Below are 144,179 nucleotides of genomic sequence, written 5' to 3'. Positions count from 1 at the left end.
ACAATATAATTACAAGGTTATCTCAATTTCCTCATATTGTTTTATCGCTTAAGTATCATTTTCAGAGATGACAGACAATAATGAGTCATGAGAGAGTTTCTGTGTCATTTTAGTGATTCTGTGTGAACTAAATCTACTTCATTGAAAACGAAAACGCTAACCATTTCAGAAGGAAACAATGGGGGCCTACTGAGCTTTGAAAAACGGTGGAAAATATATGCAACTTTCTAAACCACCAGAATAATGGTTAATTATTGGCAACAACGAAATACAGGATAAACAGAGATCCTGCTGTGAAGTATTCTAATTAGTATTGCTGCAACCATTTGTACATAGTCTTGTTTAAATAAGAAAAAACACTGGATTTATTATGGTTCTTAAGAAAAAAAAACACATTTAAAGCAAAAATTTGTCATATACTGTAAAAATCTACAATCATGAATGTTTATAGTATATAACAGTATATAATAGCTTATAGTATATTTAACCCCTTAAGGACAATAGGGGTTTTTACTCGTAGTATATTGCGGGACAATGGCTCTTTTAACGTTTTTTAGTGTTACTGTTTAGATGTAATTTTCTTCTTTCTCATTTCATGCTCCCACACATATTATATATTGTTTTTTCCAGGACAAACAGGGCTTTCTTTAGATACCATTCATTTTATCATATCATCTAATTTACTATAAAAATGATAAAATATGGGGATTTTTTGTTAAAAAATTACTTTTTCTCACTTTTTAAACAGAAAACTTTTACTTATCTGCAAAAACGAATGAAAAAACCTGCTAAATAGATTCTACTATTTGTCCTGAGTTTAGAAATACCCAATGTTTTTATGTTTTTTTGCTTTTTTCTGCACGTTATGGGGCAATAAGTACAGGTAGCGTTTTGCCATTTCAAAACCTTTTTTTCCAAATCTGGTAATTCTTCCCCCCATGTGCAACGTCATTCACAGGATGGCACTTGTGGTTGCTCCTCGGAGCAATCACAAGGCGATCGGGGTAGGGGGGTAGTGTTGCTGACATGCCTCGATACTGAGGCATGTCAGCAACACAGTTTATGCTTAGGAAGCGATTCCGATCGCTTCCTAAGCAGTTTTAGCCAGGCGCCGCCGCGATCTTTGATGATCGGTGCGGCAGCGGCCATTTTTCTTCCGGGGAGGGCTGCCAAGGGCTGCCCTCCCCGGATCCACGGTCAGCCTCACTTGTGAGGCTTCCGTGGATGCTGCAAAGCCGCCGCAGCTATTTAACGGCAGCCCGTACATGTACGGGCATTGTCGTTAACACGGTGCACGGCAACCCCGTACATGTACGGGGATTGTCGTTAAGGGGTTAAAGTATACAGTTTTTTTAAGGAGTTAACTTAAGGGAGGATTGTGATATTTTTATAGGGGTAGTATACTGTATCCTGTGCCATCATTGCCCCCAAACAACTTGTCTGTGCCTTGTCCGCCCCCTACCCCCTTTTCAACATGGCACACATATGTAAACACACTTTCATAAATTACACATACTCACTAACACACACATACACATTCATTCTAATGCACACTCCATCTCACCTACTTACACATCCATGCTCACACACACACCATTACACATCTATGCAAACACACACAATTACACATCCATGCTCACATACACAATTACACATCCATGCTCACATACATATATATATATATATATATATATATATATGCATATGTGAGCATGGATGTATATATATATATATATATATATATATATATAAAAACACCTATACATAACTTCCCACCTCCCACCTGCCCCGGCTTACCTCTCACCGCTCCTGCAGCTTTATCTCCACACAATGTGCGGTCCAGGTCGGAAGGGCCCTTTCTAAACTACTTTGAACCGATACGATCCCTGCAGTTACGCCACTGTGTGTGTGGCTATTGAACAGTACAAAGCAAGTGAGCAAGGAAGAAAAGAAAAACAAGAAAGAACAGCCAAGAAAGACAAGACGGTACAGAACAACAAGGAGGAAAACAGCATGTTTTAGAATGCCTGGGATTCTAGCTATTATGCACTGTGGTTCTCAAATTATGTTTTATATATATATATATATATATATATATATATATATGTATAAAAATAATAATAATAAATATTGCTTTGTTAATTATGTTAATAACATGTGTTCAACAACAAAGATACAATCTAGATATTCACCAACATTAAATATCATTGCTTCTGGTTATTTATTAATAATGTAAGACGTATACTGTAAAAGTCCCTCTGATAAGATTGTGTTTGAAATATCAATGTTTCTGGTGTCCTTACATAAAAAGGCATACCAGCACCTGGCAATGAACAACAGGAAATCAGTTCCAGTCTCCCAAGGGAATGATGCAAAATCCATATAAATTGTTACATTCTGAAGAAAAACCATTTCAGGCACACTTCAGCCCCACTTTGATGTCAAAATTTGATTAATGAAGCTTATAACACATCCTAAACTATGGGATAGATATCACCTGATCTTCGGACAAAAGGGAAGAAGAGAAATGAGGATGTCAAGATTTTCTCTGTCGAATCTCCGACCTGGATTAGTAAATAATTTTATCAAAAGTATACACAGTTTTCAAAACAAAATAATTAGGTAATGGCTTACTTTAGATGGGTGTTTAAATCAATTATTGTTTCTGCACACATGCCTTCTTGCTCAAAGATCTCTGGTGTCTTCTACAGGCCTATTAGATAGGTTTGTGATCAGTAATCTTTTATGGTGCAAGTTTCTTGGCATTTAAACATGCTTTTTTACAAAAGAAAACAGTCTAAATAAATTAAGTAAGCTATTTTGTAAATGGGTTATTGCATTTTTACTATCTTACAATGGAAACATCTTGCATTGAAAAATATATGTCTGTATCAGGTAGGAACCAAAAATATTAGGGGCCAGGACCAGATAGGTAGATAAGACTTGTTAGCAGTACATGGTAGTTTCATTTTCAGACCTCCAAATAGTGGGAAAAAACACAAAGCTGCAAAAAAAAACAAACAAAAAAAACAATTGCATCTGTTTCTATTAACAATGTATTAAGTAGTAATTGATAAAAAATGAATTGCTTATATTAGAGTTGGAAAAACTATACTTACTTAGTAGCCAGCTAGCTAGAGTTTCTTACAATAATATAGCTAGTTCTAATCGCTTCTGTAATTGCTTTTATTCGCCCCTTGATTCCTGTCTTTGTATACTGAGTATATACGCACGAATGATATGCATGAATTCTTTGATTCATGCATTCCTTTATCTGCTTCGGTAAATAATATGTACCTTGAACAGTGCAAAGTAGATAGAGTGTTAAGTTAGTTTTCCTGATCAGTGAATTTGTCTGTACTGGGAAATAAGCAAATCTTTGTAAGTAATACACTGGAAACGGTGTTAAATAGATAAACTATTGTTCTATATTTTCTTTTGGTTAGATATATTGCCTGTATTTCAGGGAGACATATTTTACAACCCATTATCCTGATTCTTGTGCGATAAAAAATATTTAAAAAAACATTATATTATAAAACATATAATGTCTCTGTTTATTGGTACGAGCTACTGTATATTGTCAAAGAAATCTAAACGAATTAAAATGCCTATATCTCCTAATTGTAAATTGCTGCTGGAGGGCAACCTGATGATAGTACCTTAACTGATATTGGTTTTTCCACTGACTGGTCAACGTTATCCACCTGAACCTCAAGCTTGCAAAGCCATAGAAGAGGATTAACCACATAGATGTATAAATTACCATGTGATTACTAGTGGCTAGGACAGCAGGTACATAAACCCAGCTGTGGTGACTGCTCTGATAAATTTGAGACTTGTGGTAGCTATGCTATGCGTTTTGTAATGCCAGTTAATACTAATTGAGAAATTAGGCTATCGCAACTTGTATAAGTGTACTAGGTGCATTATAGTTTGTTTGTTTAATAAAATTCACTGGCTCCACACAGGAACTGATTGCATTGAATTGTATTTTGCAATTGTAACTCGGATGGGGCCGAGGTGGTTTATGGGACTATTAGATTCATTTTATTCATTTAGTATTGATTATGAGTGCAAATAGTCCGTACACTAAAAGGGTTGAACTGTTGAATGTTCAGCATGTTGATTATTGTACTGCACTGTTCAGAGGTGAAATAGATTTATTACAACAATAATCAATTAAATGTGTACTGAAATGATTACATCTATAAAAAGCTGCATCAACTGTTTTTTATAGACTATTCATTTAATCATGACTATGTTGGGGAAAAAAGCTATGCAAAAAAAAAACAGTTATGGAGCTGTGAGTATTGCGGTGTCAGTAGAAGAGGGTGTCAATTTATTATTATGTTTGTGCACCATTCAAGCACAGCAAACATTAGGCTCAGATAGCAATAAAAATAACACATCATACAATAAGTGAATTTCATTTTACCTTTACAGATGATAATTCTAGAAATATAGTTTGCAAAAAGTATTATGTTGTAATGGTTTATCATATCATAATGTACTTCAGGTGCTCTGCACTAGCATCAACAAAAATCTTGTATTAACACTTTTATTTTCTATTAAATAATGATAGGGGTCACTAGACTCAACTTTAAGGATCTCCTTCCATGCAGCCTAATTATATATGAAAAAAAGTTTAAAGTGATATGTTTTAATAATAGTGACATCAAATATAAGTATTTGTTTCTTATCTGTAAATATCAGTAGCTCCATATCAGACTTCAGATAGGAGACTTGGGGCATTTGCTTATGTCAGAGGCACAAAAATGATACCTCAACATTCAAAACAATATTTTGTAGAATTTTCTAAAATGTATCTGCTGGCAGTAAAAAAAAAATATCTTCTATATCTAAAGTCTTAAATATAAGACATCTGCTTTGTTTATTATTTCAGTGAATTAATCAAGTTATCAAAATCCAATGTGTAATTTGTGAAAATTTTCAGCTAGAGAGTCAAGCCATGGGTGGCAAGTATCCCTTCATCTACCAACAAGAAATGATATTATAAAAAAATATACACATAAGAAAATGATTGGCTTTCATTTTTTGGATAAAGATCCTTTAGTTGAGCCAAAATCCATTGGCTGGATTTTAGTAATTTCCTATTATCCCATGTGCAGGGACATAGCATGGTTAATACAATAAATGGCATAGGGTTTCCCCACAACATCTGGGATGGGGGTAGAGGGCAGATGTTTAAGCTTATCTGTATATATATATATATATATATATATATATTTGTATTCTAAAAGATGATTTTTATAAAAGTATAACGTTTTGCGCTTATTATTTTTTACAGGTTTAAATATTTTTAAGCTTTTGAAAACATTCTGTGTGAAAAAAAAATTATTTAATAAAATACACTCTGCTGGCCTCTTTGTCTCTATTGCTTATTTTTTATATAGAGAAAATTGATCGGTTGAAACTTTAGCCTTAAATTTCAAGCAAACCCTTTGGCAGTTTGGCCCTGTAACCTACTTATACTTATAATTAGGATGTGCTTTTTACCACTTCATTGTTTGGGTCAATAGCTGAAATAGTGAAGAGATCCCTTGACCCTCTCATTGCTGCTATTCGTACTAAAAATAATATAACTACAAACATGTTACTTTTGTAGAATTGCAGTAATAAAATAGTTATTTATATAAAGCTACCGTCAAACCCGAAACAGATCACCTACAATATATGGACAAAAGTATTGGGACATCTCACCATTACATTGCCATTCCATTGGCCCTCACAGACCCCTGACCTCAATCCCATCGAATATCTTTGGGATGAACTGGAACGTATATTGTGAGCCAGGCCTTCTCGTCCAACATCATTGCCTGACCTCACAGAAACCCTGTCCGACAGAAACATTCCAAATTCTTGTGGAAAGCCTTCCCAGAAGAGTGAAAGCTGTTATAGCTGCAAAGGGGGGACCATCTACGTATTAATATGTATTTATAATGCAATGTCATAAAAGTCCCCATTTATAATGCAATGTCGTAAAAGTCCCTATTGGTAAAATTGTCAGGTGACCCAATACTTTTGTCCATACAGTGTATATTTCAACCAAAAAAGAAGCTTAGACCTTAAAATGATCCATCACTAAAGGAGTTAGATAGACAATACTGTTGTATGCATGTAACCCCTTTTTACACTGACCATGAATCCGGACATATCTAGCTGACATATATAATTTTACTAGGGCTACCTCCAAGATAATATTACAGTCACAACTGGTGTCCAAGACATCTGCCTTATGCAAGTTATAAAATTATTTTTTAACCGTGCCAATTGGTATTTTACACACCCTGAAATAGTGGGGATTTTTAAGCTACAAATCTCACTCCCCACTCTTCCCACTTGGAAGATGAATGTGTAGTACTGGTTACAATCTTTATACATTCCTAGTTCCTGTTTGGTGAAACTTCGTCTTTAATCCTCTTTTCCACTGACCCTTGTAAAAGGCTGACCTGTTCAGCTGTCATCTCCATGTTGATGCTATAAGGCAGCACTGAGCCTCTGCTTAGCAAAGATTAGGGGGTCTTCTGTCTTTTTTATGAAGTATCTTCACTCGATGAGCTTTTTTTCTCATTCAATGCCAGAGAAATCAATGCCACATTGATAATTATAGTCACACAACAATCAATATTATCATAGATCTGGGAACCATTTTATTGTAATGGAATAGGTCATCAAACAGTAAGCAAAAAAGAATTGAACTAAATGTTACTTTATTTAAACTGAAGTCTTACTTTTACCTTTCACTCTTTAGTTGATATTACTCTAATATCATAAATGCCTGTAGACTTGTGCAAGAGATCCAAAATTATTTCAGACAAATGCTTGGTTTTCATTTTGGTTCATTCCTTTATGGACAGCAAATTAAATTTCCTGTCCTTGTAGTTTGGACAAAATTCGGAGGATTTGTTTCCTTTTGGAAAGTAAATCTCTGTACCTCAAGCCCTTATGCCTCTAGTTCTCTCTGTACCTGTTCCAAGCAATCATCTCTCATTTATTTTTGTAAGTTACAGTTTACTTGTTTTAATAAAAAAGGATTGAAGAGAAAGAAGAAACAAAAAATCATGTCTCTGTTTCCAAGATTTTTCAGTTCAGGCTGGATCCAGAAGCATTAGCTGTTAACAGTTTTCATCAAGATGGTACCACAACGACACACCAAACATTCCTACCATTTGTCATGATTGTTTGAGTATTGTGGAACGTTCAAGTTTCAAAGGCAGCTCTGGTACCAGTTGGCTCCATTTTGGCCAACTCGGCCATGGCCGCTCTCCTCAAATTGAGTGTGGGTTTCCCACTTCTGCTCCAAGGATTCCTGAAAATCTTCAAACCCAGCATGCTGTTTACCCACAGTAATCTTCACTAATGGTATGGTCAGTAGGGACATCCTTCCATAGCAAAATACTTTTGGACATCCTCTCAAGCAACTGGTCAATGGGTCCTAAGTTGAATTACTGGGCAGCCTACACATTTTGGTCTAGCAGGTGCATGGAACTGGATTCATGCTGATAGGCACTCAATAGATAATTTTCCTTACCTTTCTGCACAGGAATGGAGAGCCTTCTACAGGCAGCCATTCCATAGAACATAGGTACTTGTATTTTTTTGACTATGAGCCTATCTGGCCTTTCAATGACTTTTAAGTCCCACAATATATTGGGTAGTTATTCTCTAAGTCGCACAGATGATGCTAAAAATATCAAAACTTAAGTACAAGTGGTATCTAAATTTGCCACCTAGGTTTCATTGCACCAGACAAAAAATCTGAATTGTAAATATTTTTGCACATTATTTATTGATGAGGTCATTTTTAAGATATTTACAGATGAGGCATATACTATAACAGAAAAAAAATATATTTGAAACTATCCTTTGTTGTGTAATGTTTGGAGCCAGAAGTGAAATGTTTTTTCACTAGCTGAGTGTAACATATTCGTGTAGAACATTTACTGATAAGAGACAAACAAAACGATTCACTCCACTCAAAGGTTTCAGATCAATAACACTATTTAACAGAAAAACCTGGTACCTAACAATGCATGCATGTGGTATACCCAGACTACACATCACTTCTACACATTTAAACAAAAAAACAATTCTGTTGCTTTTAAGTCAGGGGATGCTTTCTTCTCCAATTTATTTGTTAGTTGTCTGATTGCTCTTTATTAGATTTCAACCGTGTTGCAGTACTTGAAATCTATATCGTCTTTACTATTCCTAATTGACATGGGCTTTCTTCACTACCAACTGATTTTAACCGGCTCAACACGGTTATCTAATTCAATTATCCTTGGACTATTTAACACAAGATAATGCTTTAGAAAGTCAATTAGTTTGGCAAAAGAATAATCATAAAATAAGTTGCTTACAATACAATTTTCCAACCAAGAATAATCTTGGGAGTGCTAATTACAAAGTGATTACCAATACAATAATCTTTAATCTGAATGTATCATTGTTTCTCAAAAGAATACCCCAACATTAATATTAAAGTTGCATAGTAACATTTATGTTGCTTGTGCTTAATTAAAGGCAAAGTGAGGACAACAAAATCAGGTAATGTTTCAACCTAAACATTGGATAATAACAGGCCATATGTGATTTAAGTTTCAGCAATTATTTAGTTTTGCAAAGCAAGAAATGTGTGTGTTTAAAAAGGGGGGTACGGTCACATTACAGTTTATGGCTGATGCTAACACTTAAACTTACATACAATAAATAATGTTTGTAACACAATAAAGTTAAGAATAGTTGTATACATAGTTATATAACAAGTTACATTAAGTAGTAAACAACATAGTACAAACAGCTGCCGATACGAGATAAAGGCGGTTACGAGACCCGTAATCAAGATGATGGCGCATGTTCTCAAATATTCGACCAGGTCATGGCCAAAGGCGTGGTGGACCACGACTATTTGCGCCAATAAGCAGAAGCAATGGTGAGATAACACCAAGTGACGTCAACTATGTACCAGCGTGGGAAATAACAAACAGCCCTTGAAAGGTATATAAGACCAGACCCTTGTACAGCCATAGTTGAAGTCTCACCTGTGGTGTTGAGACGTCCAGCCCAGGAACGTGAGTTATACCCTCCGAACAGACTGACCACGAGTTTCCCAGTTCATGTTGAGTAGCCAATAACCAACTAGGAGAGTACTTTTACTTGGCTCAGTGATATATTACTGTATCGTTGACAAATATTCTGTGAATTGTATGAAGTGAATAGATTGTACTCGCATAAGAAACGGCTATCTACCCCGCGGTAGTGATCCTATATAAAAGTTTTGCTTAATCAAATAAAAGTGTGTGTAGTGCTGTCATTTCGTGATTGGGCAAAAAAATGTTTTATATTCCGTTTCGTTTAAGCAATAATAAGAAAAATGCTTCTGGTATTCCGTTATTATATATGGGAGTTGCCACCACATTACAAATTTGAAAATTGGTGCCTTTGTTCCTGCTTCTCATTATTCTACAGTTGCTGCCTCTCATTACAAAATGTTACCGGTTTCAAGCATGGCGCATTATTCTACAGTTGCTGCCTCTGGTTCCGCCATGTTTGAAACCAGTAACACCTTTTAAGATATTTATGACATTAGCTAGGAAATGCACAGTTATAAACAGCTCTAGCAACAGAGACAAGAACTTCCTATAGGGGCTTACAATGGGATTTCACAGCTATCTTCAATGAGGATCATAGGGAATTAACATACATATGTGGGAATAACAAAGTCACAGTTCCACACGTAGCATGTGTCTTGAAGGAAATCATGGGTGGGCTGACGTCCCAGAATGGGACACATTAAAATTGTGTGTTAAATTTGCAAGTATAGCTTTAAAAGATTAATGCTGTAGTAGATGTACTGTTTCAAAACAGTTAATTATCAACTCAAACATATCAGCATCCTTTTTTTCAAAAACCTGGGAAACTAATTTAATTAAAATGTCTCATACGTCCAACAAATAGCAATAATACTCAACAGTTATTGGTATTAATAATGTGAATTACTGCTCCTGTTTAAATTTAATGTGCATCTTCAACCTTCAAAGTTATATATATACCGTATTGGCTCGAATATAGGCCGCACTTTTTTCCCCCACTTTAAGTTTTTAAAGTGGGGGTGCGGCCTATATTCGGGCTCTAGCGCCCGACGCCCGGGACATGCAGTCCCGGGCCCTGGGCAGGCAGCGGGGTTAAGATACAGATCCCCCGCAGCGGTGCAGGGGACCTGCATCCTTCTCCCCGATACGCTCAGACAGCCTCCCCTGCCAGCACTTCCCACGGGGGGGGGGTGCCGGCACGGGAGGTTATCTAAGCGTTTTACCTCTGCCCACCCCCGACTTACCGGAGCAGACTCCCGGGTGTCTTGCGGGGCCGGCGGGAGACATTTACGCAATACGCGCATGCAACTTCCGGTACCGGAAGTTGCATACGCGTATTGCGTAGATGTCCCTCGCCGGCCCCGCAAGACACCCGGGAGTCTGCTCCGGTAAGTCGAGGAGGGGGGGGGCAGAGGAGGACAGCGGCAGCGTATCGCGGGGAGGGAGGACAGCGGCAGCGTATCGCGGGGAGGGAGGACAGCGGCAGCGTATCGCGGGGAGGGAGGACAGCGGCAGCGTATCGCGGGGAGGGAGGACAGCGGCAGCGTATCGCGGGGAGGGAGGACAGCGGCAGCGTATCGCGGGGAGGGAGGACAGCGGCAGCGTATCGCGGGGAGGGAGGACAGCGGCAGCGGATCTCGGGGAGGGAGGACAGCGGCAGCGGATCTCGGGGAGGGAGGACAGCGGCAGCGGATCTCGGGGAGGGAGGACAGCGGCAGCGGATCTCGGGGGGGGGCAGAGTGGCAGCATGTTTTTTTTGGTGCTTTTTTAAAGAAAAAAAACTTTTTCTTTAAAAAAGCACCAAACTTTTAGGGTGCGGCCTATATACGGGGGCGGCCTATATCCGAGCCAATACGGTATATATACACTGCGCCCAGTATAATGATAAACCTGCACCACCACACCCTCTAGTGTTCCACTACTAGAAAAAGATAAAAAGAATAACATAAAAGTAGGGAGTGCATTGAAACCAAACACAAAAATACAGAAACTTATCTCAGAATTAAAAGATGATACAGTGAGTAGGTACATTCTGTATTTTACTCTCCTGTATAATGTATCTTTATCAGATGAACAGGTATCAAGCTTCTTGGAAAAATACCAAGAAAATACCAAGAAGCTTGATACCTGTTCATCTGGTGAAGGCACATTATCCAGAGCAGTCAACTTGGAATTATTAGATAAGTTCCTGTATTTTATTGCACGTTGTTACAGTTTACTTCATTCTATATTCTCCATAGTTCTATGTCTTCTTTTTTTTAAGATTACCTTTCTAACACCAAACTTAAAACATGTAAAAAGTCATTTCAGCAGTATTGCATACTGGATAATTCTCTGGCCAACAAATTCATGATTTGAAGAAATCTTATCAGGACTCATCATTCTTTTAAATAACCATTTGGTTCAGAAGCTAGAATTCTGGCAAATTTGTGCACTGTACCCTAAGGGTCACTTCAAAGCTCCAGACTAAATTTACCCAATGTCAGGAAAGACAGATTGTTCATTCTGTATAGTAATACGTGGAGCAATGCTCCTGACTACATGTACAACAAGCATTCTCAGCAAAAAGTAAGGCAGAAATTGCCATATCACTAGAACATGCGCTGTGAGAAGGCAAAACCACTTAACCACCATTGACATGAAAGGGAAAATACAAAACAACTTTGTTTACAGCAGCTGGCTAAATTCCCAGACTTATTCTGGGAACTCTGCCAGATCAAATAGTACCTTATAAGTAGCCAATTTGAGAGCTGGCAGAATTCCCAGAATGCGTCTTATTTCAGTTAGTTAAGGTTAGATGAAAATTTTAATTCTCTGAAAAGTACACGCAAAAATGTATCAATTAAAGTCCTCATACAAACTGAGCACCTCATTAAATAGCTTTCAGGATAGCGTTTTCCGTTAAATGTACGGTTGTTGTTTGCGGTTTTGTCGGCTCATTGAATTGTTTACTGCAGTGTTTTTATGACCATTCTTGTAAATTTCACTTAAGTCAGTTCATTGACTTGACCCACTAGTTTCACATTTTTCACTGAGTGTGAAATGGCTGAAAAAAAATCACTTGTGTGTTTTTGCAAAGCATTCGCAGTTAATCAGATTACTCCTATGAATTATTATTTTGTGGTTATTCATGGCTCAACTCTGGCCTCTGTTAATTATGCCTAATGATGTAAAATATTAAATTCGTATGTAAGATTAGAAAGGAAGTAGCAAATTGAAAATACTCAATTGGAAAAAAAAAGGATTTTCCAGTAGAAAAGACAAAAAGTACTAAGGTGAAATAAAATGAGACAGCACAAAACTAGTATTATTATAGTATCTTGTAAATGCAACATACTTGTGAGCCCATTAGTACCACGAATTACTAAGAATGACTAAAATAATTGTAATAAGATTTTTCATCTAATTAATTGACTTATTAAGAAAAAATAAAAACAATTTTTAAAAAATGCATTTTTGAAACATACCTCCTCCATAAAAAGTCCAGTCTATAGCAAACACGTATTGATATATTTTTTGCAGGTTTCTTTCCTAGCCATTATCCCCTTTTCTGTATAAAGATGTGTGGCACTAAATCAACTGTTCATGTATTAAAGACCTACTGACCTTACTTGATTTGAGTTCTTATTTGTTTTTAGAGACCCAGAGGAAAACTTTGAAAAGATCTATACTTCATTAAACCATGTTAGAGGACATTTGATGTATATAGTACATGCCAAAATAACCTCTCCAATTATAGGGCCAACTATTTTTTTTCTCAATATGTATGTCAAACGAACAAGTCAGTAAATCCCCTTGTTACATTCATGATCTCTTTTAAATTAATGGCTTTGTATTGGATTTCCTGTAAATCTTGTGGAACTGACTCATAGGAAATGTAGTTACCGATGATTAAAAATAGACTTCTAGCCATTACTGCACAAAGCTTTGAAATATAAATTACTGGTAAGTGATCAACTGCCCTACTTACCTTAATTCCATGTGATAACCCACACCAAAAGCTTTAAAAGCTATTTTAATGAATTCTTTACTGAGGATGTGTTGTGCCCAAAAACTGGGACTTTTTCAGCATTTTTACATGTTTCCTTAACCATGATTCTCCTTTTCATTCACTTGCACAAATTATATATATTTATTAAGGACACATGGAGCTTTCTTTTGATAAATTTTTTGATGTATACTCTAACATTTAGTTTGAAAAAACATCACGATAATGAAAAATCTTAACTGGTCCCCAAACCAGTGTAGTTGACCATAATGTAATGTAACCCAACATTCGTACGGTTTTTAATGAGTTTTGGAAGGACACAAAATTGAGTATTCCCATACCCTTTACAAAATCTTAAATTTTAAAATTGTATTTTGTGATGCCTATGTCTCATTTGGGACTGTTTAACAGCCTACCAGCTCAAAATATCCTCACAAAGGTATATACGTTTGAGAGAAGACAACCCAGGGTATTTCACTAGGAGCATGTGGACACTTATAATGCAACCAGTTGGTCACCAATCCTTGACAAATACAATTCTGAAACAAAGTTTTATTTGTATGAACACTTCTTACATTTGCTCAGTAGCATTCCCATTAAAATAACTAAAGCCATAGCCAATCACACGCACACTAGTATATATACATTGGTTTTCAAATAGCAGATGTGTGATTGGCTGCAGCTACTCCCAATAATTTCACTGGGATCTCATATTCCTAGGGAGTTCAAGAGGCATCCTGAAGTATGATAAATTGACAAAAGTCTAATACACTAATTCCAATAACTACAGAAAGACTGTGACTGCATGCAGTCCACGAGGGTGAGTATCATATAGGGGATTTTAAACAAAAAGTATTTAGGATCATATCACAATGTAAAGTGATTGTAAGTGCTAGAAAGACAATGCAAGTTAATTTAATATAACATATCAAAAAGTGTGTGTGTGACTTCACATTGTTGTAACAATCATCTTGTTCTTGGTATCATATAAGAAAAAATACCATCTAAACCATTTTGTTCATATTCTGTCCTTTGTTTTTCCCATTGGCTGAAAATAGTAATTCTTCTGGTATGATGGTAGTAATAAGGCATTTTTGTCAAAATGTCTTGTCTTGACTCAGGACCTATTAAAAACGTAAAAAAGATTATTTGGAAGGTAAAAAAAAAAACATTGCTAACACAGATTTGCATAATATTGTTGGCATTTTATTTGTGATTTTATTTTTTGTTCATTTTGAGGTTTAAGAACCTCTGATGAAAGCGACATATGCAGTCAGGAAGACTTTTTACTTATCTAAGGCGAAAACAGCTGTTCAGCCATAAACTATGCAATGATTGAAAATATACTAGCAATAGAACAAGTTGTTTATGCTCTAAGTTAACTTTGAATCATTTATATGGCTTAATTGCAATTTGTATTATATTGATAGAAATGTATGGTGTACAAATGAATACATAGATGTATCACGTGGAAATTGTGATTAAATGTAGGATTTATTTAATACGGAAGTTTTCTTTCCATATGATTTCATGGTTGATGATGTCTAAATTAAACTTTAAACTAATAGATAGAAATATGTATCTGTTTTCAAATCACAGAGTCAATATATTTAACCAAATGGAACACAAACTGTTAAAGACACAATTAGAAATTAATGGTGTTAATTGCACTTCCAGTGTGCAGCAAATCAACACTTATGTGTAGTATGAGCTATTGGGGAGATAGGGACATTTATAGGATAGGCAATCCCAAGGATTTACATAACAGCCAGTATGAAAAATAAGGACACATCATTGTACAGAAATTAATAAAACACATCTGACAGCATTTCAAATAAGTGTGACATACACATGAAATGCCAAATAAACTTCCACTTTGTGTAATTTCCAAGTGGTTTTGTACATCTCCATCTCCATATAGACTGAAATACAAGGTCAGCACCAGACAAGTCATAAAAATTATTTCACATAGATCTGCTCCAAGAAATGCAATTACAACATATTTTACAGAGAAAACAGACAGATTTGTTTTATTGATTGTGACTCTTGTGTCATGTTTGGTTGCATATTTATTTCATCATGGACAGTTTATTCTTTTTTAATACTATTCAGGCACACACAAAATTGCATGTTTACTTCCAGAATGTTGTTTCATATTTATATAGAAAATAATTTAAAATCACTTTTATTTTACTTGATTCAACTGAGATCTTAGTAATGCACTCAAAAAAACATCAACCAATGAAAATTGCATTACCTTACATGAAATATAGATAGTCAAACATTTCATTGATTCAACTGCAAAATTTAAAGGGGGCATAGCTGAATAGGTGGGATGTCAATATTATTTATACTTATGTTATTTGCTGACCATAGATAGGATTATTATTGTGTATCCTATTGTCTGAGGGTTGCAAATCAGAAACAGACATTAGTCCACTGTTTGATATGAGAGATTTCTCATGCTTTTGTTGGATTTTCTGTAAAGTACCTTAAGGAATCAGTGATAATTTGTCATATTTTTGTTCATATGTAGGTATTAGTTGTTTGCCATCCTATACTTATTATCCTTATTTTCTTCTACATAATCGTTTTCTAGTCGGCATTTAGATAGTCTAGCTATAGTTGAGCTTGTTTTTTTTTAAGTTTTTAAGCACAGTTCCATTTCAAGTAAGTAGCATATAGCTATACTGTATGTTGCACAGAGCTAGAGGCCAAAAAACCAAGCTACCCGTGTTTAGCAAATTATCTTTTGAGTTGTGTGGGGTTTTTTAAATCTTGATGTCTTTTTGGTTTTTATAGGACATGCATGGTGCATTTATTTAACTTCTGCAATAGGGCTGAGCATTTGCGCACACCACAGGGACAACCTCTCCCCATTCCACCAACTCAGGAAGAGAGTGTGAGCGGAGGCTCCCCTCTGTTGCAGAAGTACACGGAAAAAGGAGAAAAAAACAGAGAAGAACAAGAAGAGGAGCTGCAGAGAAGGAGATAGAGAAGCTAAGACATGAAAATGGCTGTCAGAGGAAGACATTGAAAGAGAATCTCAGGTAGAGTAAGAGATAGTGTGAGAGAATGAGTGACGATGAATTGCATTTCAGAAAAACTAAATTTGTTGTCCATAAGTGGACCCAAAACAACACAAACAAGCTTGCGTCTTGCAAGATGGTGGGGCTTATTGAAAAATAAATTAGTTTCCAATAGGGTCTCTCCAAATCCTTCTAAAACCTCTGGGCTCCCCTTGCAGGTTGAATACAAGCACTGAATTCAACTATTCAAGTCAATAGAGCCCAGCTTTCTAATCACAATGCGTCTAGTTTAAAAAATCTATGGGTTTGTGGGGTAAATTGAATAGGCCAGGTTCAAAGATGTCCCAAATAGGACATGTGGTCAGAGGGACCAAATGTCAAAATGAAAAGAAAAAATGGGCACCTCCCAAATGTGGCCTTTTAGTAACCCAAACAACCTGACAAACCTTGGCACTGTTCTCAGGAGATATTGCTGAACACATAGTGGGGTGTTGTTTGGAGTGATAGGGTCTTGAATATACACGGAGCTGTGAATTCCCACCTAAAGTGCAATGTGTGTTGGAAAAAAACACACAAAAATAACCAAATCATCTTGACAAGGGCTGGTGGTAGAATTAGTGTATGGAAAGAGTGTAAATACCCACATTTGAAATATACTGGAATGTCTAGTTATAAAAAAAAGGGGTTTGGTGAGGATAAATTTAATTGGCACGCTTCGAAGATTTTCCAAATAGGATATAGGCACAGGATGACTAGGTATGGTCACACTGAGTCCTTGGATGGGTTTTTGGTGTCGCTGAATGCCTCGCTATTGAGGCATTTCAGCAACACTGTTTAAGCTTAGGAGTGTAGTTCTCTGCAGAAGTCATGCTCATCCCTCAGGCATTATGAAGAATGCTGCACCCATACTCCACTATAGATCTGCTTAAGTAAAGTTGATGCAGCATATAAACTTAAAAGACAGTATAACTATTCAGAGTTGGTATTTATTTGATCTGTGAATCTTTAAAGTGATATATGATGTTTATCTTTAATTTCTATTTTATTTTTAGTTTCATTAATTGCTTAATGAACTAAACTTGTTAAGAGTTGGAGCTGCTTGGTGGCCAGGCATCCAACAGTTATTTGTGTTACATCATCATTGCTTGTCAAGTGCATGGTGTTAGTGTGCGTGTGTGTCAGCATATGGTGTTTGAGTGTCAGAGGTGAGCCTAGATTTGTGGGAGAAGGAGAGAAGGCTTAGGGTGGTTCACTCCCTTATAATTTCCTGCCTTGACTATTGAAACAGTCTTCTGGTTGGCATTCCTCTGCTAGAATTCTTCTGCTAGACTTATCTTCGTTACACAACACCCTTCTTCTGCTTCCCAACTCTGTGAAGTCCTCTACTGCCTCCCTATAAGCTCAAGAATTAAATTTAAAATCCTTGCTCTAACATATAAAGCCCTTCATAATATGCTCCTCCATAGATTTCTGCCTTAATAACAAAATACTCCTCTACTGGATCCTTATGTTCTGTCAGTGGACTAAAGCTTTACTTCCTTACTTATTAGACTTGGGCTTTTGGATTTGTACAAATTGCAAATTTAATGAAAATTACTGATTTTGTCAATCCCACAAATCGGACAAGAGTGAAGCAAAAAGCTCAGAATTTCGTTCAAAATCCACAGGCTTTTTCACTCACAGTCTCTAATTGTCTCCATATCTTCTTTGATAACTGCTTCTTTTGTCTCAAAGATCTACTCTAAGGGTAAGTAGGTCAGGTAGGAGCCCAGTTGCAGGGGATAACAGAGGCTCAGTTTGTACTCCACAATGCATCATTACCAGGAGGAAGGTACAGAGAGACACAATGAAACAAGACAGCTAAGTACAGGACCATAGTTGTAATCAAATAGGGCACAGGCACAAAGTCAAATGTACAGCATGAAAGTCCCCTAGTCGGGCACACAGATAGTTTTAGGACGCTGTGGCTGCAACAGACATGACTGTGAACAAATGCAGATTCAGGGCTGACAGGGTAGTATCCTGACCTCCACTTTCATGTTCTGCATCATTTTGTTCTTCTCTCATCTTTTTTTTATTATTAAAGTATAGCTATTTCTCTTCTTTCTTCAATCTTCATTCCCATGTCTGCAAACATGACCTAACATCCAATTTCTGCCAAAATGGTGGAGCTTCCGGGGGCATCCCCTCTCCAGTTTTGGGGGTCAAGTACAGGACATAACTAGAGGTTCTGCCATTGTAACCTAAGATAAACCTGTGTGAAATTCGGTCATAAGAGAAGGAAAAAGAGAGTGAATGAAAATGAAAGTGTGAGAGAGTAAGAGAGTAAGCGAGAGTTAATGTGGGCATCGGACAACAAATTTAGTTTCTGAATCTAAATTGCCCCCGTCCTAATTTTCATCCAAAACGAACAGGCAGGAAATAGAATTTGTTGTCTGAAAACAAATGGGACAAAAACGACTCAAAAATTTGTCTATTACTTCTCAGCTCTTCCTTTTCCCGCTTACCAGACTTCATTCTTGCGCATTCATCCATCTGGAACTCATTTCCACCTAAACTCCAGCTTTTACCATCCATCTTAATTTAAAAGAAAAATCTCAAAATCCACTTCTCCAGAGGAGCATAGCATCGTTGTAGCTAGATATCACCTACCCCTAATACAACCCCTGCACTACCTCTCCCCTTACTACATACCTTATATTTCTACTCACTTCAGTCTCTCTGGATTGTAAGTTTGCCTAATGTATCGGTTTTTCTTAGTCTGTCTAAAAGCTCAAATTGATTTGTCCTGTATAGTGCATTATGAAATGTTGGCAAACTCCCTGTTTAACAAATAAACCATAATCTAGTGTACTCAGCCATTGTACTGTATATCTTGAGCTGTAATTTTGACTTAATTATGAAATATGTGAGTGCAATAACAACACTCATTTGAATGACACACATACAGAAGAATACATCATATAGCTTGTTTAACAATGAATGTCCCATGTGATTTTCTCTTGATAAACCACACATATGTATGTCTTTTGTGTTATATTATTAAACTGATATTTACTGAAACAGATGTCTTGAATCTTTTATGCAAATAAGCGATAGCAATCAAGGATTGAATGACACCGATCTAAGTGATTTACCAGCATTTTCTTTTAATGGGTCATAAAAATCCTTTTTTGCATGTTGTGTAGATGAAATACGTAAGCAATGATTTAATAAATCTATTTTAATGGGATTTGTTCTCAAAACACCACATGCTCTACCTTTATGTAAGATACAGTTAATTAAACATGCATGTGATAAAGGATTTGGAAGTATATCAAACACTATTCTGTATTAATGGTAATGGATATAGTAACAATTTTTACCATACATTTAATGTTTCAAATATGGGATCTAGGGACTTTTAAACTATGTCATTGCCCAAGGGTTATATATATATATATCTTGCTTCACAGATGGCTTATTGTTTGACCACGAAAGTTAAGATATGTTGTTAACACGTTCCATCTATGTCATGGATCCTATGAGGGTTTGTTGTCTTATGTCATCTTATGAAAGATGGTTTGTTTTTTCTTTGGCATAATAATGGAGTTGTAAGATGTTTTGGTTGTTATTGTATTATAGGTACTTTACGTCATAATTTGGGTAAAAACGTTAGCAATTTGATATGTAATAATGCGCTTCGCTACTTTACAATTGCTGTGAATGATCCATTTGTTAGAATTAAGTACAACCAATGGATGAGTGGGTAAAAGTTCAAATCTTGTAAAGGGTTTTTAAAGTGGCAGACACTGCTGATTTTCCCTTGTAGTCCTCTTTAATTTACCTTGCTATTTATTTGCTACTATGCATCATATTAAACAAAAGATATTCCATTAAAATGTAATTACTACTTTTTATAGTGAATATACATGGCAACCAGATAAACTCAGTGTATTAAGACTTGTTTCACAACACTTATACCTATGAGTGTCTCCGGTATATACCTGGTCTTTTTGTCATTTGAATTGTTGGAAACAGTGAGTAGAGCAGAATACACTTTAGTGCTGCATTTTTAGCATTTTCCATTTTTGAGAATTTTATATATTGTAACATTTATTCTGACCATATTATGATTAACTCGTGGAAAAGTCAGATGAATTACAGCCTACAATAATAACAGTGAACTTCTGAACACTCACTTGCAATAATGTAACACTTTTATGTTTGGATAATTCATTGGATGTCCTAGCGCAGCTTTCCAATATCCAGACAATGTCCCAGAGAACATCAGTTCAATTACATCATCAATCAAACAGCTGTAAGCAGGATTAAAATGTATGGCTGGAAAGCATTACATATAGCCTTGGGCATGGTTTCCAGTTTCATTGTACCTCCATCTCGTAATTATTATTTACATTTTGGGAGACTTTTGTGCCTTACATATGCACATTGCCATCTACAAAGTAATAATGCCCTAGAGGCATAACAAGATATTCTGTAAGAAAATGCACAGGATCTAAAATTAAATGTTTCATCATACCCAAACTGTCTTTCTAGTGAATAACTCACATGGTTTCATTGTCCTCCTCTTTCTGCTTATTATAACTGCACAATTAAGCATATAGCTATATGCTCCATACACTTGGTAAAGTTTGTGCTCAACTCCTGACTTGGATCCTGTGGGAGCATAATCACAGTCCAACACATGAGTAATGAGTTGTTTCTGTGCAATAATAATAGATTATACTTTTTTTGAGGTGGGTAAACCATGAAGGGAATAAACATAATTAAGACTATGGCGAAGACCCCAAATTAAGTTTCTATTGACTTGAAGAGTTCAGTTGCATTTATATGCTTACATACAATAAATAAGGTACATGATGTGCTTTCTCTCCCCCACACCCTACTGTGCTGATGTAAGGACTGATGGCCCTAAATGTATCCGCTGCCTACAGCATCATTCAAGCTTAATAAAGTTCTAGTTAAGCCTTCATAGGACAAAAGGTTACTATTCTGGATAAAATGTTAATTCATTTAAATTAACTAAAACTATTTTAAAATGTCTTGGCATTTCATGTTACATAATTACTTGCAATACATTTTAATGTTATTTTTTATCAATCTATTAAATGTTTTATTTTCTATTACGTGAGAACTTTAGAATCAGACCAGTCCAAAAAAAAAAAAAAAAAATCCCAAGTGGTTAACAACATTGTCACTGGGGTAAATCTAGCTTCAATGCAATGAGAAAACCTTAAAACCACACTGCGCAGGCAGCTAAGATAAAAGATGATTATCACCTTTGGAAAGAGCAGCTTTTCTAACAGAGTCTGCTGAAGCAGAAGCTAATGAAACTAATCCATAGAAAGAGACAGGCCAGAGCGGTGACCTTTCCATTCTAGTCCAAAGCAGGAATCAAGACCAGAGGTTGAAATGAAGTCACAGCCTAGTTGGGTAATCTGTAAAATATGAGCAAATGTTTCAGAAAATATTTTCATGAGCCTTTTCCTTGTTCACGCATCAGGTTTTAGCTCTATGTGTCTTGTTACATTTTTGGAACGTTGATATTCCGTTTTTGTTTTGAATCATAAATAGCTTCTTTGAGTCATGTAACTTGCAGAAATGCAGATATTCTCAGTGCAATGTTTGAATCTGAAATAAGGATCTAACAGGAAGCATTTAAACACTGTGTTCTCAGCACACGATGTCTCTAAATGTTCTAGATTGTAAACTGGCTCTTTAAATTTTGTTTCTGTAACTCCAGTACTTCTAATATCCTGTGTGCAGTGCTGCTGGATATGATGCCCCTATATAAAACAATAATAATAATAATAAATATAAACAGAAATATCAAACTTGCTTTTCGTATCATGTCTAACAAAACTAATAATAAGTGGATGTGGAAATCATAATATCCTTCTCAAATGAATGCACTGCATATCCTAATTTTACATGGAGGGCACCTTAAGAGAAAAAATAAACTACTGAGGTATAGCTGAGCCATTTAATAAACCTCAAAGCCCAGAGGACATTCTCTTAGCCTAGTATAGCAACACAGGGAAACTGCAACCATGACAACCTCAAAATCCAATAAGAAGGAGGAAAGTGGTGTGAAATAGAAAGACAAAATGACTCTGAAGGGACTGAAAAATTGTTTTGTGACAATAGGTGAAGAGATTAAGGCTCTGCAGTATGTCTGAGCTGTCACAAACTTTCAAAGCCCGCACAAGAGATTCAAGCACCCTTGAAAATTCCATTGTCGTCAACATAGGATATTTTGGATTGTTCATTTTATGCAAAATAATAAATAAACTTATTTAAGTTACTAATAACATTTTTTTAATTGTAAACTGTATGTGGGAGGGTGCCACATTTATGATCGGCTCAGGTGCCAAATACTCTAGGTACACCCCTTTCATTCTTTCAATGAGCCTTTGTACTTCCTAGTGTTTAGTTATTTTTTACAGTGGTATTAATTATATTTACTTTTATATTTTTCAAATTGAGTTTCTGTACTTATATATTTATGTATTTCAAATTATGTGTGCAATATTGTTGTATTTTTCCATTGCTGTCCATATATTTATATATATAAATAATAAGAACTATATGTTTGTGATGCTGTGTGAAAACCACAAATTGCTTTTTTTTTTTTACACTGTCTAAAAGATATCCTTTTTTTCAATACCACAAATACTGAAAAATGTGATACGTGATGATGTAATCAAAAGGGAGGGGCTTAATCAGGAAGTGGTACATTCATGATACGGCGTGGCTAAGAGAGGGGCATCACTACAGGGGACCCATGACTTTTTGTTGCCTGGGGCCCTGGATGGTCTCAGTCCACCCCTGGAGATGGAACTTCTACAAAGGCATGCAATACATTTTACCGAAATGTAATAGAAACACATTATTTTGTATTATATATGTATTATATGAATACCTGTATCCTATTATCATACATTACTGTTTGTTCTAAGAATACTGATATAAAATATAACACTTAATTATTGTTTTAGTGCATAAATAGCAAAGGTTATTCTTAAATATTATTGCCTCCACAACCAAACTAATATATACAGTACATTTCCAAACCAAAGGTTAATTTACAGGACAGTGATATTTTTTACCCTTACAGAACAGGATGAAAATTCCACAGTTGCAATATTAATAATATAAACTATATAATTGCATTCATGAGCAGAGTGGTATGGTTTTGAACAATGAGCTGCACTGACTATGACCTTGTCTCATGGGGGCTCCCAGATCACAGATTTCTCTTCATTGATTTTCTGATGGTCTGCACATATAGAAATTAAAGATGCCCAGATATGAAGTAATGTCCCTGCAAACTATGTCATGCTACAGCAGATCCACACAAGCCTATGTCATGCTACAGCAGGTCAGAAAGATACAACAAGATGGCTTGTTTTATTTCACAGATAACCTTGCCTGACCAATTTTCTGCAATGGTACAAAATAGCTTTCACTAATAAATAGATTACTGTACTAACACAAATTATTATCATTGATATAATGGGGTAGAACCCATATAACATCAGTGGCCATATGGAAAAGACTTGGAAGTCTAAGCCAAGGAAAGGGCTGCGCCTAGGAATATAGTAGTTAATAGCAGGTGGCATCACAAAGTGTTATTTGAACGATCAGATCATCTCACTTCTAAAGGAACTTCAATTACCCTCTTGATCTGATAAAAGTCACACTGCCATTTTAATCAATTGGTTTTGCTAAGGGCTCATGCAATTTGCATGTAAGAATTTAAATATTGATGTAAATGAAAAGATGCGTGATACATAATTAAAACAGGACATATTTAAATTATGAATCTGTGAACAGCATTGTGCACTTTAGATGACTAAATTAGTAACATTATTAAGGCTAGCTATGGTGCTTTTTCAGGTAAGATGCACTATTCTATATATATACCGTATTTGCTCGATTATAAGATGACCCTGATTATAAGACGACCCCCCAAAATCAAAATATTAATTTAGGAAAAAAACAAAAAGCCTGAATATAAGACTACCCTATAGGAAAAGTTTTACTAGTAAATATTAATTCATGTAAACTATTTTTTCATATTTAATAAAAGCTATGATTGAGAAAAATATATATTTTTTTATTTCCTTTTATTTGCCAACCTGCCCCCCCCAGTTATGCACATCTGCCCCCAGGCTTGCCACTCTGCCCCCAGAAATGCCTTATACCCCCCTATTTGCCACTCTGTCCCATGATGTGCCTTTTAACCCTCTATATGCCACTCTGCCTCCAGAAATGTCTTATACCCTCCTATATGCCACTGTGCCCCATGATATGCCTTTTAACCCCCTATATGCCTCTACTGCTAACAGCAATCACACTCCTATCAAGCCAAGGCAGCCAGTACATGCTGGAACCTGGGGATGATAGTAGTGGGATTACAGCCTCCCTATGCCATGCCACCACCACCACCAGGGGCGTAACTAGAAACCTCAGGGCCCCGGTGCGAGAATCTGTTAAGGGGCCCCCAACCCATCTATCCCTTTCTCACTTTCTACCCTCTCCCTCCCTACCCCCCCTTCTCACGATCTCCCTCTCCCTCCCTAACCCCCCTTCTCATGATCTACCCTCTCCCTCCCTAACCCCCCTTCTCATGATCTACCCTCTCCCTCCCTAACCCCCCTTCTCATGATCTACCCTCTCCCTCCCTAACCCCCCTTCTCATGATCTACCCTCTCCCTCCCTACCCCCTTCTCACAATCTCCCCTCTCACTCCCTAACCCCCCTTCTCACAATCTCCCCTCTCCCTCCCTTCTCACAATCTCCCCTCTCCCTCCCTAACCCCCCTCTCACGATCTACCCTCTCCCTCCCTACCCCCCTTCTCACATTCTACCCTCTCCCACCCTACCCCCCTTCTCACGATCTACCCTCTCCCTCCCCCCCTTTGTAGGTCACTTACCTTCAACTCCTGTGTTGGGAGCGTGAGGCGTTTGTCTCGGGTGCCGGCGCTTCACTGCAGAGCGCCGGCATATGACGTCATATGCCGGCACTCTGCGTGAAGCGCCGGCACCCGAGACAAACGCCTCACGCTCCCAACACTGCACTCTGGGCAGCGCTGAGGCAGGCAGTGGAGGCAGGCAGCGGCGGTGGCGGCGGCGGCGGCAGCAGCGGTGAGCAGAGGCATCCTGGATTTCTGTCAGTCAGGGGGGCCCAAGAGTTGACGAGCGGTCGTTTTCAGCAACCGCTCGGCACCCCTTGGGTCCCCCTGACTGGCAGAACTCCAGGGCCCGGTCGCAGTCGCGACCCCTGCGACCCCGGTAGTTCCGCCACTGACCACCACCCCCCTTACACATCCATGCTATCACACACACACTCATTCACAAACATTTAAATACTCATTCATTCCATTAATCACACATACTTCACACATTAATCATAAAAAATCATAATAAAAAAAACCTCGTCTTATAATCGAGCAAATACGGTATATATATATATTTCTTGGCAGGTGATTGAGTTTGCATCAGTGGTGTTCTCTGCCTTTCAAAACTTATGCAAATCGGAGCAGGCATGCTTTAGTATTTAATTCCTTGGCTCTAGTTGCCTCTACTGGAAGTGTAAGCACGAAACATACAGTACTTCCTGCCCATGCTAAGTAGCACTCCCATTGAAGTCAAAGGGAGTAAGAGCCAATTGAAACCATTGACAGTAGCATGAATGTTAGTATAACATTAGTGTTCAGAAGGCATAAATGTGGTTTATTGCCAATACCTCTATTAATTTCACTTGCAGTATGACTCTTTCAGTTAAATGGAGGTGCTACTGAACATGTGCAAGAAGTGTATATACGATTGTTTCCTGCTTTTAGTACAAATAGGAGGAGTTAAACAGTCAGTTTCTAACTCAATTTAATATGATTATAAAAAACAGAGCTGTGAAAAAGGAGACACAGACATGGAGAGCATGAGAGAGTGTAAGAGAGAGTAGATAAGTGTGAGTAAGAGAAAGTGAGTGACAGTGTGAAACTGTGAGAGCAATAAAGGCAAAAACAGTGGTTTTGAGTATTTTATTATGATAATTATTATTATTGATCATTGTTGACTTAAATATTACATGTTAACCTAGTTCAAATACATTGCTTTTACATTGACTGCTGTTAATTTATAACAGAAAATCATATGCATGTTTCTACCTATGATATTGTGTATGGTGATAACAAATGTGTTTCAGGATGACAATGATGACAACTCCAAGTACATATTTCTTACTAGAGAGAACCTGAGCTGGCAACTCTTAGTCCAGTGGCAAGCCCAGGCAAAAGGCTCTGTATTAGAATAGCTGAAAAACTCATCTGGCAGACAGTAAAGTACAGATGACACATTTACAACACAGGGCATCATAAAAAAAGCACAGAAAAGATCCAGCCTCTATATCCAATTCCCTGCTCAGGGCATATAAGAAATATATTAAAAACCCCTGTGAGAGGCACAGACCCCCATCCATAACCTCCATCCTCTTTTCCATTCAATAGAATGGTGGTTATACTAAAATAAATTACCCTTCTGATGGTATGTTTGCATATCCCTCCCTGCATCTCCTGTCAATTAGAGGGAGAAGGGTTAAAATAAAATAAGTTATATATGTGGAGGGGTACAGATCCCTTCCCTGTGAAATTATATATATATATATATATATATATATATATATATATATACCACCAACACCTGGTGAATGAAAAAAAACATTCACTTACCTGTTAAGGGGCATTCAGGCTTGATCATCAAATGCCTTAATCCTCAAATGTGAACCTTTCTAAAATAATATAAAAATATATTAAAAACAATTCTGCCAAAAAAATTCCATCTTTAAATCCAAATAACAATTTATTGGAATGGTTGACTTTGCAGGACAGTCATCCTTCCCTAGTGATGCATCCTCAAACTTCTAAAGTAAAGTCAGAAAACATTAGACAAATAATTAAAAACAATTGCAAGCAATGATTCAGGCAACAAATAATTAAAAATATAAATCCAGGTTTAGTCTGGTGCTAATTTACATAGTAAATAAATATGTGCACTGATTTATTCTGGAAACAACACAATTGAGCACATTGCATAATATTAGTATGGTTTAAATATCCAGTATATAGAATAAGCCGGTAAGGTAGATGAAGAAAATGGGCGGCAGGCGACTGCTCATGCATGTAACCTGGACTCAGCCACTCCAAATAGCACAGTGTAGGAGAGGGTCGCTAGCCCTTAAGGACTACAAACAAGCCAGAGACTTTGTGTATTCTTTCCTAAAAACAAGTAGTGTAATGCATTTTGAAATCACTGTGCTCAAGCTGGGATATTTACAGCCCTCGAGTACAGGAGTTATAAACATTTTATTTTCTGTGTCAGATCAACAGGGAAAAGGACAGTAATACCAAGGTCCCTGGTTCAACTCAAGCCAGGTCACAAGTGAGCATAGATATGACATTAATGTAGATAGGATGTGAGTAAACCTTTCTCTGTTAGAAGTCCTTGGGGATAAGAGCCGGAAATGTACCGTATTTGCTCGATTATAAGACGACAATGATTATAAGACGACCCCCCAAAATCTGAATATTAATTTATGAAAAAAGAAAAAGCCTGAATATAAGACGACCCTATAGGAAAAAAGTTTTACCAGTAAATGTTAATTCATGTAAACTATGTGAACAATTTTTTTTTAATAAAAGCTATGAATGAGAAAAATATTTTGTTTTTATTTCCTTTTTTTTCAACCTGCCCCCCCAGTTATGCACATCTGCCACCAGGCTTGCCACTCTGCCCCAGAAATGCCTTATACCCCCTATATGCCACTGTGCCCCATGATATGCCTTTTAACCCTCTAAATGCCACTGTGCCCCATGATATGCCTTTTAACCCTCTATATGCCACTGTGCCCCATGATATGCCCTTTGACCCCCTATGTGCCACTCTGCCTCCAGAATTGCCTTATACCCCTATATGCCACTCTGGCATTTAGGGGGTTAAAAGGCATATTATGGGGTAGAGTGGCATATAGGGAGGTATAAGGCATTTCAGGAGGCAGAGTGGCGTATAGAGGGTTAAAAGGCATTTCTGGAGGCAGAGTGGCATTAAGGGGGATAAAAGGCATTTCTGGAGGCAGAGTGCTCTGTGAAATGCCTTTTATCCCCCTTAATGCCACTCTGCCTCCAGAAATGCCCCCCATTTAACACTCCCTCCCTCCTCCAGACTTACCGGTGCTTCTGAGTCCCCGGTGCGTAGTCCGGGCAGTGTGTAGAGCTCTACGTGATTCGCATAGACAACTTCCGCTGCAGCCAGGAGGAGGTGCGGTTAGCAGCGGGGGTTGTCTGCGTCCATCGCGCAGACCTTCCCTGGCTGTCAGAGATCATGGGGAACTCTGATCTCTGACAGACAGGGAAGGTCTGCGCGATGGATGCAGACAACCCCCGCTGCTAACCGCAGCTCCTCCCGGCTGCAGCGGAAGTTGTCTACGTGAATTGCCTAGAGTTCTACACGCTGCCCGGACTAAGCACCGGGGAGTCAGAAGCACCGGTAAGTTGGGGGGGGCATAACACAGGAGGATCCAGGTCCCCTGCATCGCTGCTGGGGATCTGGATCTTAGTCTCATAGTCAGATCTAGTTGAGGTCTGATTATAAGATGACCCCGATTATAAGATGAGGGGTATTTTTCAGTACATTTGCTCTGGAAAAAAACCTTGTCTTATAATCGAGCGGTATATTTTTTACTGCTATTATAATCATGCTGACACTGGTGGAGAACTTTCAACTTGCTACTCCTTTTTTTTGATCTATGTATCACTTAACATTGCAGAGTGCCAGGATATGACCAGAGCCCTATATTACATGGCACAAGGAGTGCAACAGACAAATAGGTGCAACTGCGCAAACCTCCATTGCACTGCAGCTGGTACGCCTGGGGAGAGACTATTTGTTTTAGTTGCATATTAAATAAACGTAAGAAACTCAGACAATGTTACTGCTAGCATGCTGCAACTACAAAAAATACTGACTTAAGGGATTTATATATTTCTTATCTCTATGGGATTTTCTGTAAATATTACCTGCAAAGGAAAAGTCATTATCTCAGTGTAAAAAATGTCCATGGAAAAGAATCTTAGAACACAATTAAGATATCTCTAGAACACAAATCTGTTGTCAATAATAATAGCCTATTTCTGGAGATTTTATGTCCAAAACATCTACTGGTCATAGAAAGCCTATGCTTTTAATAATTTACTAATGTTTTAAGGGATTTTTGTGGTGATTTATAGGCTTGGATTTTCCTGTGACATTCCAAAACACAACAGCAAGATGTTTAGTGCATAAAAATATAGCAAGCTGTCAAGAGGTTGATAGAGTGTGGCAGAAAGCTGGGCGCTTGGAGGAGCTGGAGACTAAATACTATTTAGAGGTTATAATTTATTGGTCTATAGACTGAGAACCCAGAATAATAAACGATAAACACAAACACTAATCCACAGTTTTTTCCCCTGTTATGTTTAACTCTTGAAGGCTAAACCCGTACCGTGTTATACACTTTCCTTTAATTTTAGGGGTTAACATATACAGATATATAGCTGTACTACATTGTTGTTTTTTATTTGTTCTTTATTTTGTTGTGATATTTTCAAGCCACTGTAACGTAATTTATATTGAAAATGTTGATGTCCCTGCTGGCACGAAACCTTTTTTGGATTTAATCTTAGATTTCATAGCTTTTAAAGAGATACTCGATTACCTCATGTAGCCGCATTAATGAAGTATGCATATTTAATTACTTTCTAAGTACATTTGTATGCATTCTTTAGCCTGTAAAAATTTATAAATAAAACCACTTACTTTTAAGAGAAGCTGCAACGCCAAGTCCATGGTACAGTTTTTTAAGGATGAAATGCTGCCCCCCCACCATAATCACTCCCATCCAAACCATGCTATATCATGATTAATATATTCACTCTCTCATGCTCTCTCACACAAGGCTGCCATCAAGTTCAATTATTACAGTCTCATTCACACACTCAAAATGTCTTCTTACCTTCTCTGCTGCTTGCTTCCATGTCCCTGTCTACTTTCCACAGCTTCTCTTCTTTCCTTGCCTCTTCATGTTCTTTTGTTTTCCCACTGTGTCTTCTTTCTTCTGTCTTCAGCTTCTCTGTGAAAACTGGCCACCATATATACTTCCACAAAAGAGTGGAGTTTCTGGGCACACTTTCTCCGCCAATTGGAGGAACAGGAAAGAGGCTGTCCCCGTGTCTCCTCCCTTTTGCCTTTTCTCTTTCTTCTGATTGGAGAAGACGGATTTCCAGAGAAAAAGAAGAGAAGAAAGGATTTTTCTGACCTATAGGAGTACTTCTGTAAAAGGGCAGAGCCACGGTGCTTCAACAGGATGCTCCGTCCTTTTGCGGAAGTACCTGGATAACAGAGCTGATACTGAAGAAAGGAGAATGAAGAAAGAAGACAGATAACTGAAAAACAAAAAGAGGCAAGAGAAGAAACAGAGCTGTGAAAAAGGAGACACAGACACGGAGAGCATGAGAGAGTGTAAGAGAGGGTCATCTTTTATTCAGGCCTTTTCTTTTTTTCTTTTATTAAGATTTCATTGGATTTCTTATAATAGCCAAAATATATATGTTTTAAAGGGACACTCCAGTCATCATATAAACAGTTAATGTTTATCTGCCATATACACCTCAATTCCTAAAGAACAACAGATAGTGTATCTTTTTGTGTTACATTTAAAAAATGCGATTTACAAATGAGAATGCCCTGGTGCAGTAACTCAAAAAGTATTCATATATAGACACAGAAAAACTGATCAAAATAAGTGAGAAAAAATAGCTTGTGTTTGGTAATCATTTTTTAAGTGAAAGCACTGGTTGGCAGCCATTCAGTTTGTTTGCAATCTCATCAGATATCTTTTTTACCCTTTTTCTGCTTGTGAAACTAGCATACCAAAGTAATCTGCGAAGAAACTCTGCAAGTGATTAAATATCACCACTTCCATCATAAACTGCCTCTGATGCCTTGTCACACAACTTTATTACTTCGTTTTATCTCTGAAAGAGATATTTGACAAGCAGTCCTTGGAAAAAGTTTCAGCGGGAAGTATGATTGCTTGTTTGAAGATAAAAATGTTACTTGGTTAACGTGTTTTATAGTTGTTGAGGAGAACTACAAATAATCATTGTTTAAATGTTGTACCAACCTTGGAAAGGGAAGGTCACGAGTCTTGATATCCCGCAAACAGGATGTATGTTGGTAGTATTTGAAATAGTTGTGTGTATTTGTCATCTAGCATTATCTACCTTCATCATAGCCTTCCTTGTAAGACATTTAGAAACATTTACTGTGGCTGGATCCATTTTGTATGTGAAAATCATTGAGATATCTGCATATTTCATTAATATTTGTATATAAATACAGATATTAATATATTCAAGTGTCTTTATGCTTCTTAATTGCTCCTTTATTTATAGTTGGTACTTCAATTTATTGATTTGACACTGTTAAAAAAAATAAATTTAGTTTTACCATACTTGTTATTAGAGTACATAAAAGAAAGCTACCTATGTAAGTACAACAAATATCATACCCATAAAATGCATAGCTTAGGTTATACCAGAGTGCTAGGGTTTAATAAGCAACATCTAAGTGTTTACGCACTGGCCTCCGCAGAAATGTGTTGCACAAGCTCTGGTGCATAATGAGATTATACTATTATGTTGCACTTTTTTTTTAAACACAATAAAAATATATATGTCAATGTAGACATGTCTAAGGAATATACACAAAGAAACAAGGTATGTTATGTTTTGAGTCCTTATCCATGCCTGCATGGGTTCCCACATTTTGCCAGCGGTCAATAAAGAAAATAGATACGGCCACTTGCACCCTGCACTCGATGCATGCTTTAATCTTAAATGATTTCAACGTCTAGCTGTATGAATCCATGAGGTCTGCAGCTAGGATGTAATGTAGGCCACCACAACCCCAGTCTTTAACTACAATTCCTATGAAGTTTAGCCACCAAAATGAATATTATTGTAGATGCAATCAACAAAAGTTAATGTTTGCACTGGAGACTTATTGTAGCCACCCCCCCCCCAGCCCAATATACAATTTACAGCTACTATTCCCACTATTGATGGCTCATCATCATGGAAGTTGCAGTCAAGAAAAGGTAATGATGATTTGTATAGTGAATTATTAGAGGTATTACAAAAAGAGGGTAGTTAGAGGGGAGTGAAAGAAAGGGACATAAATGTTTGGAACAAAAAAAGACACTTGGTGTTCGGCCAACTAAATGAATGGCTAAGAATCATGAGATGTACATTCCACAGCAGCTGCCGTGCCAGAGCCGGAGTATTGACTAACCCTAGCTGCAATACATATTTGCAATAAAACTACCTTGTGTCTGCATGCCCAGGTGGGGACTCTGTGTATATGGAAAAAACGCTATCAGGCTAGGTTTCCACTTGTTTTTTTTTTGCTAAAAACGCCCATAAAAACGCCAATTCAGCCACATGGCGTTTTTTTGTGAAAAAACGGCTGCAGCCAGATGTTAGCTGTTCTTCAATAGGAAATCGCAAAATGCCATTTCCACTTGGCGTTTTTCTGTTTGGCGTTTTTTCAGTCCTCTTTGGCGTTTTTCTGCTTTTTTGGGCTCTGTGGCAGTTTTTCAAAATCGCAGCATGTTGACACTCTGGCGTTTTTTGCAAGAAATCTTGGCGTTTTTCTCCAATAGAAGTCTATGGGAGAGAAAAAACGCCATGAAAAAGCCATGTGGGTTTATTGCCTTGGCGTTTTTTATGGCGTTTTTTCCACAGTTACAATGCAGAGGATGGTCCCAGTATCTGTGTGTCCTACGAGAAATAGGCTGAAAACAAACAGTTTCACACAAAACAAAGTCCTGGACTGGTTCATATTGAATTTTACACCATTTGGAACAAAGATGCCATTACAAACAAACATACGCGACCGGATCCTGCGTGCCAAAAGCAACAGCAAACAGAGGAGCAGACATTCGAAATAAAGCATGCCTTACAAACCACAGAAAAGAGACAAAAGGGTCTGCCGGGGCGTTTAAGTAGAACTCTACCAAGTAAATGACATCAGGAGGGGGCAGATACTTGCCATTTATCCTAATCCCTTTTAGCTGGGTGAAACTTCTAACTTGTAAAGGCTGGAAAAACTGCCTAAGGTCAAAAAAAGCAATTTCCACAGAAAGGCTAAAACGCCAGAAAAAACTGCAGAAAAAACGCCAAAACGCAGGTAAATGCAGTGGCAGTTTTCTTGGCAGTTTTCCTGGCGTTTTTCATCAAGAAAAAAATGCCGGACAAAAACCCAAGTGGAAACCTAGCCTCAAGGTGGCTGGAGGGGGAGACCAATTACAGGGAGTAAACCAAACCATTCGGACAGCAGAGGGGAGTAATGAATTTCATAAAAGCATTTTTGCCCCTTTAGTAAATAAACCTTACTGCTACGTATACAATGCAGCAACTCTTTTTTCATGGTTGCCTATGCAGCACATTGCAAGTTAACAACCTAAATTTGTCAATTGATAAATTATGTGCCTTTAAAAGTAAATAAGTTAATGCAGTGTGATGCAATCTCAGTACAATTAAACAAACTGATTCAAGAAGATCTCCACATTGCAGAATATTCCCCATAGTGTTTATAAACTCCAAATTGCTAATTAAAGCATTACTGTATAGAAAAATGCCTAAATAGCAATTTTACATTTTTTGATTTTGTAATACAATATTATGTTTGAGCAGATGCAAATTTTGCGAAAGCAGTTATGAAGAAAGTAACAGTAAAAAAGTTTCCATCTAGTTAATTGCCTTAACAGTATTTTGTTGCTTTATCATTTATTGCAAAATCAATTTGCCTTCTTTCTCCTCCTAGAAGAAAACCTTCCCCACTAAGTAGATAAATATTGATGAAGGTTTAGATGTAAAAAGGGAAAAAAATGTGCAGCCAAGAAACAACAAAAATGGCCTAATTCCTATTTGTAAAAGCAGCCAAGATATCATGTACAAAACACCATTAGGCGAAGCTTATCTTGCATCCTGAATCTTTCCAAGCAGATAATTATTATTATTGGCCACTTATACAAATAGGAATTGGGACAAATGCTTTTTTGTTTCTTGGTTTTTTCTTTTATTTTCCTTTTTTAGTATTTTTCTGTTTTTGTTTACATGCAATGGGCTATAAGAAAATTTGATTGGGATATCAAGATTTGCAACCTCACAGTGATGGTAGAAGCATATTCTATATTTTACAAGTAATTATTCCAGAATGAATTTCATTCTGTTGTTTTCATTCTATTGTTTTAGTTCCTTTTTTTAAGTGAATTCCTTATATATTTATTGTGATTGGATAATGTATGTTAGGAGCAAAAGTAGAATGTACAAATAGGAAACATAATGTGAACAAGGAGACAAAAAGCAGCCAGCAACAAAACAGTACAACATAGGAGACTACAAAGGGAGGCAAAAGAGAGAGAGACAAAAAAGAAAGAAAGAAGATATAAAAAATGAGAAGAAAATATGTCAGCAAGTGTGGGGCAAAAATGACATTGGGCAGAAGACCAAAGAGGTAGGCAGAAAGAGAAAGTAGGATAAAAAGAGCTTGCTGAAGACATATTGATAAACAAAAGTGTCATTTTTTGTAACTGCACAGTAGGAATGGTGATAATTTGTATTGAAGTAAACAGTTTTTTTTCATTATGTAATGTTGTGTTAATGTTGAAAAAATGTTGGGCATAAGATAAGAGAAGCCCTTACTGTATAATTACTTCAGCCTTGGTGTTTAAGGAGACCTGTTATTAAAATTGGACAACTTCACCAATGCACTGTGCTACCCACTGTGCTTTACTAGCTACAAAAAATGGATGCACCAAGCTTCCCACAAACCCTTAAACTTTCTTGGTGCCAGATGAGTGATTGTGGAATTTTGCTGTTTATACATTTTATATTTTTTTTTAAGTTGTGGTATATTTAGACATCTCTTGTTTTTCTAGGTTTGTGATTTCAATCTTTCCCTCAAAGAGCTCAGTGGATCAGTAATGAAATTAACTGGTAATCATCTGATCAGCAGGCAAGATGTTTTTTCCTAATACTTAAAGCTTCTCCTGAGTAATGAGTAATTGATTGTCAGGAAGCACACCTGATACTGTACCGTTTTTAATAGATTATTTTCAGTTTGTGTTTTATGCAGGCTAATAATCAACTACTGAAATGAGACTTTGTGACAGAAGACAATTGTCTATGAGAAAGCCTTAATGTTACATTATTTATTTTAAAAATAAACAAAGCTAAATTTATTAGAAGTTGCAACCATGTCATGCTCATGGAGAAACCAGCAATCTTTAAATTGTTCATAAAGCCTACTTTAGTTACTCTATTGGGAAACCAGAGATATAGGGTGTGGGTGTGGGTGTGTGAGGGTTACCAATACCAGCCATTTGGTCACTCACTTAACCCTAAACACTCCACACCAGACTATTAATATGCTTCCACCACCTAGTTATGGTTTGAACTGAATATAGTTTTTTGACATCTAGTGTTGTGTTAAGGGGGATCTAAGAACAATAGTTTAAAAGGGTAGGATTTTAAGGAACTAGACATATTAAGCTATTTCTTCAGAATCCCTAGTCCAGGGGGTCTGGGGAAAAAATAGTTAAACCATTTGACCACTGAAAATTGTATGTCGTCTGTGTGTGTCAACATCCAACTTCTATATTGTGTTAAATCAAAAACTGTGGCAAAAGTCTTTAAAATGTTGCAACCACACCATAAAGTAGCACTTGTTGCTTAAAATAACAAATAACAATGTTGGATCTAAGGAGGTCCATTTATACATACAATTGGTGCAAGCATGATTTTAGACATTGTGTCCAATCTCTATATGCAGTGTCCCTCACTGAATCATTGTATTCTGTATGAATGGTGCATAGTGTTTTATGGCTACAATTGGCTAACATCAGTGCCGCAACTTGTTTCACATTCTTTTTTTGACTTAATGTGCTCCTAGTACTTTTTCTTAGTTGCAGCTGAGTTTAGAATGGAGTTCTGCAGTGACCTGTAAACTCAGCTGCAACTAAGAAAAAGTACTAGGAGCACATAAAGTCATGCACAGATACCGCTATTAATTATAAATTAGCACTTTTTATTAAACTTTTATTAAATTTAAAGAATAAATTGTGGGAAATGTTTTTGGTGTTGAAAAGTACACTGAATTGTGTTTATTGTGCTGCAATTAGTTACAAAATTAGTCAAACAAAATACAAACAAGACTTTGGAGATGTAAAAACCACAAATCAGAAAGCCCTATAAGAGGAATTTCACTGTTGAGATATTAGCAGAATTTACTGAGTGGCTGCACCTGGAGTGTTTTTCTTATAATGTTATTTCATTCATATAATACACTGGGGGAAGCAGTACATATTTTTTTTTGTTTTATTTTTTGTTTTTCTTTTATCTTTTTCTTTTTTATTTAGGTGTGAAATTACACTTATGGGGCCTTCTAAAAGAATTAAGTTTGGCAGATCGTATAGAGCAGCACTCATAAGAAATTCTGACACATATGTTAGTATTGTGTATGCAGGGCCTGTCCTAGGGCTTTTAGCATCCCAGGTGATGAATGTTTGTGCCCACCCTATACATTTACTAACATTTTTCCCATACCCCCATGATCATCGTCTCATAGTTGCCAACATTTGAAAAAAGTTTCCAGGGACAGCTATCACTTACTTGAAAATTTACCACACTCACTGGCCCAAATCTCCACTCACTCTGCCCAACCCACATGACAAGATAATTAACCTAGTTATTATGGCACAGATAATATCACCAAGTTCCCACTAATACCATAATGCATCCTTGGTATGCGGTAGATACATTTGCAGCACAACACCTGTATTGGGCAGGTGAACTGTATTACCATTAGGTGTGTTGGTGACTGTCAGTATAGCTACAATTATAACAACAAATATTATATAAATGAGTAATTTAGTAATAATAAATAAATAAGTGCAGATGTGCTTCAGGTAGAGAGTTGTGTCTACACCATAGAACAGTCATTAGTTATATAGCAAAAGAAAAAAAAAAGCTGAAATAGGAAGTTTAAGATATAGGAGAATTTGTGTATATATTGTGAATATATAGGTGCTCTTATTATAGAATGTTCCTGCAACCCAAAAATAGCATACCCTTCAAATACACCACTAAAGGTAAAACTATAACGAAAAAACACCAGTGAGGGTGCGCAAAAACAAATTCACTTATCTGTAAGAACAAACGATATATACAAGGTTCACCTTGGGACTAGCCACATACAATGGTGGGGCAAGTCAGATGAGAAGCAGGGCTAGCACTAAATAACATTAAATTAGTTGGAAGTCGGAGGGGAATTAGGGGAATGGTTAAACAATGCTCCTCTACCCTGGAGAAAGAGGCTAGTGACCCAGAGTCCCAGGGAAGCACTGCTTTATCCAGAGACTCCCAGACATGGTCTTAACCCTTTAAATTTAGCTTTTTACAAAAAAAAAAAAACAGTTGTGCACAATAGTGAACAACAGTTCTGTAGGTGTAACAGGGATTAATATAGGTTAACACAGGGGCGTACCTAGAGTATTTGGCACCCGGGGCGGATCCTGTATGTGGCACCCCCCACACACACTTTAAAACTACCTGGCCGAAACTGAATATGACCCCCCACACACACCATAAAAAAATCTAACACTTTTATTTAAAGTAAGTAACACACCAAAATAGGACAAAATCACATTCCTATAGGCAATCACATTCCTGTCATGCCCAGGCATACCCAGATTCCAGGAGGCACTCGCAGACTTGGCATGATAGGAGTATGATCGCCCTATCTACCCCTTCCCGCTCCCTTCTGCCCTATCTACCCCTTCTCACTCCCTTCTCCCTATCTATCCCTCCTAACTATCTACCCTCTCCCTCTTTGACGTTCACTTACCTTTCAGAAGTCCTGCGGTGGGGGTGCAAGGCCTCTGTCTCCCAGCTCTGCCACTGTATGGAACAGTATAGAGTGATGGGAGTTATGATGTACTTTAGAGCATAATTATATAATGAAAAATACATTGGAAATGCTACAGCATAACACCCATCACTCTCACACAATTACCAATCCGCATTTACCAATCCAAATTTACCAATCCACAAACACATACCAATCCACACACGCATACCAATCCACACACATACCAATCCACACATATACCAATCCACACACATATACTAATCCACACACATACCAATCCACACATACCAATCCACACATACCAATCCACACACATACCAATCCACACATATACCAATCCACACACATACCAATCCACACACATACCAATCCACACACATACACCAATCCACACACATACCAATCCACACACATACACCAATCCACACACATACACCAATCCACACACATACCAATCCACACACATACACCAATCCACACACATACTAATCCACACACATACACCAATCCACACACATACACCAATCCACACACATACACCAATCCACACACATACCAATCCACACACATACACCAATCCACACACACATACCAATCCACACACACATATCAATCCACACACATACCAATCCACACATATACCAATCCACACACATACACCAATCCACACACATACCAATCCACACACTTACACCAATCCACACACATACACCAATCCACACACATACCAATCCACACACATACACCAATCCACACACATACACCAATCCACACACATACACCAATCCACACACATACCAATCTACACACATACACCAATCCACACACATACACCAATCCACTCTCACTGTAAGCTTTCCTACCTTTCCTCTTTTCTCCTAACAGCTCCTTTTCCTGCTCTTCGCTCCTCTTCTTCTTCAGTCTTCTTCCGAGGGCACGGGGTTCCGAGGGCACGGACAGCGGTGGGCGCGGCTTCAGTGTTGTGCGCCGGGATCTGACAACAAACCCCGGCGCACAACAGCTGTTGCCGCGCGGATCGCAAGGGAGCGATATCGGAGGTCTTTAACAGACCTCCAGACTCCCTTGAGTGATTTTAAGCCGGGTTCAAGGGAGATCCTTGAACCGGCTTAAAATCACTCAAGGGAGCCGGTGGTCCGTTAAAGACCTCCGATACCACTCCCTTGCGAGCCTGCTCCTCCAGCGGCGACATTGCTGTCCGTCTCTGGAGGGGTGCCGGGTGCCGGCAAGTTGGCACCCCCCTGATGAGCGGCACCCGGTGCGGACCGCCCCCCCCCGCCCCCCGCTAGGTACGCTACTGGGTTAACATTCTACTTAAGAACAGGAAAAAAGCACCACTTCCAGATTTTCCAGAAACAAAAAAAGGCAGAAACTGTTATCATGATAGAGGATAGTAATAAACATTTTTTTAGAGGTCACATTTCTACCTCTTTAGTAAAATTTTATAAAGTAATAGAAAGCGGGCAGACAGGCACTGTAATATGCCAGGATATTTTTAATGCAGAAACTCTTATCTTGAAGTGAGGATTAGCGTATTAATCTTCGAATTCATTTATTTTCATTAAATGCGGAACTGTGAAGATGTTATTTCTCTTGTATAATAAAGATTAAAATTAGGTCATTCCTAAATGTTAATAGACTTTAATTGTCTATGAAAGCTTATCAACTTTAACATTTCATTGATCTTTGAATCCATACTCCCATCATTTTTTCTTGCAATTTAGAGTGTTTCAGAGTTATGAAACATGACAGATTAACATTATCACCTTATACCGTTCTCCCACCAAAACAGACAAGTACAGAATGAACCAAAGGCTTATTGAATACAGAACGAACACTTCTGACTTTTATATTGACTAAAATATTTAACAGTTAGTTTACTAGATCTTTCTAGATGTGTTCAATCCCTAAAGGCGTACGCGCAATAGGTTTTGTTAAATACTGGTCAGGGATATATGTTGCTAATTGGAGGACTGGGTTAGCATAGTGGCTGATGATGGAGCTGATGTTCCAGACTCTTGTTTTATTAATAGTTCCACCCATATGCAGAACATAGATTGCTGGTAAATGTAAATCACTGGATACATATATCAGGCACCAGGCAGTGATAGACAGCAGAGCAGAGAAGGTTGAGAAGATTGATGTTTCCCTTCAACCAGCCCAAAATGATCATCTCATGGGAGTTGCAGAAAGGTCGCTGTAAGCATGTGTTTTCCAGCTTCCTCCTGTGAAGTAAGCACCTTGGAGGGACTCACAGAGTCTCACGTCTCCTCTCAGTCTGGCTCATGCACACACTTTATTCATTCTTTAGGCCCAGAACAGTCACGGTAATAGATAGTGCGTCAAAATACACACACATATATTCTACCTTTACAAATGTCTGCCCATAAACACACATGCCTGTCCACACACATACATACATACACACACACACATTCACACTTGTCCTTACTCATAAATATCTTGACTTGCCCTAGTATGCACACACTTGCCTTAGAGATACTTGCTCTAGCATACAAACAGTTTCAAAACGCAAACACACCCTCTCAATCCCCTTTATCAACATGTCTCCCCAACTCATTATCTGAGCTCTCCCTTCTTATTATCTTGCCTTCTCTTTCTTTTTTATCTCCTTTATATCTCTCTTCCTCTTTCTCTTTACCTCACCTTTTTTTTCTCTATCTCCTCTCTTCTTTACCTTTAGTTCTCCTTCTTTCTCATTATATCCCTCTTTTTTGTTAGCTTTTCCACTTCTCATTATCTCTCCCCTTTCTCTTAATGTCTATTCTTTCTCTCTGTCCTTCTCTTTGTCTCTATCTCCATTATTTCTCTTTATTACTCCTATTTGTCCCAATCACTCATCTTTTGTATTATCTCTCCCCCTTATACCGCTCTATCTTATTTAGTATTATCTCCCCTACTCACTATCTCTCCTCTTTCTCGCTATCCTCCTTTTCTATCTACTGCTCACGATGATGTAATATCCTCAAAATCATAATATCAACATCACAAACATTGCTCTCCCTTTATTTTGGGTAAGTTAGTGGGAGATCTATGCTTTCCCACCTATTGGTTGATGCCAGAGGAGGCCCCTGCAGGCGACCAATAGACTCACTCGCACGGCCCTTTAACTCCTGACGGTGAACCTACGGATTTCTGCTCTCATTAACCCCTGCAATGCTGCATGGATAACGGGAGCGAAAATCCATAGGTTTGCTGTCAGGAGTTAAAGACTTTTAACTCTTGGAGCGGGGAGACAGCCCAAGTTCCCCGTCAGGAGTTAAAGGGCTGTGCAAGCAACTCTATTGGTCACCTGCAGGAGCCTCCTCTGGCATCAACGAATTGTTCTACCCGCTCCAAGAGTTAAAGGTATGTACAAGCGACTCTATTGGTCGTTCGTATGGACCTTTAACTCTTGGAGCCAAGTTGTGGCACCAGGATTTTGTAAGTCTGCACGAGCGACTCTATTGGTTGCCAGCAGGGGGCTCGCCTGCAATCAACCAATGAAGTACAGGTGCACTTCATTGGTTGATGGCAGAGGAGACCCCTGCCAGCGACCAATAAAAAATCCTGGTGCCAAAGCTGCTGCGTAGTGGATACCACGTTAACTCCGTATTAACCCCTTCTACAAAACACTGCAAAACGAAGAAGAAAAAAAAAACAAACACAAAGAATGTACACGAATATTCACCAGAACGGAACACAGGAACGGGCGAATATTTGCTTCCCCCATGAAGACAAACACGAAGACGAACAGGAAGAGTTTGGCCAGCGCCCAAGTCTAGTTATGGCTGTAAAAGGCCCAAGCAGCAAGGCATCAGGAGGAAAGGAATGTGCATTTGCCAAAAAAGAAATAATGTCTGCAGATATTTGGTACATATTCAGGAAAACAGGTGTAATAAGACAAATAATTAAATAATAAGCTTGCTGATCTACCAAAGTAGTCCAAGGCGCCATTCTTAAGATGATGGTTAGCTGAGGGCTTGTGGTGTTTCAGAAAACATTTGAAACATTGCAAAAGACCTCTCTGAAGATAGTGGCTAGCTTGTGGTGTTTCAGGAAAGTATAGCTAGAAACTAGCTAAAAGCCATGCTTCCTGGTCTCCTGTTTAGTGTCTTCTTTCTCAAGGCAGCGGACCAGCGGACCTACTTCCTGCCCACTTAGCTTTATTTCCCGCACTGGCCATCTGGCACACCAGCAAATGAAAGGGCCACAACACTTACATGCAGCGTGCATGCAGATATGCCTGGCCACATGCTACATGAGCATGAAAATGTAGTGTGCAGCTGCGCATATCCAGGCATTAGCCAAATTTACATCATCGTCATGACCAGTCTTGCCCTAGTTCCTCCCACCCCTACATGCAGATAGCATGGGTAGCCTTGCACCATTATAAAACCACTTCCTCATAAGAGGAAGTACCCTGGGTAGCTGGGTAACCTATCCGGGGAAGTTGTATTCATCCACCTTCTTTTTTACAATGTGTGACCTCACTGTGAAATGCCTTGTGCAGCACCTATACATATGCAATTGTTTTAGTGTTTTCTCACTACATAATTCCATAATTAAGCCCATCAACATTTTTAGCTTTAGGCTCACAAATCCCGTAATCCAACACTGGCTAATTGGCTGACTGAAGGTTATTTTGAAAACAGTTATTTAGGAAAGCAAGTTATTTATATGCAAAGGACAGTTTTTCACCACAAATAATGGTTGGACATTATTGACAGTTTTTTGGCTGGGCATGTGAATTGAATGAAAAAAATGAATTTCCTTGCCTGAAACTTGCAAAATTTAAAGGCGCCACCTCTACATAAATACTTAAAAATAAATAAATACTAAAATTTATTAACCCCTTAAGGACCAGGCTGTGTTTTACCTTTTGTACCATTGGGACCGAGGCTGTTTTAACACTTTTGCCGTGTTCGTGTTTAGATGTAATTTTCTCCTCCCTCATTTAGTGAACCCACACAAATTATATTTTTTTCAGGACAAGAAGGGCTTTCTTCAGATACCATTGTTTTAATCATATTATCTAATTTCCCATAAAAAAAAAATATGATGAAAAATGTAAAAAAAAAAAACACATTTTCTGACTTTTACCTCAAAAATCTTTTACTCATCCAAAAAAAGCTAATGAAAAAAACTACTAAATATATTCTACTATTTGTCCTGAGTTTAGAAATACCCAATGTTTTTATGTTTTTTTGCTTTTTCCTGCATGTTATGGAGCATTTAGTACAAGTAGCGTTTTGCTATTTCAAAACCATTTTTTCCAAATCTGGTAATTCTTCCCCCCATGTGCCATTTCGGGTATCTTTGAAGCCGGCCAATGCAATTTACCCCATCAAATCATATATTTTTGAAAACTAGACACCCCAAGGTATTTCAAATGCTAGAATTTTAACTCTTTCCATGCACTAATTCTACCACCAGTCTCTGTCAAACTTTGTGGTAGTAATTTATTTTGTGTTTTTTATCGCTAAAATTGCTCTTTAGGTATGGATTTACAGCTCCTGGTATACATCACTTTCAAACAACACCCCAATATGTGTTCAGCAACATCTCCCGAGTACAGTCATACTGTCGGGTTGTTTGGGAGGTAAAACGCCACATTTAGGAAGTGCACATTTTTTAACTTGGAACTTTTACATCTGGTCATTCTGCCCCCATGTCCTACTAGGACCATCTGTGAAGCCGGCTAATTCAATTTACCCCATCAAACCATATATTTTTGCAAACTAGACACCCCAAGGTATTTCAAATGCTAGTATTTTAACCCTTTCCATGCATGAGATTCTACCACCAGCCTTTGCCACACTTTGTGTTAGTATTTTTTTGGTATTTTTTTTTTACACAAATTGTACTTTGGGTATACATTTATAGCTCCAGGTATACGACACTATCAAACAACACCCTAATATGTGTTCAACAACATCTCTCGAGTACAGTGATACCACCCATGCATGGGTTTGACTGCTGTTTGGGGTTAAAAGGCCACATTTGGGAAGTGCGCTTTTTTTCCCTATTTTGGTCAGTCTGTGCCTATACCCTATCTTTGCGCCCAGCCACTATAATTTACCTCATCAAACCATATATTTTTGAAAACTAGACACCCCAAGGTACTTAAAATAGTAGTATTTAACCCTTTCCATGCATCAGATTCTACCACCAGCCTTTGCCACACTTTGTGGTAGTATTTTTTTTTGTATTTTTTTCACACAAATTGTACTTTGGATATAAATTTATAACTCCAGGTATACGTCACTATCAAACAACACCCTAATATCTGTTCAGGAACATCTCCCGAGTACCGTCATACCCCACATGTATGGGTTTGTCTGGTGTTTGTGGTTAAAATGCCACATTTTGGAAGTGCGCTTTTTTCCCCCATTTCGGTCAGTCTGTGCCTATGCCCTATCTTTGAGCCCGCCCACTCCAATTTACCCCATCAAACCATTCATTTTTTTAAATTAGACACCCCTTGGGTATTTGAAATGCTTTTATTTAAATTTTTCCATGTCAGGATTTTTGGGAAGATACAGCGCTAATTTTTGCTCATAATAATAAACTTTATTTTTTTATTTTATTTATTTTACTCTTTTTGGACTTTTTTTTTACATTTTGCTAGAACTGGATAGTTCCTCTGATGTATATAATAATATAATTAAGCTTTTTCTTTTTTTCCTTTTTTTAAAATTTTGTATTTTATTTTTTTTAAATATTTTACTAATCACATAGTGATTAGAAAGCTGGGCTCCATTGACTTGTATGGTTGAATGCAGTACCTGTATTCAACCTGCAAGTGGAGCCAGAGTTCTCTAGAGGGTCCGGAGACCCTCTAGCGAACTTTTTCAACTTTATTATTTTTTTTCCCGGGCCGCCGCCATCTTGCGGATGGTGAAGACTGCGTGGGGGTAAGTATTTGGGGTAAGTATTTGGTGTCGCTGGATGCTTCCTGATAGAGGCATTCCAGCGACACCCTTTAAGTTTAGGAGGTGATCGTTGATCGCCTCCTAAACGCTTTTAAAACGGGTGTCCGCCGCCTTACAATGTATGGCGGATGTTGACGCCCCGGGGAGGGGCCAGACATGGCCCATGATGCCGATCTCGGTGTTGCTGAATGCCTCGACATCGAGGCATTACAGCAACACCGTTTAAGCTTAGAAAGTGATCGTTGATCACTTTCTAAGCTTGTTTAAGTCTCATGACATGTCAGACATGTCATAGGTCGTTAAGTGACCGTTTTGCATGACGTGCCTGACCCGGCAATGGACGTTAAGGGGTTAACCATGTGGAGGGCCTTGATACAACCCATAGGGGCACATACCCCATTCCCGTCTGATGCAAAGACAGCAAAAAGCGATGAAGTCCATTCAAGCATGTTATTGTTGAGTTGTACATTGTTAATTTATATAAATATATAAATAACATCTAATGATGACTTTACAATAAAAACACATTTAATTTATTTTATCAATGTAAATTACAAGAAGCTTTCTAGACACCAAGAAGCAAAATTAAGTATCATCAAAATACACCTAATGTGTGAGAGCCAAATTTCCTGGCAGGCTATATGTTAGCATTTCAAGACAGATGGTGCAAGGGTTTATTGCTAGAACAAATGACATTTCCCTGCAAAGTTTTAAATAACTTAGCTCCAGTGAGACTACATTGACAAGTCAATGAAGTATATTAAAATTACTTTAACATTTTCCTATGTTTGTATCTAAATGTGAAAGCACAGCCCATCAAGGGACATTTTTTTTTACCTATTTTTGTTTGGAGGTGAACATTTATTGGAAATAGACAATGCGTTGACTATGGGAAAGCTGTTTTATTGCATATCCGAGAATCTAGTGTCATTTGAAGAGTTGTGGTCTTTAAGGCACAAGTGAGCAATAGCAATTAGCCATTATTCAAAGTTATCACCAAGTACTGGCATGAATTACAGGTGTGTGGATCCAAATATGACCAAAGAGCCCTGCGAAAAACACCATTAACCCCTTCAGGACCGGGACGTGCCTGGTACTTCCTGGTCATACGCCATTGATGATGCGCGATCCAGCGTCGCTATGAACGCAAGGGGCGGTGTCCCCAGTGATCCGTAACAACCACTCCCCCTCAATTCCGTGCACGTGATCGCTTTGAAGCGAATCACGAGCACAGAATTAAAATATTTAAATAAAACTGCAGTCTTCAAGGAAAGACGCAGTACGAGGACGCCAGTCTTGAAGGGGTTAATCTGAGATGGTCAACCTATTTTGCTTTATCTCCTCACCATACATATCGCCTCCTTGACTCCTCTATCCTATCTTTTCTTGGGGATTTTTTCCCCTTTTCCTGCTCTAACTATTTTCTTAATTTAAGCAACATTTAATATACAACTAGTATACTGGAGTACTATAGCTTCATCAGAGTAATAGAGCATGTGGACAAACAATGTATATAAGAGGATATCTCTGTACGGTTTACTATATAATAGTTTCTTATGGCTAGTTGTACAGAATACATTGTATTATCCTATATTTGCGACTCTGTTATTCAGTATAAACTTCTGGTTGTATCTATTTTGTAACTATGTATGAACACAAATCTCTTGAATAGAAAATACTTGTATACAAAAATAACCCTGCTTCTGAGTAGTTTAAGACAGTCAGCTATTTACGCTACCAGCCAAACCTCTAATTTGTGGTCATTGATAAAAAAATATTGGAGACAACAGCTTATATTTCACTCTGCTCGGAGTCAAAAGTTGAACTACCACGAGCCGCATGCAACAGCAGTACCAAACTTCTCAAACTATGACTAGTGCTAAAATTTTGTCCAATCACCAACTGTACCTATTTTAGTTACAACCAAAAACTCACTGTGGGGTCACATGCTGGTGAATTGGTGGGATCCAGGGTGAGGATAGCTTGCAAGCTATTTGATGGTGAAGCATGGAATAAAACCACCCCTACCAGTGCCACCACAACCATCCTTGCTGCTACCACTACTACAAGCACTGCACGCACTCGCCAGAACAAAGATGGGCAGACAGTGACATTGTCAGATGAAAGCAGCATATCTATTTTTATTGTCTGGCCCTGATAAGACATGTCTGTTTAACGGCCTATGAAGACACAGGTAGCATTTAGATAAACGGGTTTTTGAAATGTAAATCCTGACCTGGTTATAAGAAATGATATTCCAGTGTTGATATGAAGTCTATTCTTTTTGCTATAATAAAATAACAACTTAAGATACCATTTAACAGTACATGGACCAAAGTGTGAAACTAAGCGGGAAGTGCGAACATTTTAAAATAAATGCAAAAAAAATCTCTCACTTTATTTAAATGTTACATCACAGTCCATATGGCATGCAATCAACCTTTTTATTTAGAGAACTCTCTAAATGAGACCATAACACTGGGAAGCTAAGTGATAGACTGCTCTTTTATATTTACAGGAACAAAGTGAAATTATATTAACCAATATGGCCTATGTTCCACAATTATGTTACTTTTTCACAAGCCGTACCCGTTATTCAAGCATTTGCAGCATCCTATCACAAGACCCTTAAACCTACCCACTTAATTAAATTTAATCTGAGCATTAGTGACTAAAACTATATATATATATATATATATATATATATATATATATATATATATATATATATACAATGGAATTAATGTAATGATAGATATTCCAATGAGAGCTCCATGATACATTTATTGACTTCCTTCTGTGGGCATTTGGAATAGTACATGCTAGTAGCGCTAAATCTAGACCAGTTGGCAGTCACTGCTATCCCACTAATTCTGTTATGGTTTCCTCCAATTGAAATTTGTCTGCACTTTACAAAAAGTGATATTATGATCAATATTTGTTTTGTTTTTTTATATGAATCCTTCATTTTATACACTTTATTAAATTGTGGGTGCACATTTTTGTCAGTCAACAGTGTTTGGTATTCACTGGAAACATGGAAATGGCGGGAAAGTATGGATTTGAGAGATTGTAATAGTAAAACCATGTAACAATAAAAATGCACAAAACAAAGTTAAACTTACCAGTGCTGCATTGTATATAAAATATCTGAGTAATGCAAATTGTTAATTATGATATACGTATAAGGAGTGTGTTTCAAGGCTCAATTTCCAGCATGTCAATGAAACAATCAAAAGTAGATCATTTTATTTTCTCCAAATCTTTACGTTCATACAAAACAGACATGTAAGAATCTTGTTAAATTTGTATGCTTTTGTGACACATGACAATACGAATCAAGCAATATTTCACATAATGAAAAAAAGAAGGGCTTGCACGTCGATTAGAATTGGGATTGGTATCTTTAATGTTCTAAAAGTGTTAAATTCAGCAGAGCAGGGGGAACAGCACCTTCAAAAAAAAAGATAAAACATTGGATCTGTGAAGAAGCCATTATTGTGGAGCACTAATAAAGAAGGTGAATGAACACAGGCATAGCCAGTTAAAAATAGACCATTACAGTATATATGAATCTATGTTTACTTGCCTAAGTATCTGAAAACCCTAATTTTTGAAACACACGCATTGTTCAGGAATATATGTATGCTTGTTAGAACAATGAAACACAAAAATCTAGACCCTCATTTATCAAAGCAAATAATTTCATTGCAGTTCAATAGAGTTTTTACTTGACACAGTATATCTCTCGCAGATTTTGCCCTTGGTCTTGCATGAGGCAGACTTTGATATATAACCTGCTTAGTAATTATTCGCTTTCATTCCTCAGTTCAGCCTTTTTATTCAGCCTTTATATGCACTTTAGTTCAGTTTGCAAACTAGGAAGGTCTTACTGTGACAAGCGTGCTTTACTGACCCATCATTCATATATCGGGCCTCAGCCCCCTTCTACTAATTAGTTTTAGTGAAGGTCACTTCCAACTACACATGGTTCATAGTAAAATAATGAAATCTATAATGTAATACAAATGGAAACAGGATGTGATGTGCTAGGCCACATAAGTGTATCACTCCATGAAGGCTTTGTTGATACTTTATTTTGCTATAAACACACAGGGATTATTGAAGAGATACAGTCATTTTTATTTATTATTCAATTCAACTTTTTTTATTATTATTATAGATTATGTTTTATATTAGTAGAGGCACCACATTCCATAGCAGTTTTACAATGTATTTTTTAATGTCTTTCATTCCTCCAATAAAAACACAATACATCCAAACTTTACGCAACAACGTTTTTGTAAACAATAGAAAATGTTTTTAGCATTACGCTAATTTTTTAATTGCTCAATGACCTTTGGGTAACAGCTATGTAGAAGGAAACACAAGAAGTGCAAAGAGCTGTAGGTTTTAGACTAGTGCTAAAGAGTTAAATAAAGAGGTCTAATGTGAAGAAAAATATAAGTTTTGTTTGTGCTAGAAAACATTTAACTATTTATATAGTCTAATCGATAGGACCTTTGTTGCTGTGAAAATGAGAATACTTTCCAAAAATTAGCCTCCGGAGATTCTATTTTTAACATATTTCTTGTAGATTCCCAAAACCCTACAAATTAATGGTCTGGATTAAATGTTCATAAAAATATAAGTATATGGAAAATACATAAAAAACACAGTGATACGTTGTATTTCTGTTTATGAATCTGGGTCGATATAATTATCAGTTTTTCATGAGATTTTGTGATTCAAATTCATCTTTATGTTTAAAATAAAAGTAATAAAAGACGTCTGATTCTGCTATCAGAAAGATCAAAAATGTGGTTCTCTTTGATGTGGTGAAACCGCATCAAAGAAAAGAAGAACTGTTTCTAAGACAATTGAAATGGGTACATTTGTAGGAGGAGTTGAATGAAAACCGTGATTTTGCCAATTGAGGACTGCAACACTTCTAGCACTAAGCCAAGTTAACTATTCTATACTCCTAAAACACATCAAAGAATGGAAAACAACTGGCTAAGGCAAAGATACTGAATAAGTGTTTCATCTTGATCTTGTTTTAAAAGACAGATCACAGCTATACCTGTCTGTTATTGTTAATTAACAAAGAAAATTGCAATAGCCAGACATTGGAGAGACGAGGAACCTCCCACCTGGCATGAGATACTCATGCAAAGTCAACTTTAGATAAATACCAAAAGATCTGGACACATCTAGAAACATAGTTCTGTGCCTATGGCAACCTTAATTTCTAAATTTCTCATCTAAATTTTAAATCCAATGAGATTTTCCATATAATGTCCATTTTTGGCACCCAATCCTGTATACCACTGTTTAAAATTATGCATTTCATATGTGGTTTTGCTATAGAACCATACACATGTACACATATATATATGAATGAAAGTCTGTAATAAACAAGACTGAAACGTTGACTTAAAAACCGAAGTTGTTTGTGTGGTCATTTGCAAAGTCCCTGGAGTGCCGGTAATTATTTTTGGACTTTATATTATTTACTGCTGCAGTTATTTGGCACCGGGCAGAAATTTGGCATTTGGAGTGCAATTGTTAATTTTGGACTTATATATATATATATATATATATATATATATATATATATATATATATATATATATATATATATATAGTGTTTCAATTTCATTAATTGGATTTAAAAAATAGCCATGCTACTCTTGCACTGAACATCACCTATCATTAAAATGAATATTTTACTTTAAAACTTAACAGGCTTTTTTAAATATTTGACACATTTAAAGCTTAATATCACATTATTTAATTCAATTGGAAATTTATTTTGTTCTCGTTGGGGATGCAGTGGTTTGCTTCTATTCATATTTCATTCATTTTCAAATAATGTTGATCATTTTTACCAAGCTTTACGATTGATTTGTGTTGCAGATATTCTAAATTTGTCATGCTTTGTAAATAACTTAATACAAATTAAACAATATTGATATACCTTGGTGACATTGTGATATTAAGAAAATAAGTTCCCTTTTTCCCCGGTTACCCATTTTTTTTATACACTATTTCAATTTTTGATGTAATAAAATGTCTACTTGCTCTAGAAAATCAAAATAATAATATTTATTTAAAATTATATGATATACTAAGGTAAAACTGTGGTTAGGAATCAATTGCATTTGTGTTTGTTTTAAAATTTTGTATTGCGGCCTGTAAAAGAGTTAGCTGTGTCTTCTGGTCTTCATAATGGTTTATAATCCTACTACCCTTAACAATAGGACAGGGGGCTGGAGGGTGGGACAGTGACCCAAAATCAGGCCTGTCCTTCAGTTGGACAGTTGGGACATATTTTCTAGTCTAGGTATGAATTTAAAAAGATAAATGAAAATATTTTCTTTCAAAACTCTGCCTATTGTACAAATACATGTACTATTGTAATTTCTAAACTATATTAGTAGAAATAATTTTAACTGTGCTGTTCCAGTTTAACAAAAGATCAATTAAACTCTACAGAATGTTAAACAAATTAACATTAGAAAATTAATTTTATTCTTCTCTCTGCGGGTTTAATCAAATAAAACCAACATAAAAACTTTCTGGTACAGCCGTTTTTTCTTCCACATGGCAATTAAGTTTGTGGCAAAGATAATTCATTCTTATGGGTTAAACATTTTACCTAAAGAATTTTTGGAGGATTGGAATTCAACGGTATTATGTTTCAGCAAGTGTGTGTATGTGGCAGCTGCACAAAATACACTTTACATGCCATATCACATTTTACCATACATATCCCTCTCAGCCACATAGGACACCACTATCAGGCACACTAACCACACTCTACCACACACCGCTCTTAGCCATACATATTGTGTATTTCCCGTTCTTTCTTTTTTTCCTTTTCCCTCTTTTCCTGGGGCCAAAAATGAAGATTGATGACTTTACAGATTATTTCTGGATAGTCTATAAAAAAATTGATTTTTTTTTCATTTTATCTGTATACAGTATTTTTGAATGTGTCTTGTGATGATGGGATTTTGTTCTCATTGACTTTACATGGCCTCGCCTGAAACTTAAATAAAAAGGCCCTCAAAAGCAACTTGCATTTTATTAAAGTCTCAGTTGTTTTGCAAGTGTTGACATGTAGGGGCATGATACTTCAGTTGATTCTGATCTGTCAAATGTATCAAAGTTCTAGATGAACAGGTGAGGTAGATTTGGTTAATACATTTTTTAACCCCTTCGCGACCTTTGCCGGTTCAGGACCGTCATGACAAGAAGGTCACTAAATGACCTTTGACGGTCCTGAACCGTCAAAAAGTTAAATAAGCTTAGAAAGTGATCAAGGATCACTTTCTTCGCTTAAACGGCCTTGCTGCAATGCCTCGATGTCGAGGCATTCAGCAAGGCCGAGATCGGCATCGGGGGCCATGTCTGGCCCCTCCCCGGGGCGTCAACAGCCGCCATACATTGTATGGCGGCGGACGCCCGTTTTAAAAGCGTTTAGGAGGCGATCAACGATCGCCTCCTAAACTTAAATGGTGTCGCTGGAATGCCTTGATCAGGAGGCATCCAGCGACACCAAACACTTACCTTTAGGTGGGCTGTGACCGCTCCGGAGAGCGGTCACAGCCGCAGCTGCCGGTGATCTTCGCCATCAAGTAAGATGGCGGCGGCCCGGGAACTACAACAATAAAGACGAAAAAGTTCGCTAGAGGGTCTCCAGACCCTCTAGAGAACTGGCTCCACTTGCTGGTTGAATACAGGTACTGCATTCAACCATGCAAGTCAATGGAGCCCAGCTTTCTAATCACTATGTGATTAGTAAAATATTCAAAAAAAAAATAAAAAATAAAAAAATGGAAAAAAAAAATGTGCTAACATTTAAAAATAATTATGCAGTGATGTCACTAGATGAACCATCCAGTACCAGCACAATGTGTAAAAAAAAATATAAAAAAAGTATTAAAAAAAATAAAAAAAATAAAAAAATAAAGTTTATTATTTTGAGCAAGTGCTAAAATTTCTCAAAAATCTCAGAGTTAAAATAAAAGCACTTCAAATACCCAAGGGGTGTCTAATATATAAAAAAAATGGCTGATGGGGTAAATTGGAGTGGCCTAGCTCACAGATAGGGCATAGGTACAGACTGACCAAAATGGAGAAAAAAAGCGCACTTCCCAAATGTGGCATTTTAAATCTGAAACAACCCGACAAACCCATGCATGTCGGGTATCACTGCACTCAGGAGATGTTCCTGAACACATATTGGGGGGTTGTTTGACAGTGACATATACCAGAACCTGTATATCTATAACTAAAGTACAATTTGTGTGAAAAAAAATTACTATTACAAAGTTTGACAAAGTGTAGTTCTATAATTGGTGCATGGAAAGGGTTAAAATAACAGCATTCGGAATACCCTGGGGTGTCTAGTTTTCCAAAATATATGGTTTGAATGGGTTAAATTGAGTTAACCGGCTTCAAAGATATTCCAAAGAGGAGATGGAGGCAGAATGACCAAATGACCACCTGGATTACGCATGCCCCAAAAGTAGCCTTTTACCAGCCAAACAATCTGATAAACCCATGCATGTGGGGTATCGCTGTACTCAGGAGATGTTGCTGAACACACATTGGGGTGTTGTTTGATAGTGACATATACCAGAACCTGTATATCTATAACTAAAGTACAATTTGTGTGGAAAAAAAAAATAAAAAAAATTACTATTACAAAGTTTGACAAAGTGTAGTTGTATAATTGGTGCATGGAAAGGGTTAAAATAACAGCATTTGGAATACCCTGGGGTGTCTAGTTTTCAAAAATATATGGTTTGAGGGGGTTAAATTGACTTAACCGGCTTCAAAGATGTTCCAAAGAGGAGATGGAGGCAGACTGACCAGATTTGTTAAAAAAGATTTGGAAATCATAAAACGCTGCTTGTACTTATTGCCCTATAACGTACAAAAAACAGCAAAAAAACATAAAAACATTGGGTATCTCTAAACTCAGGACAAGTAGTAGAATCTATTTAGCTAGTTTTTTTACTTGCTTTTTTAGGTGAGTAAAAGATTTTTCAAATAAAAGTCATAAAATGTCTTTTTTTTCAATTTTTCACCATGTTTTTTTTATTTTTTTTATAGTAAATAAGATGATACGATCAAAATAATGGTATCTGAAGAAAGCCCATCTTGTCCTGAAAAAAACAATATATAACTTATGTGGGTACACTAAATGGGTGAGGAGAAAATTACACCTGAACACAAGCACCACAAAAGTGTCAAAACAGCCTCGGTCCCACAGGGTAGAAAACGAAAAATGAGCCCGGTCCTTAAGGGGTTAAAGTGTTAATTTTATGTATAAACATTGTGACAGTGTGAACCCCAGGGAGATGATTAGCATGGTGTCTGAGTACAGCTGCTATGCAGATTATACATATGGGTCCCTGGGGTGGAGCAATTGGAGAGCAGGGTGGGCCAATGCTCCATTTCCCCATTTTGTGGAAACTCCAGGCCGGGTTTTCCATGAGGCAAGAAGTCCACAGGATCTGGTCCGGGATTTCTATGAGGCTGACATCAGGCACAGGTGCTGGACATTAAAAACCCCTGGAGCCTGATACTCAGAGAGACTGTTGGGGGAAGAGGAAGTTCCCTGTACTCCCAGGGCAAGGAGAGGCCCTGAACAAGATCATCCCTGAGCCAAGTGAGGCAATACCTGCCTGGACTCTTTTGTGTGCTGTCTGGGGGAGGTTTTCCAGAGCCTGGCGTAGCTGGGTCTGGCTGGGAGGTTGAGATAGTGGGTGATTAGGCTGGTCAGTCTGCACCAGCGTAGTTTAGTTAGAGAGGGCTCCAATTGGGAGCTAGGTTTTCATTTTATGATTTGGTTTTGGGGTTTGAGCGATTAAAAATAAAGCGCTATTTTGTTCAAAGCTGCTGTTCCTGACTCTGATTGCCCTAGAGGACTGTGCTTAGGACCCCTAAAAAGTGACATGTGTGGCTCTAATGCTATAGGGTTTGTCACAACATATATTAAAGAACACATAACTCAAGTATTTTAAGTAGTTTATAACAAACTTAGATCAAATAATTTGTTGATCTGTTGATACTGAGGTCTGTTTATTGGGCTCCAGGTTTATTCAAATATGTCTCAACAAGAAACTCTTCCTGCAGATAGAAAAAAATACACTAGGGTTATAATCTTAGGAATTGTAATTCATTTTGTTTGGACTAGGGCTGCCAAAAAACGCATTTATACTGCTTTTTAATGTGAATTATTGCATTAAGGACATTTACCTACTTTGGTATATCGATCAACTCGACAGGAACTCCCACTTTTGCAAGTACCATGATGAAATAGAAATTCCTACAATAAAGCAACCATTGTTAGAATACATTGAAACAAAAGATACCCTGAAACATTAATGTGGGTAACTGATTTTATGTGTTGAACTCATGGAAAACTTTCAGTTTTTTTGGGGAATAATACTCAATGGACCAGTAGGGGTGATTTCCCTTATAAATGGACCATTTACACTAAAGAGTTCTGTGCCTAGCTGCTAGAGCTTCTGTTACATCTTTTCCCCAGTTCAAGTAAGCGGCCAGGATTTGTGAGGGGTGCTACAATGTATCACAAGTACAAAGTTTACATGTGATTACTTGAAAATATCATCTATACTATACTATAAAGCTTACAGATTTTGGAGTATAAAGAAAGTGATGTACACATGAAATTACTATTATACTTTTATATAGTGTTTTCTGTAAACATACAATCAGATGTACAAAACTCTATCTCAAATTACATCATTATGTTTTAAAAATAAGATTTCAGAAAAATGACTAAGCTCTGTAACACCAATTTAAGTACACTGTGGTTAATATACCTTTATGTTTACGCAGATTAATCAAAATCAACATTTAAGTATTTAAATACATTTAAATAAATCATATTTTAAAGTAAAAATAAACTTTAGAACTTTTACATACATTAAACCTTAAAAGTTACAAAGTGACAGGACTGAAACAAGCAGAGCAGAACGTTCCCTTAAGTGTATCTACCTAGCCTTCGAAAATTGGTTTCAATATCAGATCTCAATGCATTTCATACTTATTAAAAGCTCACTGCCACCGACGTCTGATAAAGTAAACCACATCATTACATTCAAAAACTGCCAAGGTCAACTGCTTCAATATGAGAGCAAGCAATTTGGTTGCAACTAAAAGGCAGTTTTATTGACAATGCACCTAAAGAGTGACTTTTAAATTGAAATACAGTACTGTCTTATTTAAGACAGTGGACAGTTTAACCAAAAACTCTTTTTATGTACCATAGCCATATTGTGCTTTTGTTGTATCATATGAAAACATATAGCTAGCAGTATTCATTTATTTTGGCTTGTTGTATTGAGTTAACTTCGTATAAGCTCCTGTCTGTCTGTCAATCTATCTATCTATCTATCTCGCTTTCTATCTATCGAGAGAGTAAGTGTTAATACAAATTAGTTCAAGACAGATTTAACTTCCCTGGAATATGGTGAATTAACAAAAAATTTAACATGCATGTCAAGGAAGGCTGTCATCACCAATTCCATTCAAGGACTAACCGGTAGACCACAGGGCCATACAAAATATTGGTCATTTGCTTTGTCTAACTAACCGCAAAACAATATTTCTTAATTTGTCATTACATGGAGTGGAATAGATCAGTATGAAGTAGTGCTACAGAGAATTGTGTTTTGTTTCTTGTGGTAAGCAGCCCATTTTACCTATTCTAAAACAGGATGGAACTGCCTTTGAAAAGTAACTATTACAGGATCCATTATGTTGAAGTTTAAAAATGAAGCAGTCTTTCCAAAAGGTAATGAAATATATGGTTCATTTATATATGTGGCTTTTTGACCTCACACTAAAGGTTTTAAGAACGGGCTATATTTTGTTTTGATTCTATTTTATTAGATACTGCTGGTTTTCTAAGCCTGAGGCTTAAGGGTGATTGGTAATGCAAGAGTCTGATTAGACAGGATACACCAGGAGCCACATATCACTCCACAGGTTGATACAAGTATAACTTCAATTCTATTATTACTCTGCAACACCTCTATTTCTCAAATATGTAATGGTCATTGGGACTGCGCTGCTCTAGTAGGAATTTCATTACTTGGCGTTAGTTGAGCTTAGTACAAAAGGCAAGAATTAAAGAAAAAAGCATGCATTTTATTTGTTACAATGTGGCACATCCAATATAATGGACAACTTTGTTTTACCGAATTATGTGTTCTAAATTCAACACCCAATAAGTACGTAATTTGTGTATTTACATTAATTCAGATTATCTAGATCAAAATCAATTAATCTACTGTACAAAAAGTATCATGAGTAAGAGTGCATGGCAGGCAATCGTATAAATCAAATTAATACAATTACCCATTCATTTAGTATAATGACACAATCTATCATTCTTAAATAGCACCAAGGTCAGAATAAATATGAATAGAGTAGTATATTAAAAAATATTGGTTTACAACAGATTATTTGCTCAAAGGTTTCTAATTCGAGTAGCCATGTGTATAGTTTTTAAAGAAACATGCATTATGTCATATAAGAAAAAAATATTATGTCCCAGCGCCTCACTATACACTTAACAGCAACGATTGGAGTGTGTGTCTCCCCAATATACACACTATACAGACTTACCCTGCGTTAAGGATATTAATTTTAAGGGCACTCACAAGTAAGGACATAGTTGTAGCACAACAATTCCTCTGTTTATGTACACTCGCTTCACAATAATAGACACATAACAGCATGACGTCAGCACATCAGTTTGTCTTTTGTGTCTTTTGAGTGTCTTTTGCACTTTGTGGTGGAAATGACTTGAAGATTGTATATGCATTGATAAGTGAAACAAAAGGTAGTACATCACTTTAAGTACATTCTCATTTTACATACATGGTCTGGACTCCATTGTATACATAAATGTGGGGTATGTCTTTAGTGATAAAACAGAAAAAAGTAAAGGTTACTAAACTGCGCATCAGTGCAAGACAAGCTTAAATTTACCACCTTAAATATTGCTGCGATAAAAGATGTTTCTTGTATATCAATATGCAGTGATATACGCTATAGGGACAAAAGTATTGGGACACCTGCCCATTACACCAAGTGGAAATTAGCTTCTATTCTTCTGGGAAGGCTTTCCACAAGATTTTGGAGTGTTTCCTGTGGAAATTTTTGCCCATTAATTCAGCATTTGTGAGGTGAGGCACTGATGTTGGACGAGAATCTCCATTCCAGTTCATGCCAAAAGGTGTTTAGGGCAGGACTCTGTGTGAGCCAGTCAAGTTCATCTCATCTAGCCATGTATTTATGGACCTTGCTTTGTGCACTGGGGTACAGTCGTGCTGGAATAGAAACAGTCCTTTCTCAAACTGTTCCCACAAAGATGGAAGAATAGCATTGTCCAAAATGTGTTGTATGTTACCTTAGACCTAGACAGTTTGAACAATGCTATGCTTCCAACTTTTATTGCAGTTATAGCTGCAAAAGGGGGGACTACATATTAAAGTCTATGTACAGTATTTAGAATGTAATGGCATAAATGTCCCTGTTGGTGTAATGGTCAGGTGCCCAATACTTTTGTCCATATAGTGTATATAAAAAAAGAGAAAAAATACAATATTGTAAGCACTCACATATTCCCAAAATGTTGCAGATATGGCATAGTGATGCAAGCATAGAACTATCAGATGCCAGCTTTCGAGAGTATAAGGGAAATTATCCACTTCAAACTCCACCTCCTTGTCCTCAAAATGGATCAAAAGATGTAGAAAACAGAGAATGAAAGAAAGAAAGAAAGAAAGAAAGAAAGAAAGAAAGAAAGAAAGAAAGAAAGAAAGAAGGAAGAAATGAAGGAAGGAAAGGGGAGCTTATGAGAAAAGGGAAGTATGAGGAGAAAGGGAAAATATACTGAGAAGGGTGAATGATGCGAAAGAAGAGAGACAAGAAGAAAGGGAAGAGATAATGAGAAGGAGGTAAGATGAGGAAAAAGAGAGAAAACAAAAAGAGGAAGAGAGATACAGAGGAGGAGAAATAAAAAAGATAGGGTGGGGAGATAAAGAGAACAAAGAGAAGTGAAATGAAGGGGGAGAGATAATGAGAAAGGGGAGAGATAGAAAGGAGGATACAAGAGAAAGAAGAGGAGTGATAATGACAACAAAGAGAGATAAAAAGAAAGGGGAGCGATAAAAATAAAAAGGAGAGCTAGAAAGAAAAGACAGAAAAAGAGGAGGAGAGATTATGAAAAGGGGAATCAAAGGAGAGGGGAGGGATAAAGAGAAAGTCAAGAGATAATAAAAAAAAATGGAGGGATAAGAGAAAGCAGAGACATAATAAGAAATGGGAGAGATAAAGAGAAAAGGGGGTATGAGATAAAAAGAGATGGGGAGACAATGAGAACGAGAAGGATCAAATGGAATGGGAGAGCTAAAGAGAAAACGGGAGATAAAAGAGGGCAATTAGAAAAGAGAGAGATAATGAGATAGGAGATACATTATGAGAGTATGTTTGTGTTTTGAAAGGGTTTCTATATTAGGGCAAGAGGAGAAAGCAAGTGCGTGGATGCAATGGCAAGTGTAAGCCAGGATATTTATGTGTAAGGGAAGCATACATTTGTATGTGTTTATGGGCAAGAGTATGTGTTTATGGGCAGACATTTGTAAGAGTAGAGTTTATGTGAGTATTCTGACAATTTATCCATTACTGTTACTGTTTTGAGTGTAAAAGGTATGAATAAAGAGCATTTGTTAGTCAGACTAAGAAAAGCCCTGACTGAGAGAAGCCCTGACTAAGAAGAGCCCTGACTGAGAGGAGATCTGAGACTCTGAGAAGAGTGTGCAATTTTGGTGCTGGGTAAATCCTGTGGATGCAACCTGGACAGTCCTGTGTCTGTCTGTAATCTAAGCACTGGGGCAAATCCTGTGGGTGCATTGTGGGTGCTGGGTAAATCCTGTGGATGCAATCTGGGGAGATTCTATGTCTATATGCAATATGGGTGCTGGGGCAAGTCCTATGAATGCATTCTGGGTGCTGGACAAGTCCTTTGGATGAAACTTGGATGCTGGATAAATCCTGTGGATACAATCTGTGTGCTGGGGCAAATCCTATGTGTATAATCTGGGTGCTGGGGCAAATCCAGGTTTGTGCAATCTGGTAGCTGGGCAAGTCTTGTGTATGCAATCTAGGTGCTGGGCAGGTCCTATGTGTGCAATCTGGGTGCCAGGGCTGGCCTTTGGGGTGTGAGACCTGTGATCTATGGCTGTAAATTAGGGTTTCCATGCATTATTTTTTGATCTATACCTTCAATTTACATGTGATATTTCCGTTGAGCTATACCTGCAATGCTGGATTGGTGTGTTATTCAGTTGTTTTATACCTGTAATGCTATGTTTTCAATGTAAACCCATGTAATTTCAGTTATCTAGCAGTTACAGCAATATGCAAAGGGTCCACGGGTAGAGTTCTCTTCTGTACTTAAAATTCATAAATCTACCCTAAAATCTAAATAGTTATAGAGCCTGAGCATGATCATCACTAATACAACATCTACAACGTCATGCATAAACAACACCCCCCATTCGAGTTACAAATATAAAATGAGTCATTTTGACATTACTGAACTTAGTCTTGTATAAATGCTTAAGGAAGTGATGCTTCAATTAATATATACAGAAATATTCTGCATGGTAAAGATCCTACTAAATCATTTAATATTTTTTCAGTAAAAACATTCCAATGATTATCTTCTATACCGAAAATGCTTACCCATTTCAGTCTTGATAAAGTTCTTATCTGTGATCTCTCAGTACATTGTAACACCTCAAAAAGGTGTCTGGAATGTAAAGTACAGGTTGATATCACATTAATTTTTTTTTAATTTTATCTTAAAGGATTTAGAACTATGAGATATAAAATGTCTTAAGTAGGTTCCAAATATGCATTTTTTAAAATAAAAATTTTAAAATTCACCTACAAATTATACAGTTTAACTATTTTCATATTTTAATGGGGAACATCTGTTATCAGCTCAAGGAGTCCAAACTGCAGACTTCCAAAGTAACCTCCAATCAATTCCACTAGTCAGCAGAAATTCCTTCAGCACATATGGAGTAATGAGATTTTGGAGTAATGACTAAAATGTAATTTAACATCCTCTTCCCTCCTAATCTGTAAATGATGTGTATCAAGTTTAAAAAAACAGAAGTTTGGCTGAAGAGGAGAAAGTAAAAAAAAAAATATAGTCTAAATCCAGTAGAAATAAGTATAACGTTATACAAAATAAAAATCCATTTATTTATGCAAATAATTGTTGCATTAATTAATGCAATCATTATTTGCAGATAACAACAGTTCATCTTTTTTTACCATCCATTCACCAGAATTCCAGTACCTTGCAGCTAAGGGCAACTTCTAGATTGCATACTCTTTCAAGAAGGACCCTCAACGTTTTGCGTTAAACTCTTACGTAATGCACTGCTTGTCATTTTTATCCATTGTAAGGTGATGTAGAATATGATGATGCCATGCATGTATATTAATCAAGAAATAAAAATAATCTGGTATAGTTATTTAACCAAATGTGGGTCATGCATGATGTAGTTTGGAGGACCAAGGTTCCGGACAACACTACGGATACCATGTGTGACCTTTTGCAGTCCTCGAGTGTCTGTTTTAGGGATAGCCTTAAACAGCTTGCAAGTTGCAATGGCTTTGAAAATAATTGCAGTCATGGGGATACCTACCCACAAACTTATTACATAGGGTGGTATACACTACTGTTTTGTGTAGCTCATTTAACACTTTTACTAATATGTAGTATATAATGTACGGTAACTTGTATTTTATCTGCAACTAAAGCCCCTTGGTTGAAGGTGAAAGCAACAAATAAGAATTTACTGTTCGAACGGAAGCGCTTCAGAATTACTTTAAATCAAGTATTTAAGTATGGTATTCCAAACCACAATCCCCCCCAGTGCCTAAGGCTTTGTTATTTCAACTACTTTAAGAAAATGGTATATTGGAAGTAAAGATTGCATTTTTTTGGTTTAAGACATTCAGTATCTTTGCTATTAATTACCTTATCCATTAATAAAATAACATTTCTCATCTTTGTTTGACTTGTCAGTTTCTGATTTACTTGTAATCGTTTGTTGTTTCTTCTAATAGACATTACGCTTTTTTCTGCTGTCAAACATAGTTTTGTCTACCAAAATAATCAATAGTTTGTCTCATGAACCGCTACCTTGTTTTATATCTCCTCTATCATGTTATTCATCTTGCTAAACTGTTCTTCTTTGTTTGAGCAGCTCTTGAGAATGTAAGACTATCAAATGTATCCTATTGTGACACATTGATCAAAGAAGATTTCATATGTCCTAGGGCTCAGCAGGACTATGTCCTCCTATAAAGCTGCGGTGATTTACAAAGCTTGAAGGGATAAAATAGTCAATTGCTGCTGTAATAAACATTTTGGTTTCAATGGAGAATGGAATGTATATAGCCATATTGGTCCAAGAGAAGGCTTTCAATACTTTAGAGGTGTCTTCTACCATCTGAAGAAGAGACATCTAATGTCCTGAAAGCTTAACTGACTATAAATCTTGTTTTGTATATACCTGATAAAAGATGAAAAGGTATTAGCGTCTAAAAACAAGTGATATCTGGCCAATTCTACTTGTGACCAAGTTTATTACATCATATTCCAACAGTCATTGAAATGTGAGAGTTATGCATGTAACCTGTTAGGGTGCAGTTTATAATATTCTCCTTTAAACTAACAATTATTCCGCTTTACCAGAAATGGGAACTAACAACTTATGTCTGAAAAATAATCTAACCAAATAACCTAATTGTCATTTAAAACCTTTTGGTGCTGTCATACAAATTCGACACAGACGTATTTTAAGTCGGTTCTAAAGAGAGTTTGTATGTTTGTATATTTTGTTGTTCTGATTTTTAGTTCCATGCCTTTAAGTGCTTTGGTGGCCATTCGCTAAGCTTTTCTGAATGCCATTCAAGCGATATGGTTTCTGGAACACAACACAATAGATTGAGCCCTGGCTAGAAAATTTAACTTGAGTGTTCTAGTTTCAGAATTTTGCTCTTCTTGTGCCAGGTCTGGATAATGTAGTAGATATCCAGGGTTAGGATAGGATGCTTTCATATTGCTTTAGTGTTCTCAATCTCTGTGCCTTATGCTGTTAGTCCTAGGAGAAAAAATTGGAATAGAGCGTGAAACTGTAATTCAGCATGCATAACAATGATCACTGTATCAGTTTGACTCAAATCACAGACAGCTGAACCATCAGCCATATATTGGCTTTATCAGTACCTTTTGTCCACTTCTCGCTAGTACTCCATAGTATTTAATAAAGAAAGTTACAGAACAGGTTAAACTTTATTTTCACCAGCACTGTATGTGACAAGAGAAACTGCTTGGCCACAATACTAAAGAAATGGATTTGTATAACCCTGTACATTGTGGCCCGAAATGAATAGCCACAAGGAATCACAGAAATGTTGGCAGGAATAAAATGCAACATTTAACATACTGAGCATATGCCAAACTGTGACTGCCAACACGGATCAGGTGTTATTAAAATCAAAAAGCATAACTCAAATGTTATAATAAGTGTGTAGTATGTACTATATGAACAAAAGTATGTGGACACCTGACCACCACATCTATATGAGCTTGTTGGAAATCCCATGCCAAAACCATGAGCATTAATATGGAACTGGCCCGTCTATGCAACTATAACTTCAGTCTTTTGGGAAAGCTTTCCACAAGATTTTGGAGTTTTTTGTGGGAATTTGACCTCATTCAGTCCAAAGAGCATTTGTGAGGGCAGGCACTAATGTTTGTTGAGAAGTTCTGTCTCACAATCGGCATTCCAATTCATCCCAAAGGTGCTTAGTGGGGTCAAGTTTTTCTGCAGGCCACTCAAGTTCCTCAACACCAAACTTGTCAAGTTTGTGCACAAGGGCACATTCATGATGGAGTAGTAAAGGGCCTTCCCCAAACTGGTGCCACTAATTTGGAAGCATACAATTGTCTGAAATGCCTTTATATGCTGTAGCGTTAATTTTACCCTTCAGGGAAAGGGTAAACTCTGAAAACCAGCCCCAGACCATTATCCCACTTCCACTAAATATTACAGTAGGAGATGTACTGCAGCTATTTTGTGATGAACTGAATGGAGCCAACATACTCATTTAACCATGGAATAATTGAGAGGGGATGGTAACTGCTCCTAAATTGCAATTATGTGACCTCCACTAGGAGGTCATGTAAATGTTATATGACCCCATTGAGACTCACCTCCGCGAGCAGTGTCTTTCTGGAGAAGGCCTGGCCAGAGTGGTAATTGCCAGTTTTTCACTACTGACAATAGATAGTACTTCCCAAAAGTATCCCACTTTAGGAAAAGTATTTCTTTGGGCCTAAATCCACATCTCAATTTTTCCACCCTTTTTTTGGGAGGACTCATAATGTAGGGTATTATTGTATCATGGGGAAAAAAGTCTCAATAATGTGTCTACAAAGCATAAAACATTAATCTTTCAAACATCTTACTTAATTGCATAAATATATACTGATAAGAAAAGTCACTACTAACTACACCACCTAAAATAAAAGTGTCCTTATTTGACCATTTAAAACATTGGGAGTTATGCTCTCCTTATTATGTATGTATGTATGTTTCTCGGATATACCCATAGAATCAACCTAAGATCAAGAGTTTTTAGAAAAAAAGACTCTCTCTTTTATGTAAAGAAAGTATTTTATTAATCACCTGGAACCCATGTCAATTCCTTCCATAAGAGTAAGTACATAAATCCATTAATTCATGCACATATACTTATAAGGACATTTTTAAACAAAGTATTTTATTATTTTGTGTTATAAAGCAGATTAAAAAAGATTTTAGTGTGCTTTTGTAAATAAATAATGTGTGTTTTTGTATTTTTTTGTATCGTGTACTGATAAAACACAAAAGATATGTAGGGAAAAAAATCAGATTTGGATCAGGTATTGTTACAGTACCAGTGCATCTCTCTTTTATCTTGCATAGTAAAAGTAATGGAAAATCCATAAAAAGGTGATAGATATCTTATAGTTTGACCCTGTATAACAGCACTATTGATTTCATTTTTCTTCTAAAGATATTGCTTGTCCCTTCATCTTAGCAAAACAAGAGCAGAAAGATGACCGGTAAAAATGGCTCCAGGTTGGTAATTCAGGCAATATAGCTATACTTCCAGTAGAATTATTTCACACATGTACTGTAGCTATCAATGTTATTGAAAAAAAAAAAAAAGCAAATACTCCAGCTCCAATAACTATACTAGTGGTAGAAGTAGTTATATATTCATGACAAATCATAACCAAAAAATAACAACTGAGTTTATTTTTCAAAATGAGAATATGCATATCACTGTGATATTTTTTTATGTACATAAATACATTAACATGCATTTTGTATAGCATTTTAAAGGGACTCAACACCCCACCTATATCTCTACCCTCTATCTCTCTACCCTCCATCCAAATGCACCCCTAACTGTTCTCTTCATTCCTCTTGTGTCTCTCTTCTAAAGTTATTACCTCCTCCCACCCCCGTATTCATAATTTCACACAATCTCTGGAATCCCCTACCCGGTTCCTTCAAACTTTCTCCCTTGTACGTGACTTTCAGAAATTCTCTTTAAAAACCCACCTTTTATTGAGAAGAGTAGAACCTTTGCTCCTCACACAGAATCCTAGTCAAGCCATCTGAATGACCAACAAGCTCTGTAGATCATCCTGACTTGATCAACTCTATCCAAGCATTCCTCGCCTACTGTTTTACTTCCCCCTCAACTACTGACTACATTGTAAGCTTGCAAGTCCAGAGCCTTCTTTTCCTTTTCTACCTGTTTGTTATTTTGTGTGATTTTATATTATTTCACTGATGCTATATATACATGCAATGTAATGTAAAGGGAGGGCTCCCAGTTTACTGTATTATATTTATTTTCAGCTATTTTAAACTATCGTGCAATTTGATGTTTCAAAGCAATCAAAGTATTTGCATAGTTAAATGTTTTTGACAGCACCATGTTTGCTATATACCATATATGTTGTTCAGCTACTTTCAAAACAAGTTAAAGTCCATCATTCTACACTGAGAATGATTCAAAAGTGGAAAAGATTCAACACTGACAGTTGCCAATCTTCCCAGGGGTGGACTTCCCAGCAAATTCACCCCAAGGTCAGACTGTGCAATGTTCTGAGAAATTGCAAGAAAACCCTAGAGTTACATCTCAGACTCTACAGGCTTCAGTTAGCATGTTAAATGTTAAAGTTCATAAAAGTAGAATTAGAAAAAGACCGAAAAAGTATGATTTGTTTGGAAAGTTTGCCAGGAGAAAGCCTCTTCTATCTAAAAAGCACGGCTTAGGTTTGCAAAGTTGCGGCTGAACAAACCTCAAGACTTCTAGAACAATTCTTTGTTCTTTGGACAGACAAGACCAAAGTGGAGATGTTTGGCCATAATGCACAGTGCCACATTTGGCGAAAACAAAATACAGTATATCAGCACAAACATCTCATCCCATTGTCATCTTATCTTATTGACTTATAAGATGTACTTCGTTTTCCACACATGGCTTCTCCGTTTTGGCTTTATTTTATCACCATAGAATTCATACTCATCAGGTCCTGTAAAAATTATACTGAGCTTCTTAGCCATGTGAGGAAGCAGGAAGATCTGCACAAGTGGTATGTGTAAAAACAATAGTTTGCATGTTCACATCAGTTAAGTGACCAAAATGTTTGGGGCCCCCTGTAAGAATTAAGGTGGGGGCCCCAATTCTCCTACATACACATTAACATTACACACACATACTAACATAGTTACAGCTAGTAACCAAATTATACACACAGTAACATACTTACACACACCGTAATATATTTACACAGTCACACACAGTAACATACTAACACACACAAAACGCACACACTAAGATACTAACATACTTACTAACAGAGCAACATACTAACAGATTTACTCAGCATGTTGCCATAAGAGAGCACAGCTTCTGGCCCAGTGATATGCATGGCCCAGGGTCAGAGAGAGCATTTAGTGGGGCTGTCTCCTGGTGTTGAGGTCCCCTGAACATGCAGAGGCCTCCTTAATGCCACATTAAATCTCTAACAGCAGCCCCAGTGGACCTAAGCTGTCACTGACGCAATTGTAGCAGCATTAAGTAACAGCTAATGTTAAGCGTGATGGGATGAGAGTATGTAGGATTTTTTCCGGTTAAAGGCAAAATATCCTCTCCACCCATCCCTTCTCCCACCCCAATAACTCCTTCCCTCTTTCCATTTGCCTACCTCTGTTGGCTCAGGAGAGGTATTTCCTTGTAGGAGGCAATTGTTAGTTGGAAAAAATATATCACCATGCTAATAGCAGCTAACAGATCCTGCTGAACCTACACAACATGAGAACTTTAGTTTACAATAGCTGGGTTGGTGAAGATTACTCCACTATACTGTTCCTATGGTGTTTAGCCATTAATGACTAACTGTATATCATAGGAATTGCAGTTAGTATGCAGTTTAGGGCACCACAACCTATATCTACAATTTCCATGAAGTTCACCCAGCAATATAGCTGTTGAATGCTATTGTAGGTGAAGCCCACAAAAGTTAGTGTTTGTACTGAAGACTTATTATAGTAGGGACCACCTGTTCCCCTTCATTAACTTATAAAAACATAGGCTCCATCCCATATCATCCACTCACTTTCATCCAGTTTTCAGTCGCATAGGAGGGTTAGAAAATAAAATAATGCTGCATATGTTAAAGTTCCTTAAAACTAGAGATTCACAGATAACATACCAGCAGGGCCGATAGTGGGAGGCCTCATGGACTTAAATCTGGCACAGGCCAGGCCTGAATACTCCTGGTGTATTGTGTATATATACAATGTTCTCACAAAGCCAGCAACAATTTTTGCAGTTGTTTTTTTTTTTTGTCTAGCTTGTTTTCCCTAAAGATGTGAACTTGATCGCTTCAAGAATCATCGCTGTATGGGTCTTGCAAAGATAAGTTGTTTTCCCCCACAGACGGCAGCCTTTGTGTGCCAAGGGCATGGATAGTAATTTTTACTGTACATCCCCCTTGCACCCAGATAAACATAATCCAGCCCATCTAGTCTGCCAATTATTCCTGATTTAAAAGACTCAGACATGCATGGGATAGGCATAAGGCTAAGCTAGATAGAAGATAAGGCAAGGGACTAAGGAAAGTATTCAGAGGTTGGACAGATTAGATGGGCCGAATGATTCTTATCTGCCGCCACTTTCTATGTTTCAATCTCGGGCAAGTTGCTTGAAAAGAAGATACTTCAGGAATTTCTAAGGTCAATATAGAAGCATCCCGAGGAAGACTGTTTTGAGCAGCTCACATTAACTTAAGACGGCTTGAAAGCCTTATATTTCTGCCTTAAAATAACAGAAACTCAGATGCCTCCTGCTCCACCTGAAATACCAGACACAATACAACCTTCTTTTTGCATGACATTGTCACCCTGAAAGCATGCAATTTACTTACTGATGTGGTTGTAACGTTTAGAAATGCCAATTCGTTGCCTTTTGTAGAATGCAATATATTTTTGTTTAAAAAAATACTTATGCAACAGATTTTCTTATTTCAAACTGTGTACTTTTTTTGGCATTAAGCCATCGTGATGCAAGACATTTATAATTCAAAAGATAACATGCATCTATTTATTACTTGCAAAATGTACTTTAAAAAGAAATTTGTTAGTAATACGATCACAGCTTGATGCCAAAATATACATATATAGTTTCTGCTAAACACATAATGCATAGCTCATTTTACAAAAGACAATTTCTAATCAATTCTACTATATTGTTCCAGAACAATGCTCACTTTAATTCTTCATTACAAGCACGGTGTAAGAGGAAAATGTAAATGTAAAAAATGCTTAATTTAAATCAAAAGAAATAAACAATTTAAGATGCGAGCCTATTTGACTAAAATCCAAACAAAAAAAATACAGGATGTCACTAAATATGGGAAATATAAGTACCAGAAATTACACTCGATACCAAAAACACAATAGAAATGATTGATTTTATTTTTCAATACAATTACAACAACTTCAGAATGTAAGGTCATGCAAAACATAATGGAAATTATTTATCAAGTGTGATTCTGGTGCAAAGTATTCACTATGACAACCAGTAAAAAAGTGGCAATCATAATTGTGTAAATTTAAAAATAAATGAATAAATAGTAATTAAACAATTAAGACCAAACAGCATGTAGCCCCTATAAATCAACAATTAAGGGCTACTAGGGCTAGCCGCACCTAGATAACCCTGAAAAAGCTTCCAGGTATGTACATGTATCAGGTATGTTACAAAGTGGTCTTCTCACTGTAACACCCAGTAGAAAGGTCCAATCATCCCTGTTCTGTGTAAATAACATTGGAAGTATTGGAAATATTTTATGTAACATTACAAAGATATATCAAAAAGCCCATAAAACAATTATGGTGTTCCAGCCAACCCAGAAAAATTTCCTAGGTACATCAATATATCATGAGGGGTCCGTCATGTCCGATAAATCACCATAGAGAAAAAGGAAGTACAAACAGGCCCCATGAAACTCTCTGTGTTACGTTCCTCAAAATAAAAGATAACACTGCTAGGTAAAAACCCAGGACAACACAGAAGCAACATGGTTTGTTTAAAAACTTTGTTGCGGTTTGATTTTTGGCAAGAGTTTTTTTTTGTTCTGGTTTTGTTGTTTTTACTCTGTTGAATGTTAAAAGGTTTCTATCGCTACAGGCATCGGCTAAAAGGAAGACGATGACTTTCAGCCACACATAGTTGACCTTGACATCTGTTCCTAAATTTGGTTTAATGAAGACCTACAATTGAAGAGAAAGAGACAGTAAATGTTATAATACTATAGAACACACTACACTCAATACCAGGATATGTCTTGGATATATATCTCTTCATGTTTGTGTGTAACAACCATTGTCCTAAATAAAAAGAATAAAAAAAAACTTTGTTGAGCAGAGGTTCTCCTCCTAGAGACCACTATGGTGAATGTCATTTGGGGGCTCAGAAGAGATGGATATGCGGATATGTGCAGAAATCTTGATGATAGAAGTAAGAGAGCCCTTCATTGTCATGGCACTGGTCTAATATATCGCATCAATATAATCAGGGCCGGCCCTATAATGGGGCAGACTGGGGCAATTGCCCCAGGCGGCACTTTAGAAGGGGCGACACTTTGCCGCCCCAAGCGCTTTTTTTTTTTTTTTTGAAGCGGAGGAGAGAGAGAGGGGCACCGAGTGGTTTTCGCTTACCCGCTCGGCGCCCCTCTCTCTCTCTCCTCTGCGGCGAGTCTCCCTGTTCGGTCCCGGTGCCGGCTTGTAATGCAGAGCGCCGGAAGTGACGTCAATTTCCGGCGCTCAGCATTACAAGCCGGCACCGTGGCAGAGCAGGGAGACTCGCCGCAGGACCATTTAAAGGTAAGTACCGGGGGGGCGGGGGTAGATAATGGCGTCGGCGAAGTTTAAAATGCCGCCGCCCCCCCCCCGGCGTCGGCGGGGGGGGGCGTCGTTTTAAACTTCGCCCCAGGCGGCGTTAAGTCTTCGGCCGGCCCTGAATATGATATCAATATATGTATCATTTTTTAGCCCTGTACAGTTTAGAAAACAGTCACTTAAACATAAATATCATATACCTGCTTTAAAGACTCACTTTAGATATTATTCTGAACATACTCCGATATTAATTTAACTGTCAGTTTTTTGAGTTCAGATTTAACCTTACTTACGCCATGTGTATGAGTTGGAATGAACAATTCTATTGAAATAGAAACTGAAAAATGGACAAGCACATCATCAATTGACTACATCTTGGCCTGACATATTCTCGCGTGGCTCAGACACAAAGGCAATTTTTATTTACTGCATGCCAAATAGATACGCTATTTGTGATTCTGGACTAGGCAGAATTTAGCTTCACAAAGTAATTATCAGAAACAAATGGAGCACCATTAACAGAATTTGCAAATGCAGCTTAAGTCAAGTATAAGCCGGGTTACATATTCGCATTTTTTTTAGAACCAATATATTTCATTTTGGACCTGTGCCTGGCGCAAAGAACAGACCATATTTATTTATTATGTGAAGCTGAACTATAATAAACCTTTAAATGTAAGGTAAATATACATCAGGCGATACAGACTTTCAGAAATGATGCCTCGGTCTCTGGCAGCTTGTCAGCTAATTAGCATTTAGTGGGGTGTTAAGTTGTGTAAGCGCAGTAAAGTACTAAGGGCTCGGAGGAATGAAACACTACTAAAATATCCAGATGTCTCCACTTAAAATGGACAGATTCTTATTAGTATACAAAACAGGACTGCAGATTTACAAAATAAATCTCTTTATAATGTTCCAGCTATTAGGAAAGCAAAAAATACCTTTCCAAATGAGAAATCTCATACCTGCAGTAGCTGCTAATTCGTTGTATCCAGTAAGTAGTACAGAGTGAAAGAGTTACGTGTTATTGAAGGGCTGCAGAGGTGAAGGGAAAATGTACATTTTCAAATTAAAGAAATATCATCACCTATCACATAAACTCTGGCACTGATCTTTGTACAATAACATGGCCTGCATCTGGACCTGAGAAATGGCCACAATCATAATTACCAATAAAATTGAATGTGCTAACGATGTGCAGCCCGAGAATAAAATGATATCATGGGTCAAAAACCATTAGTATCAAAATACATTGTTCATTATTACATGACCCTAGGGTTTCTCGCTCCCTAGGCGACACATAGGAAAGAACATCTTGGTGACATTCTCCATGAGCTTATTGTTCTAGGCAGTCAAATGATTTGAGTATTTTATAGGGTTGCTTCCTCATTGTTACATCTGCCTGACATATTCGATGGCTCCATGTAAAATGATGTTTCGTGTTTAAGGGGTTGAGTGCCTCCTAACCATATAGGGTTATATACACTGCAATGGGGCCTGTACCTGTGGGGGCCCAATGTGACCCTGGAATCCCTTCTTTCTGTCTCATTGTACCACTTCAACATAGTTTAGAAATGGCCCTTCGCATCTGGACTGCACCGATCCAGGTCAGAAGAGCCCCTCCTAAACTATTTTGAACCAGTTGGGAGACAGGAGCATATTGGGGTCACGTGACATCCCAATTGTGTATGATAGCATGGATGTGGAATTGTGTGTGTGATCATGTATGTGGAATTGTGTGTGTGAGCATGGATGTGGAATTTTGTGAGTATGTGAGAGCATGGATTTGTATTTGTGTGTGTGAGCATGGATGTGCACTTTCTGGTATTAAGTTTTGAGAACTGCTCTCATCACCATAGCGGACAATATATTGCTCAATACAATGTAAGCCTTTTAGCAATGACTTCCAAAGATTTACAAAGATTTATATATGTATCACTTCATATACCCCCACCATTTGCATTACATAATAAGAATTTATGTCTGTCATACCTCTATTTATATGCATATTGCCTACTTTCCAATAATCAGATCTGCTCACTTTGGTTGCCATGATAACATTTTAGAATCATTTATTTGTGTTTACTGTTTATCACATCTTCCATCAGTTTTACATTTACCCTGTACTCCATAACATTATACTATGTCTACTAAACAAGAAAGTCTTTGATTCTCAATAACGTAGACCATATGCGGCATATGGCATATATTTTTACAGTTTCTTTGCAGATACTTGCCATAAGGGAATGTATTTTCATCCAACATTTATTTGATAAAAGGGATGAACATAGGGTTATTGGCACTTGGGTGCAGCATATTATCTGCTCCCCCCAACCTAATAACTAAAAACACAGGCACACATGCATTATACACATAACTGGGAACTTATGGACTCCAGCTACCCAGAGCCTACCCTTGCCGGACACGGCAATTGACGCCATGTCTGGTCCCATTGGCGTTACTGGACGGTCCCACTGACATCAGTGCACGCCCCCGCTGATGCAGCGGGACTCCGCTCCTGCGATCCAGAGGATTTGGGTGTCGAGTTCCCAGGTATTAGTACATAGATCCACTCAAGCTCTTCCTGTAGCAGAAGCTCACTGGGGCTGGACCTTTATGACACTTAGAGAAGTCAAGGAGTTGAAACCAAAACAACTTTTAGTGAATAAACCTCAAAATGTTATATATTTTCTATTGTATAAATAGTGTTAATAGTGCACTGTATAAATCAGTCAGGACCCATCACCTTTTTGAATATATAAAAGTAAAGAGATAGCAACCACCTCTGTTACTCAGTAGTCTTTTATTAAGGAGAATACAACTAAGACCAATGGATACTGACCCCAGATTCCTCCAGCAGCTCAGAATAGGCGATTCTCTATGTTTCTTTTCAGACATTGTGAGTACTGACACAAACCCAGACCCTCACAAAAAGCACAGCCCATTCCCCCCCAGGTCCCCTGCCTCCTGGCAAGATTGGACCAGACACAAAAAAAGTGTCTGTCACTACGAGTCAGCCAAACAGAGCTGCAGTGTTGGATTCAGCAAACCCCTTCCCCCTGCACGGACTCCTAACAGAAGGAGGAGAGAGAGAGAGAGAGAGAGAGAGAGAGAGAAAGAGAAAGGGAGAGAGAGAGAGAGCAGCACAGTGGAAAGGATGCTGAAGGTACAATTAAATACAAGGTCTGGAATTGACTGAAAGCAGCAGAAGCAGAACAATTGCCTTCCAGTACTGCTCAGTGCTCTCTGATAGCTCTGAGATGTCCCTTTCTTTGCATGTAGCTGCTCCAAGGCTGGATTGTAAATCCCTTGATTTTTTTCATCACCATGAATGATTTAGATTTCTAACACATTGTCACAGTGCCCATTAAAGTGAAAGGATTGAGGCTAGGCATGGTTCAGGCAGCTTTCTGTCTGCCCCTCCCCATTCTTACCTTCTAGGAGCTGACCCTGGTCCTGATGCGAGGTGTCTCTTAGCAGCAGGTTGGATGGTCCCACCAGGGGAAGACTGGAAACGACCCAAAAGCACTTAGCACCTCTCTGCAGAAGCACATCATCAGCGACTAAAGTGCAAGTGTGACATGTTGAGCCAGAGAATTTACAGGTATTACTAACACTAATATTTTAGTATATCTCCCCAACTGTCCCAGCAGCCACCTAGGGGAAAAAAGTTACATTTCTCTTTGATTATCCTTTTCTAACGTGCATGTCTTTTTTGCATGCGTATAGATTATGTTTATGCTAGATACCATGGAAACATTAAAATAATTGTATATAAAAATACAATTTCTAGAAAGAATTGAATATATAACGGTGGGGTTCTAACCATAACTTATTATTAGATTACATTATTATATTTAATATGTATATTATTATAATATAACTATTAGTTATTATTATATTTTTAATAACTTATTTGCTTTATTATAGTACATAATTATATATTAAATTTATGAAATATTATTGTATATATATATATATATATATATATATATATATATATATATACATATATATTGTGGTAAGATAAAAATAGGTTCATGAAAGCTAGTCAATATAAAAAAAAAAGATATATGTAAAAAATATTCAATTCCCAATGTAAGAAACACATAGGAATTTGTCTATTCTCTTATTGTAACGAAATGAAATGATATAATAGAATCTAGAGCAAAATATAAATAAAAAATGGTGTGTATTATTGTCCCATAGAAAAATCCCTAGTATTTATCAATGTCAGGAAGCCCCATATGAAATAACACTCTACAGTAAATGTATGCATGGTTAATAGCATTTCCCCCTTGTGTATTATTACTTTTTGTGTAAGAATGTTAAACAGCAAGCTTACTTTCCAGCACCATGTATCAGAAGTCTTGTGTGAAACTTTGTTGCCCTCTTGTGTTTTGCGCTTCACATTATTCTAATTTATTTAGCATGATAATTGACACAAAGTTGATCGTCGAGTGTTTGAGTAAGCGAATGTGTGCGTGCTTGCGCATGTGCATGTACACAGAATGAAAGGGTGGCATTCTATGGATTTAACAGTTTCAATCACATTCAGGAAAAAAACTGACACATGTATCCATCTCTTAAACATATACCCATGGTATGAGCTGCTAAAGGGACACAGACTGAAGCTGCAAAAAATATGTCACTGGCTTTGAGAAGGATTTCTTCACTTGATAATTGTAACAATGATTTATGGCAGTCTGGCATTGTTCTTTCTGAATTTTAGAGGCAGTTGCGGAGGGAGAAAAAAAACAATCACAGCTGTTAAAGATGATATTTCTGGCATCTCAATGCACTTCAGGAATGATCGTCTGCAGATCAATATATGCCAGTGAAGTGTTGGGAGCATGACGCATTGCAATTGCTAGCTTAAAAGAAAATCAGTTTAGTAAATAAACACCGGGACACGCTTATTTCTCTCGCTTCTTCTCACTACGTTGAGAAAATAATAAGACAGTTGGGTTCGAAAACTTTCTAATTCTTCTTAAGTTTGATGGAAACATTTCTGGAGTTCAGTCGTTTAACATAGCCCAGTCGTCAGGCGAACAGCTGGTTTATGCTTGTCAAATTTACTGTCATAAATCCACAAGAGGTTGTTAGAATCGAATTTGTGATTCAGAGTGCAGCTGTAAATAGTACCGTGCTGCCTTGGGATTTATCACACAGTGTTTCTCAGCGAGTACCTTCTTGTCAAAGACTGTGATATCCACGCAAGATAAGTTCATTCATAAACAAAAGTGACGCCCCACTGCCTAATAGGTATAGGAAACCATCTCTAGCAGTCATCTCATGCCGAAATAGCATTAGAAAGAAATCTTCAGAAAATGCCAAAATGAGTTTTACTCCAGAATAAAAGTGTCCATCAAAAATATACATTAACCCCTTAAGGACAATGGGCGGTCCCTAAACCCATTGAAAACAATGCATTTTGAGCCCGTGCATGTACGGGCTTTGTCATTAAGGTGTTAATATTTTAAAATCTATCCGCTATCAAAACAAGAAAAATCATAATTTTTACATAAGTAGAAGACATTTCACCCATTGCCCCCTTTGTATATTTTGTTTGATAGCTTAAATATTCATAGTAACATACAGTTACTGTCTAATAACGGTTATTTATGTAATGATCAGTGACAATCAGCTGGAATGATTATGATGCTTTTCAGTCGGATATTTTCATTCATATGGAAAGATAGAAGCCATACAATTTGTACATATGAATGTTGGTTGATATTTTCATGAAACGAGATAAAACCGGTGTTTAAATGTAATATGTAAAAAGCTTATTTTGTCAATATTTTGAAAGTATTTTCCTCTCGTACATGTGCACAGCGCTTTTAAATCTACTATACTGCTCCCCTGCCAGATTGAATTGTTTTGCATTAAATGTGTTATACAGCCAGCTGAAAATATAGTGATAATTGGATGCAGAAAATGTAGGGGAATATTCATATATACATGCATACATCAAAAAAGGTTTTCACAACATGTTAAGCTGGTAATCAAGCAGTTCAATATATTTTGACTGAGTGTGTTCTGAAGGAGTTTTTTTTACTAAAACATATGCACTGATACTTGCCCATATGTTCTCAATAATACTGTATGTATATATATATATATATATATATATATATATATATATACACACATATATATATATATTCTCCGCCGTATTCATATTGCGTGTTCACTTACTCCATAGGTGCATAATGCAACCCAAGTTGGTATTGCTTACATTGAGTAAATCTGAAAGAACGTCCATGTGTTTTGCTTATCATGTAGTAGACAGGATACCAATGATCTTTACATAACCTAATTAATTGATTTTTTTCTATTTCTAGCAAATAAATCACAAAAAAGGCGTGTGTGTAAATGTACTGTTATCTTCACATATGCTATATTGTATATCATAAAACTGGTATGCAGGGTAAACCTGAATGAACAAGCGAGACATATCCTCATGAAATAAAAAAAGTAAAGCTGTGAGGGTTACATATAAAAAGTGAATCTCAAGCAAATTAAAATGTGATCTTATCACCAAAGCAGCCAATGAAATGGTGCCATCAGCAGAAATATTCATTGGTTGCTATGTTGTTAAAAACCATTTTTGCGTCAATATCAATTTATATGCTTAAAACCCTATGTAACCCATAGAACAGGGAATCATAGGTTAGACAAATGGTACAAAGGAAAATAATTCAATTAATATTATTATCTTGTGATTTGCAGTTGTATGTTTCAAAAATGTGTTGCTTTTGCATGAGGAATTACTAAGGAACACGTCAACAGCTACATATTGATATGTAGCTACACGCTTGAGCCTGTAATGCGTTTTACTATAGTTAATACAATATAGAGTTATCACAGTACAAGGAAAAAAATGAAACGTGATTGCGCAATCTGTCTCTTGTAAAATACAGGATCTGCATTCCTAGTGATTTGTCAATATTTTATAAGTACATTACTTTACACGTGTCCCACAGAGACACGAGTGACATCATTTAACCTTGTTCTAAAAGGAAGATGTGATGAGCATGTTTCTTTTTACTAAATAATTAAACAGTTACTTTCGCCACTCATATTTCACACAGAAATAGCAGGGATCAATTTCAGCTTTCTTTTCTGTTGTCCAAGAAACACATTGGATAGCAAATGCTGGATCAAATCTAGACTGACGTAATGATGCGTTTGTCCAGAATTCTATGTAAATGACGTTCAAGGGTGTACCTATATACAAATACAGTCAGTGCTGAGAATGTAGAGTGTTGCGTTATACAGGCTTCTTCTATCCTCACATTAGTTGTCAGCAATAAAGGCCATTAACTTTATGAAATCAATATAATCTTTATAATTCCGCATCTGTTATAAATATGGCTGTGCTGTTCTAGATGCTAGGTATCTCAATCGTATTTCCCTGTGATGCATGATATGTCATGCTTGTGTCTGCGGTAGTTCATTTTTGATGGGTCGAGAGAATTGCCACTTACAGACTGACTGTGAAATCCCACCAAGCTCCTGGCAGGTTAATTATGTGTCTCTTCCAGCTCTACAGAGTTATTTCTGTCATTTCCCCTGTGCTGCATCAGTAAGTTTAATGTTTAAAGCAGCTATACACTGAATGTTGTATTCCCTATTATATCCAAATAATCATTATTTAGGCATAACACAAATGGAAGTTTCACCAAGCTAAATCAGGACTCTTTTTATGTAGATATTCAGAATATACAGAATGTCAATCTAATTTAGTTAACTCATATGTGATAATCAACTCGTTTTACATACAACTTAGTTTTAGCTGGTTTTTTTTTCTCATAGTAGTAAACAGTATTTTACAATATCAAAAAAACTGTAATGAATGCCACAACTTTATTGTAGTATGGCGGTCAGCCGATATAACATGAGACCATTACTTTAAAGTCAATTTAATTAGGCATATGTTATCCACAAAAGCTTATTTAAAAAATTTGGAATTGACAGGAGCGTTGGACATTTCACTTGAATGACCACTTTTCATAGTGAGAAATAGGGAAAAGAGGGCAGTGTGAAGGCAAATTCTGGAAATGAGTTGAGAGGTTGTCATAACACCATAAACACTTTTAATACATACATACACTACATTGCACACACATCTACACCGCACTTTAATTTTTAACATATTATACTTTTTCTTTATGGTGTGTGTAATACTCTGATTGTCAGAATGAGCATTCCTGGCTATAGGGTTGATTTGGATTTTGACAATGAGTGTGATTGCCTAAAGGTTTCAGGTATTGGAAGTTGAAAGGTGTAGTAGACAGGTGAGACTAGAGTTAGTCAGTCTTGATACAGTATTTCTCTGTGTAGCATACACAGAGACTAAAATGTGTGCAAACATATGAACATACTCAGTCTTACAATGTACAAGCACACTCTCTAACACCATCTGCTCACACATGCTAACACTATACACTAATATCCACACACTAACACCATACACTAACACACAGCAACAGCAGCAACATGCTAACACTGTGCACTAACAAGCACTCTTTTACCGTATTTGCTCGATTATAAGACGAGTTTTTTTCCAGAGCAAATGTTCTGAAAAAATACCCCTCGTCTTATAATCGGGGTTGTCTTATAATCAGACCTCAAATAGGCCTGACTATGAGACTAAGATCCAGATCCCCCGCAGTAATGCAGGAGGCCTGGATCCTCCTGTGTTATGCCCCCCCCAACTTACCGGTGCTTCTGAGTCCCCGGTGCTTAGTCCGGGCAGCGTGTACAGCTCTACGCGAATCGCGTAGAGCTCTACACGCTGCCCGGACTAAGCGCCGGGGACTCAGATGCAGGGCACCTGGATCCTCCTGTCTTATGCCCCCCCCCCAACTTACCAGTGCTTCTGAGTCCCCGGTGCTTAGTTCGGGCAGGACTAAGCACCGTGGTCTCTGAAGCACCGGTAAGTTTGGAGGAGGGAGGGGGAGGGAGTGTTAAATGGGGGGCATAAGGCATGTCTAGAAGCAGAGTGCTCTGTGAAATGCCTTTTAACCCCCTTAACGCCACTCTGCCTCCAGAAATACCTTTTAATATCTGCCTATTAATAAGGCAGAGTATACACCACTCTGCCTCCTGAAATGCCTTATACCTCCCTATATGCCACTCTGCCCTATAATATGCCTCTTAACCCCCTAAATGCCAGAGTGGCATATAGGGGTATAAGGCAATTCTGGAGGCAGAGTGGCACATAGGGGGTCAAAAGGCATATCATGGGCACAGTGGCATATAGAGGGTTAAAAGGTGTATCATGGGGCACAGTGGTATTTAGAGCGTTAAAAGACATATCATGGGGCACAGTGGCATATAGGGGGTATAAGGCATTTCTGGGGCAGAGTGGCAAGCCTGGGGGCAGATGTGCATAACTGGGGGGGGCAGGTTGAAAAAAAAGGAAATAAAAACAAAATATTTTTCTCAATCATAGCTTTTATTAACAAACAATTGTTCACATAGTTTACATGGATTAACATTTACTGGTAAAACTTTTTTCCTATAGGGTCGTCTTATATTCAGGCTTTTTCTTTTTTTCATAAATTAATATTCAGATTTTGGGGGGTCGTCTTATAATCAGGGTCGTCTTATAATCGAGCAAATACGGTACTATCACATACACACACCCTCCCCTCCCTCCCTGTCCCTACCCTTCTCCCATCTAAAGTGCTGCTCTCACAGTTCTCTATTCCTCCCTCCCACTCATAAGATACATGGAGATTTTTTTCAATTGTTCTGCTAGTGAAAGGGATAAAATGTCATGATTTTCTTGGTGTGGGGCACTGTGGACTTATTTGTCAAATAGTTACGTTTATACTTAGCTGAAAAGTATGGCACATATTGTGCTATCTCAGAGCTACAAAAATGTATCAAAGCCAGTTTCAATCCATTTATATGCATATTTTAATTGCAATCTCAATTTGGCAATCATCCCATAATTGAATAGTAAATGTGCAGTTTCCATGCACACATTTTTTATGATTCATTGAATAATTATTATGTGCAAACTCCCTATTTGGTAAACAGGTGACTTTGGTTTGCTTTAATTGAGTGGAGTATGGTTTTAAGACAATGACCTGGGACTACGTTATTCATATGTCATCAGAGCTATGTACTGTCGTAGAGAACATGCATCACTGGTGCAGGTAAAGGTTTCATAAGTTGGCCTCATTATTTATTTAGCTCATCACGGATCTTTTATAACAACCAGAAAATTTGCTATTTATTACCATCCTGATCACATTTACAAAATGATCAACAAATTATAAATTGCACTGGAATGGAGTAAAACCCGACCTCTGAGCTGTTTCATTAAATTTGCTGCTCACAAGTGTTTCCATCATTTGAAAACTATTATTAGGCAATCTCCCAATGAAATGGACAATCGTTTTCAAGATAGAGTTACAGCAAAATGTGCCACGGAACTTGTAAATTGGTAAAGGCCAACTTATTTAAGGTTAGTCATGATCAGCTAGGAAATCAGCATGCTATGTTATTAATACCATATTGGCCCGATTATAGGCGGCACCTGATTATAGACCGTACCCTTATAGTTTGGGGCTATTTTAAAGAAACAATTATTTTTAAAGAAAAATACACTGTAGTGGAATGGTAATACAGTATTTTAGTTAATGAACAGGAATTCATGTATTTTAACATCTATTATGTAGTTAGTCCCGCTTTAGACAGCATATATTATATACAAACAGAAATTTGGGAAACTAATAGCCATTTTAAGCCCCCCTAATTCATAATGCACTTTTCTTAAAGAGTGCATCAATAATAAAGGGGTGCCTAAAAAGGCTATAAAGTGGGGGCTACAATACAATACTGATACTCTATAGTAATTTTAAGGCCCCCCCTTTAATTCATAATGCACCTTACTTATAGATATGACACTTTGCCCCCCCCAGTATGCCACTCTACCCCCCAGATATGCCACTCTGCCCCCTAGATATGACTTATACCCCTCATATGCCACTCTTCCCCCCTTATATGCCACTTTGCCCTGATATGCCACTCTGCCCCAGATATATAACTCTGCCCCCTAGATATGCCTTATACCTATGATATGCCACTTTGCCCCCCTGATATGCCACTTTGCCCCTCTGATATGCCACCTCCCCGATGTTTCACTATGCCCCCCTGATATGCCACTCTGCCCCCAGATATATAACTCTGCCCCCTAGATATGCCTTATACCTATGATATGCCACTTTGCCCCCCTGATATTCCACTTTGCCCCCCTGATATGCCACCTCCCCCGATGTTTCACTCTGCCCCCCAGATATATAACACTGCCCCCCAGATATATAACTCTTCCCCCTAGATATGCCTTATACCTATGATATGCCACATTGCCCCCCTGATATGCCCTGATATGTTATTCTGTCCCCTAGATATGCCACTCTGCCCCCAGACTCACCAGTGCATCCCCAGACTTCCCATCATGCTCCAGACTCCCTGGTGTCTAGTGGCGGAAGTGCCAGACAGCAGCAGAGGTTGTCTACGCGCATCGTGCCGGTGTGCATCAGATCTTAGCCCTGCCTAAAATTTGCATGTCCCGGGCATCAGACGATACGAACTGTCCATCCCTGATAGGCCGCACTTTTTCACCCTAATTTAAGTCTTCAAACACGGTATTATTGCTGCCTTAGTAAAAAGTATGAGTGAAATAAACAAGATTTCTTACATGCTAGTCGACAGCTTTCATGCATGGCTGGTTTTTAATGATGCAACAAAAAAGGAACAGCATCAATTCAGAACTTTATTTTTTAAATGTGTTTAATCACATAATGCCATTTAATATAGGTGTATTACTGTCTGCGGACTGTATTGCAAACATTACTATAAATGATCGCAACCTTTCTGTGTAATACTTATACCTATGGCTTTTTTTAATCAGTGCTTTATGTGACCTCTAAATAAGTATCCATGTATTTACAGACCTTGGGAAAAGAACGACAAGCGTGTAAAAGAGTGAAACAAAAAGTGTGTGTGTGGTAGACAAAAATAGAACAGATAGGAGGGGTGGTTTGGTAAAGAAAGTGGTGGGTGAAAAAAGAGATCTGCTGTAAATCAAATGGAACTGTCTTCCTCTTTTCTCTCTGTAATCAGATTCATAGCTTCAGCTTAGTAGTCATATCAGACCTCACAAGCTTTGTGTGTTCCCTGCTATAGCCTGAAGATTATTATTAAGTGGAATGTCATAGCTCTGGGTTAAACATGTTTAGTGTGGGTAATGTTTTCCTCATAACTTTGTTTGACAGGTAGTTGATCAAACCTGTCATTCTAAGATTCTCACGTTGGATGCGTTGTCTTTCATTGTGCGTATGTATCGTATACTGACTGATCAGTTCCATAAGAGTGTTTATACATAACATATATGAAATGTTTCTATCTATCTTCCTTCCTTTCTTCCTTTCTTTCTTTCTTTCATTTGTTAGTTCTTTCTTTCTTCTGTTATTTCTTTCTTTCTTCCGTTATTTCTTTCTTTCTTTCCTAACTGGATTTTGCAAACATTGAAGACATATACTGTTACTGAAATACACTTTATATTGCCCCACGCTGTAAGATGCTGATTTTATTTCAAATGCATTTATTGAAGTTGTAAAACGCCTTTAGGTTTCACGTTAGCGAATAATAAATATGAAAACGCTCATAAAGTCAATTAGTAGTTTTGCCTATAAAGCAGATTTTGTTTTATGCAAAGGCGCATGGGTGATTTTTTTTTTCTCTCCAAAAGTAATGGTCTGTTGCTAAATATAGAGCTTGCTGAATTATACATTTCTTAAATGGGATGTGTTCTTCTAATGGGACTTTCAATATCTCAACAGCTTTGGTTCTCTGCATGTTAATTATCAGTCATTTAGCAGGCTTTAATATATAATTTAGGTTCTGTAATTGCAGTATCAGCTGAATATCTGGAAAGCACTTCTTATAAGTAGTTACAGTAGGTTCCAAAATGCCTTCCTATCCAATGTGCCAACTTATTTGACCGTTATAACACATGACAAATCTAGGGCAGTTAAAGACACAGCAGTATTGGGATTTTGATATGGTCAGGAAAGTGAAGCAGTAGCCATTCATGTGGCTTTCATTATATGCCTCAAATTTTATCTATAATACGTAGCCCACATGATGTTTATTTTTCATGCCATTTTTAGAGATATTCCAAGTGTGATCAAGGTTAGCACTGTGCTAGTACAAAGCTTAACATGCCCAGCATCTATCAAGTAAATGGAATGGCTTCTTAGAGGGGACCTCTTTTCTGACTTCAGGTTATTCTATCATCTGGAGGTTATAGGTACAGTCATGTCATGCCATGACTGTTCTTTTTAAACAAACTTTGTAATGAATAAACTGTACATGACTTCTAAGCCCATCTGATTCCCAAGCACCTGCATCTAAGCCTGTTGAGCAATGTATGGTCTCATTGAGGTCAACCTTGAAGTCATTCACTGGTGAAACAGTATCGAGAAAATGTACGGTTCCTACTTGCTTGGTTTACATAAAGAAAAACACCATTTGAATCTGTGATTTGTATGTTAGATTTAGACTTTTTATGTATTAGCTCCACTTTAACAATCAGTCTGCATTCCGAGAAAAATAAAATCAAGGATATTTTTTGCATCAACATTACAAACAAGAGCTTCTACTAGACATTAAATCAACCAACATCACAAAGCCGCAATCCAAGTATATTCTAGTATGAAATTGAAACTGCTTTCTGACAAAAGCGTTAAACACAAGGGTAACCATGGCAACATTGGAGAAGCACATTGCGCATATATAATATATGTAGAGTTACACACATCCTATCGTACGGCACTACGGAATATAATGGCGCTATATAAAACAATAAAAAAAATAATAATAATAGTGGGAATATCCTACAGTAGTTAAAACAAAAAAAGATTAATTATATGTAATAATTATAATAATGTAAAAATAAGACCATAGTGGCCAGTTATTATGTTTCTGGACTAGTGTCCTCATTTTGTCACCCCCACCCACCCCAAACGTCCACACCAGGATGAACTAGTTAGAAGGTCTTTTTGTCTTTGTTTAAGCTCTTGCCTTGCCTTCTGCCAGTAAAAAACCATAGATGTGACCTATGTAACTTTATCACGATAGCCCTAGCAAGGATAGCAAAGCATCAAATACAGCCTCGTCCTGTGCGCAGCTGGTCCTACTTCCCATTGACACCACCTCCCATTATAAGCAGGGAGAGGGCTCCTGGTGATCGACCGTGGGAGGTTTCCACATATAATGTATACTAGAGTGTGCAGACACACAGCTTACCTGTCAGCTCTGTCCATGTCTAATGCACATTTATCCTAGTTTTCTTTATAAATTGCAGTTTTTATTTCATTATTTCACCCTGCCAACAAACATACCACCAAATAAACAATAACCATATCTATGTTGCTGCAAGATAGAATAGAAAGATTGGGTCTTATCAAAATAGTTCTACTCAGAAACATTGCGGTCTATGGATCGCCGATTGTTTTTTTTATAGCAGGCAAATGTGAACTGCTGATATTGTACTTGTACAAAAAAAGCAGACACAGGCCTTGTAATTATTTAAGATGAAAGAAGTAAAAATTATTTAACTCATATAAAAGAAACATATTTTTCAACACTAAACTACGCACAACATAATTGAGCCAAAGTCAACCCAAGCGCTAGCATTGTATTTTGGCTTCAGAAGACTAGGGCAGCCCCTCTGCTCTTAAACTGGGTGCAGATTGCACTGTTGGGTGATCAAGTTGTATGATATGCCTCTACTCCATAGGTTATTTTTTATATTATAAATGATGCATGTCATAAATCCATTATTTTATTTTCTGTGACAACCTCATCATATTGCTTGTTTGCTTTGTAAAAAGACATATTTAAGAATATGAAGATTGAATTTATCACAGAATAAAAAAGTATTCAGCTGTGTGTTCTTTCACATTTTTCTTCTATTCACATGTGCAAAAGCTCAGTCCAGCTATTCTCTTGCCATTTCTATTCAAGAATTCTGTAATTCATTTAACTGTAAGTGACGTTACATCTAAGTTAGTGGCACAACCCATGTTCCATGTTCCATATAGGGACAGAGTACTTAAAAAACATCAATGAGATGACCAGGGCTTATCTACTGAGGCTAAACTTTAGAATTTCTATGGTTCTTGTATCTAAATATTACAGTTTTTTTTCTTAACTAACTTTTCTTTGTTCCTGGATTGATCACCATATAGCTATATATATATATATATATATATATATATATATATATATATATATATATATATAATTAAACAATAATCATTAAAATTATCCACATTGAAAGTGATACATACTTAAAAGGTTAAATGCATAATGTGCATTTGTGTAAGAAATATAGTAAATGTAATTGGAATGAATAAAAGTCTGAAGGAAAATTCTTTATTCTCAAATAATTGACTAAGTAATATTATCTCAGCCATTAATCGTGTCAAGGGACTTGACTGATTAGAGCAAAATGCAAAAGCACCCATCAATTCTAATACTCCCATATACTCAAGCAGATCAATCACATATGGCTCCCGTGATGGTAATTACAAATAATGTGTTCATTCTCTTTGAATGTACAGGGAAAGCCAAAGCTTTCTAGATTTGTTTTATTTCAGATACTTTAGGGCACAGTCTTCACAATAGATATGAACTGAAGAGCCCACAATTTCCAAGAAAAAGAAGAACAAAAACAATCAAACAATTATTAAAGCAAATATTAAGTAAAAACTTACAGTATGCCTTTTATGTACCAATTTATCCATGAGAAACACATTGATTTGAGATTTTTGGGAACTCTCTTATAAATCGATATTTGTTTAATATGTTTTTCAGTGTAAACCGCTTTCCAAAATCAAGAATAGCAAAGCAAATAAAATGTGACTGTTGTACAATAAAAATGTCGTTTTCTCTTTTAGTTTGTCCGTTTCTTGAAGCGCATTGGAGAGAAACAGATGTGCTGCAATGGTTACATAAATTATTATTTTGGACTGAATGGATTGTTTCGAGTTCAGTTTGTTCTTTGACTTGTCTTACTGACAATCTGGCAAATATGAATCATCTTATGAATTTTCACAGACATTTTCAAAGGACAATTCTCCTGCTTGCCACTTTTTGCATGGTAAGCATTGTCATTTCGGCCTATTATTTGTATACTGGTTATAAACAAGACAATGAACTCTCGGAAATGACAGTGGAAATAGAATGTGCAGATATTGAATCTCTGCCATATAAGCTATTAGAACAGAGAGTTGGAAAACCTTCTGTTTCCCTAAGGACGGAGCCTGTTATCCTCGTATTCATAGAGAGTCAATACTCTCAACTTGGCCAAGACATCGTAAGCATTCTAGAATCCAGCAGATTTAAATTCCACTCGGAAATTGCCCCAGCCAAAGGAGACCTTCCACCACTTACAGAAAACTACGTTGGAAAATACGTTCTAATTATATATGAAAACATTGTGAAATATGTGAACATGGACACATGGAATAAAGAGATTCTGGATAAATACTGCCTTCAGTATGGAGTTGGCATTATCGGATTTCTTAAAGGAAGTGAAAACAGTATGCAGAATTCCCATTTAAAGGGTTTTCCATTCAGAATACACAGCAATATGTTTGTCAAAAACTGCTGCATTAATCCTTTTACACCAATGCTTCGTATAACAAGACCCTCAAGAATAAACAAAGGGTCATTGTCAGGAAACGAATGGACCGTGTTTGAGGTTAATCAGTCTTTCTATCAACCTGTGGTTTTCACCAAAATAAAAACGCCGGTTAGTCCCCAACCTCAGATATCCATGTCAAAGATATCCTTATTTGCCACGGTTATTTACGATTTGGGCCTTCATGATGGGATCCAACGAGTATTTTTTGGCAATAATTTGAACTTTTGGCTTCACAAGCTCATTTTTGTAGATGTTATTTCGTTCCTGTCAAAGAAAAGCTTGATTCTGTCCTTGGAAAGATATATTCTTGTGGACATAGATGATATATTTGTAGGGAAAGAGGGAACCAGAATGAATGTCAACGATGTCAAGGTAAGTCTTAATTAATATCTATGTCATAAAACAAAGCGAGATGATTAATTATGCATTGATTTGGGTGAGCAGTAAAATGTACTTCTTCGTTTATCCTGCAGGCCTGGCTTAATCCGTTTATTAATGGATAGCTTTAACATGCAAAACCCAAGATAAATTGCTAATAATGTATATTTTCAGTACATTTACAAGGAGATTGGTATACAAATTTGCCTTTAATGCAAATATGAGTGCAAAAGCTTTAAAAAAAATTTGATTAAAAAATGTGAATACTTTTGTGTATATTTTAGCACAAATGTGTGAGCGCCTCTTGTCTCTTTAGGGGCAAATAGACTTAGCGGGAACATTTTTATCAAACACAAATTAATGGGGAAACGCCATATTCAATTAAAAGTTATTTAATAGTATGGTAAACTGAGGCCACATCTAATTATGAGTGTATATGTGTATTAAGCGTATGCTTTTATTGATATAGGACCATTTTAATTGACATAGTTGCAAAACATACTGAACATCATAGTGATACTTAAGGAGTAAGGTTATATTTTATTGAAGGTCAGGAGACCTTGGCTTCGGTTTCCACTAAAAAAGAATCAAAGAAAGAGTGGTTTCAGTGATGAGGTTAAAAGGAGAGTGAGCAAGGACACGTGTTGGCAATAGGGCTATAGAAAAAGAATAAACAATTCAGAAAATATATCTATACACATTTATTGCTTTAGGCTGCCATTTTGACTAGAGCTATATGATAAAAAAAATACATTAACTTTTGGATCTTCCTTCTACAAACTGGGAAAATGTTGTCACTCCACCCCTCATATAGCACTAACACTGGCCCTGTTCTTTAGGAAAGAAACAGTATCCAACAAAGCAACTTTGGTCTTAGAGACGGCTTTACAAATACATTGGCAAGAATGGGTTCTAATATTTAGGGAGAACATCTTTTAGAATCCATTCTTTATAAAACAATGTCCATTTGGTTTACTAGGACATAATGTGGTAAGATTCTACTTAGAGTAACAGTAACAGTAATATAATAATAATTGTATGTCCACATACACAATGCATATTTCTCTGCCATGTAGAATCAATGAAGAGATGTCCGGTCAGGACATGGTCTTGGGTTCAAAACATGGAACCAAATCAGGATACAGTTGCCAAGAATAGGAACATAATTAGAAACATTATTGAATGTCCAGACTCTGAAAACATATATTTCTTAATGGAGTGAACCTTTTCTTAAATGTATATTTTATCATTACGTAGCCACATAACACTAGTAGAGGGCACTGATAGGTTAAATGCCAAAGACCATCTAACATGGCACCAAAATGTATATTGAATGAGGATCCCGTTTCCTTGTGAAGTACATTTTATCATTATGTTATATTTTCCAAATAGAATATCATTTTAAGAGTGAAGGAAATTGAAATAAAGTGGAAGTAGCAAGAAAATCAATTTTCACAATATGTGTCTGAGAGGAGAAGCTGCTGGGAAATGCTACGTGTAATGTTCTAGTGATTTTGTTTTATTAATCAAATACCCTGTAGCCTATCTACAATGCACACTGTGCAGCTTTGTAATGAAACAATGTACATCTTAAAGATGATTGAACTGAAATTATCAAATTGACCCGCGCCGCTTTATTTTATTAAAACCAGCCAGTAATCCAGTGATAGTCTTGTTATTTCAGTTGCTGCAGTATGTTTAATTTATACCACATACTTTCTAAATTGTTGTCAAATTTGTAGATCAATACGTGGTTTTCATTGTGTAAAAAATAAACAACAATTTGTTGCATATAGTGGGCAGAAATTTCAGTGCACCTCAGCGTTCTTTCTGTTTTGCGTGTTACGTTGTTGCCAAGGGGCTGATGGCTTCACAAAGCGGAAAAGAGTAAATATTTCTGTACAACTGTATAACCCTAATATTGCTTTGGACGTGCATGGTTTCCATTATTGCCAAATAGTAAGTTTACGTATGTACGTTGTTCTTTTTGTTTAGGATTTCCAGATATGGGATTGAGATTAGGTCTTGTCAGTGCAGGACCCACTCATGTGTTCTCTAATATAAGCATACCAATATTTCAGAAAAACGCAGTGAGAAACTTTAGCGTTAGTGTTTTGTTAGAGGGCAACAAAAAGAAGGTTGACAATATTTAATTGATAAACAGGGTCAGACTGGGGACTAAACAGCTCTGGCACTTTAAGGCCAGCTGGCGCCAAATGGCTTAACTACAGGTGGCGGCTGGGTATGTTTCCCTTTTATCATTTGTATGTAGCCCTGTCACGTACCGGACATTTGCCCATTTTTCCAGATGGCCTGTCCAGGCATGTTTATAAATCCAGTTTCTGTTGTTTCTGTATATGCTTCAATCTCAGAATTGTAGGCCTGTAAAGCATACTAAGCTTCTAGAATGGGAGACACCCTAGGTCGGAGGAAAGGAATGCTAAATGATTTGGGTCAAAAAGAGGGAATCTCCATCCTAAAGTGGGACGCTTGGGAAGCATACAGCAATACTTCTATTTCATGGACATGGAACGTAATTTGGTGGACTATACATTTATTAGCATGCGTACCCTTACAATGAATGGGTGTGACAGCTGTGTTATAGAACTGATAAAAATTGCAACACTACTGTGTATTAGACAACTTTTAGAATGCAAGGATCTCTCTCTTACCACTTTTATTGTATTTTATGCTTATCATTTATTTTCAGAAAATCTCTTCATGCTTTATTTGCTGCTCCTAGGTTTAATAAAAAAAAAAAAAAACAAGACATTGGATTTCCAATCCGATAAAAATGTTACAGCTGCAGTGATTTGCTTTCAGTACTTCACATTTGCTGTGAAGACTCTATGAAGAATACACTGTCTGTATGACTCCCTCAGTGGGCATCTGACCTTTCACTTGAACCCAGGGTACTAAGAAAAAGCCTCCGATAATCCTGCTGCTATAGGCTGTATGATCAACACTTAGCACTATAAACAACAACATAAAACTGTACTGAGAATGAAAAAAAACCTGTAAAGAGCCCCGAGCTCCTACTAACTCCTGAAACCTGGAACAGTGCTAAGATATATTAGACCTATTCAAAAATAAAAGAACAAAATATCTCTGTCAGCACCTGAGTCAGTCTTACCAAATAAAGTATACACTAATGGAAAAAAAGCACAGCTGAAATTTTCTTTAATGGAATTAAAATGCAATGAAAAGACACATTCAAGCTGCAAATAAAATAATATTTCCCCTATTAAGCATTTTATACAAGGCAACACATAGGTTATCATACTACAGTGTCCTTAGGACAGTCAGTTTTATTACTCGAATGCAATCTTTTTTCTTTTCTTAGTCTCCATTTACCCAACTCCTATATGTTATACTGGGAAAAGTATAATGTTTAAATATACAAAATATGGAGCTCACACAATTAGGCATTATGATTATTATTTTAGGGTTTTTTTAATATTTTTGTATATCTATTACGTTGGCACAGGTGAGGAAACCAGGATGCAGGAGAGCGAGGTCACGAGGCAAGCAAAGGTCGGCACCGGGTATCAGGCAGAGAAGGGTTAGGCAATCCGGGTCAGGAGCAGAGAGATCAACAAGGTCACTAGGCAAGCATAGGTTGGCACCGGGTATCAAGCAGAGAAGGGCCAGGCAATCCGGGTCAGGAGCAGAGAGGTCAACAAGGTCACTAGGCAAGCAAAGGTCGGCACCGGGTATCAGGCAGAGAAGGGTCAGGCAATCCGGGTGAGGAGCAGAGAGGTCAACAAGGTCACTAGGCAAGCAAAGGTCGGCAACGGGTATCAGGCAGAGAAGGGTCAGGCAATCCGGGTGAGGAGCAGAGAGGTCAACAAGGTCACTAGGCAAGCAAAGGTCGGCACCGGGTATCAAGCAGAGAAGGTTTCGGCAACAGGTAAGCATACAGCTTATTTGTAAGAACAACTGAGCACTGAACAGGTATCAGTGCTCAGTTTTTAAACTAGCCGTCCTTCTAAGTCCTGCCCCCATCAGTGACGACGTCCAATGGACGTTTTGTCTCCTCCATGGGGTGTATGATGCCGTGGGTGTCTATCACTGTGCGGCGGTTCTTTCATGTGAACCGCCGCGTATGAGGACACACCGTTGCAGCACCGGCCCTGGAGGGGTAAGTACCGGGTACCCGCTACTCATGGGTACTCGGGAGAAGCACTCTTCATCGGAGCGTGACGTCACGAGTACCCGGGCGAAGTGTCCCGGACATGTCCCATTGTACAAATCAGTCCTCCAAAATAAGAATAATACAAATTACAGAAAAAAGGACGTTTTGTAACTTAATGCCATGGCGTTATAACCCAGACAATGTGTTTGCTATCTGCTTCTCTCTTGAAGATAATACATGTTCTGTATTATGAGGTATCCTGAGTTTGGTTAAGGATTAAACAAATATAGAATTTGGACATTTCTATTAAGATATTTTTATATGTAAAAAATGTATTTTTTCTAAACCTATTCCATATCCCTGATAATCATTACTTTCTTAATTCTTTCATAATTCCAAACATTTGTCAATCCTGGTCGCAAAATATCATTTATTTATGAACGTCTAATTCTTTAATGTTTGGCTGCTTTTCAATTAAAATGACATTCACTCCGCCAGCAAGAGTTATAGACAATACACAGTAATTAATATCCTTTTATAACAGGGCTTATGCTCAATATAAAGTTGTTTTTAAATGTACGGTAAACCAATAATACACCAATTCTTGCAATTATTCATTATCAAGAGGGATTTTTTTTGTTTAAGAATGAACTTTAGAATGATAGATTTACATTCAAATGCAAACGCCCAATTTTGCAAGTGCGTAGTAAACAAAATATTATTTGTTCATTGTCCCTATATCCATCGGTAATCTATTGCGCAGTGCTGCTGAATATGATGGCACTTTATATATTAATAACTGATAATAAATACTGCTACAGGGTTCTGGCAGTTTAAAAAAGTTGTGGTAGTATTTTCCAGTGTTTTCCACTTACCTAAAATTCTGCATTTCCAGTGTTGTCAACCAAGCAGCAAACACAAAGCAGGTAAGCTTTTAGAAACGTTTTCTAGATATACATACACCTGTTGTGAAGCAGACAGACATATAAAAAAACACTTCTGACTTAGTAACTAAAATCTGTGGGTTGGTCTTATGTTCCATGATACACATTATATTTTTCTAAAACTGTGTCTTGTTAAACCTTCTCTATACAACAGTAAAGCCATATAGCATTTGAATGTATGTTCCCAATGATGATAAGTGTATCTCAGCATTCAAACTATAAATAAAAAATATGTTACCATTTTATATCTATACTGATATTAAAATATATATATTTTAACCTTCAAGGTGCCCCACTAGTCTTATACATGTACATATGGTCCCATACATATAGAATATGATGAGGTCACACCGAGTAGAAAGCATTCATGGTAAATGCAAGTGTGGTTTGGACAATATTGAGCTGTGTGACAGGGACCTAATGCTTGCAGGGCAAAGGGAAATTGTCCAAGGAACTTTAAGGTGAGGAGATGATTGAGCCGCTCGGCAACTATGCCCCTGCTCCCAGGGCCTGATTGGCCTATTAGAACACTGGAAAAAGATTCTGGCAGGTTATCTGCCATGGGACTGTTGGGCAATATGGCTGCTTCTGGTAGCCACAGAGATCCATCTTTCCATTTAAAGGAGGCTTTGGAGCAGAAGTATATTTCAGAGAAGAGTCTCTCTAGCTGCCCAGAGTTTACTTATTAAGCAGGCACAAGGAATGACCACGGAGGGGTTCTTTCAGCAGGATCCCTTAACATGACTACTACCAGAGCATTGGTCAGTTTAGTGTGGGAGTGGAGCCCAGCACCTGAGCTGACAGTTGTATGTGTGTATGACTTGGTGTAATGTATGTGTACTATGTGAGTGTGGCTGAGTATGGTGTAAGTGTGTCCGGGGTGAGAGCTTGAAGCTGCGTAATTGCAAGTGTGTTGTAAAGTACAGATGATTCTTAAATAAAATAACATATGTAAACATGAATATGCTGTGCAAACAATAACAGCACTACAAAATATTGGTCTGTTTTTTATTGTCACTCTGGCCGAAGCTGCTCTCTACACCTCCAGTGATAGAGATATGAGCACATGGTGCAGTCTCTGACCTGATGCGACCTACTCTGGTGTCACTCACTTTGAGGGGCTGGCTAAAGGGATCTTTTCATTTTGCTTACACCAGGAGGCAAGATCCCTACTGATGCATCTGCTGCTTGCACCCATATTTATCATAAAAAAGGAACAAAGCTGTTTTTATAAATTAATAATATATTTGGAAGTAGTGTACAATATTAAAAAACGACGACACCAGTGAGGTATCAGAGTATAGTAACCACAATGATATTCAGAGTGTCTAAATCCAGACATGTGTATCACTAATTGCTAATTTCCACTACAGACAATGTATTGTAACACGCTGTTCACGGCAATGTGAACTACAGTATGACTGACATTTAACCACTGAAGCATCAACTTCAATTCAGTTAAATGTCTATTAACATTCTGCTAATTACATCATAACATATTTAATAGCGACCATAAAAAACACAGAAAAGTCGAAGAATGACTGATACTGATTGCCACACAATGGTAAGTCAAAAAAGTCAGGCAAAACAAGTTTCAGATCTATTACTAAGTGTGTTCTGTGGGGATAGGGTTATCCGTTGATAAAGAGTGATGCTATGGCACATGACAATTATTAAGGCAGTCAACATAGAAACCAGTGTAATACTGCCGGTGGTAGACATTTTTCACAGAAATTATTTTTAGAAATGGTCTATTATCTCATTATATTACATTTCAAGAAACATAAGAAAAATGTGTGCGGAATACTTTTTTTTTAGTTAAATATAATTTATTGTGATGATAATGATAAAAGACCCAGCATGGTATGGGAAAGATCCCAAAATGTTATGCTGTTTCCTATTCAGAAATGGGAGCGAATACTCCAAAAGGAAAACTGAGGTGGATGAGAATATATTCTGAAAGCACTTATCTTTTAAAATAAGCTCAGTATAATATGATTTTATATTAAAATTCCAATGTGAACATATTAAAATATCTATGTTGAAAGCCATGCTTTTTCCACAACCATGCTTTTTGCATTGATACCGACAGTTGAGACAACTTTGTTCCGTTACATCTTCATTTTTTTTTCTATTATTACTTAAAAATGTTGTTCTTTATGAGAACTTAATTCAAAATATCCTCTTACCTCTGCATAAAATACAGTATCACATACAATTCAACCAATCGGTTTTAAATATAGCAAGTGACAAAAAACATGTTCATGAAGTTCATTTTCCTTCAGCTCATTAAATAGAAAACAAAGTCTGATAATTTGGTTAAAAAAATGCTTGATCTGAAATTCTGTGGATTTCCAGGGCTTTTCCTAGTCAGCTTCTTTAATTGGTTTATGGTTTTTTGACCTGCAATTAAAGAATAAAGGAAAGCAAACTAGTTTATCTTCACAATCAGCAGACTAATGAAATCACTTGGTGGAAATAATTGGATTTTAAGCAAAGCAATGTTTTAACAACATCTAATGATGCAGAGACCCCGTTTTAGCACACATGGATTAAACTGCTAATTGCATTACCTTGTTAGAATGCAAGTTATAAGGAATCTATGTAAATAATTTGCTAAAATCTCATTGCCCACACTAATTAATGCTTAAAAAATAGGTTGCTTTTAAATATCTGTCAATTTTAATATAAGATTTACTATTTAGGCCACCGTCATGATGAATCTTTTCAAACACTCACAGCACAAATCCTTATTATGTGTATGCTATGCATCAGCAGACAAGAAACAAAGTAGAATTGTCCATAATGATATTGTCATCACCACTGGTAACTATGTATTTTTACATCGTGACTCTGGAATTTAGAGCTTAATCTCTGGACCTGGTAGCACCAGTCACTGCCCTCCCTGGCCCCACACACTCCTGACCCTTTTCAGGTTCATTAAGGCTAGTCCTGCACATTTGTGTAACTATCTCCTTAATCCAATCCACAGAAGCCCCACTTCCACTAAACCAGTCTCTTCATTGTAAATACCTTATCAAGTAGAAAGGTTATGGTATGGAGGAAAATTTCTGGGAACCAACTACTCATCTTCATGCTGCTTTATTGACTGTGTGTTTCATTATCCAATCCTTCTCGTTTCTGGATTTCTATTCTGGGATGGGGAGCAAGACTCTTTGTTCTATGTAGTGAGCAGTGGCAAAATGGGGACCTCCTTGAGTGCTCATCTGCATCTGCGGCATCCTTAAAATGTGCCATATTAGAGTTGTGGCAGTGTATTTGACCTTATGCTTGCTTATCTGTCAGCCATACACTCGCATACATCAATGGTCCTCATTAGGCACAAACATACCAGTGTTTGACCTTGGCTTACTTTTCTGGACTCTACCCGTGTTCCGTGTGTACCTGATTTTTTTTAGCTTTTCATAATCATGTAATATTATGTTATACCAACAACATATAACAATGGCATTCCATTTTTTTATGTAATCGTACATATGAAAACACTTTCCAAAAATGGATAATTATTAAGTATATTAATTATGGATTATGATTACAAAACATTTGGTCTTTATATAAATCCCCAATTAAAAAATCAATTTGGGAAAACAGCAATCATGTTTTAAATGCAATAACTCATTAACGGAAATGTTATTTCCATCTTAATTTAAGAAAATAAGGCATAATTTATTTGTGACATTTTCTTTACCACGGGTACAAATTTCAGTACAAACACAGGGTTGCACTGAAGAAACACTTGCCATCTGTTGCAATATATCTTTTGTGAGTTTCAACATCTTGTTTTGAGATCTTAAATGCTAAGTAAAATGTCAGGTCATGTAGAAAAATCATAGGTATTACATCCTAAATGTTAGTTCAGTTTGCATGAGAAAAGAAAATATCCAAATCCTAAGGCTTGCATGTAATATAAAATGATACTGTGTCATTTAAACAAGCATAATACATTATTTTTTACTATTTTCTCACATTTTCAAAAAACTAAGTTTCTTTGATCTATAACCGTTAACCTTCAACGTTCAAGTTCAGAACATGACCCATTCATATCTTTTATTTTAAAATATACCTTTCTTCTGTACGTTCTTCAGAATCTTCCTGTGTATCTCAAGTACAATGTGCAAGAGTCTGCTATCTTCAACAGGATAAGTTTTCTTTATATTTTGGATTAAACACAACCTACCTAAGCATTGTTGCAGACCATGTACACCCTTTCATGGACACAGTATTCCCTTATGGCATTGGCCTCTTTCAGCAGCATAATGTGCCCTGCCACAAAACAAAAATGGCTCAGGAATGGTTTAAGGGACACAACAGCGAGTTCAGGGTGTTGACTTGGCCTTCAAATTCTCCAGATTCTCCAGATGCTCTAGACAAACAAGTCAATGGAGGCCCTACCTTGCAAGTTACAGGACTTAAAGGATCTGCTGCTAACATCTTGGTACCAGATACCGAAGCACACCTTCAGGGGTCTAATGGAGTTCATGCCTCAATGGGTCATGGTTGTTTTGGGGGGGGAAAGAGGACCTACACAATATAATACAGGTGGTCATAATTGCTACAGGTGCATAAAATCAAGCGCATAAGCATGTCATCTCCATAGTCAAACATTGTCAATAAAATGGGGTGCACTGAAGAGCTCAGTTGACTGTGGCACTGTCATAGTATGGTACCTATGGCACAAGTCAGTTGTGATATGTCTGCCCTGCTAGATCAGACCCAGTCCAAGGTATGTGCTGTTATTGTGAAGTGAAATTGTCTAGAAGAACAGCTCATGCAATTGTGTGCTGCAACTCTACTGTAACATTTCTTGCCTCCTGGATGCAATGCCTATGGGGTACCTTGCCTCAAGCCGTCACATTGATTAAAACTCACAAAAAAATCCCATACAGGCTTCAAGTAGCATTACCTATACCACCTAAAAGACAGTGAGTGGGACCATACCTACCTACCTACCTACCAGAAGACATATTGCCTACTGCAAACTTTGGTGGAGGAGGGATAATTGTCTGGGGCTGTTTTTCAGTTTGGGGCTAGGCCTTTTAACCCTATTGAAAACCTGTGGCATGAATTGAGATCCTGATTGCAAACCATGCCTTCTCATGCAACATCAATGCCTAACCTGAACAATTGCTCTTTTGGCTGAATGGGAAAAAATCCCCACACACACACACTTCAAAAGCTTATGGAAAGCTTTTCCAGATGATGATATTGCTCCCTAATCACTACGCGCCAGCAAATGATGCAGAGCACCCCGGCTCTGCATCAATTGCTGACGCATAGTGATGAGGGAGCACTAAAGCAGAGGCCTGGAGTGACAGACCTCGCGCTCCCACCACTGGATGGAGGATGGAAGATAGAAGATTATGGAAGATGGAGGATGATTGAAGATGAGTAATGTAAGAGATGGGTAAAAAGGGATGTAAGGGTTGTGTATATGTGTGATTGTTAGCTGGTGTGTGTAATCTGGTGTGTGTGTGTGTGAGGTCAGTGTGTGTGTGTGTGTAAGGTCAGTGTGTGTGTATGTAAGCTAGGGTGTGTGTGTGTATATGTGTGTAAAGGCAGGGTTGTGTAAGAGCAGTGTATGTGTATATGCGTGTTAATGGGCAGGTGCGTGTAAGGGCAGTCGTGTGTAAGGGCAGTGTATGCGTATATGTGTGTTTATGGACAGGTGTGTGTAAGGGCAGTGTAAATAAAATAGCCTCTGTAAAAAAAAGCTGGGAGGCACAATTTTCCATTCTTGCCTCAGGTACAAAAGAAGCTAGTTGCGGCTCTGCAGTACATAAAGAAATTTTGTTAATAAATTACTTAATTTGGTTTGTTCTTTTCTAAGGGAGTTTCTGGCCCTCTAATTGCTTCTTTCGTCAATAACAACTGTGCGTTAATCATGCATCAGCATCTATCAACCTCTGGAACTCTTTTTGAACAGTCTGCTGTGTCATATAGATGTGGTGTCATCATGCTCATTGGGAACTGAGATATATGAAGGACATGTATAATCTATTTAATCAGGAACGAGCTCGCCATGGGACTATATACATCAATATGTCAGCAAAGACAGAGTTAATTCACTAGGTTCAAGAATTTCTGCTGAATTCCACAAAAAATGTTTAACAATTCAGATTACCTATGCATTTTCTCTTGACCTAGGAATTGTGGGAATTAGTTATAGTAATTTTATTATAGTAATTTTTAATATAGTAATTGAAACTGACCATTTTCTGACATTTTCAATAGAGCAAACATTTGGTGGCTCCAAATAATTAAGCATTACTTAATATTCCATGGTTCCTATAGCATTGTATCTGTTTTAATAGTCATAGACTAAGCAATTGGCAGTAAGAAGAAAATGTATAAGTGCAATATGTATTGCAAAACAAAAGTAGACCCTTTACTCTGAATATTCTTTAAAAAAATCTTACTGTTCATGTTTACATACAAGATGAATGTGAAAAAAATGTTTTTTTATTAATTTTCTCACACTTTTTGTGCTTTAAATGTAAATATTTGTATGCAGAATGTTATATAAGCCATTAGATATTTCAAAGTCATACTACATATTGATATCATATTAATAGTAACGTCCATGTCTCCCTACATATTGATATCATATTAATCGTAATGTCCATGTGTTTCTAAACATAGTTTCTCTGGCTGGTACTGTTAGAACCAGCCCTGGAGACAAGTGCCCACGCTTGTATAATTTGGGCACTATACCCCCAAGGTTTATTTAATTACCCAATGCATGACCACATGGCCATTGATTAATAAGGGGTCAATTTCAATAAATCGTGGTGTAGGTAGACGGATCTTGTGAGAGTTTCAGTTGAGGGAAGACAATATTTAAATAAACTTGCATGCTCTCGTAAACAACTCATATTTTAGTAAATATTCAAATTGTTTTTGAGTGTTAAGTCAATATCTTAGGAAATAGACCCATTTACACAATATTAGCCATTACTATATGCACATACAGGTGTTCTCTTCCAATTTTTGAACGGTAAATCTATATATCGTTATCATTTGATTTCTTCAAATTATTGATTTGTTTTAATTCTAAATTGCTAGAAAAAATCCCAAGTACAATAAGTATAAAATAAACATGTGTCATATTTTAGTCCATATTTCCCGTTAAGATATACATATTTATTTAGCAGGCTTCTATCATAGCTGTTTTATTCCTTAATAGTTCATTTTGTTTTAAGCAACACCGTTAATGTAACATTGAACAGCTGCAGCAGCGTGGTGGTATACAAACTGACCTCCCATGTAAAAGCTTCAATAGAAGCAGGTTGGGGAAGAACAAAATGAAACAGATGTCTCATTTTCAAACTGCAATAAAAAATGCATGAATGCATTTGCATGCAGTAAAACGTATTGGAGTCCATGCAAAAGTACATAATCTAGAATTCCTTCTTTATGGATTCGATTTTTTCATATTGCTGGTCACGATTATTCACAAGAAGTGAAAACTTTCATTTAGCGATGGCCTAGTGATAATAACATTTGTTATTTTGCCATTATTATACTGATTACAATTGGTTATCTTTTTGTTTTATTCTAAAGGTAACCTGAAGATTTATATATATATATATATATATATATATATATATTATGAGATTTGCTTCATATACATGTTTTCTCGCACCCTAGGTAAACTATTTCTGTGGTGCCCTTGTCTTACTTCCATTTTTTTGCGAACACAGGGAAAACATGGTTATGCTGCCCCACCAACTTTTGCCCTTGTAGGCCTCCTAGATGTTAGGAGTGGCGCTACATGATTGATATATATCTCTGCTCATTTACCTACAATGTTGGACTTAATGTGGGTCATATACAGCCCAGTTCAATTGACAACACGAAAGTGTTGCTCAGTAGGGCAATAATGAACTGCACAGTTGACGTTTAGTGGATGTAGAAAATAACAATTAAGTGTAACCTGCCAAGTCAAATTAATTGAGGATAGCTGACTTTTTCTAGCACCAGCTCAGCTTTTAGTGAGCAAAGGAACTTGTTCTGGATTTTAAAATCTCTGATAAATACACTAATGACCTTTCTTCGATAAGTTATACATTTACAATAAAATGGGTTTGTTTAAAAAAAAATATGAATTGTGAGGGTTTACTGGCGATGATGATGGTGCATCTTCATTGTTTTCCCCAACACGGGCAATAAGACCACCAGTTATTAATGAAACAGGGATTAAACACTCATAGAAGGTTTAAATAATTGCAACAGTATGACAGAAGAAACATTTTTTTTTAAAAAATGTAAATATTCATTTATACGTTTTGCTAGGAACAATTCTCGTGTGACACAAAAGCAAGCACAGATTTTGCCATAGAAACAGAAAATGTTTTCTGGGTTGTTTTTATGTGATTAAACCTTTAGAGAAAAAGAATAAACTAATAGACATGCTACAATGTATTTGTTTAGTATGCTATAGAGTGCAACTAATGTTTTGTCTAAGTGGAACAGCACCTTTAAAAATATAGTGACAAAGTAATTAAATACATTATGGTTACATATTACTGCGTATACCATAGAGAATTTCTTCATCAGCCTTGTGTCTCAGATAATGATCTTTGAGGTCTAAGATTCTCATACTGAGTAAGTTTACCTCAATTGAGTTATCAAGCAGAACATTTTATTAGACACTTCAAAGTATATCCCCATGGAATGACGTAAGGTCAGGGCAGTATTTTTCAGTTAAAATAAAATCACACCATTTGGTAGCTATATGCCAAGGTAATCTGTGTGTTCCCTTTGGAAATAATATACTCCAATAATAAACTCTAAATGACACATGCTGTTCTTTATGTAAAAGCAATTCTATTTATGTATTTATGAAATATGGAAAAAATATATAATATTTTTTTGCACAGGGATGCAAATTAAAAAAGTGACCTATAAGTCTATAATACGTGTATGAACCATTTGATCATAAATTGTTTTTCCTAGGAGGTTTTTTCCCACTAAAATATACAACATATTACAAAGCAATAAACATGACAGTATTGTTAAGTCATATAATTATGCCATTATTATACAAATACCATAGGCAACAATTGTTTAAATTGTATATATTCTAAGAGAAGGAAAGACCTTTGGCTATCCAGACCCTATCTCATCCCCATCTAAGCCGTCCTCTCTATTGTTCCATTTCCCCCTCAACCAGCCACAAGATTTTACAAGAACAGTGCACTGTTCTCCTTTGTACCAGTTTGGTACCCGCTAAATGAACATTAAGAAGCCAAAATGACGTCATCTATAGAAGAGCTAGCTCTAAACACAGTAACCCTTACTGTGAGCATACACAAAGCCTTAAATAAAAACTGGAGAGTTGCTCACTCAATCTGTATGCAAATCAGAAATGTATTAATTGATGTCTAGATCCCTCCTGTTAAACAACAGAAATTCAAAATACTGAAAGTGCACGCATGGATGTGTATAAGCATGGATGTGTATGTTTTTGTGTGAGCGTGGATGTGTTATCTGTGTGCCCAAATGACTTGTCTGTGTGCGTCAAACAGCATGTCCACTCCATCGTTGCGCCCAATCGGCCTGTCTGCACTCTCTTTTCTCTCAAATGACTTGTCAGTGCCCCCAAATGGCTTGTCTGTGCCATCTTAACTCTCAAATGGCTTGTTTTGCACCCAAACAGCTTATTTGCTTGATCTTTGCCACCAAAACACATGACTGGAAGAGAAATTCCTGTTGATGTGGAGGGAGGATCAACTGAGAGGGGAGGTCATCTGGGCACGGGGCCCGACCATTTGTTCTGTAAGGGGCTCCAAAACTTCTGATGGTGGCCCTGCCAAAGACAGACTAGTACATTGAGTAAGATAGCACAACTGATTTGCATATTAAGCGTTACCTTCAACCCAAAGCTAATGTATCCTTATATATAGGCAGGACCTTTAAATAACCTCAGGTGTTGCGTAAGTGACAATATCTCCGAAACTAGGAACCCTAATGGATTAATTATCAATTAATTATCAATTAAGTTATCAATCCATTCACGAATGCTAAACTGAATATTTTCCTTATTCCTTATTTTATGCTGCTATGAAGATTAAAATGGTGTCACATTATGTTGTGTTTAATATTAACCCATTCATTCAGCAACAGTGAGGATTGTCATGTTGCATATTTTTACATTTTGAAAACTATTGTAAATGGGTACACAACACATAAATGACAAATGTGTTTATACATCCCTCTGGCACTTTTTGAATATCTCAACATAGTTCCTAAGCCAGTTCATTGTACAGTGGTGTGTGTGTGCATTAACATAAGTAATTATTTACATCTGAACCAATTTTAAAAAGTTGGTCAAAAAGTTCTTCATGATCTAGGAAAATTGGGAAAACGGTGGACCACATGCATAGAACACATGCATCAGAATTTCAGAGTGTCAGAAATTGTAGTGGTGTTACAAAAAGACCTTTAAAAATATCCATGATAAGGAAATGCAAATCAAACTTATCATTGGTTAGGATAAATCTAAGGTTTGTATATAGAGGTTACATTAAAATGTGCAGCCCAGCAGACTGCGATGTAGGGTTTGTATTATGGTGTAGTCTGTAGATTTAGCACACGTCCACTCCAATAATGATTCTGATGTCCCCTTTGTTACTGACATTGCCAGATCTGCTGATGGTCCGGGTGACAATGTAGGTGTTTAACTCCAGGTCACAGTGGGCAGAAATCAGGAGATGAAGTGGCAAGTGTTAATCTTATGAGGGCAGCTCCATGGGCAGATTACATCAATAAAACCTGCAATTTCCCAACAAAGCAGATACACCTGCTGATCCTACTATCAACAGAGAGCACATCGGCAGGTAGCATTGACAGATTTTTATCTCAACTTAAGTAGATTACATTTTAACTCCAGCTGACAGTAAACCCAATATAAAAAGCTATATTGGCAAACCATCACTCTAGTTGAGTATTTTGTTGTTGTTGTTCTATTTACCATCTTAATACTACATTCCTAAAATGTATCTATAGCTATGTTTCTAAATGCTAGTAAATTAAATGTAATTTATTTCATATTATTTTTTCTTCATAATATATACTGGACCTCCATCCTTCCCTACTATCAAATATTTGCTCCAGTATTGACGCACTAAGAAACATACCAGCTACCAAATTGTTTTCATTGTCAGGCTACATTTCAGCATTTGTGGTTTTTTTTGCAGTTTTCTACCTTATCTTTTCATACCTTAAGGTTTTGTTGACAGGATCCCACAAACAATATTACCGTAATACTAATAAATTCACAATGAAGAACACAATACTGGTGCGTTCAATATATCACATATTTTATAGTGACTTTACAAAGATTGTTTGGTGTTTCAGCCTTTTTGGTGTTTTTGTACGTGTAAAGTGATGCATGAGGTGACTTTTTTCGGAGGGAATTAGTCTTCTTGCAAAATGGCAGCTAGATAGTTAGAAGCATAAATAGAAAGGATGATAAATGCTTATGAATGAATTTAGAATGATGGCATATTTCTGAAATAATATAACTGGTTTACAAACGTGAAGTTATTATGAACTTTCTGAAATGTTAATTTTCTATTTTTCAGGCTCTACTCGATACTCAGAAGTTGCTTAGAAATAAAGTTACTAATTTCACTTTTAATCTGGGATTTTCGGGAAAATTCTACCATACAGGTAAGAAACTAAATATATTTTGTGTTTTAAGAGGTTTATTTTGGTTATTTTATTGAATGTGATAAAATGATGCTTTCCTTTTGTTAAAGCAGTCTCATGTGGCCCCATCAATGATTAATGCATAAACTTTAATATGTATTATGTACCTATAGTGGCGGGGGGAGGGGGTAAACTCATTTGGGAGAAGTTTGCACCACTCTTGGTTGTTCACAGCCTAAATCAGATACCAGAAAAATAAAAGAGCTGGACAAAAATAGGAAACTATTAACCATGTCTTTGAAAGCACATGGGTCTTGTTGACATTTTTGCCTATGTTATATAACGTACACTCTCTAAAGGTCTCTATTTGCCCCTATAACACAGTATATTTACAGTGGCTTTTAATAAGAGTTATGAATCTTGATATGCCATCTTGCATGTGCTCACATTTTAATGAATAGATCACCCCATGAATGCCGTTGGTTATTGTGTCCAATCCTTGGATTGAAAAACATTGTTAAATTTTGTTTTGGTTTTGAAGTCTAAAAACTTTTACTAAAATAAATCCATGTGGCATTTTTCTATCACAACTTTCTTGCTACAAATACATAATGACCTATCATCTATGTCTTTTGTTGTACCATATCGAGTACAATGACACTTTTCATTGTCCTCATTGTGATCCAGATCACCTATAATGAAGATAAACAATTGTTATAGTATATAGGATACCTAGTGCAATCACGCCAAATGTAATACATTTACAAACCCTGTTGACTGGGCTAATGTGCCATGGCGAGGAAATGTTTCAAAATGTTGTTTCAATAAGCCTAATGCAATGCCCTTCTTGTCATGTTGATGTTTGGTTTTTGTGATGCTATACCAGGTACAGAGAAAGAAGATAAAGGAGACGACCTTCTGTTGGGATCAGTGGATGAGTTCTGGTGGTTTCCTCATATGTGGAGTCACATGCAGCCTCACCTTTTCCATAATGAGTCTTCACTGGTGGAACAAATGATACTCAACAAAAAATTTGCTCTGGTAAAAAAACAAAGGAAGAAAATTCATATAAATAACAACTAGATGAACTTCTTGTGACTCCATTATATTCTGTAGCTTCTACCTGCTTTTATGAATGACATACACAATTAGTACATAACAATAACAAGAATATTTGATACTGTCCTAACCTCAACGTGTGGGGGAAGGGATTTAGGGGTAATTATTTCTGAGGACTTAAAGGTAGGCAGACAATGCAGTAGAGCAGCAGGTAATGCTAGCAGAATGCTTGGTTGTATAGCGAGAGGTATTAGCAACAGAAAGAGGAAAGTGCTCATGCCGTTGTACAGATCACTGGTGAGACTTCACTTGGAGTATTGTGTACAGTACTGGAGACCGTATCTCCAGAAGGATATAGATATGTTGGAGAACGTTCAGAGAAAGGGCTACTAAAATGGTTCAGGGATTACAGGATAAAACTTACCAGGAAAGGTTAAAGTATCTTAACCTATATAGCCTGGAAAAAAGATGTGAAAGGGAGATTTGATAGAAACATTTAAATACATATAGGGAGCCAGCAGAAGTGGTAGATGTTAATACAGTGAAGCATGGGGTAGGCATAAGGCTACACTAGATATAAGATAAGATCAGGGACTAAGGAAAGTATTGAGAGGTTGGGCGGGCTAGATGGGCCAAATGGTTGTTATCTGCCATCATTTTCTATGTTTCTCTCTTTCTATGGTATATTCCACCCAATGAGACTTTACATATTATTAACCTAAAATTACTGAGTTGATAGCTTTTAAGAGTCTATCTACTCATGCAATAGTAAAATCACATCAGGAAAATCAAGTTTTAAAATGCATACCTCATTTCCTTTAAACATACTTAAAATGATTTTTTTTATTGTTAAGGAGACATCTGCTCAACCATGTGGCACAGAAAAATAGAACACTTGGAAGTAGATGTGTTTCAGTTTTTTAGCTTTTCAGCGAGTGATAAAAAAGTAGAATAAATGTTATGTTTTTGGGCAGCATACGTTAACAGCTCAATGAAGTAAAATATTAGAAAAGCAAACCGACAACCTATAAATCAGGTACCAGAAAAATAAAAGAGCTAGAAGAAATAAAACTGTAAATCGTATCGTTGAAAACTATATATTTATTATTTTTAAAAAAGATACAGCTATTCCCATCACTAAACCTGATGTTATAAAAAAAAACGTGTGCACAAAATAGATATTGCAGTGCTCCAGTTCACATAGTCTGCTTTCTCGGCTTTGCTGTTCTTCATATTTCCTTTGCCATGGTAGTACCAGAGGGGTAAGCAATATATTGGTAAATGTCTCTCAGCCCTTTGGCACACAAAGTGTAAATCTTTGTATCCACCTAAACCTACTCATTGCGAAGCTTAATGTTTTTCTTATACAGTAAATTTATTTACTAGCACCGTGCAAGTAGGGTGACCACAATTTATTTCTGCCATTCAGGGAAACACTAAAATATATTTTATATCATATATATATACACAATGATTCACATATACTACTATATGTTAACCCCTTAATGACAAAGTGCATTGTTTACAATGGGTTCAGGGACCACCCATTGTCCTTAAGGGGTTAATTATTAGAAAGCCTTGGAAACCATGTTGATTTCAGATTTAATAATATACATACAATCATTACAGATATGAGTAGATTCAGAGTGTTAACCCCTCTATTACCAGGCATGAGCAGATTCAGAGAATTAACTCCTATCAGGAGAGGCTTCTGAACTCACAGGCAATCAGGAGAGTTGAGAAGTCTCTGCTGATTGGGAGAGACCTCCTTCACTCAGACTTCTCATTCCGGGACAATGCCTTGTCCTGGATTGAGGCTGCCCGGGATCGGGACTTAAAGTCCCATTGCGGGACTGTCCCAGGCAATCCGGGACACGTGGTCACCCTATGTGTAAATGCTTGATGTGTGATTCCTATTTAACATAATAATGTGTTGTTTAAGTGACTAAAGGCTCAGTCACAAGCATGTCTTACAGGAGCACGGTATCCCCACTGACATGGGTTATGCAGTGGCACCACATCACTCGGGTGTCTACCCTGTGCATATGCAGCTTTATGAAGCTTGGAAGAAGATTTGGGGTATAAAAGTCACAAGCACTGAAGAATATCCTCACCTGAAACCGGCACGCTACAGACAGGGATTTATACACAAAAATATCATGGTAAGCTGTGAAAGCTTGCTTTTTAAAATGTTGTTTATAAATGTCAGATTTTGTCTTTGAACAAATTAAACATATATACTAGTGTTTACAGATCAAAATAAGAAATATCTTGTGTACTTTTTGTTATGATTCATCTTTATTGAAAAAGTTTTTGATTTTATAGACAGACAAGTATCATGATATACATCTTTCTATCTCATATTACATAATAAGTATTTTCCACAAACAATGAAATAAGTAAATAATCTAAAATCATGGATTCCAGAACATCCAACCTACGTACGCAGAACCACCAAGGAGGGAGGGGAGGATGGGGAAACATTCTATAAATTCCACATTAAGAATTTGAAATCAGGTTGACACCCTGTGGCCAGAGCAGGAATAGATACAAAAGATTAATATAACGGAACTTACAGCTAGTGATTGTTTAGCCATTCCATCCATTCTGATAAAAATACAGCCTTTCGTCTTCTCTTATATTCATCCAGCTAAGGCCTATCTCCATTTGGAATATAATTTGATTTTTCAATTCCTGCCAATCAAAATGGGAATTATTATTCCAATTTCTTGCAATAAGGAGTTCTGCTTCTACAAGAAAATGTATAACTATTATTGAAGAATTATTACTTAGTGTAGGTCAATTTAAGTGTAGTAACGCAAACTCTGGACTTATCGAGTTGTTGCCCATCTGGTTTAATTAAGTAAATACAATATTCCATCGATTTTTAACAATATCACATTCCAACCATATATGCAGATAATCTCCAGGCTTTGTGTTACAAAAGAAATATCTTATGTACTGCCCATTGGGAAAGGTTCCTTCACTTCTTGCCTCTTAGATGATCTCTCATCTGTTTTTAAGCTGCTGATTGTTGTTCATTGGTCCTGGTGGCATTTGTCAGGGTGGCTGGGAGGAAGTCAGATAATACTAGCACAAGTACATGCTTAAATATGCTTTTTCTTTAATGTTTGGCAAAAACAGAACACTATGTGTTAAACAAATACAGTATCTCTAGTCATACTGATCAGCAAACAAAAACCAGAAGCTATAGATAATGCTAAAAGGTGTGACCATTACAGTTCCAATTTAAGAAGGTAAAATTCACATTTTGTCTTATTATCAATACCTATTTTATAGAAAAAAGCATCAGCGAGATCCAAAAACAAAGCTGTAACAGTAATTCAAAAAGTAGTGAAATTTAATCGCACAAGGCAGTTATCATTTCCATTCACTGTATCCAGATTAAGCTGAATTTGTTTAAAATAACATAAAATAAGTCATACTGAAAGGGTTAATACAATTACAATTGTTAGTTGTACATTTATTATGCATCAAAATACTATAATGCATATTTGATATTATGCAGGGACAAGTACCTTTCTGGTTTAGCGATAAAGTAATGAAATGCTCCATATCAGGAACAAAGTAAGATTCTGATATGTAAACTTGTTGAGAAGGTTTAGGTTAAGCTCTAGCCAGGGGGATTTGCATATTCTCACTGCTGCCCTTCTTGGGCAGAGATCAAAGTACTATCAGCTCAGTGGTATTGTTTGCAATTACTAAAGCAATGGATTTTCAGACATTCCTGAAGAATGGCTTGAATTCTAATAAGTTAACTTAAAAAATATTCCTTTTTATAATTTCAGCCAAATGCATCTTTTGAAGGCATGCATTTATCGTAAGCTCCAAGATATAGGGCATCCAATTCAGAGAAAAAACGTTTTAAGACTTTCTATCTTTCAAATCCCTGGCTACCAGAACTTCATTGGAAATACTTTCATTTTCTGCAACTCCGGAGTTGTGGAGATGAGCTTATAATAAATTCATTATGTAATCTTTACAGGGGAATGTGTGCTATCTATACTACCGCTCCGTGTGTCTTTGAAATAAAAATGCTCTAGTATTTATTCATTAATATCAAAAGTGGAACGTTAACTTTTTTTTTTTTTTTGAAATAAAGTATTTCTAGGATAATAACATCCATGCTTCTTATGATGAAAGAAAACAGGTTTTATTGAAAATCTGAAAGTTTTTCTCATATCATAACAAAGAAGAGCCGTAAAAATTGAATGCTAGAAATCTTAAGGTTTAGATTCTCACAACAAAGTTTAGGATTAAACATTTTCAGCTTTATCAAATCTTTACACATGAACATCCATAATGGAAATGGGAGAATTCTTGATAAAGGACGCAAAAAAAAAACCTCAGTATTAACCTGCATGGATTTCCATGTTTGCAGAAATATTATTTTATTTTTCAATATATTTCACAAAAAAGGAGAAAATACAATAGCATTATCAAAAAGTAACTATTTTTACTAGTTTTATATTGATGTGTTTTTATTGAACAATGAAGATCTACTATGTAATAAGGTTATGTTTTTGTGTTAACTCTATGAGCTTGAGGTTGAAGTTTATCTTTTCTCTTGCATTTGTGCATGAATTGAATAGACTCATGGAGCTGAATGTATTAATTTTTTGCCTGAAATAACCACAACATTTTATGAAAGAAAGTTTCACACATTTTATTTTGAGATTCCAATGAAATTTCCCATGTATAGCTCAACCTGACAACAGTTGATGGAGCATTGTGAATGTGTAAAACTGCAGTCACGTGGAATATATTCTGTATTTCCGAGGAAAATACATTATGCAGTGTCCTTGCCGTCTCTTTCTAAATTTCTAAAAATAGATTTCCCTTACTTGAAAAGCAGGATCGTCTGTGAGGTCTTGTATGCTGTATAGTCTTCCAAATATAACAAAATTATTACTATTTTTATTATGTTTGCTTGTTCTTTCTATGTTCTAACTACTAACCAGGGTCATATAATGCTTCATTGAATTAGAAAATCCAACTCCATGGAGTAATTGGGAATTTTGATCTATATAGAATAATGGAGTGGAGCCACCAGTTGCCACAAAGTAGATGGATGATGCTTTGCCTTCTCCATTGACTATAGTGGAAGTATTTTTCACTCTCCACCCTCATGGCACACAAAGGTGCATTGGCTAGGCATACCATAGAGTTTTTCCTTATATTTAACCCTGCGAGAAACTCTGTGATGAGAATGAGACATGAATAGGTACCATACTTCCATCAGATGAAATTATTACTGTAGGTCACCTCCTCAGCCGTGGAAAGACTGTAGGAAGAGATGGACACTCACTGTCCCATTTTAATTAACAGGGGGTCCTTAGTACCTCTTTTTTTAGAGGTTTAACTTGTTTATTCATATTTCATGTTCACTCCAAAGTGAGTGTAAATAGGAGTTAGCAGTAGTGAATATGCAAGTAAGACATGTCCAATACATGCCCACTACCTTTTCTTTTTCATCAATAGGCCACAAAATTACACTTGAAATGTTTTTATAATTGTAAGTAAATAATAAATTAATCACTATAATGTAGCATTTTAAATGAAGAATTCAAAATGTGAATTCAATTATAATCTATAATTACATATTTTGGTTTATAGTAATCATTTGGCGAATGGCACAAAGTATGAAATACAGGAAATTCATGAAAAAATACAAAATGTGATTTAATAACCTGTTGCTTTATAAAAAAATAATGATCTGTGGACTACAAATGGAGAGGTTGAGGACTTCTACACAGATGCAAGCTCTTCTGAACTAGCTGTCTTTCTTTGATGTTAGTTATTTCATGTTCCAGATGTTAAATTACATCCCATTTTGTCCCTGATGCTTTTTTCTTTGTCCATTTTGTATCCAAAGTGAGTTGTTCTCTAGAAGTAAAACATGAAGCAGGCTAGAAATATATGATCTTTTTATTGAAGAAAGGAAACAGGGAAGACGAAAGGGCACAAGCTAAATAACACTTGCTTTCTGCCATTTTCATTCTGTTCTGTTTGTATCTATATCAGTGGTGTTTTTTTTCACATGGCAGTATACTTGGCACACAGGTAGATTGGCTATGGTATATGTAAAAGATAACAGAAATTGAAACAGGAGCTGGAAATGTAGTATTGAATGCCCACTGCTTGCACACACTGCTTGCCACTGTGTTGAGCTTAAGACATGCTGCCATGGCACATTTGGTCATTATATAGGTATTCAACTAAAAAAATATTTTAAATAGTACCATTTTATGTGAAAGAAAAAGAATTGTCTTTCATGTATTTTAGATATGATATGGGGAAAATGTTGTAACTATATATAGATATATATACATATATATATATATATATATATATATATATATATATATATATATATATATAGTCCTTCTGGGTAAGGACTAGAAGACATTGGTGTTGATAGATGTAGCCGTGCCAAGTGACAGCAACATCAGGAAGAAGCAGTATGAGAAGCCAGAGAAGCACTAGGGCCTGAAAGAAGAAATAGAGAAGATGTTGAGAGTGAAGGACAAAGTGGTCCCAGTGGTCATAGCACTGGGGGTTGTGACTCCTAAGCTGTTAGAGTGGCTACAACAGGTTCCAGGAATGACAGCAGAACACTGTCCAGAAGAGTGCAGAGTGCAGTGACTGTGCAGAACCCCCAAACCCCAATGCCTCTGGAAGGCGACCTGAAGTTTAGGAAGACACATACCACCCGTAGGGATGAGAAGGGAATTTTATAATTAGATAGACAGACAGATACTGTATAAAATGTATGATAGACAAAGCTAATTACTTCATATATTACCTGTGTTTGTTATTAATGTTCATATTATTTTGAATATAATATTATAAATAACAAGAAGTGGAACACAAACACAGGAAAATGCAGAAGAAAAAAATGCATGGACATGTCGAAGACTCTGATATGTGATATCTTCCAGTGTCTGGATTTGATGCTAAAACTACTTTGTGGTACGGTTGTATTTAGGAAGAAAAAAATAAACAGGACCTACAAAGGACTCTATCTGTGCTGAATTTAATAAAAGTGAGCAAACTGGGTATGCTATGTATGCTGCATGACTCCACAGGGGTTGTGTTATCAAGACAAACGTGACTGGTTGAGAAGAGTCGAGACAAGCGTTGATGTCACCAAATTGCTGGCCAGTTGTAATAGGTTATTTCTATGAAACTTGACAACTTGAACTCCACCCCGAGACAAAATGATAATAAAAGGGATTGGGACAGCACCAAAACCTGTTTATTCATAGTTACCAAAAACCTTCAAAAATGACATTCTTGCAAGGATAGGGGCAATGCAGAGAAAGGCATTAAAGTTTTAGTTACAGAATTCCAGGTTTCTGTCATTTTTCACTATTGAAAGCATTATACTTGATAAGAGCTTTATGAATCAATAATGGAAGGCCCCTACCTTCATTTCCCTCTAGTTCTTAGAACATTTCAAATCTCTTTATAGCCATTTAAATATATTTAATCATACAGAATTTAGAGCTATTATTTCTGGACATGGTAGCTTAGCTATTATAAAAATACTAAAACCATACAAATCTAATTACATTAAATTAGAGGGATTACTTTAGAACCTATCATAATTTAAATGCATTTCAAAATTGCTTTACTGCTGAATTTTTTTAGAACCATGAAGATTGACATTACCCATGCAGAAGTTCTTGGTCAATGTTTGGTAGATAGAGATAAAATACTGCACACATGTATTGCTCTGATCTTTTGCTCTGAAATATTGATAGATATTTATAAATGGATAGCTTGTAGATAAACTGCTATTTTTCAATTAGGTTCTTCCTCGGCAAACATGTGGTCTTTTCACTCACACTATTTTCTACAAGGAGTATCCTGGTGGTCCTTCTGAACTTGACCGAAGTATTCAAGGAGGGGAGCTTTTCTTTACTCTTGTTCTCAATCCAGTAAGTACCCTAACAAAACTTTACATTTATGACATAATAAATACTTAGCAAGTATAATTGTAGAAAGCTACAAAGATAAAGCTGCTGTAATATTATTTGCACAAATGCTTTTAGTAACGTGGTTTTTCCATGTAAACTAATCAACCCATTACTCCTCCTTTGTTGCTCTAGTCTAAGATAAGATTCCTACACCATTTATTTCCAACTACTTACAAAATTCTAAATTTGGTCCGGTACAATGAAAATGAATTAAAAAGATGACATTTTGGGAATTGCAACTTAAATTACATTTTGTGAATGTAACATTTTATTTCCTAATTTTGTTTGATTCTGCTGGTTAATTGTGTCAGATTTGATGCCTGCTCCCGCATATTTTATTTGTATCAGAATAGATAAATGTAACTTAATTTCCTCCAGAAATGTTCTGTGCAAAGCTCGGTGGTGGGGTACTGGAAATTGCAGAGTAGCTAAGCTACTGTGGCAGATGTTTAGCGACTTGTAGAAAAAACCCTCAGACAGGGCTTGTGTACAGAGGTTGAGTCACCGCTGTGTAGTGTTGTGTTCAAGGGGAAAGACCTGCTTGATGGGATGCTGGATAGTGTTGTGTTTGCCAGTGATGGGCTTATGACTAGTATCATGTACAAATAGGTTGATGGATATGGGTATTGCATGCAGGGGGTGAGGGGCTACCTTTTAGTGTATGGGGGGAAGCATATAGGGGTAGAAAGCTGTCAGAGAAAGACAGTAACACACATTTTTTAATGAAAAAAGTGCATACCATTTTAATGACAGAGGCTCAATTTAATAAAACTAAAATGTTAGCTACAACAAAGTTGCTGTCACGTGCACAGTGGAGTGTACAGTTGTCACGATTCAAGCAATGAAATTAAGGAGGAGACTTGATGCAGGGGATATGTTGGACTGTATATGTATATGCATAAAAAATAACTGGTAGTTATTAGCTGCAATACACCAGGGCTGGATAGGATAGTATTGGCCGGACTAGTAAGTGCAAAACAGGCCAGGCAGGTAGAACAAACTGGAAGCTCACAGACAGGGCTGGAGCTGGAGAGTCCACAGAAGAAGGCGTGAGGCAGGATAGCACTCAGATAATGCGCTGGGCACACGGCAGGATAGCCGTTGGAGAGGGCCCTGGAAACACTACAGGATAGTACTTGGACAGAGTGCTGAGCACAAGGCAGGATAGCCGTTGGACAAGGTGATGTAGCAGAAGGTAATTTGCCGAAGAGCTGTAGGGCAATACAGTGAAGCAATGTGGAGGTTCCTTGCTAATTTGAGTCTGCATGTCTGCAAATGGAGTTGGGAATTTGGTCAAAATAATGGTCTTCTCAATGCTGAGAGGTACAGGCAGATACATATCCATCATGCAATACCATCAGCGAGGCATCTGATTGGACCTAAATATTTTCTGCCGAATGACAGTGACCCCAAACCTACTGCCGATGTCATTCAAACTATCTTCAGCTTAAAGAAGAACAAGGAGTTCTAGAAGTGATGGTAAGCCACACAGAGCCCCAATCTCAACATCAAAAAGAGAGAAAAGTAATTGAGGCTGCCTAAGTCAACAGAAGAACGGTTCATTCTTCAAGATGTTTGGAACAACCTACCTGTCGAGTCACTTAAATGTGTACAAGTGTACCTTGAAGAATCGATGCTGTTTTGAAGGCAAAGGGCAGTCACAACAAATTCTGATTTGATTTAGATTTTTCTTCTGTTCACTCACTTTGCATTTTGATAAAAATAAACTATTGACATGTCTATTTTTGAAAGCATTCTTACTCTATAGCATTTTTCACACCTGCCTAAAACTTTTGCACAGTATTGTTTATGTATATATGAATATGCATTCTTACTTTAGTGAATTAACTGACCAGTGCTTAGGCATCCTTTACAACCTCCGGAGAGATCCAGATAAGACATAAAAAAGAATAAAGACATCTCTGATGATTTACTAAAGATTGTGCAAATGTGACTTAGCAGATGATGCAAGTTAATGATGCAAACTAGGGCATGCTTTAAATAGAAAGGACAAATATTAATAAAAACAAAAGTGGCAAGGGATGTAAAATCCCAGTAGTGTTAACGTATTAGCTGGATTTTACTCTGTTTCATTACAAATTAAAAATAACCCTAGGCATACATAGAAAACAAGAATCTGTGCATCTCAGTCATATAGTGGAAAGTAAATTACATACAACACCAGTATTTTCACTGACACTAACACATACCACAAATCAAATCTGTTAATCTAAAATGGCCATAAAAGGTGATTTATGGGATTTCATCAAGGTCTCTCTTAGTCTCATGAATCTTGATTACCTTTGCTCATAACATCCACCAACCCGTAAAATCTAAGAAAAAAAAAAAAAAAAGCTGGATGCATTGCAATCAACTGGGGATGTAATTGGAACATAGCACACAAATTACAGAAGACAATATGTCTATATTATGGAACCCAGTAACCAGAAACACAAAGCTCTGGAATCCTGAAGCATATATTTTATTGTTTTTTTTAATGATATTAAGTACATTCTCACCTTATGCTAATGTTAACAGATTTTAATCAGCCCTCATAACTATTATTATATTGATAAAATATTAATATTATTATTATTTTTTGTAGAGTGAGTACACCATGGTGTGCCTGGAGCAGGAGGCTATAGTTCTTATAAAATCAAAAAGAACATTAATAGACAGTTAATTCTGATATTTAACAAAGCAAAACTAAAAAAGTATACCAACATAAACACACACCTATGGGTAGAGCATTATAGCACTGTAAAAGGAAACAGGGCAGCCATCAGAAATCTTGGGGTCCAGTACAGGCTTAATGACTGGGCCTCCATACCCCTCCCATCAGCCTGCCCATGCCCATCCCATTGTCCCACCCATTGCTCCACCCACCACTCCGTCTCATAATATTGCTCACATAAGCACACCTTATGAAAACCGGGGTGAGCCTAGGGCTAGTGGCATCTGGGAGCAGTATTTCTTCAGGGCCCAATTATGACATACATATATGCCAACTTGCAAACTCTCTCTCACACCGTACACTTACATACACATTCTTTATCCTGCTCCTCTTCTTCCTCCCCCAGGCACTACTAACCCTATGCTCACTCTTGACAACACCATATGCTGCTAGACAAACTCATAATAACATTGTACAATGATAACCACACACATACATGCTAATACCAAATACTAGTACACATGCACTCATGCTAACACCATACACTTACTTACACACTTTAACACTATACAGTAACAGACTTAAAGAAAGCATTGGAGCATTTCTCTTCATGAGTCTACCATATGCAATACATTGAACAGGCATTGCTTCAAAGTAAATCTACTTTCTGCTTCTTCATGATCTGGGAACTCCTCTACACAGTGTTTGTACTACCACAGTTCACGTAATTCATGTTACGTAAACCCACTGGATGCTTTGGTTCCCTGGCGTAGGGAAGATTTTATTAGTCCTAATTTCCAGCAACCGCTGGAAGACTGCTTCTCATGCATGTATATCACATGTGCAGACTGTGGACTGACACCACATGGCGTCACGAAATAAATCCATGTCCACACCTCACCCATGGAATTCCAAATAATACTCTTCTATTACTAGTGACTCCATATACATACATGCACATACACTCACTGGCAACTTTATCAGGAACACACATAATAAGCCAATCACATAGCAGAAACTCAATGCATTTAGGCATGTAGACGTGGTCAAGACAACTTGCTTAAGTTCAAACCGAGCATCAGAATGAAGAATGGTGCCAGAAGGGCTGGTCTGAGTATTTCAGAAACTGCTGATCTACTGGGATTTTCACGCACAACCATCTCCAGGGTTTACAGAGAAAATATCCAGTGAGCGGCAGTTGTGTGGATGAAAAACGTCTTGTTGGAGAATGGACACACTGGTTCGAGATGACAGAAAGGCAATAGTAACTCAAATAACCACTCGTTACAATCAAGTTGCAGAATACCATCTCTGAACGCACAACATGTTGAACCTTGAAGCAGATGGGCTACAGCAGCAGAAGACCACACCGGGTGCCACTCCTGTCAGCTAAGAACAGGAAACTGAGGCTACAATTCACACAGGCTCACCAAAATTGGACAATGGAAGACTGGAAGAACGATGCCTGGTCTGATGAGTCTCGATTCAAGCTGCGACATTCAGATGGCAGGGAAATGAAACTGCATCCATATTAACAATCACTAGGCATCTAAGGTATTCATCATCATCATAGTGTGAAATAAATTTTCTTCTAGTAAATGTCTCATTCATTAGCTTGTTTGTCTAATGGAGCAAAACATGTGTTTAGAGTTTATAAGTACTGAACATAAAAGCATTAAGGGTAAGCAAATGCTCTGAAAAATACCCCTTGTCTTATAATTGAGGTCATCTTCTAATCAGACCTCAAATAGCTGAAAAAAAATGTCCGCTGGGGCCAGGCTGCTTACCGGTGCTTTGGTCCCGAGCAGGACAAGACAAGTTGCTTGCACAGCCGGGCCCCTGCAGAACTCTGAGATCTGCAGTTCAGGTAAGGGGTGGGGGAGGGTTTATGAGAAAGTATGTGCGGAATGAATGAGTATTTAAATGTTTGTTAATGAGTGTGTGTGTGATAGCATGTGTAAGGGGGGAGGGGGTAGCATGGCATAGGGAGGCTGTAATCACACTACTATCATCCCCAGGTTCCAGCATGTATTGGCTGCCTGGGCTTGATAGAAGTGTGATTACTGTTAGCAGATTATATATGTATATATATTTATATATATATATATATATATATATATATATATATATACATCTCCAGAAATGCCTTTTAACCCCTTATATGCCACTCTGCCTCATGATAAGCCTTTTCCTAAATTAATATTTAGATTTTGGGGGGGTCGTCTTATAATCGAGTAAATACGGTAATTGGGAAATTGGTGGTCATAGAGTTTGGTGTAATCCAGTGACATAATTTAGAAAGATTTAAGGCATTGTCTAGGTATATTCACAGTCAATACCACAGAAACTTTAGCATACTGCAATACTATCCATCATCCTGGGATATAAAGAAAAATACTTTATCACTTTTAATAAACAAATCAATGTATCTGCAGCTTTAATGCCACCATGTGCATCATATGAACACTTGGAAGCCAGTGAATTACTGTACAAAAAATACTCATTCTCTAATTTGTCTTATCCATTGGATCTGATAACTCTGGAAAGTAAATAATGGCAGACTCTATTTGCATCCTTTCAAATCTAATTTGGTCCCAGCTTTGTAATGTTAAAGGGCACTGAAATTTCCTGTTCGTGACAGATGCGTCCTGGAAGGCTATTCAAATGTGTACAGTACAGACAGATAGTCAGAGAACAAAGTGTACCCCTGGGCATACACCCTCATCATCAGTTCTCCAAAGACATTACATTAATCATTTGTATTCAGTGCTTGGGTGACTGCAAGCAAAAATTAGATCTAAGATTAAAAATCTAAAAATAATAATAAAAGGCTGTTTTGTGCAACAGAGAATATTAAATACTCTTTGTACATATTACAAATGCTTTAGGGTATGAATTCATTGAGCAGCATGTAAACACACTAATTTAAAAAAATACACTTACCCGAAACTGTTAAAAGGACAATCTTTATGTATGTAATCAAAAAAATTATTATACATACTGGGAATACATTCTTAGACATGGCACAACATATTGTGATGTTTACCTGAACATGTTTAGGTAATAATAACTTAGTCCAATGAATTTGGAACATGTGCTGTTCTGCAATCTGACATATGGGAACATGGGAAACCTATGGAAATTTGCATTAATTGCCTTGGTTATGCTATTTATGGGGCCAGAAGAATGATACATTAGGAAAGTACAAAGGCAAATATCATTAGGTAGAACATTAAAACATATTAATAAATATATATTTTTTTAGCTCTTGAAACCTTTATAGTTTCATCAGATTTGATGTTATTATCAGGAAAAAGATCAATTAAAACATCACCATGGGTCAAATTCCAAAAAAAGTGCACTTAGATACATGACATAAACACTGTCCACCTATTTAGTGGACTTGACTAAAATAAAAGAATACATAAAATAACTTATATATTAATATATTATATATATAAATATAAAATGTGTATATCATTTATTAATGAGACAATCGTGTATAAAAATATATTTTATTTACATTTCAGAAAATGTAACAGCCAATACTTAAACAACAGGGGTTCCAAAAAGGTGATATTTTCTTCTTGGTACCATAGACATTGAAAGACCCCAAGGACTAAACGTGACTATTAAACACAATAGACTATTTTATGGTTTTTCCTCAAGCTGGGCTTGTGGAGAGTAAGTACTAGATGTCCACCCTAATAATCTTTCCAAAAGATTGTGTCCAGAAATTAGTGAAGAAAACAGACAATATTATTTGCATATCAACCAAGGAGAAGAGCAGGTAAATAATAATCTGTTCTGCTCCAGTCTGTGAACTAAGTCTCTCTGGAAGGTCTACTTATTTAAATGTATTCCACCTGTTTTTGGATCAAGCCTGGTATAAGTACCACAAAGCTAGTCTCAACATTGGTAAAAAGAAATGATTTAAACGAGTAATGCTGGTCTGTGTAGATCAAAATTAACTACTCAACAGTATGGAGTATCCATGAGGCCACACTAGCCATCTGCTGTAAGTCATGTGTGGCACCAAGAATTTAAAAGAGGGGGACTGGGAGTGGTGTTTTACAATTTATATATTTCAATAAGTTTTGATGATCATTATCATTTTATGGTTTGCTGGGGACGGTTAGGAACATTCAGACCAGGGTAAGGTCACCTAAGTGGCCCATTCATAAAGCTGCCCTGCTGTGTCAGATAATACACTCACTGTGTTGTCTAACATACATTCCCACAGAGCCATTTCATAGAATTCCCATTAAAGAGAACATAACGGATCCAGGTGGAGTATAAATGTTGTCTATAATCCTTGTTACTATAGACACCCTTGTGGTTGTATGTGGAATTACAAGCAAAACACATAAAAGTGTCTTCTGCCAACGATTGACCCAGAGCAGCCCAGAGGTGCTGTGCTTTAAATATTTATTCAGTTTGTAAATGGTATGTGATCCAATAACCAAATTATTATGACTATACTTCGAAGATGATTGTTAGAAAACAGTCAACATACTTTAAAAGTCACTCCTGTTTTTTTAATTCATAGGTTGATTCTTAATTTGTTAATAATGGCAGATCAATGGTATTGGAAGCACAAGGTTATAGTGTAAGTAATAAAGATCTGATCCTAATAGACTTACAAGTCTATTACGTTAGAAAAAAGAACTGAATATTTCTTCCCAGTCTTGCACCTTTTAAAGCAATTTTCTGCTGACCTCTCTAAGGTTCTCAAGTCTTCATAAGCGCAGACAAGTCTGTTATGTGATCAATTTGGGAGACAGTTTAAATTCTTACAAAAAGTCAAAAAGATGTACAGTTACACATGCTACCTGGCTTAAAATGTAAGTGTTCTCATACTGTCATTACAGCTATATACAAATAGCAAAGTTAGGTAAGACTTTGAAAAAATGCCTGTTTTCTCCTTGTTTTTTTATTCCCAACACAAAGAACATTAATTACATTCAAACTGCAGGTGCTTGTATTTCAATTGAAGCAGACACAAAGAATTGTATTGTAAAGAAGCAAAATGTGCAGCATACTGAGTCTCAGAGCAGCAACATAGATACAGTGAAATTACCTAACATGGCACAATTAAACTATTCTGTGCAATTTCCTTTTTGAGACAAAATGATAAATTTGCTTGTAAGAATATTCCCTATAGAATTTGAACTTGAAGTTGCAAGTCATCGCTTCCTCTGAATGCTAATCCTGTTAAAACTGCTTAAAAGATTTTAAAGTAGAAGAATATGTAATAGGGCATCCTTTTCATTCAATTGACTGGACCATTGCTGAGATATCCCGATCCCTGCCAGATTACTGATAATCAAAAGAACTGCTGATCTAATTTAGTTTGCATGTTAACATTAGTTAGCACTGTGTCACATTCAGCACCATATATGTGAAAGTATATAGTATAAAATGATTTGAAGAATTATGTTGTGAATCTGCAAACCCAGAAACTGTGAATATATATAGAATTTTTTATAATGTGAAAATGTGCCAACAATTTCAATGAAATTAGCTTAATATAGACCATCGCTTTCATAGAATGAAAGAGGGCATGTGCATGTAAAACCTTTTGTGCTAGTAATTAATAACAGTAAGGCATATGCCTTAGAACTTGATGTTCTAGAAAATACAACACTACAGTCCAGAGGTGATTCATTTATTGTGTATTGGCAAAAAGTTCAAAGCATGGTAGAGTAACATGCATGAAAATATGTGTGATGATCTCACATGGTTCTATACTGTCAGAACTACTAGTAAAATATTAAGTCTAAAAGATATGTTGATTAATAAAATTAGCTGTACCAAAAAGGTACTGTAATTAAAATGCATTGAAACACAATGTAGCAAATCTGCCCCCTTGTGGCAATATAGATAACTGCAACTGTCAAAGACTTTGCTCTGTTTTTCAGATCAGCATCTTCATGACCCATTTATCTAACTATGGGAATGACCGTCTTGGTTTGTATACCTTTGTTAATCTGGCCAACTTTGTAAAGACGTGGACAAATTTAAAGCTGCAAACTCTCCCTCCTGTGCAGTTGGCGCATAAATACTTTGAGCTCTTCCCAGAGCAGAGAGCCCCTCTCTGGCAGGTGAGTTTTACATACAAATGTAATGTGAATTGTTAGCCCATCAATTCATAGAAACCATTATTTTGCTCCAATTATACTATGTGGTTTGCCCTGGAAATAAATATAAGGTACTTTATACAGAATGCATTCCAGCATTTGTGAATACCTAGCACATCACACAATTTCCTACATATTCCAATTCCTCTAGGATGCAAAAGAGAAAACTGATATGGTTCACCGTGATTATATTCAGACAGTTCTTGAATTGTGGAAGTGAGCCAAAATGCAGCAGATAGAATAGCATTTATTTTTTTCATTTTCTTAAACTCTCTCTAAAAAGCCTGAGGATATGAACCACACTAGGCAAGCTTTACAGTTTAAATTGTGCAACCCATACTGAAAGCTACTGAAAATGTATTCTTTACAGAGTTTCCATCGCTACTCTTTAAGCTTCATAATTTCTCATGGGCCGAACAAGCTGATTATATGCTTTGCATTTGCAAGTTAAATCACAATGATTTGACCCCAAACATACAGCCAAAGTCATTAAGAATGATCTTTCGTGTAAAGAAGAACAAGAAGTAATGGAAGTGATGGTATGGCCCCTCACAGAGCCCCTATTTCAACATCATCAAGTCTGTCTAGGATTACCTGAAGAGAGAGAAGCAACAGAGGCAGCCTAAATCCATAGAAGAACTGTAGTTAGTTCTGCAAGATGTTTGGAACAACCTACCTGCTGAGTTCCTTAAAAAACTGTGTGCAAGTGTAGCTAGAAGAATTGATGCTGTTTTAAAGTCAAAGGGTGATTTTTCTTCTGTGCACTTTGCATTTGGTTAAATGATATAAATAAACTAACGTCTATTTTTGAAAGCATTCTTATTTTACAGTATTTTCTTCATACCTGCCTAAATCATTTGCACAGTACTGCATAAATTTAGGAAATAGTTAGCTATTCAGCGATATCTTGTGCAAAGTAAACTATGATATGACAGACATAGGAAAGGATAGGATTTATTTTCCTATTATTTCCACATATATGTATATATATATGTAGGGATAAACAGATGTAGATTGCACATACAATCCATGTTGGTGACAGTACACAAGATATAGTATATGCACAAATAGAAGGGGCTAAACTCCAAAATCATGCTAATGAAATATAATATAGTTAGAAACTACATATTTCCAGATGTGTACCTCCCGGCTTTTGAGGGCAACAACTTGCATTGCTCTATTTGTTATTCTGGCTATATGTGAAAGAAGGTCCCGTCCCACCAGAGGTGTAACTAGAAACCAGAAGGCCCCAGTGTGAAAATTGCCCCTTGGCACGCCAACTTCACAAGCAATATGTGCCACCATTGCCCCCAAACAGCTTGTCGGTGCCACCTTTGCTCCCAAATAGCTAGTCTGTGTCACATTTTCCCCCAACAGCTTGTCTGTGCCATCTGTTCCCCCAAAGAAGTTTGTGCCACCTTTGTCCCAAGCAGCTTGTCTGTGCCATTGTTGTCCCCAAACAGCTTGTCTGTGCCCCCAAATAGTCTGTCTGTGCCATTTCTGCCTCTTAAACAGCCTGCATGTGCCACTCTGCCCCTAAAGAGCCTGCATGTGCCACCTCTGTCCCCTGAACAGCCTGCCTGTACCACATCTGCCCCAAAAAGCCTGCCTGTGCCACCTCTGCCCCTAAAGAACCTGCCTGTGGCACTTCTGCCCCTTAAACAGCCTCGGTGTGCCACATCTGCCCACTAAGCAACTGACCTGCGCCACCTCTGCCACAAATAGCTTGCATGTATCACCTCTGCTCCCCTAAATAACCTGCCTGTGCCACCTATACCCCTGTACAGCCTGTCTGTGCCACCTCTGTTTCTACACAGACTGCCTGTGCCACCTCTGCACTCCTACACAGCCTGCATGTGCCACCTCTGCCCATAAACAGCCTGAAGTATACATTCATTTACTGGTTAGCTGCCCTTTTTTTTTTTTTTACTAATGTGTCTTCAGCAGCTATTTCTTCACTCTAAAAGGGAACCTTCACATTTAACTGTAAATGCAAGGCTTTCCTCTTTAATATGAGTATTGTGTGTACAGGCTTTCTCTTGGAGGGAAAAGATGCCCTCCCCCTTCCTATTACTTTGCTTAAAAAATACCTATTTTCCTTTAACACTCATTGTCTGTAAAATGAAAACATTCCCTAGACAGGGCTTGGTATTATACCTGAATATGTTTGTAATTCAGCTAATTTCTCATGCTCATCTCTGAACCTTTTCCAATTTCATACTGCTGGAAAGTAAAAAATACACCCACATCCTTCTTCATAGCCAATAAGTAGCCATTCAATGTATAATACATACATACTTAATACATACTTGGTTTTCTTCCTTAAATGCATAATTTGACATATTTCTATGTTAAAATGCTATCCTCCAAAATCACCTACATTCAAATGCACAAATTCCTTTTTGAGAGAAAAGAAAGCAAATCAATGGTACATTTCTGTTGTTTCAGAATTCAAAGGTTTAAACTGCAAAGGAAGGCTAATTAGCTACAGAGCTTGCTACTGCTTTAGGTTATGAGATTTATTCTTTGAAGAGATGGCAATAACTCTATGATGGAATTATTTTTAAACAAAAACATGATGCAAATGTTACTTCAGTTATTTTAATTTGCTCAGGTGAAGAACCAAGTTTTAAAAATGGTTCCTTGCCTCCTTATATAACACACAATTGTAAGCATGCAATACGACAGTAAATAAGAAAAAAATACCCATAACTGGACTATCAAATCTCAGATATTTTGTACAGAATTTAATGCAAACAGTAGATATTACCATATTGATTCCAGGGAAGATAGTCTAGAGATGTCGTAATAACTTTTAGTGCATGGGCAGATCCGGGAGAGGCAACAGACCGCCTCCGGGAAAACCAGAGGTATGCTAGTGGTGTAAGGATAAAGAGGTACATCTCAAGTTCTGGACTTATCCCTTCTCTCCCTAATTTCTAAGAGAAGACGTGGTTTAGCAGGGTCAACTGACGTCGAACTGCGTGACCCCGTGGTAGTAGCAAGGCATCTTGCGCTGTGTGTCTGAGAATGTCAGTGTTAGTCTGAGGTTGTGTTAGCCTGGATGTCTTTGTATGTTAGTATGAGTGTCTGGGTGTTAGTGTTTCCGCGTATAAGTCTGCAGTAGTGTGAGTATTTGGGTGCGTGATTGTATGGTTGTGTTAGTGTGAGTGGCTAGTTGTGTGTGTTAGTGCGAGTATCTGAGTGTTGATGTTAGTGTGAGTGCCCTTCCAGAGATCATGCTCTGGATCCGCAGCTGTTTTATTGGACCATATTTCAGAGAGTAAGATGTTGTCACAGTAGCTTTCAAGACTGCCCAGGGTCCCTTCTACAATTCTCAGCATCAATTCAAGTCCTCTGTGGTCTTGAAAGTTTATGTATACATGAGTTTTTATTTATTGAGCACTAAATACATGAATTTACATAGCACTTTATCCACCAATAGAGGGGAGATGTGTTCTCAAATAATAAGTAACTACAGAAGATTTTATAGTGTATATGAAATCATAATATGTGACTCTACATCTTATATAATGAACATAGGTCAACTGAAATAATTTTAGAAGGTATGTACTATCCTAAACCATTGTGCCTCTTCTGGTAGAAGTTTTGCTAACTCATTTTCTCTACTTGAGTAGTTTATCATGCAAACTGCAAAATTAAAATTCATTTTAGCCCAAAATATTTTGCCTTCCACAGTTGGTTAACTTCCTGAGTAAGGAAATAAAAAGATATCTATAAACGCTTTATAGCAGTGATATTAAGATCAATAGTATCCAATCAAAGTTTGTTTTGGTTGATGTAATAGAGTAGTGTATTGTTTTTTAGTTTATTTGCCTATACCAAAATATCATGTTCCACAGTGGAATGTTTTGCGTCGAAACCCCTTCTCTTTACTAAGTTTCATAGTAAACTTTACTCTGTTTCAGGATGCCTTAATCTGTGTTCATGTTACTGTTAATTTTGCATAGTGTCAATTTTAATGTAATTAAAATTAATTAAGACTGATGTGATATTGAAGAAATAGAACATTCAACAAAAACTTTTTTTGTTTTTTTACTTCGTGTAATTATATTTATTACATTTATAAAGGTTTAAAAAAAAAACAGGTATATGTGTTTAAAAAATGCATATACAATCCTTCCCCTTCCATATAAACACTCGCTGAAACATCACATGACGCGGCATATTATATATCAGCACAATACTTAACGAAACAAACAGACTTTGCATTTAGCATTTTTTAGGAATATTGTCCTCAAGCACATCAGATGATTCCGTAATCAAATACTTTTTGGGCAATATGAAAATATTTGACATTCGGAACAAGTTACAAGAGTACCGTTCAAACCAAATGTAACAGAACTAAAATGCACCTAGACATTTTATATGTGCATACTTAAACACAAGCCAACATCGATTTCCCATCTAACATGCTGTGTAACGTATTGTGTGCCCTTCTGTGCCACACACACAAAACTTCATTTGTAAAACTGATGGTTTGCGGTAAAGAACCAGGCCCACGCTTCTTTCAAAAAAAATCATTTTCAGCCTTCGCTGTGCTAGTTCAGAATGTAAAGAGATTGCCAGACAAATGACGCCCTTTGAAAATGCCAATAAATCTGTTTGTTCTGTTTTCTTACTGAGTTCATGCGCGGGCCCAGCTCTCTAGCTTATTTATAAGTAGTCAAAATACTAATGCAACATCTCACAGGGGATCCAGCTCTCCAGACCGCCTGTCAGAAAGGTGGCATAGAAACAACAAATGAAACAATGCTTTGTGCTAGTGATTAATGGCATATGTTTAGAGAGAACCACGTTTATTATATTGTAATTAATTGCAAAACTAGTTTATTTTCCCGTCAAAGACATCTATAGCTTTTTGAATAAGTAATAAAACTGGGTCTGTGCTATATCGCTGTAAATATAACTCAAGAATGGCATGAAAGAAGCCTATAAGTACTGTACAGAAAGCAAAGGGTATTTCTGTTCTGTAGAAACCAATGGGGACTGATGGCTGAAAGCTAAAAAGCACAGAAACATTACAGCTAGGCCAACACGTTACTCAGTACAGACATGACAATACAATGAATAAAGCTGAAAACTTGATGTAATGTGAAAACTGGGATTTTATGCTAAAGGTAAAGGTGAGATAAAGTCAGATAGTATTTTTATAGTTGTGCCACGTTAAAAAAAGGTGCACATTTTGCAGAATGCATTCTTTTTTTTATTAAGTTCAGAAAGCTAATTTTTAATGATTTTATACATTTACAAAGCCCGGTCATATAACACGATGCTATACATAGTACCTTTAATAGCTTCTCTTTTATTTCTCTATGGAGTTATAATATTCTAGTCCACAGCTCCATAAAACCGAAGTGCTTGTTCTCTTCCAGGACATCACATTTAAAGGGGTGATATTTAAGAATATATGTTGAACATACCGGGTATGCAACATTATTGTATGAGGGTCTGATAATGTGAACCAAAACAATCTACATGCAAGTTACAGTTGCCAGTTAACTATTTCAAGACGTTGTAGCAAAAGTTAATGACACTGATATAGGGGAAAATGTTTGAATACAAGTAGAAAACCTGACAAAGAACCTCTGAGAAGGTAATTAACAGAACTATGTAAATGGAGATTACGTTGCTGCTAGTAGTTATGAAGGTAATGGATGTCAAAGCTATTAAAAAATGTCCAAACTGGCTATGCTTTTCTCAGCAAAAGGGACCCAAGAAGACATATAATATCTACATGCAAACATATTTAAAGTTAACCCTAATGGATCCTATCAGTATATAGAGACTTTATATAGAGATTTGATGGAGACTCCTCTTCATATCAAATATGGTTCTTGTGTATCAGAACAGAATAGTAATAGAAGTAACTTCTTAGAGTTGTCCAGAAACCTGGCTAAACCAGGTCATCAGTAACCTTATTAATATTAACGGGGACATTTGTTTAATGGCCCTCACTGTCATTTTTTTAGATTAAATTATTAAACAGAGAACTAATAACAGTTATAAAACTCACTATAAGCTCTGTTTTGGTCCTCGTGTCTGTCTTTAAGTGTCTGCAGTTGTTTTGCCGTAATTTTCGTGTTAATTGGTGAATTATGAATAGTAGGCCCTAAAAGAAGTTGAGCCCATTGTATAGATTGGACTTCCATTGTATAGATCCAACAGCGTGCTTTTAATTACAAGTCTCTAAATGCTTTTGTGCTTATGTTCTTTCATTGTGTATGACATTTAATGTTTAATTACATTTCTGTTGATTTTAAATTAAAACAAATCAAGTCTATTTTTGCATATTTATGTTTTACTAATTACTAATTTGTAATCTAACGTTGTGATGTACATTATCATATTCCTAATAATGTATATAGCTATATATATATATATATATATATATATACATATAAATTAATGAATCCACCTGGCCGTTCTTCAAGGCCTTCAATAGAATTTGTCATATTAACGAATGCAAGGATCTATTGAAATTATATTGTACTTGATAATATTCCACGTTTAAAATTACAGATCTAGCAAATGTTTCTTTCAAAATATTTTTGCAGAACCCATGTGATGATAAGCGTCACAGAGATATTTGGTCTAAAGAAAAAACATGTGACCGTCTACCAAAATTTCTTGTTGTTGGACCTCAGAAAACCGGTGAGAAATGAATATGTTAAATGATTCAAGGGTAAAATAAACAATGTTAGAATGTAAAAAAAAAAAAAGAATGTATGTCACATATTAAGGGTTTAATTTACCAAGTTACAGTTGAGCAATGTTGGTGGTATAGTTTTTGTCAGCCGTCCCTTCCAGAGTGGAACACTCTGAAGAACTGCTTAGGTCCACCTTTTTATAGGTATATAGCATGTAAGCCAGTCTAGCGGGGTTCAGTTTTTGGGGAAAAGGGGGGATAGCTAGAGATGGAAGCAGTGGAATTAATCATGCCCCTGTACCTATCTACACACACACACACACACACACACACACACACACTGCATTGCATGCAGTAGACCTCTCAGTGATGCCATTTGTGTTATATTTGTTTACATTGAATATCTGGTTTTTTTAGCATTTTAAATTGGAATATATATATATATATATATATATTTATTTATAATACCATGACAAGTCACAAACATGACTTCATATTGGCACAAAAAGAATGTTGTTTAGTTCTTGCTATAATGCTGAAATGTTTCTAAAAATGTATTTATACTTTTGTAACTTACAATCTTTTGACTGCAGGCACAACTGCATTATATTTATTCCTAGTTATGCATCCCTCCATAATCAGCAATTCGCCGAATCCCAAAACATTTGAGGAGTTGCAATTTTTCAATGGAAATAACTACCAGAGAGGGATAGATTGGTAAGTAGGAACGTACCATTCTACTGTTTTGCGATCTCTAATCTACCAACAATATCAGAACATCATCAAACACTGTAGATGTAAGTATAGAATGTGTTAGTTTGCAAGCAAAATGTGAATAGAAAAAAAGTTATCCAACCAAGAGCACAAAAAATACTTAAGAAACAACTGAGGTCAGGGGAATTATAACTAAACAAATCAGAAACCAGAAGCTCTCTTGAGCAAACCAATATGCTACATTATAACACCAATAAAATGAAAATTCCGGTTCTCGGTTTTCAGCAGAAACATATTATCTCATTTCCCCTCTTGTGGCTGGAAGATCATAACTAAGCAAATATAAAGTTATCTCCCAGTGGAACTTACTGTGTATTTCAGTAAACGAATGTTCAGACATTATTTAACAAACACACCGCAGATGACCAGTGTATCCAGACTTCCAAATGCTGCTCCTTCACTCCTAGATCAATCTTATTTATCATGACTCTCTTTTATAGGTCATTTCTGCAACGCGCACTAGTCTGAACTTTATTCCGTTAATGTCAATTTATTTTACTTCTGTTGCCCGTTGATTACCGCTCGGCTAGAAAACCTAACTTCTCCTAACCCTAGGTTGTAAAAAAAGAGAGCAAGGCAACGCTGGTTTGAGCTGAATTACAAGCAGGGCTTTAATCATTACCTCAGCTATTCTTAGTTGACATCTAATAACTTGGTTCTCTCAAGTCAGCCTTTTGAATCCGAAGTTAAATTACAGCACACGGGAGATCTGATATTCAAGGTTTATTTTCTATAACGCAAGCCTGTTGATGTAAAAAAAAAAGCCTAGTGTAAAATGTGGTGCCTCTGCACATAAAATTGTGGTTTCAGCATCAAATGCAGAAGGAAACAATTCTTATAAATGTTTATTATTGAAGTTTATAAAAAAAAAAGATGATTGTTAAAATAATGTTTTGTGAATATACTTTTATTTCTTAATTAGGATTTTATTACTTTTTCAGGTACATGGATTTTTTCCCCATCCCTAACAACGTAACTACTGATTTTTTATTTGAAAAGAGTGCCAACTATTTTCATTCAGAGGAAGCGCCGAAGAGAGCAGCAGCCCTGCTACCTAAGGCAAAAGTCATCACTATTCTCATCGACCCCTCTGATCGGGCGTATTCTTGGTACCAGGTGAGATATTGATAATAAAAATTAAACAGAATAACAGTTTGTAAGACATATTGCTGTGAACATAGTGTTCTGCCTATATACACTTTAACACACAGCATCCTCAACAAAACCATGACTATGTTAAGTCCTACCTAAAACAGCTAGACAACTGCTTTACATTTTATAGATGTTATTGAATGTTTCAAGGCTTATTTAAAGGGTTAAAACTTTGTGATCTGTTTGGCTACAATATGAACAATTGCTATTTGGTAAAAGTCATGTTTAATGAAAGGCTGCCCATTGATAGTGGAGCCCATCTATGCTTATGTGGAGGCAGCCACACACTGAAAGGCAGGGGAACTATGGATGTAGATAGTTATTATGAAAACTAATATTTACATAAGAGTGCTAACTAATCAAGCTAGAGATTGTAATATAATAAATGTAACAATGCTAAAAGATATGTAAGCAACATTTTTTTTTAATTTGAATGCTGGGCAGCAATTCTAGTTGGTGACTAGTAGTATGACATCAATTGAGGCCCATGCAACTTTGACCATTGGCCAAATTTAGCATAGCTGGCCAGTAATACAGGGGTCAAAAGGTCATCTGAGATACCCAACACTTCGGAGTACACTTACTACACCTCTTCCAATATATATTACTACATCCAAGTTAACTCATACTGAAATGGTGTTAAATAATAGTTACTACGGAGATAAATATATGAATCTGTCATTCAACCTGATTGTGGCAATAAGGACCAATGTGCCCCACTGTACCTTCCCCTCTCATCTACTTGTATCCAGAGATTCAGAGTAAGTATGGATCCAAATACATTGTACGCACGTTAAAAAAGTAATTTCATCGAGATGGGAACATAATTTAGTGCCTGTGAAATTCATTTTTTAAGTACGCTTGAAAGAAATTATTGTATTGTAGCATAAATTTATAAAGTGCATAGAATGTCCGTAACACATAGCACAGAACAGTAGGGAAATATATAATCAACTCAAGTGATACAGACAGCATGTAAGGGAAATTTGTGATTGCAAAAGTAATTTTGGGCAAAAGAACAAGATGTAACACTCTGAATAAGGTGAATAAGAACACTGATCACACCTGTTTTATTATATATAGTAAAAATATCTAACCACGAAAATGAATCATAGACTATCACCTTGATTGCATTTTATGTTATCTAGCATCTTACTTTCACTATTTTTAGTTTGATGCTAAATAAAGCCTACTAGACAATTCAATGAACTGTTTTGAAATAGATAGAATATGTGTCTGTTACGTAGTCAATTGGTCAAATATGCAGGAGTTGCTGACATTAATGGAACGCTACCTCTGGTCACTTAGACAGCTATACATCACTGCTCTAGAACCAATTTAACAGCTTTCATTTTCTTTCCACGTGGCCAATGTAACTTACCAACAGGTAACTTCCTAGATATGATGCCATTTACATTTGACTTCATTTTGTAACAAATTTTTTGCCAGGGTCAATTGTGGTTTTCCAATCTGAATCAGTCATACTTGTTCCTCACCCACTCCAACATGGTTATTCGTGCCGTGTACAACAGAGTGCGTATGGGTCCAGGAGGCTGCCTATTCACACACAGTATCCACATACAGAATGAAAGAGCAAAACAGCAGCTGGTAGCAGCAATTGCATGTCACGCTGTGCTTAACGCTTGTACTCCGATTGGACCTTCACCTTAAACCCTGTGCAGCCTGATCAACAATTTCTTATGGAATAAAAATTAAATACCTCATTGTCATTTTGCAACCAGTTACATTTAATATCACACACCTAAAGCACAAAAAGGAAATATTCAAATATATTAATAACAATTAATTTACTTGCTAGAATTTGCGATGGATGTAGACATTACCGTCACTCAAGGGCCTAATGTGTTATTTTATAAACAAATTACTTTAGATTGTTGAGTAAATGCCTTTAAATCAACTGACTGTCCTACAATGCCTGGCTTAGCACAAAATTGAAAATGTATATTAGATTCTTCAAAACACAAAGGTGCATAATGAGGTTTTATATGTCTCTAGCATTCCTCAGACAGATTTACACCTTCTCATTAAACCCAACTTGAGAGCTTGACCTGCATTTCTCACATTAATGTCCATAAATCTCGAGATGTAATACCAGGCATCCTTTCTGGTAAACAAGACATTGGGATTCAGAGCATGAGCGTCACATTAAATCAAAATGCTCTTCTATTTTTTTGTTGTTTTATAGTCACGAGCGCCTGGAATCCTGCGAGCCGTTTAATTTTTAACTGTCATACTTATATTAACCTTACACTTAATGATGCTCTTCAGACTGGACAATGATCAAATACTCTCAGCTTCAGAAAATATTTAAATAATACATTGCAAGTTCTCCCAAAGGCTAAATTTGCTTATTATTATTATACTTAAGACTTCCCTGGCTCATCATTGTTTTTTCAAATGAACAAGTTAAATTTGTCTCTACCACATCATTAATAATTTACATTCAAGGCATTGTTAACCCCTTAAGGACCGGGCATTGTTTTGGGGGGTTTTGTACCCTTTGTGACCAAGGCGGTTTTAAAACTTTTGCGGTGCTCGTGTTTAGCTGTCATTTTCTTCTCTCCCATTTAGTGTGTACATACAAGTTTTTTATTTTGTTTTCAGAACCATTTTTTTGATCATATCATCTAATTTCCTATTAAAAAATATGCACATGGTGAAAAATTGAAAAAAGTACTTTTTTTCTCACTTTTATTTGAAAAATATTTTACTTTTCTACAAAAGCTAATGAAAAAAACTGCTAAATAGATTCTACTATTTGTCCTGAGTTTAGAAATACCCAATGTTTTTATGTTTTTTCTTATTTTTTTTGCATGTTATAGGGCAAAAAAAAGTACAAATAGTGTTTTGCTATTTCAAAATGATTTTTTCCAAATCTGGTCGTTCTGCCCCATGTGCTATTTGGGACATCTTTGAAGCAGGCCAATGCACTTTACCTCATTAAACCATATATTTTTGAAAACCAGAGACCCAAAGGTATTTCAAATGCTGGTATTTTAATCCTTCCCATGCACTAATTCTACTAACACTCTTTGTCAAACTTTGTGGGAGTAATTTATTTTGTGTTTTTTATTACACAAATTGTAATTCAGGTATAAATTTATTTCCCGAGTACATCTACCCCCCTGCCTTAAAGCTCCCGGTCCAGTCCCCACAAAACAATGAAGCCATACGGAGCCTGCAGAGATTTGTGGATGCATTCTTACCCCAGTCTTACCCCACTGTTACTCAACAATTGGCTAAGTTGGAACATCCTGTCCAGAATATACAAGACCATCAAGCGGCTCTCCAAGCATAAGTACAAGCCATCCAAGGTAAAATTGCTTGATTGTTTCCGCAGTGACCTGAGCCATTACGTTTCATTTGTCACTTCCTCTGAGTTGATCTTTGTTCTTAAGCCCCTGACGTACTTTACAGACTTTGCCAAGTACAGGATCGTTATCTCTTAGCTGTCCAGAGGTATAATGGCCTGAGCTCATCATCTCCAATACATCCTGAACTTTACCCATATACTTCCTTCCACCAGTTGATGGATGTTTTATATAATAATCCACACAAGACTTTCACTGCGGAGTCCTGTATCAGTACCCTAAAACAAGGCCATAATCCTGTGAAGACCAGATGAAACTTTCCAGCTCTGCACCATCAGTTTCACTTGGAATTATCCAAAACCCCAAAAGAAGTACTGGCTCTCGTGGAAGTGCCTGGATCACTGGAAGAATTCATTTATTTAGTAACTAAATGGATCGGAGGCTTCATACATCAGACGGCCACCTCGACCTTCCCTTGCGATTCACTCAACCGTTCAAACGGCACCACCACCGGCTACTGAAGAACCCATGCAGATAGGCATTACATGCTCTGAGGCCGAGAAGACCAGGAGAAGACAAGCCAACCTGTGCTTGTACTGCAGGAATTTTGAGCTATCTTGTATTGGTGTCTCTTAGAAAAAAAGTTCCTGTTACTATTTTGTAGCTATTTTGTTTGTCTCTGCAGTCATTCTCATATACTAAAACTAGTATAATATATTCAAGTTTAATACTTGGATAAAGTCCTGGGCTGCTGCATTGCTGGAAAGCAAGAGTAAAAATTATTCTGTCAGTAGGAAGCCGGTGTCTGCTTTTTATTGTACTTGGTTAACACAAATTAGTAAATCCAAATAAAGAAGAAACGAGTCTGGCACTCGTGCTTTCCTTTATTCCATAATATAATTAATTAATTGTTGATTAAAGAAACTTTAACAGCACTGCAACATTGTGGAAGGTGTATCTCAGCTACATAAAGCTTTACGTGTTTTGCGTGCCAAGCGCTTAACCATAAGCCTTTGATTAAGAGCCTGGTGCGCAAAGCACGTAAATCTTTCTTTATTCGGATTTATTTTAGTACTTATCACTGTAATTACCTTAATACTCGTTTTCAAGAATTTAATCTGAATCATCTTAAAGTATATTAATCAAGCCACAGACTTTTTTTAATGTGGCCTGTGGTGACATGTCCAGCGGTTTGCAGCAATGCCTTTGCCGCAAAATGGGGGGAGGGCAGATTGCTCAATGGGCTAATTACAAAAAAGATTTCTCCAACCATTCCAATTAAAACCATAGTGGAAAGTGCTGAAACATAACAGCTTCCATAGTATTTGGTGAAAGGCACTTCACGCGTTTAAGACGCAGAGCATCGGGATATGGCATCATATCTCGGTGTTCAGCAGTGGGGAGGACATCTGCCCTGTACATTACTGATCCTTCTATAATATCCCCAAATTGTGCTTGCTACATACTAGATGTTTTAATTGCTAAAATGTTCAATGGCTCTCTATTTTACACAGCACCAAAGAGCTCACCAGGACAGTGTTGCGCTCAAATTCAGCTTCTATGAAGTGATAACAGCTGGACAACAATCTCCAACGGAATTACGGGCGCTCCAGAAGAAATGCCTGGTACCTGGGTGGTATGCTACACATATAGAGCGTTGGCTGCAGCATTTTCCATCTTTACAGGTAACATATGCAAATTTCCGCTGACAGGATCAAAAAGTCTATTAAAAGGTCATCAGCTTTCCCACTACAGTATTTATAGGAGACTATACAGTGACATATGAAGTAGAATGCTATTACTTAAGCCTGTTTTCAGGATTACCCTATGACACTTATTCAGCAGTCAGAAAGATTGTTTGGGTCTATTTACTATAATGTGTGCTTTCAATTAGAAAAAAAAATAAGCATACTTGCATGAATTTGACAAAAGTCCAACTTGCAAATTCACTAAAGCCACCTTACAAGCATATGATGTCATGGTATGCCTTTTAATGCACAGAAGATGCCGAACATGGAGGGGGCAGCTGTGGACTCTGCCCAATAAAGGTGGTGGGTCTTTATTATCTAATAGAGGTGGTTATATTTGTATGGTAAGTATCACTCTAAGGGGCCCTGACAGGTAATAAATATTGGTAATAAATGTATTCTTTATTTTTAGCAAATTTTTTCCTTAAATAGTCTCTGAATCTTGGCGACCTTGTATTTACACTGCTTATCATTTGCACACTCAACTCAAAATGTCTCATGATTGCTAGGTATTACCAGAAAGAGCAAATAGCAGAAACGAAATCATTTCTTCTCCTAGTTTTAATTTTTTTCTATACGTTGTTATTTCGAGCTATACAATCTAATTCGAAAATCTAGCTGCAGATTTGCAAAATACCTTAAACGATGGATCTGTGGTATCTAATATCACAAGAAAATCTTTCAAAATAACAAGGTGCAAAAGCCTAGAAATACCTATTTGTGAACAGAATGTCAGAAACCATGCTAGGAGGTAATACATTATCTTTACTCCTTTCTTGAGACAGATGGTACAAGCCAACAAGACAGCATCCAGGGTGATGCTTTTTATGCTAGTGGCAGTATGCTGCTGGCAACTCCAAATGAATAAATATTACTAAAAAAAAGTGCTTACATGTGAATATGTGTTAAAAAAAAAATGCAAAACTGACAGCTACATAATATGTTCCAAGCCTAGATATGTATTTTTTGGGCGGTTTTGCAGTAAGTACTATGGGTTTTTATTTATATGAAAATGGGTACTATGGTTTATAATGACTGCTCCGAATGTACGCTCTGTACATTTCTATTACTATTTAATTACTATTATTATGATAATCCAACATATTCTGAAGCATAACTACAAGACATGTTATCAAAATATTGATATCGTTTGTTAAAGGCATTGTTACACCGACTATTTAAATTATAATCTGACAAATTGTACTATGGACCAATAAATAAATGAAATATCATAAATATAAATGCTAAATGAAAATGATAAATTAAAAGCCAATATAGTTCAGTGTTTATGAGATATATCTCACACTGTGGTATAGGATCAAAATCAAATACTATATATAGATAAATACCGTGTATATATATATATATATATATATATATATATATATATACACATATATATATATATATATATGTATATATATATATATATAGATATACACACCGGTATATATATTCATACATAGATAGTTATCTGTAATATATCTCTTGGAATATTTTGTACTCTCAAATTCTTTTCATTTGAGTTTTTTAAAATTGACTTTGTAGGTTCTTATTGTTGATGGACAGCAGCTACGAATAGACCCAGCCAATGTGATGGATGAAGTTCAAAAGTTTCTGGGGGTGTCTCTACATTACAACTACTCAGAAGCATTAACGTGAGATTCTTTCATGTTTCAACTTAGTTTATTATTATTATTTATGTATGTGTTATATGCAAATTAACACATAACCGTCCTCTAAGATCCAACAATGACCTGCACCTTGCATCTTCACTTATCACCTCCTCCCATGCCACCTACAGGACTTCTCTCGCGCAGTGAACTCTCTTCCCAGTGTTGTCTGACTCTCACCAACGCTACCCTCCTTCAAACGCTCCCTAAAAACCTTTCTCTTCAGGGAAGCCTACCACTGACATAAACATCAAAACTTCTCTCTCGCCCACTTACAACTCGTATCAACTCTTAAATCCTCTAGACTGTAAGCTCGTTTGAGCAGGGCCCTCCTCACCTGTTGTCTCTGTGAGTCAATTTGTTATGTTACATACCACTTGTTATGTCCTGTCTATCCAATGTACAGCCCTACGGAATTTGATGGCGCTATATAAAACAATAAATAATATTATTATTATTATTATTATTATTATTATTAATAATAATTAATCTTGTCCCAAAACACTTTTGTACCAAGTGTACAAATGTGTTGATTGATGAGTTGTTGGAGAGGAGCTCAGTTATCAAATTACTAATCTACAAAACATCTATTAAGTATCCAATTATCCCATAGCAAAGCCCCATTACAGTAGTCAGCTTTCACTTTCCTGAATAATATACTTAATGGGGCTTCCATATAAAGTTGATTGTCATAGCTATTTATCACATGGCCTGGCTAAAAGAGCCACAGGCTGACTCTCCCCGGTAAGAAAGAAGCCCATATGCATCCAGAAACTTTAAAGCCCATTAAAGCCCATTTCCGTAGTGCAACGGAGCTGGGCTGAGCTTTCCTTAGTATGACAACTATACCATTTATTATGTTGAAAAATAAAGACAAGTATAGTAAGTTTACAAAGTTAACAAATGAGAAATAAGTCCCAAAGGTGTCATGACCAGTTTAAATAAATGCACACTCTATATTTTAAAAAAGGTTTAATGATGTCTATATTATTGAATATATATATTTTTAGGTTTGATTCACATAAAGGATTCTGGTGCCAGCTACTGGAAGAAGGAAAAACAAAATGTCTGGGAAAGAGCAAGGGTAGAAAATACCCACCCATGGATTCAGAGGTGAGGCTTTTCTAAAAAAAAAAATAAAAAACCTAAAAACTTTAGACCAATTTGTGTCAAGTCTGCATTAAATAAAAAAAAAAACTGTCTATTTCAGAATGATACAGGTTGTTATACTTACCGCATCTATCATTCATTATCTGCTGGTCTTTAACTGTTGTGTGAAAAAACAACAATATGAGCAATCAATATAAGAGTGGGAGAGGTGGTAGTGGTAGTTTAAAATGGATACATGGTTGCAGCTTTATTACATGTGTGAACAGCTGCAGGAGAGAGAAGATTGTTAATGGCCAAAGTCAGCATTCACCCTCTTGGCCGATCAGCCCTCCTATTGTGCCACTTCTCAATGGGGAGGTTACCAGAGAGATCTCTGATGTCCCCAAACGGTCCATTTGCACTATTGTTTCTATCCCAATCAAGCACAGCGTCCATAGATTGCTTTAAAAGGCAACCCTTTAAGTCATAGAGTGAGGGGATATGACATCATATCCCAGCACTGTTCAAGGAAGACAGTAGCCATGGAGGGAGCAGCTGGGGGAGATGTCCTCGGTCAGGCTTAGACAACACCTAAGGTAAATACGGCTTGAGGAAAGTGTGGAATAAAAAATGGGAATGGAGGTTGTAAGGGCTGAAGAAAAGCCAAGAGATGATGAGTGCAAAGAAACAATGTAGTTAAAGTCTAAGTAGTAGTGCAGTAAGTAAAAATAAGAAGGATAACAAGCTAGATGACTTAGTGGAACAGATAAAGAAAACGATGCTGGTGAGATTGGGAACAAAGCCGTGAAAAAATTGAATGGCCACATTTGCATGCTTACCCACGAGGGACTTCACGACATGTTAAGGGAAAAGAACATTAACTACAAACTTTGTCCCTTTTTTCCAAATATTTTTCAAAAACTAATCTTGAAAACCAAATGTTTAAATGTAGCTTAATCTCTAATTACTGTTGAACTGGCCATTATGGAGACACATTTCTAAATGCAGGCTTAACCACGTCCTATGTTTTCTTATAATTAGAAAATGGAAAGAGCCAGCGGATGACAAAATGCCTTAAACGTGATGTGTCTTCCCCATGTAATTTCACCCATGGGCATGGAAGTCTAGACATTTGTTTAATTATAATGCCACATACTAAGTAATTCCCTCTTATGAAAATAAGCATACACTACCCTAGGCATTCATTTATTATGGAGCTGATGAAGTGAGGTTTTAATAAACGCTTGCAGAAATATAAAAACATCGTTGCATAGCTCCAATGTTAAAAATAAGCAGTTTGAGGATTTATTTTGGCCGACCGTCGTTACATTGTTGAAAGGATTATCTTGCATAAATAATAAAGAGCTAATCTACCAACTGTGCTGAATTTAACATCACTCTTTAGAACACCTAAAACCTTATCAGATTTGATTATTTAATCATGTAAAATAGTCATTTCTTCAGTGAATTCTGTATTGTCCTGTGATACGAAAGTAGGAAAGTTGTTGTCACGGCAACTGAAAAACCTTTCAAATGTTTCTGTTTTGTATTTTTCAATAAGGATCGGGTAATGTTGGTTTACCTAACATGCTACAGAGCTATGTCAATGTTTTATCGAAATGGATCGTATAAAATGAAAGCCCCTGTTAAGCGACTGACATCTATGCTCCATTTTTCCCCAGTGCAGAGCATTTCTGTCAACCTACTACAGAGATCATAATGTGGAATTATCAAAACTTCTACACAGGCTTGGCCAACCTCTTCCTTCTTGGCTAAGGCAAGAACTGCAAAAAGTCAGATAGCACTAAGAACAAACCCTGTGAGTATCTCTTGGGGATGTCAGGTGACCAACGGCCAGTCAGTTCCTCATCCTTGGATATTATTGACTTCTTCAAGGCGGAATTCCAAACAAGCCTATGTTCAATGTACTGTTGATACAAATACAGTACAAGATCCTGGAGTTTGTTCCTGAATGAGGCAATATCTTTGTTCTGTTTGCCCCCACGCATTTCGGCAGCCGCTGTTGAGGATTTGTTTTCCATGTGCTGGCATGTGGATTATGGCATTGTCTGAATCTGGCCCTTTACTTTGAAGTGTGTTGAATTCTGTATTGCATAGTGTTTGGTTGCTGAATAAACATGTTCCAGGAAAATAAATCTGGTCATATAAAACCTTCAAAAGTCAAGTAGCTTGGTCATTCAAACTGACAATTCAATTTTTTATGTTAATAAATATGTTACCTACATCGTCTGAGACTCCTGTGGTTCTGTGGATTATGAAGCTTCAGCCCTACCAGAATGCATAGTTGAGAATTACATAGTTACATAGTTATATAGGCTGAAAAAAGACATGTGTCCATCAAGTTCAGCCTTTCCTATATCTTACTGAGTTCAAGAATTCTCATAGATTGTATTTAGCACTATACAGGGTCAGCTAAACCCTTCACAAGAAGATGTGTCCCTTCATAATCCATAGTAAATTAAGTAAGCAGAACTGCAGCTTTCAGGCAAATACCCGCTTTAGTGAATAAAGCCCATGGCCTGTCTACCTAAATGGAGCAACACTGGCGCATGCTTTAATCTGCTGGGATTTTGTTTTTTTGTAATATACCCCAGGGAAATAATTTGCCTAAGGTTAAGAGAATTAAAAACATCCACAGTTATTAGGTAAGTGTTTCCATATGCATAGATACAGCACACATCAGAGTTGGTATTTACTTGGAAATCAACTTTTATTTAGTGTTCTTAATTAGATACAAAAATAAATCAGAAAAAATATAAACTTTAGGTTTTAGGAGTCATAAGTGTTTCATTTGTAAATATGTCACAAAACAAAAGGCTTATTGACTGCAGACCCAGCACAATGAATGGACAAGAAAATTGATTTAGTGAAAAAAAAAAAGATATATAATGATTGGTTGTAGTTGAATTATACTAAAAATAAACTTTCAGAATGAGTCATTTGAGAATATAATGCGTTGCTGAATTCCACGCTGAAAAGCTTGAGAATTTGAATGCATGCTCATTAAAACGAGGCATTTCATTTATGGAGCTATGAACGGAATGGTTCGGTAAGATAACACCACATAAAGACATGTCATTTTTGTAGTCTATTCAAACTGTCTATAGAATGCTGTGCTATGCAAATATGATTTTAAAGGTGTTTTCTTTGTGCCAAAGTTACGCAGTAGCGTGAATGTCACATATTTAAAGTTTTTGTATTTTTTTTTTTTACTTTTTTAGAGTTTTCTACATATTTAAATGTGTAATATTACCTTGAGTTAAGGTTATTATCCAGATCACTGTGATATATTGTGTCATTGTATGAATTTTATATTTAATCCAACTATCGACTATTAAAAAAAACTGTGATTTTGAAGAACATAGGAGCTTGCTTGGTGCCACATAACACATTAAGGCACATGCCTAGTGCCCCCTAAGCTCCGGGGGGCCTTTGGAAATTAATTCCTGACAACAAATATGTGTTTTTATAAGTGCTCCTGGTTAAAATTACTATATGCCATAGAAAATGTCTTTCAAAGAAAAACTTAACTGCATAAACTATATAAAAAAACCTTTAATAACCAGCTATGACAGCTGAGACACAATTTACATTAAAATCCTACAGGCAGGCAAGGTGGGAAATTGGTACGTGCGTCCTGTTTTGTTGAAAGGGACACTTTAAATTTGAATGTGGTAATGTGCATTGTAAATGCATTGGGGATTATGCAGTTTCCCCATTGCCTATTTTATGTTCAGGTGACCTGCAGTGGCATAACAAAAATGCCTGTGCCCCGTTTAAGACAAAAAGTTGGGGCCCCAAGCTTCTCCTAAACACACAGTAACATATTTATATACACACCAACACACTAACATACACACACAGTACATTTTTTTACACACACATACATACAAACATATGTATTTACACACACACAGTAACATACTAACCATGGGAGGGCTGACACCTTCCGGCACATGGGGGGTGCAGATAAGGATGAGTCGTCCACCACCCGGTAACTAAAATACGCACACAGACAGGCGCTCACTAAAAACAGCATCACTCAATCATCACATCTCACCTCCATCACACCTTTTACATATTACACATAACTCCCTCACACCTATCACATATCACACCTCATTCCCTAACAACTATCACAAATCATTCCCGTAACAATCACTCGCCTATCACACATAACACATCACTCCCACATTACTCCTCACTTCCTTACACCTATAACACATTACTCCTTATACCTATTACAAATTACAACCTATCACACATTACTCATATCATTCTTCCCACCTGACATCCTTTCCCAGAGCCCTTCTTTGCAATTGCCCCCCCTGTCCCCTGGACCAACACACCCATGATGCTCACACATACATACTCAACATACTCACACATACATACATACAGTGTGTACACACACTAACATAATAAAACACGCACTAGCATACTTACACATACACATTAACATAATTATACACACATACTAACATACACAAACACAGTAACATACTTATTTACACAGACACACACCTACCTTTATTGGCTCAGGATGAGACAGTCCAGTGACAGATTTATGCTCCTATCAGCCCCTTGATGCATTTGATAACTAACATATGCCCTGGCACACATATTTACACACACTCTAACACTTACACAAACGCACTTGTGTTAACACACATATACAAGCTAACACACACATACATGCATTTACTCACTTTATCAATAACATACCTACACACTATGCTCATACACACACTCCCTCTAGCACACACTAAGGCATATTCATGCTAAGGCACACACTCATGCTGTCACTGTTTCGCTGGACTATTAAGGAAGGTCGTCCCCGCAGAAGTTCTTCTGCCCAAACTACCGCTACTGAGAGGGGAGATCCCAGCAGCAGCAGTCCAGGACTTAGACGATCCCAACAGTGGACAACCTCCCACCAGCTGGAGATAGGTTCTGAGCGGCAGCAGCCGCGGCAAGGCGCAGCACGACACAGGAGCACAATGCGGGTAGTCAGCAGAGCCAGGGGTCAGATACACGGAACGGATAGTCGGACGAGCCAGGGGTCTGATACACGGAGCAGGTAGTCAGCCAAGCCAGAGGTCAGATGCACGGAGCGGATAGTCGGACGAGCCAGGGGTCTGATACACGGAGCAGGTAGTCAGCCAAGCCAGAGGTCAGATGCACGGAGCAGATAGTCGGACGGGCCAGGGGTCAAAACCAGAGATCACAAGCAAAGGTACCAAAT

The 144,179-nt window shown here is 36.9% G+C and overlaps 1 protein-coding gene across 1 annotated transcript; it reads left to right on the top strand.

The window, feature by feature from the left end:
* The first annotated feature begins 73,941 nt into the window (after window positions 1-73,941).
* LOC128485370 (bifunctional heparan sulfate N-deacetylase/N-sulfotransferase 3-like) lies at window positions 73,942-141,168 on the top strand. The gene is made up of 14 exons (XM_053461437.1): window positions 73,942-74,335; window positions 86,721-87,841; window positions 104,533-104,620; window positions 105,486-105,640; window positions 107,635-107,820; window positions 113,494-113,622; window positions 122,257-122,439; window positions 129,054-129,150; window positions 129,739-129,862; window positions 130,861-131,035; window positions 135,918-136,088; window positions 137,700-137,809; window positions 138,835-138,937; window positions 140,596-141,168. Exons 2-14 carry the CDS (start codon window positions 86,855-86,857, stop codon window positions 140,713-140,715), a joined length of 2,628 nt encoding a protein of 875 aa, XP_053317412.1. The 5' UTR covers window positions 73,942-74,335; window positions 86,721-86,854; the 3' UTR covers window positions 140,716-141,168.
* Window positions 141,169-144,179: the final 3,011 nt, after the last annotated feature.

The sequence above is a fragment of the Spea bombifrons genome, chromosome 1, assembly GCF_027358695.1.
Source record: "Spea bombifrons isolate aSpeBom1 chromosome 1, aSpeBom1.2.pri, whole genome shotgun sequence".
NCBI lineage: Eukaryota > Metazoa > Chordata > Amphibia > Anura > Pelobatidae > Spea > Spea bombifrons.
Note: the sequence above shows the minus strand (reverse complement) of the source record. Positions and strands in the feature narration are given on the sequence as shown.

What these genes read in the sequence shown, in the direction of transcription:
- LOC128485370 (XM_053461437.1), top strand. Translation starts at nt 86,855, where the DNA reads ATGAATCATCTTATGAATTTTCACAGACATTTTCAAAGGACAATTCTC. An exon ending in TGAATGTCAACGATGTCAAG is followed by an intron (nt 87,842 to 104,532) that starts GTAAGTCTTAAT and finishes TCTATTTTTCAG; the next exon opens with GCTCTACTCGATACTCAGAA. An exon ending in TGTTGGACCTCAGAAAACCG is followed by an intron (nt 129,151 to 129,738) that starts GTGAGAAATGAA and finishes TTTTGACTGCAG; the next exon opens with GCACAACTGCATTATATTTA.